This window comes from Echeneis naucrates, chromosome 7 (genome assembly GCF_900963305.1).
Source record: "Echeneis naucrates chromosome 7, fEcheNa1.1, whole genome shotgun sequence".
In the NCBI taxonomy this organism is placed as follows: Eukaryota; Metazoa; Chordata; class Actinopteri; order Carangiformes; family Echeneidae; genus Echeneis; species Echeneis naucrates.
The window spans coordinates 11,880,095-12,021,237 of record NC_042517.1 but is presented as its reverse complement, the minus strand read 5'-3'; the positions used below and the strand labels follow the sequence as shown (position 1 = coordinate 12,021,237).

Genomic DNA, 141,143 nt, shown 5'->3' with positions numbered 1-141,143 from the left:
ATTTGAGCAGTTAACTCAAAAGGGACCGCATTTCATAAACCCTTTACTAATCCTGAAAAATGACCTTGGATTGCCACAAGGCCTTTCTGGCTGGGTTGGCGGGCGAATAAAGCTGTCATAAAAATAAACCAATAACAATCTATTTCCTCAAAAGTAACCAAACTCCAGCCATAATTGCAGGACTTGTGTGGGAATACGAAAATGCAATTAGCAGCCTTTTAAGTTACCAAGTGATCGAGCGCTCGGTCAATAATGGGAGTTAATTGGACAGATTTTCAGCCCCTGTGCTTGTTAGTGCCCATTTATATTTTAAGCTTACCTTTTTGCAGGTACAAATTGAAAGAAAGATTTAAGAAAAAACATACACTCAAATTTAACAACCTGTTAATGGAGCACTTAGTCTTTATTGTCTCTCTACATAGTAGTTGAATTTACCAGTTGTTGCCTTTTCCAGTTGCTGTTTAATCACCTTTTGCTCCGTTGATTAAAAAAAAAAGACACTTCGTGCAAACAGTCAACAATAAAATACATAAAGTCAGTTTGGTGGGGAACTTTTTCTCAGGGATGTTTTTTTCTGTCAATGACGAAAGGCCCACTGGAAGCTTTCCACATTGTTTATCTTAGTGGAACATGTTAACACTGTTTGACTACTTCAAATACAAGGATCTGTTGGGTTACAATAGCTGTGCTTGGAGGCTAAGATAAATCTTGTCAAGATCAAAGCTCAGAACGGTGGCCAGCAGGCAGCTTTACAGATGTTAATGAGCCTTAAATCATATTTTTGTCCATTAATGAGACTGCTGGTATCGTAATTTCCAGTCTCTAGCCACAGTCTTCACCCAATGACCTTGACACACACACACATTGCTTAGTTAATAACTGCCCCCGCTATTGTGCAGTCCTAAATCAAGAGTTTAGATTTATTTCTTACAAATCACATAGGGCTTTTGTAGTCTGATATACTGAGTCAATACAGATCAAAGCTCGCTCCACACCACAGTCATTTTAATGGCAAATTAATCAAAGCAAAAAAATTTATGGATTTTGAATCACTCATACTTAAATAATGATAGCATGAGTTACTCTATCACAACTGTCTCGACAGTGTTCATAAATTAATGTATCGAGTTCACTACACCAGTTTCTTCTTTTGTTTATGGAAAGATAGATTTGATTAACCTGTTGCTAATCTAAAAATATTAAAATTGATCCCCAATCCACCATCTGCTATTTCTTTAGCGTTCTGAAAGATGGTCATCTCCTTTATCCCTTATCCCTTCTGACAGGTCTTCTTATCTTCTCCACTTAATCTGGGATTTAATCAGGGGGGACTATGTAACTGCAGTAAAGGCTGCCGTCTCCCAGGGCCTGGCTGGAATTTGAAGCTGTGGGTGTGGAAAGTGTTTCTGATGGGTTTGTGCATACTTCTATTGGAACCACATGTTAGTGGCTCACACAAAACCCCGACACAGACTAAGGGAATGGCAGCTAATCTGCCCCAGCATGGCTGTCATGGTGAAGCAAGCAAAAGGAAAAGGAGAGCCAACATATTCTGCCGTAAGCCATCTACACTCCTGGGGAGTAAGTGGAGCTTGGTAGGACTTTGTCCACCAGTGGGACTCCTTTTTTCTCAATTCAAGTTGCATTTTCAAATGTGCACATCTTGCATGAATATGCTGGTATTTAGTAATTTACACCAGATGGGATGGTACCATGAAATTCAGTGTTTCCTTGACAATAAACTAAATTGTTTTGGGTAAAGTACAAGAAGGCCATTTCCCGAAAACAATTATTAGCATTCAGGATACACGTAAGAGTGAGTTTGTCCTCGAAACATATTTATGTCATATTCTTCTGTTAGGACAAACGACAAATCCATCAGTGTTTATAACTGGGCAAGTATAATGGGGCAATGGTAATCTCAGTTTCTTCCATTAAACTCTAGTCATCACTCAGTTGGTTGGGTTTACCACTTATGCCAGATGTGATGGAGAAATTCCTGTCTCTCCATAAGGCCAGCTGTCTGTGGGAGGCTCTCTACTTCATCATGGATAGTGAAGTGTGGTCACTCAGTTAGTTTTTCATTAATGAACCTGCCACTTGTTCGTGATACATGAGGTGCAACCTGAAGGCCCCCTGAAGTGAAAGCAAGTATGTTGCACATGTAGGGTCTCACATGCGTGTGCACATCCAGAACACAAAGAAGCTCACTTCCTGCAAAGCAGAAACCTCTGTGTTTGTGGCAACCGCAGCCTGTGAAGCATTTTTCCCTAACAACCACAATTCCAGTTAAAATGTGGCCAAGACTTTTGGTTAGCTATACTGTTTATGGTTTACTAAAAGAGTCATGCCCTGGCTAAGATAATTCTAGTTGGGATTTTTTGTGACAATACCATGGTGCTTTTTCCCAGAATGACTTTCCTACTGAATAAGACAAATGATTTAAATGGAGGCCTTTATTATTGGTCACACTATAAAGCAGACATAAAACAAAGATTAATATGATAATTACATTTTTTACATGCTTAAATAATTTCTCCTCTTTGGTCTCAGCATTGTGATATTAAACTACACCTGGAAAAAAGAAGAAGCTCCTATTTATATGTTGGGTCTCATGCAGGAAGCTGAAGTTGCCCTGAATGTTTATGAAATTCCCATTCCAAGACCTTCTGAATCATGAAAAGTCTCCAAGTTGGGTTACATAAATGTAAAGAGGAAATATTTGGGTCATATGCTGAGTCAGCTGTGTACATCTGGGACTGTGCATGAGTCAGGAATGTAATATGCTTTGGCTCAGTCTGTGCATAATGGAGAGCTGGCACTGATGTGGTCATGTAGGCCAGGAGAGGATGCTGCCTGGCTCTTTGGCTTTCATCCGCAGCGCCACCAGACCCGTTGGTTTGTATTCAGTTTCGGGCCCATCAATTGAAGGGGACCCAAGGCCTCCAGGAAAGCTGTGGAGTGAGTAGAGGCCATTGATGCCTGGATGGTGAGATGGGTGGTGGTGGTGGTGGTGATGGTGTGGATGGCTGGGGGATGTGGGCATACCCATGAAGCCCTGCAGGTTGCTGTGGGGGTGAGGGTATGGACTCATGCAGGATGAGGGGATGGAGTCAGCTCCTAGGACACAACCAGCACCTGAACCACTGCCTCCTCCTGAGGCTGCCCCAGGCCACAGGTTTCCCTGCATCTGGAGAGATTTGGGATGCGATGAATACAGAACTTGATGAAATCAACATGACAATGTTTAATTCTTTGTGAGGAACATCAATTCAAGATACAGTATGAGTCAATGTCAGATTGTGCTTGTGGCAGTTTTGTAATAGTTTTCATTCTCACAATAGGCTCATTAAGTTACTTCTACCAATACAAAAACAATGTATGTCATGTGAGATCTGTGGTAACCAACCTGGTATGTGTCATGGCGAGGAAGAAGAGAGATATCATATGTAGCAGCAAAGTGGTTGCGCACCTCGTGAATCTTCCCATAGCGTTCCCGTTTCCTCCATTTAGCTCTACGATTCTGGAACCAAACCTTTCAAATGCAAAAATCCAGTGTATAATAAACAACAGGAAAAATAAAACAACTTGCCTTCTTCAGCTCATAAACCGTCCTCTGGCTGTGGTTATAAAATGAGAAGGTGTAAAATGTGAATAAGTCGCCACACACCTGAACCCGAGCCTCGGTTAGCTCTGTCCTCAGTGCCAACTGTTCACGGGCATACACGTCAGGGTAATGTGTCTTCTGAAACACTTTCTCCAGTTCCTCCAGCTGAAAGGTGCTGAAAGTAGTGCGGTTGCGACGCTTCTTGTTTTTGCCTGATAAATCAATGGAGTCAGCGATGGAGTCGCCCTGTAAACTGCCAACTGACTCCTTCAGCTTTCCACAACAGTCTGTGCCAATCCCAGGATAGCCCATGGCTTTTGGGGCGCCTTTTTCCCTGACTGCAACATGCGAGACACACAGAAAGGTAGCACATACATACATATGCATACATATACTTTGAATTTCAATTACAACAATCAATTTGAGCCGCTGTTGACAATTTCGGGCATGGCTTTATTTTGTTCATATGGCTCTCATAGTGGCTCATTTTGACCAGGACAATTGAAAGTTAGAGACTGAATAAAAATGCAAAAGTTTAAATCCATGATTTCTTAAAGCTTTACAGAAAATGGACATCGCGCCCAACACACCACATGCACATCAGCAGCGTTTTACATTGTAATGCAGATAACATTCAAAGTTCATGCTAAGTCAAAGCATGCAGAATACACCACCACAAATGTGAGTTAGAGAAACACGCTTTTGTACGGAATAAGCCAGCACTTTCAGTCAAATGTCCTTCCATGTCAGGCACTGATTAAGACAACTAAATGATCGACCCTTTCCTTTTTTAAACTAGAACACTTTTGCTTATATATGGATCTGGCATGAAGAGATGAAGAACAGTCAACTGTAACTTGTTCATTGTTAGAAAATCTAAGAAAAATTAAAAAGGGTGTCACATAAAAAACTTTGAGGATTCAATGAAAACCATTAATCTTTGCTTTATTTTTATGCCTTTAAATTTAAATGCCCAACAAAAGCTGCCAAAAAAGGCTGAGCTGCGAGACGCCTGTGAAAACCAAGAAACAAAACACTAATTCAGCCAGGCAATGTTTTAATTAGTTTATCCCAGACAAACCATATTTAGGCAGCAAACGCTCAGTGACTTGGTTTGATTTAAACCTGCAAGGCTACAAGTGAAAAACAAGACATGATTTCACTTGGAAATACAGAGATGAACGCTTTAGCATCACATTCCAAACAGACATTGCTCATTTCATCTTCAGGAAACCTATTGCAATATCCCAGTCAAAACATTCTCATTAAGAATAAGAAAACTAGGAAACAGCACTTAAATATATGACAAAATTATAGACAATAAAGAATTGTTTGTATTATTATAATACATTTTGATCATTACATTCTGCAGTAAAGGAAAATGTGAAAGTCCTAACAAACCATGGAAAGAGCGTTTCCCTCCCGCAGTGTTTGGACGTTGTTGTCCATGTTCATTATGTTTCACCTTCAGCTTCAAAACAAAATCACTCTACCTATCTGCAAGCACTCCCTGACCAGGGGGAACTGAGGCTCTAGTCTGCTATTCTCCAGATTCAAAATGGGCCCCATCAGAGAGCACTTTTCACTGCAACATTAATTTCCTCTCGTCCATTAGATCCAACCTCATACAACAAAACATTTCATGCTGAACATATTCTCCGTCAAGATAGCAAACTTGTGCCGCAAGCCATCATGTAGCTTTTACCATGTCAAAGCTTTTACCACATCTGCTCTAAATTGAAGGTAGAAGTAAAGTTGGAAATGTACACATAAGATGCTTAGAGCATGGGAGCAATTCGGATACAGTGAAAGAGCTGAATTTTTCCAGGCCTCCAGTTCCTTACATTTACATTAACATTTTCAATTTGTGCGAAACACCGTTTTTGGTCCTTACTATTCTTTGTCCTTTTCAGTCTCATCGAAGGACATAAAACTTTCACCGTTTTAGTTTTTGTTTTGTTTTTTGTACAAATCTACTACAGTCAAAAGAGGAATAATAAAACGTAGACATTTAAATGCTATCGCTTCATGAAGTTTACCACGGTTTGAACCTTACTATGCTGCTGACGGGGAAACAGTTTGAATAGTGAGAGATTTTAGTGCGGTAAATTATATTTTAACCGGGAAATTAAAGGAATGTATGAGTACTGGTTATATCTATTTTAAATAAGTGAATAAGTTAAGAAAATGTCAGTACATGTGGATAGATTTTCTATGGCCTATGTGGAGGTGGAAAATACATTTACATTTTATACATACCTCCATACATTATACATTTAATTATATTCAGAGACAAAAATGAACTCTCCAATTGCAAATTTGCAGATTAATCATAATTTTGGCAAATAAATACAGTAAAAACTAAAATGTATTTCATAAATACAATAACAAAATTCAAACTCTTCATTGTTTAAATCTAAAAGTAAATATTCTTTAAATCTGGTCTGTTTTACTTTTCTAGAAATACTTGAAAATCTTTTGGCAATTTTGCTTAAAATGTCTGTTTGCATCATAAAAATCAAGAATGTTAATAAAGGTAATTTTTTCCATTAATCCGCATGAATTACCTTTATATTATATATCTATAAATATAATAATAATCTCAAGAACGGATAAAAAAAAAAGAAACAATAATACAAACAAAAATAAAACTCAGATGTGTGAAAATGGTCAAGGGTTTGTTTTTTTTTTTTTGTTTGTTTTTTTAATGTGTTCGCCTGTCCCACAATTGCTAAACTTTCCACCCACCGTAGACTAAACAGGAAGATGTGTCTGCGTTTGAAGGGGTGCGAGCCCAAACTCCAAAATACACAAATGAGGAGAAGTGCATATAGACACACACACACGCTCATATCCACACGCAGACCTTTCTGCACATTAATGAAAAATCTGGCTCATATTCAGTAATATAAAAGAATAGCATCAAACAATTGTATTTAATATGCTTGTGTGTGTGTGTGTGTGTGTGTGTGTGAGCGGACAAGAGAAACCATACATGCCTTCTCTTATTCAAACTTTATGTAAAGGAAAAGTAATAAAGTCCACTTTGAAACCTGGCCGCTAATACCGTTATCCTAACTAACTGGCTGATTTTGGCAGGAATATGAATCAGGCTGTTGTATATTATTCTGGACACAGATATCACAAAGACCTTATCAGTGCTCATATCCGCTTTTGCTTTGCAGAATAATCAACACCAATAAATAAAGTGAAAGACCACATAATTTCTTCAGGCTTTGATTCAACACATACAGTTGTTACTTTTCTTCCCAAGACAGACATTTGTAGGTTATTACGTTATGCCTGGTCACAAACCCCTGTCAACTCCTGTTATCTTTTGTTGTGTTTTCAACCAAAACCTTGCATATAATTTGAAATAAGTAATTGGAGTGTTAAAAGTGTAAAATATGCATAACTATTGACATGACGATTGGCCTGTAGCTGATAGCTGAGAGAAACCTAATGACACACCCAACTTGCTGCCAGACTGACCTTTAACCTCTCCCACTTTACATCAACGACTGTCAAGTGAAGGAAAACTTGTTGACATTTTTATCACAGCCATGCCCTCTTTAGCATCACTAGTAAAAATCAAGTAAAGCCTTTGTGTGGGGATTTACAGGATCTGAAAAAAGAAAATAAAGATATAATCTAGTGGATTCGTGTAATTTAATTAATATAGTTACGAATGGCTTTTTTTTTTTTTTTTTTTTTTTTAGATTTCTTTCAGTTTTTATTCATCCAGTTTTTTGTACAAGCGCTAAATCTGCGCAGCTTGGCGATCATTTTAAATTTTGAAATTCCATGACTTGAAAATAATTGGAATTCAATGAAATGTAGCAAAAATATACCTATTTTTCAAATACAAATTTTGTATAAATTTGTTAATATTTTATTAAATTGCAGTCTATTGCCAAGCAGTTGCGCAATATATAAACTGATATATAGTAAAGACAGAAACAAGAAAATCTCCTCATTATTCTTATTATCTTGTTGCAGCCTCTATTATTTAATTTATTATTATTATTTCTAATTTTAGTTTTTAATATATACTTTAACTCACCTTCCGGGGTGTTTTCATAAAACGCCGGCTTGCCACCGATGGCAGTCCCCTTCTGCTCCTGGTTTATACTGTCCATGAATTTGCTGTGTTTGGACGGGGAGGCGGGGGGGTTTGCGGGAGCAGGGCCGTGCGTAAAGTCCGCCGCAGCATCTCCAAACCTCCCCATGGCGGCGGGATACACATCCCCGCGCAGGCTGACGCGGTGCGGGAGAGGAGGAGGAGGAGGAGGAAGGTGCGAGGGCTTCTGCAGCTCATCGCAGGGCAGGAAGGAGCCGGAGCCGCCGTGCTCCAGTCCCGGGGAGTTCTCTGGTGTCCTTCTGCTGCTCTGCGAAGAGAAAGGCAAACAGCTCTCAGTCTCCATCATACGGGTCCAGCGGGCAGGACAGACAACAGCGACTGGGCGCTGACAGTGTGGGCGCTGGAGTGAGAGGTTTTTTTCTTCTTCTGTGTTCATGTCAAGTGGGTGGGATTTAATAGATCAGAAACAAAGACCCGTGAAACCGGAGTTGCAGTGTGTGTGTGCGTGTGTGTGTGTGTGTGTGTGTGTGTGGGAGGGGGAGAGAGAGAGAGAGAGAGAGAGAGAGAGAGAGAGAGAGAGACTGTGTGTGTGTGTGTGTGTGTGTGTGTGTGTTGTCTGTTATAGCGCCGACCAATCTGATATAATCCGCCAAAAATTCAATCACGTGTGGTTTGTGTCCTTCCAATTAACCATTTAATTCCTATTTCATATATTATTACGGACCTAATCAGCAAATCAAGCAGGGCAGGAGAAGCAAACAGCTGACACACACACGCACACGGAAAAATTACCGATTAAAAACACACCTTTTTCCTGAGGGCCATGATGTTGTTTATGTATTTATTTATTTATTTATTTATTCCGTGTAGTTTTTTTTCCTCATTACATTTTTCTCCATTTTAATTTTTCAATACTAAAATTTCAGCTCAGGACAACGAGTGGACCTAACTATTTTCTTCTCATTTCATTTTTCACACGGAGACTTTCTTCCTCTTCCTGTAGCAACTACATTTTACGAGCACAGTAAACTCCATCTAAAGCAGCTCTTCTATTTATTTTTCGTGCATGAGCTTACGGATAAATTCATATTCTTGAATTTGACCTTTGTGTTGAAAGCAAAAAGGGAGGACGTTAAAAATGAAGAGGTAAATTTCAGAGCAATGTAAATGACTCAAAAAAAGAATAAAGAAAAAGGGAGCGAGCGAGAGTGATTTAATTACAAAGGGTTAGGAAAACTGTCCGAAAAAGTGCTGCGACCAAGCACAGATGGATAATCAGACACAAGCAGCTTCATTAAACATGTTGATTCAGACAATCAAAAAGATGGCAATCAACTGAAATCATTTATATAAAAGTCTAGTGCAGTTTTCGATCGCTTACATCCTAAGGACGACCTGTGTCCTTGAAAATGCGATCTCATTCATCGATATAGGCCGTTTGAGCCACGTCTTATTTAACCTGGAGGGATCAAGTTAAACTTTAGGATTCTGGAGAATATTATCTAAAAAGGTATTTTATTTATTTTGAACTGTAGACATTTGCATCGGTTATTTATTTAAGCCACTTCAACATCTTGAGAATATCGTCACAAACCGATGTGATGCCAAAATGTGGTTATTAAATGTATAATCCTGATGTTACTGTGTATTATCGATATGTCTACGGACTGATACAGCAGATGCGATTCACTCCAACGTTTCCTTGACTTTCGGCTCTTAACTATGTCACTGATTTCTTGTGGTTGTACTAAATAATCCTAAATGCCTTTGAGAAATGATGGGATGAGCAAAACAATAGTTATGAAAGTCAAAACGATTTCCTGCAGGGAGCAAAATGCAATTTTAATTAATGCAGCATTACTCCTCGATTTTTGTGGGGTTTTTTAACATTGAAATCAAGTAACATTTGTTGTGATAAAAGTCTTTTAATATAAAAAAAACCCCAATGAAATATTTTAAATAAAAGCAGAAAGAGCATATGGCACCAGATGTGTTATTAATTTCTACCACAGCAGCTCACAACTGACTGAATACCCCGAGAAAGAGTTGGACTCAGCAGTAGAATAAAAGGCTTTTGATACTGACATGTTATCTCCGATCTTGACAAACCTTAACTAAACACAGTGCACTTACCAGGTTTGGGTACATCTCACCATCTCTTTGGATACCTGAGGCCACAGCTGATGGACAAGTGTGTAAACATGATGTCCATTTGGGCTGAGAGGCCTCATAAGCCTCATTTGATTCCATTTTGAGTGCTGAAATATCAAAGTCTGCACACTGCATGTTATAAATCCAAGTACAAGAAAAAAGCCTGTGCAACAAGAAAGATGGCGTTAATACGGCATGTGAATGATGGCTCCAAGTGAGATCAAATGTCATAATTGTTTTATGGCATTTGATAACAATATTCATTTTTAAACTACTAAGAAAAATATCTGTTTTATTCTGTTAAACTTCTTTATACGTCGATGCGCATATAGTGAAGTCACATTCCTCTTTACGAAGAAACTTGATAAGGGTTGTCAAGTGAAAAGATTAGTCTTTATCTGGACACAAATTGGAAAGACGGAGCTGAATGCGTGGAGAAAGCGCTTCTGTAAGTTTAAAATGATTAGTGACCCTAAATATAAGGCCTAATGACATTTATGTGTGACATGACTTAGATTAACATGTTTGGGTCAGTAGAGTGTAGAGGCTGTCATGTTAATCACAACCACAGTGCCACCTTTTACCCTGCCACACTCTGAGTCCATGCATCCCTGTGTTCTTCCGCCTTACCAGCATTTATCAAACTGTCGGAATGGCCGCCATGAAAAACCTCATAATTCTTAGAGAGGGGAGTATATGTTTTCAGATGTACACACATGGGTATGTGGATACGTTCCTCAAATCTCGTGTCAAGCATGTCCATTGTGGCCCGAGGCAGCAGGGCACTCTTGAATTCAAGAACCCAGCTGAGTAAATGCATTCCAGAAATGTGGGCAAAAGGAAGAACGTCTGCGCTATGATCTTGGAGACGCCTCAGGTAACAGTGTTTATATGAATATTGTATCAAGAGAGCATAAAATGTAGAAGATTATGGGTATGTTATTTGCAGAGGACCAAGTCTCCTTCAAGTCTGCGTAGACATCTGTATGCCGTGGCTTGCTTCATTATACTTGATGGGGATGGGTATTCATTCATGTATTAAAAAGTCTAACATTCCTAATAAAAAAATGACAAAATGCCCTTACAAAATGACCACATTGTGTGTAATTATGACTTATCCCTGCCTATGCAAGAAACGCATGTATTTTATGTCCATCCACTGTCAAGGAAAGAAAAGCAGGGAAACAGTTGAAAAAAAAAAAGCATCAGCTTGCTGTCCAGCCCCACTCACTGCTTCCTGCGGTCCTAAACCCTTGTCCTCCAAGTCTGTCCTGGGCATGACCCTGCACAGGAAATGAGTTCAGCCTGTTGGGAGTCCCGGGTCTCCCCCCGCCACCTCCTGGCTCTGGGCACAGACAGCATGGATAAAGGTGACCCTGCACTCTCTCACACACCCTGCAGCCCTTGGGCTAAAGAGTCACTTCCACCACTCCCTCCACTACATCCTCTCTGCCTGACTGTCAGTCTGCAGAGCCTTGTCACATCTTGTTGCACCTTAAACCCTGTCTCTTCACACAATCTAATAACCTAATGTCAGATACACACACTAGTAAGAGTGTATGCGGGGACAGATGTAATTACATTAATTAAGTAGTTTTGCACTTATGCCCTTTTGTACATTACATTTTTTTAAACGATGATAATGTTGGTAAAGACGGTAATTTCGTCTATCATGCCAATAGACAGTAAACAAAATCTGACCTTTTCCACTGACAGTCTGTGTGATCTCTGAACAGCATGTAGATGGAGAAGTTGCTACGTTTGAACTCAGATGAATGCCAACATGGACTGCTCGCTGGAATGAAGAACAGCTCTGTACTTCATACAAGCTGGCTGTCTCTGACAATCACTGCCTGAGGCCTTTCCTCTCACGTACAGGGTGGCGATTCAACCTGAGGTTTGCATTAGAATAGGAGAAGGATGGCTAATTTAATTACCCGGCATGAATGCACAGAGATGATCCCATACGCAGAGCCAAGGCTCCTCTCAGAGGCCTCCCTCACATCCTTCAGTCTCTGTCCAGAAGTTACAGAGCCATCTGAGGATATGATTGGCAGCTGCCGACCCGGGGGTCAACTGGCGGGAGAGGTGCATTCTGGGAAGCGTAAACTGGGCTGCTGTAGTGAAGGGGGTTGAGGTTTTGAAGGGAAGTGGGAAGTGGTGTTGCTGTCCTCTGCCTGACCTCATATGAGGCGTCATGGAGCACATTGGAGCCCAGTGAGTGTTAGCAGCCAGCCAGGATCCACAGCCACAACACACGAGATGAGCTGGGTACATATCTGTCAGAAAGAAGGTAGAGAGTTTCACATCAACAAATATTTTAAATAATAGCTGATGGTTTTGTTTTGGTTAGAATTTAACTGTATGAAAATATTATTTTCTACACAGCCCTTCATGAACATAAAGCATGAAAAGTTAACGTTTCTCCATTATTTTCACTGCTGGAAGATCATGACACATTTGGCCACGAAATTAACCCCCAAGTGATCTTCAAACCAAACGACCTTTGACAGTGTAGACATACAAATAATGACAACTCCTTTGGCCTTTGTTAATAAAACATTGGGAATAGTTCTTCTATGGTTGATATATTGGAAAGAATTTGTTGAACACATTCTGCAATTTGCAGTTTTAGAAATTGGGGGCATTTAGTTCATGTTACAAGACAGAACTACTGTTTTCATTTTCTTGCACGGCACCATTGATAAAGAGGCTATATTCTGGATATTTGTGGCGTTACTACTAGTTAATAAATCATTTATTATGCTGTTCGAATAGTACAATTCTTCAGATTGGGGAAAATTCACCTCCAGACACTTGATTTTTTTTTTTCTTCCCCTTTGGGGGGGTTCTCACCTTTAATTTATTATTCTGCTACAGTGTTAATAGCTTCATAAAATTAAAACTTTAGACTTGATGGATTATTATAGAACCATTTATAAATTCTTTTGTTAATTTTTATGACGAACAATTTTTTGCTAGTGGCTTAATGCAAAATTAAGAAACAGTGTAGCATTTATTAACGGTTTAATAATATTTGTAACAGCCTACAAAATGACTTAAAAAGTGAGGAAAGATGGCATTGTGGGTCGCCTATTAGTGTTTATAAATGCAGACATGATGGGTGATGAATTTTAGTATTTTCCAGAACATGACAACCCCAAAGCATTTTATTAATGGCTCGTAACTGCTATGAACATTATAACAAATTAATTAACCTCTCATTGGCCATGTCTAAGAAAGCCATGATGAATGTTAGAATTCCCATAAATTTCACAAGGCCCAAGGCAGACAACATATGCCAGCGGGATTACTTTCTTCATTTTAATATAGTTCAGCTCTGATGTGCGACAAACCTAAATACGTTTCTGATATCAATTATATCAATTTCTCCGCCACGTCCTGCTGACTGGCGTTGCTATAGCAACCGGGCGGCAGGGCCCACACAGGTGGAGAGCTACATTGACGTAAACAAATCATTTTAGAAGTCTAATACGAGCACCTCTGCTGTCCCATGTTTGACAGAGGCTCAGTGAGGAGGGCTGCTGGACACGGTAGCTGCCTGGTAGCTGTATCTGTGTGTGCGGACACTGTGAGAGCTCGGCCTGCCGTGATATGCGGCGCCATAATGAAGGACAGACCGGCGACGCCTCGCTCCTCACTCACGAAACTCCGGGAATCCGTAAACACGCACCTCGGCGAAGCCGTGCGAACATATCAGCTCGGCCCGGACACAGCAGACGCACGCCGGAGCTAAAAATAAATAAATAATCCACTGAACGTGTTTCAGACACAACCGGAGGCAGCGTTCCCGAAGCGGCCCTGCTGGGCTGCGACGCATGCGTACAGACGACAGCAAATAAGTGTTAAAACGAAGTTAGCATTTTGTTAAGTGTTAGCACATGAAGCTATTTATCGCGTTAAACTGTGATATCCGCATTCCGGTCAAAATCCCTCTCTTTTAGCTTATTTTGCTATTTACACACCATACCCTGTGAAATACAAGCCTGCTGGTTAAAATAACATCAAATTGAAATATACTGTAATGATCAATTGCCTGCTATTGACATGTTACTTGATTTTCCTTCATCATGTCTGACCACGATTATTCGGGGAAATATATTTCTGAGTCATTTTGCTCAGCAATTGAAGGAAAAGTGTGCTAATGTAAGGGGATATATATAGGATGAACTGTGAGATCGCTTTAACAGCTATAATCTCATTGATGGTGCTTCGTGTTATTTTTATTTCAGCCTACATGATTGTCGGCGACCCGGAGGTTCCGGCTGGAACTGGGGAAAGCACGGACCGAAGGTCACCGGGTTTTCATTATCCGGAGCCGGAGGACAGGAGCCTCTTCATGTCCTCCTTCTGTCTGGTTTCCGGTGAGTGAATTAAAAGTGTCCATGTGGCACCTGTGTCCATCCTGGGAGAGGGTGGACATCTCTGCTTAGGACGTCCAGATGTCAATCAAGAACAAAGGACACATTCAGAAGTGAATTTCATTCAAAATCAACCAAAAGATACTAATAAATGGAAATATAGACTAATGATTTGAATTAGAGGTTAGTTCGTTTAGAATTCATTTCTGTATAATCTGTGATAGGCAACTCCTTTGTTTACAAAGGCCAATTACTGTTATTTAAGTTCAAACCTAAACTGCGGCTCTTCAGTGAAACTTAACAGAAAATGAGGGTTAAATAGGGATAATTTTCCGACTTTGGCCTATAATTAAGCTGGAATCCACAACAAATCAACACACTTTCAACCTGTGCATAAAATATAAAACAATTCATCTCAGTCTGGCGAATAATACCTCAGCAAACATAATCGGTCAAATTTATTTCGATCCCTCTTTAATTTTCTAACACAATTTTCTAATCTTGGATGAAAAAAAAAATCGGTCCAGGCTGCCCCCCATGTCTACAGTAAAGATCCTATTTTCCGGAGATCAGTTCAGGTCGTTTTTCACTTCTGATTTTAAGGAAATGAGTCCCTTCTAATTTCTTTCTTCTTTTGGAGGGGGGGGGGGGGTGTTTGACTCTCACCTGGAAATCATTGCTTTTCACAGTTAATAAATTAAAGAAAGAAAACGGACGAAGAATAAACTGACACAATATTCGCGGACATTTCTTTAAAATCGTAACTGTGTTTTTACAGCAAATAAAAAAAAAGATTGTTATTTGCAAATACATTTAAAACAAAAGGATTGAGAGATCAAATATTTATTATTTTTTCCCCTGATATTTACTCTAAATCTAAAGACCCGCCTGCAATCAACCAGGCTTGACCAAATTTGGAAATAATAGATACACGAAATATTAAAGAAGTAAACACATTGTTCTTCACGAAACGTGAGAAACAGTTTAAAAAACGTTTCTGTTTAAGTTTGATTTCTCTGCATTGTTATTTAATTCGACAGGAAGTGAAGCACTGAAAACATTTTTGTAGTAGCCCAACAACTGTTTACCTAGATATAAAAAAATAAATAAATAAAACTTTTGTAAACCGTGTACTTAGTCGATATAAATCTTGGACCGGGAAGCACAGCTGGCTTTTATTGATATATTAGTAATCGGCCAACGACGTGTGTGACAGGCTGTGTGAAGTCTCTGGCACTGTGACGGACAGACCGACGGACACGCAGGTCTGATTCTTGTCTCCAGACTGGACCTGCGGCTTTGGCAGCGGCCTCCTGCGCATCACTTGAGAAAGCTCCTCACGCACAGGAGGTCTCCGGTAGCCCACCAGTTTGTTCACAAGAAAGCTGTCAGCCACAGGACACAGCTAAAAGAACGTGTGTGTGTGTGTGTGTGTTCTTTAGTTTTTTGTTTAGGTTTTTTTTTTTCTAGCTGCCTGACAATAAATCTGCCTCTATTGTGAGTTCAGCCAAAGAAGGGGATGACACTTAGAAAAATTCTCACCGAATAAACGTGCCCATATTTCTCTGTTGTTATGAGTGTTGTCAGAATGATTTGTCAGGACTGTGTTATTTCATGGGTTTAACAAAATGAGTCAGGGTGTGAAATCTTCTCCAGGATGTAGTCTCCCTTCTGGAGTGGATTGTGCCCAGCAAAGCATGAAATAACTCAAAATGCCAGATACAGATCGACAGATTCATTTTCATTCATTAATTTCTCATGCTTCATTCATGTTTCCCTTTTAGAAAATATCCATATTTGGAATGATAAAAGAAGTGGAAAAAATTTTCATTTTAAAAATTGAAGGTGAGTTGCATTTTAATAGCTTCCATGTGTTCCTTACAGGCATGCAAAATAATGAATACATATTCAAACTTAATTTTCTTAAAACATAAAAAACTGCCAACACTCGCTGTGTAGGACACACAACTATTATAAATATATCGTATGATTCTTGTCTGTGAGGATCAGTTCTTGTATCTCCTGAATGCCAAACCCCCTGGTGCAGTGCAGTCTTTTGTTCCTGTCCAATCACATACAGCTGTACAAGCCAAACTCCACAGGGATAGCTGGGGTCATCCTCCCAGCGGATGCGTAGGCCCATCCTGCTACTGGTGCCCTGAGGGACTGGGCATAGAGCATGACCCCCCCCCCAAACAGCCACCCAGACACTGGCCATCATGCCCCTGTTCACCCACAGCTCAGTAAAACTAGCATGGAGGCTAGTTTTTTGCTTCACTGCCGATTCATCTCAGAGTTTTCCCTTTTTCCATCATGCAGAATGCAGTTGCAAATTCGGTCCTGGCATGCATAAAGGCAGTCAATGCAACTCATGCAGCAGATAAAAACATGCACTTTTCTGTCACTGCAGTTGCCAAACTGTGAAGTAAAAGACACAAGAAGCATCTTTTCCCATGTACAAATGTGCCAAACTATTAGTCTTCTCATCCAAAGGAAAGAATTGATGCAGCAGGTATGTTGTTATCAGAAGATGCCAGACAAAAAAAATCTGCCTTCAAATTTGTGGAATTCTGGCACATCTGATCAAGACTGTCACTTCTCAGTTGGGGAAGAACAGACCAGCACAGCGAATTAGACTGAGTGGAGTTCAACCAAGAAAGGACATGTGAGAATTGTGCCTGTTTAGAAAGAGAAAAGGCAAAATGACCTTGGGGGATGAAGTGGCTGGATAGAAAATAAACTGTTTGGAATTACTCTGCACATTGAGGAATAGAAAGCAGCTGCAAAAATCTGAACTTACTCAGTTGATTTCTCTGTGATTAGGAAAAGCTTTCAACGGGCACATCACACTAACCTCTAGGCTTAGAGTGCAAGAGAAAGAGATGTAATGTTTTCAACATGTCCCTGTTTTTTAAGAGATAAATTGTGCTTCTGGAGTTTGAAGTTAAACAAAAAGTAACTTTTTGTAATGACTTGGAGGGGAAGCAGCGCTGCAGCAGACAAAGGAGCTGATGCACAGCCGAGATAACTTGAGGTATGTGACAATCGATCGACAAAGTTTAAGGGATTTAGGTAGGGATAACGAAAGCAGCAGTGGGTGAGCAGGGCTTGAGCGCTCAAGTAAACTACACACTGGAGACTATGTCTGTAAGTTTCAGAAAATCTAATTTATGGCCACTTCGCAGCAGCTGGATTTGCACTTCCGACCAGGGGATACCATTACCAAACACCATGGAGAAGGCTGACGGATATGCGTAGTTGGGCACTCTCATTCTTTCTCTTTCGCCTCCATCTAACGCACAAACACTCTTTATATTTATAGGAACATCCACACAAACATGCACATGCTCACGTAGTTGAAAAATTGCATACTAGGAAAACAGCTCTAACACTTCACCTCATGTTTGTGCAACTTTACACAACAATATTATTTATCTTGCCCCAGCGTTTTGACGATGATGATGTCTGATGATGACGCAGTTTCAAGCGTACACTCTTCGGCTCTTAGGTCAGTGGACTGTGCATGGGTGGCATTGAATGGGGAAAGAGCACTCATTTTTAGTGTATATATATGTCATGGTTAGCTGTTTTGAAACTAAATAACGCAGGAACTCACCAATCCAGGCAGCTAAAACATTAATCTGTAATACCACTTGGACCCACAGTCTGGAGCTACTCCACTGACCATAAATTGAAGAATGACTTTGAGGTCTATTATGTACCAGAAAATACATCTATTTGATCAAATCCATAAACCTTTGTCTCTTTTTCTGTTCATTCTTCAAGGAGCTGAGATGTGACGCCCCAGATTAAAGGCAGTAATAGAACTATTTTTGTCTTTTTCCGTGAGAAACAATAGTGAATGTTCCTCCAATACCAACTGAATTTGTCCTGGGGCAAAGGAAAATCATTTTTGACATCTGAAATTCAGTGGTGTATCCCAGTAAGGATTTTAAACCCTGTCATGGAAAGTCTAGTCAGCTGCAACCACGATGTGTTCTCCATGAGCCACAATTCACTGACTTGGCGAGGGACTGTAATCTTGCAACAACCTTGATGGAAAAAAAGCCAAAGCCCAGCACTTACACTGGATCCTTCTCTGCCTGTTAGTGTGAGCTATCATTCTCAATCATAAGCTCCAGGATTCTCTCTTTATAAACTTCTTGTCCAGTGTGCCTGAGATTACAAAAACGTTTGGTAATCAGATAGCCGTATAGACAAGAGAGTTGACACTCCCTGACTCAGATGTCAAATGTTTTTGCAGCAACTTTACTTGAATCCTGTCAACGTGAAATCAACACAGTAATGGTTGTTGTTGATCTAAAGAATCTTGAGAAGATAAATCATCAATTTCATGGATGCCCTTTTCTTCAGAGGCACTTTGGATGATTTGTTTGGGTTGTGTGGAAACCAAACCATCTACCACATGTTTGTCAAAGCTCATTTTGAGAAAGGCTGGGATAGTGGAAGTGACCACTGTCCCCATGGTTTGGAGACCTGACAGTGAACTCTGAAAGGCCAGCAACCCCATAGACAGCTATCCCTCCGGCCTCCAGTCTCCATTATGTAGCCATAGCCTGGGGACCAATCACCCCGTCTGGCCTCTCTGTCTCTCTTTTTCCCTTTCACTATCTGTCTCCCTCACTCCCTCTCCCTGCTTTCCTCTTTCTCTCCTTTTCTCTCTCTCCAGGCTCTCTTCGTTCTGTGCTTTCAAGAGCTCCCTGTGTCACCAGACTGATTAAAACAAACACTGACCCTATTTTGGTATCTAATCCAATTGTGCTCTTTTCTTCTCACCGGCCCTGGAGCATGCAGAGTATTAGGTATCCTGGGAGCCACAGGGCCCCCTTCTGTGACTGATCTTAGATTTCAAACACTCAGGAACATCTGATATGGTGGGCAAAGAGTAAATAAAGTCTTACCAAACTCCCTATTTAACTCTCGTGTGTAAACACACATTTATTGCACATTTTGCCGATGAGCCTTATAGCCTTGTGACAATGATTCATGAACAAGATGATTTGTGTGTGTGCACATGCCACTGCATGGTTGTTTGTCGGTTGAAGTTAGAGAATAAAGGGATGAAAGTGTAGATTTGAGAGAGTTAGCCCTGTTGGTGAGGGTGCTGGCTGGGGGGTTATTGGGAGAAGACGGCTGTTTATTGTTTTATTAACAGGGGCATGTTGGCCTCACCAGGTCAGGGCTTTACCTTTGACCCCAAGGAAAAAGACTAGAGAGCAGCAGCCTTTGTGTATCAGCAACTGTGCTTATTGAAGTCTGTGTGCGTCCCCGTGTTTTGACAAAGGCAGTGTTACTATTATTTCTCATTACTTAGCTTCTGAGAGCTTCTTACAGCATTGCTTTGCTTACTTTGTTTACTATCTTGCTGCTTGATTGGGCCAGAGTGAATTTCCTGCACACTCCAATTGCTTTAATTGATTTTATTCCATCTGCGGTGAAAACCAGGAACCACTATTTGTTTTGTCTTCAACACTAACTTCACTACTTGTAAATATCAGTGATATCAGATGTCCGCGTCTGTGCCCATTCAGAATTTCAGTGCGGATGGGCTGTTGAGTTTCCAGCCTCCTCGACATTTCTCGTGGTGTCACATACCATGGCACTGTGGCATTAATGGTACCATCTAGTGGTGTTCAGTGGTAATATCCACCAGAATTTCAATGTTTTGTATCCACGTCCACTGTTTTTTATTTACAAACAGTGAAATACATATGAAGACATTTTTTCCATGGCCACGGTTCAAGTATGTAACTTTGAGCATTTCTTTTGGTGGAGCATAGTACATTACTAACAGTACTGAGTTTTATATTCCTTGTTTCGCTTGTGCCTCACTGCAGTTACAGAGTGAAGATTGGACTTTCCCCTCAGTTCTGTTGACTGGGCAGCTTTAGCGCATCATTAATTTACAAAATCAAAAACACAAAGTTTTCACTGCCATCAGTGTATGAAATGATTTGATCAACAACAGTTAAATGCTACATACATATGGATGAATCAGAAATAATAATTCAAATGTTATGCTATGGAATATCAATATCGGGGATGTTTCCTGTATAATGGATGCTTTTCATATGATAATTTAATTACTTTCATGTTGTCAGTGGACAACCACTTTTTCCATAGTGCAGTATTGCTAGTTTTACTGAAGTAAGCGCTCTTAATATCCCCTCTGGCTCTACATGTCATTGCATGTCTATCTCCAGCCTTAAATGGGCAGAACAGGGTCATGTATTTGATCCATATTCTGAACCCTGAATATTCTTATACATACTGTGGTGCCTGCTTCAGTGATATTGAAATCATGTTACACAAAATTATTTCCCCCTTAAAGTTGGCTCATATATTGGGAGCTGGGAGTGTAACAACTTCATGCAGCCAGATAAACGGCCTGTCAAACAGGCACCTTCAATATGTGGAAACCAGCTTTGATTATGACCAGAAACTCTTTTGTGAGGCTTGTGAATTATGGCCAATTACCTTTACCCTCTTATAATAATCATTTGTTTTCCCTACTGTCACAAGCAAGACCTTGGAGTTGCTATTACCTAAAACTTCAGTAGGCGACTACAGGTTGAAATATATGGCGATAATCATTCCCACTAATGGCTGTGGAGCTCAGGGCGAAGGCAGTTTTTATAGAGCCCAGAACTGTACATCAAACCCAGAGACTAGCCAGATTTTATGACCAGGTCTTTTCACCCTTTACTCTGTTGTTTATGGTTTTAATGGGAGACCGTTGCCAGCTTTCATGACTGCTGTGGCTGATTTTAACTCAGGCAACATGCTGCTGACCCCGAAGTTAAACATCCTTACATCAAGAATGACACTCTTTCTTAATAATTTGAACCATCCTGTCAAACCAACAGCCTGTGAAAATATGTTCGTGTACTTGTTTCTGCGTTTTTACTTTTACTGTGTACTTTAAAAAAAAAAAAGCTCACTGCAAAAGAGACATCAAGTTCTAGCCACCCTGCCTTCAGATCAATAATGAAACAGGGTGTGAAGGAAACACAAAATTAAATGAGAGAGAGGCAGAAGGCGAGGCTGAGGCCCGGAAAGAATCAGATAGCGAGCAGCGGTAATCGATGGCAGTCACAGAGCGATGGCGGAGTTGATGTCGTTAGTCTCTGGGAGAAAGAGAGAGAGAGAGAGAGAGAGAGAGCAAGTGGGGAGGTATACAGAGAGAGCTGTCTGCTGTTAGAGCTGGCAGCCAGCCAGGCTCTGCATGAGGGAACCTGAACAACTACAGAATTTATCACAGCGACTGCCAGCCTTGTTACTGATGGAGACATCAATCTGAACACGGTGAGGGAATCAGGCTAAAGAACAGGGCAGATATATCAGATTGGTGTGCAGTAACCAGCCAGATTTTGAAATCCAGATTTAGTCCTACTGTTGTTTTAGATTCATATGGCACCCACCGTTGGAATTTATTAGATTTGATAAACCTCTTTATGCCGGAGAATTTAACACCACCATGCTGACATCTCAGGATAAACCATAACCTTCAGACAGCCCATCTCTGGTTTCGAGCTCTGCTGATGGTACATAAAGCTGAATCTGTTTGTGGTGCTGGTGTCTCGGTTGCCACTCCCTGCTGCAGCCCAGATGGCAATAAAGCCCTCCCTCCGCAGCAGAAGTCTCAGCAACCTGTCTCAACAGCCGGAGAAGAGATGGTGGGAGGAGGGAGGATTACCATGCTAATCATTCTGAGACATGAAACTGATGCAACTGTGCAATTCTGTGGAAAACATCTAATCAATATTTTTCATTTTCAACAGACCAAACGAACCCGTCTGAAAAGTACAACATAAAAAACGTAACCACTTTTGTGTGGGCAGGTTTTCTCCAACCACTTGTTCCCTACAGAGGGAATCTAAACTATACTGTGTGTATTGAAATGACCCCTGATATTAGTTGATCTTATATTTACAAAGTGCTGCCACAATTCTAACCACTAGAGGGCACAGTGATCTCACAGTGGATCGTCCAGCATCCGAATTCCCATCTGTCTTTTTTCAGTATATAAGACAACCAGATAGTACAGGAGGTTCGATAGTGTTTGCTGACCTACAAGGGGATTTTTCTCCATCCCCTAATGTATAGCCATGGAGGGGGAGGGGTTGTGTGTCGAGGTGTGGGGTCTATTTTAAGTAGTTGGCTTTTGCTTATAAGAGAATACATATTCTGGGAGATCGGGGTATTGTAAGAAGAAGAACATGAGTCACCCTGTGGTCTGTTTGTGAATAGTGGCCATTATAGTGTACAAGTCTGTTTGGTGTTCATCCATGAATAAATAAGCTTCACTTTAACATAAGCTTTGTGGGATAATGTGGTAATCGGCTGATTCCTTGTATAGACAGGATGTGTTGTATCCTCTGTATTGAAATAAATATCGACTGAAATGTCGTCAGGATTATAGAAATGTGTAAAACATTATCTCATATTGAACTGCTCCAGGTATGAAAAAGGAATTCCTCTTTACATAATATGTTCTTAAATTTAATGCAGTATCTGTTGTGTTCGAAGTTGGTCAACCAAGAGTCAGTATTACTGTACAGAGTTCTACCAACCAAGCAGAAACACGTATACATCTATAGCACGATCCACATGACCACGTCACCCTTGCATCACCGCAGGTTTCTGACAGGAGAGCAGCTGGCAGCATCACAAACGCCAGGGTGCAAACATTTTATTCACAGTCTTTTGTGTTGTTCCATAAAAGACTGTGCATGCTCTGCTTCTTTAAGCACTGTAGCACCCTCTTGGCATCAGTCGCTGTGAATTAGTCATCACGAGGTGTGAGCAATGTCGCTCTCTATTGGACCTTTCAAGGGAATGAGCGTGTCTGTGGAGTTTTTATATAGTGTATTTATACATTGCATTCGGATGCAGCTCTCTGGTTACAGCTGCATATAACCACACCGATGGGTTTATATTCATCTGTATTTCATAACAAAAAAATCGTAACCATAGACCATGGTGTGTGTTAACATTTCCTGCCATTGTTCAGTTTTGTTTTATGCAGGATTTGTATAAAACTAAGGCACAACAACTCCGACTTAATGGATTTGTTGCTGCTTTCACTTTAAAGTGGCTCATGACTGTTAATACCAACAAGGCCCAGTGAGGTTCTTTTTATACATGATGTGGATCAATGTACATTGATCTTTGAACTAATGGAAAGCATTTGCTGTTTGCTCATTTCTTTTATTGTGCAGCCCTGGGCAGCAGAGAACTGAACAGCCATCTGGTATACTGGAAGGAAGGACGGGATGGACAAGTGAACAAGCAATCTACAGATTCATTCCTTCTCTTAGCCTCACTCGATGTATGATTTTCCCATCTTTCTGCCTGCTCTGTTCATTAAAAACCAAACAACTATTTTTTGAATTTCATAATTTTTCGCTAAGAAGAAATCGACACTCAGATTTGTTCCTGCCTTATACGGCAGCTTCCAGCACACGCACTATACTAATATAACATATCCTACAGAGAAAGAACTGTCCGTGGGCTGATAATCCTGTTGACACGATAGATTGTCTGATGTATTTCCAGCCAGGCCCCTCTTCTCACACACCCACACATCCTCTGACATTGGCTGTTTAAACTGTTTATTCCACTTTTGCATTAGTAAGTGAACTAACATTGATCATTTTCTGCCAGTGAAAAAGGAGTTTGGACATTTCCCGTACATTTTTTTGTATTAGAATGAAAACACAGAGGACAATAACAACATCACAATTTTCCCTCAGTGTCTGCTGGCTCCTGAGATGATTGAATGGTGCCCAGTGAATCATGAAGGGTTTTGTGGCACAATTTGTAGTTCTATTTTTGCTTCTGGTGATTACAGCCAACCATAATCTCTGTAAGCTCATAAAAGCTCAAGTTACTCCTCCCACATTTTTTTATGCAGCAGTCTTATTTTCTGTTCCTCAGGGAGTAGCCCAGACTTTTGTGATGTCATCCAAGAGAATCACAGCCCCAAATTCAGATTAAACAACCCTTAATGTTGTCTGTTACCTACAAGCCAAACTTGTCTTGTCTGAAGCCATCATGCATTATTTTAATTTTATATTTTTTATACAGTCTCAAGGCTAAATCTCTGCTATAGATTTTGGTCCTACACATTCATTTGAAGTGGTTGTGACTTCTGTGCATACTTCTTTATCTAGTGAAGAGGAGTGAAGCTTTATCCCGGAAATAGTCACTTAAACAGCAAGGATGGCTGATTAAATGGGCAAACAGCAGTGCTAGAATACCAATTGATCTCTTGGAACATCATAAGAAAGCAAACACTTTTTTTGACCTGTTGTGAAAAGATGTGATATATTATCCTTTTAATGGTTGTTACGTCAGCCACACAAGCAGGGAGAGCTTTAGGTTAGTTTAGCTTTTGGTGTCTCAGTTTTCTCCTCATTTGTTCACGTATTTCCAAAGGCTGCACACTCACACCCCTCGGGGAGCAGGCAAGGTGTCAGTACGTAGAAGGAGCTTCGACTGCACCATTAATAACAAGCAAATGGGGGGAACAGAGAGAGAGGAAGTTGAATTGTCAGTGCCAGCGAGCTTCAGCTGCAAACAAACCTCCCCCCCCCCGAGACACGGATCAGGTTTTGCCTGGCAGTGTTTGTCAGCATGTTTAATTTGAGACCTGGCAACCAGCTCTCCTGAGGTTGGTGATAAGGGCTGGTGCCCAACTGATGGTGATGGTGAATGGGAGTTCTCAGAATTTTAAATGTACCACCGTCTCCACCATTCACACGGATGACACTGCATCCCATTTAGCTGTTTCGTGGGGAAACACATTATCTCTCACCTGTTGACAGTTTATACATTCAGGGTAAAATCAATATTGGATAGCGCACTTATCAGTCTCTGGGAGCGGCCTGCCATCTCTCTATTTATGTGGTCTTTAGCAGCATAACCCCACAGAACTAATCCCTTAGAGATGGTGTGAATAGGCTCAGTAAATCACAGCCCCGTCTGATGGGCCATTACCCCTCCATTCCCTGTTCCAATAGAACATGTAAAATATGATGGCTGCATGTGAGGCCTTTACTGAAGCTTCTCATTTAACTCTCCACTCTGTGAGATGAACAAAAATAGAATGCCACAGCTCAAGGTCAAGGTCTATGAACTCAGCGTGTAATGATTATCAATGTTACCTGCTTCAATGATTCACGGTGTCGTTCTGAGAATGGTGGTTGTTTATGAAGCTTGAACATGAGTAATACTGCAGCAGTACTCTGGCTGTGACAGGAGACACAGCGCATACTGTCTCCTTCTGCATAATTCAAAGGTGTGATAAATTACATTTTTATGAGTGACATGGAAAACCAAATCTGTGTCATAAGTTGGCATTTGTAGGGTGGAGGGATTCGGTGGCACATTCACAGTTACACTGCAGAACAGCTTTAGGTGCTAGAGTGGGGGGAGAGAAAAAGAGAAAAGAGAAAAATGCTCACAGGCTGAGAAACCATCATATGATTGGTGGTTGCCACGGAAACTGATCCCAGCAGTCAGCTCTTGGAAAGTGAGTCACATGAGTGAATTGAAGGAGACAGGAAGCATACTGTGCATACATGTTGAGAGTGTGCGTGTGTGGGTTTGGGGGGGCGGGGGGGTCCTTTTTGTGTTTGTTTCGGGGTGTCTTGTGATCCAATCAGAGAACTGCACAGGATTAGCATACAGCAAGCTTTAAAAGCTACTCATCATAGAGCCACAGACAGCGTACAATAGCAAGAGGAGCTGAACATTACTGTAATGTACTGTCACTGTAAATGTCCCACATATTGAGCTCTTTGGCCCTGATAGTCAAGAAGTTTAGAAAAACTGCTGCAGGTGTCCATCAGTGTCTGAAACACAGTCTAGCTCAAAATACGTTAATCCCTCAAACAGTATCCGTGTCCTTGTTTGACTCACACTTTCCCCCTCTAAGCTTGTTCTAGTGACAGAGAAAGCACACTGGCATGGGCTGCTCACTGAAACACCTCCCTGCAGGCTACAACTGCTCTATCCACACACTGAAGGTCTAAGATTATCCCTACTACAATTGTCTGACTAACTTCTGAGGTGTCTTGAGAATGACACATCTATATTTGGACACAAAATATAGATAGGACAAAAATTACATGCAAAATGGCATAAACAAGGCATGGAAACTTCAGAGGCTGACTTTGAGAATAGAAAAGGCCACCCAACGAAACAGGAGAAAACAACAGCGAGGGTGGAGGCATGGCAGGCAGAGCCAAGGGCAGAGGAAATGACTTGTGTCAGAGAAAAAGATGACCGTGCCACAAATGATCCACACTTGAGAAATGGCCATTAGGAAGCACTGTCTCTTCACACCTATTTCAGTCTGCACCACCTTTGGCACAACAACAAATTCTGACTTCATTAGGGCATGAACACCAAGCAGCTCTGTAACTGTGCCCGATTAGCTGGCAGCAATGTTTAAAAAAAATGTTGGTGGGGAATTTTTAAGAATGATTAGTTCTGCTCCTATCTCATACTTCAGCTGACAATACTTGGTGCTAAGTAATAATAATAATAACAATGCTGGTGTATATGGTGATGTTTAAGCATTTGGATTTCTCTAAATGTCATTTGCACAAGCAGCGCAGCCTATTTCACCAACTGGTGTGATGGATGAAGCTCCCTGTGTGACCCTGGACACTGCAGATGCTCTCTCTGGATCAGCTGATGACGTAAGCACGAGCGGGGTGAGTCAAACCTGCGTCAGACTTCGTTGTGACTTGCCGTCGTAATTTCTGCATCCTATTGGGGGAGTGCAGGGGGCCGATTTATCCCACAACACCGCTACAAGCACGTGGAAACCAGAGGCTCCCAGCAGATCATCATTAAAGCGCTGAAGTAGGACCAACGACCGCGGAAAGCCATTAATGTTGTTGCGGCGACGGAACTCCTGCGTCAGACTTTACGCGCCATGCGCCCCGCGCCCCCGGACGGTGTGTGATCTCGCGTCTCTTTTGCGCGCAGCAGAGATGTCCGCGCACACGGACGCGGCGGCTGAATGAAGATAGCGAGCTCTCACATTTTCGGATTCATACTGCCAAGCTTTTCAGGACGACCCAACCCGCACCAGGTGAGACTCACACTCCCGCGTCCCGATCGCGGCGTTCAGTGATCGAAGATCGGTTTCAGCTCGATCGACGACAATCCTGCACATCCCTCCTGAAATCACGTGAAAGAAAACCACCTTCAGGTTTCTCAGCACCTGCCAAGGCGGCGGTTTCGCTGCGACGTTGACGGCGACGCGTCGCTCGTGAATCCTCCGCGTTTGGCGACGTCTGATCAAATTTGGCTCGATTATGATAGTTTCGGCGGGGCTGCAGATCACATGCCGACTTAAAGCTGTTGGTGCTGTTTGCTTTTAACCAGGTGATGCACTTGACCTTGACAACGCATCAGAGGTTACATCCATGTGAAGTCAGTCCACCGTGCGGCATGTGGGCCTGTCCTGTGTGAACTGGTCTCAAGGCCATGCAGCTGCTTTCTAACTGTCATGATCTCTCTCTTTTTTATTTCTAACTGCCACGATATCTTACGGATTAAGGGATGTGGGTGTCTTATACCTAGATCATACATCTAACCAGAAGATGGCTCAGTGGTAAATGCTGCATGCGGATCTGTCTGTGATGGCTTCCCGATAAGGAGATAGATCTCATAAAACTGCAGTCGTGCCATCGCGTATTTTCAGCTGTCCTTCAGGGAATATCATGATCATCCGTTTGAGATGGCGGTTGGAGAGACAGGCCACCACTGATGCTGCAGGAATGGGATTTCAATTATGCAGGAAGAGCCATTGCCTAGCAACCAGACTAGATAAAAGTGTAGTATATCTTTGCTGCAGAGACAGAGAGACCTGTGCTGATGTATAATCACAGAGACATCTGGACATCTGGTCCCCTGGAGGCTCCTGCACATGTTTGACCCACGGGTCAGTAACCACCACTCTTATTGTTTTAAAGAGCACCTCACTGTCTCAAGCTGCTCCCACTTCAATTTCTGTCATACTTGTGATTTTGCGCATCTTGTTGTGTTCTTTGGAAAAGAAATTCCTCTGGCTACTGGTAATATTTCCATCACAGAGAGTATTGCTCAGTCGTATTACGAATCTGAATAATTGTTTGTTTTTTTGGCCTGTGTGTTGCTGGCTCCGTAATGCTGCATCTGTGTTCTGAGAAAATCTAAAAGTTGCTAGTGTGCTTCTGTATCAAAACCAAAAAAACGTCACTACATATGATTAGAGAGTCCCACAGACAATCTATCATCTATTATCTAAACACGAGTTATAATTGGGACATTTTACTACTCACTATACCTGCATTTCCATTCATTGGAAGAGCAGAGGAAAAGCAAAAAGACTACTCAGCAGTTTAATCAAAAAAAAAAAAAAAAAAAAATTTGCACCTCATTCAGAGAGTGTTCAGTGATGACTCAGTGTTGTGTAGTTGCAGACTGTGTAGTTGCTGTGGAAAAGGTCTCTAATGCTCCAGCATCATGTCGTGACTGCAGGGGATTGTCACCATTGTTAAGGAATTTGATGTGCGTGCTGCTGGCGTGGCTTCTGGAGAAGCTTTAGAGTCCAGCCGGATGGCAACTGTTGTTGAGAAGTCACAACAAATAAAAGTTGAGCTCTGATTTCACTCAGCTACACATGTTTTTGGAACTGTTTTCAGATTAGAGGCCTTATTTCCAGCTCAAACACCTCCAGTTTCTAATATCTGTCCTTAATCCTGCCAGAATCTGAAAATTCACATCTTGTTAATCCCACACAGTTGGCCCTAAAGTAATTAGTTCATTTTTAGTAAATGTCAACTGGCTCACCATGTTTTCATATCATTCCAAATACCAGTCTGCACAAGCATCTTGACATTTTGATTGCTTCATACTTGCAGTGTTAAAATAACCCAGCCAATGTTGTTTCCAAGGTTTATAGCAGAGATGGGCATGGGCGCTGTTTATACTGTGAAAATTCTGGTATTAATGAAATATTAATGGGAGATAATAGAGAAGTAGTTCATCAAGCAGTGATGTTTCGCCTGAAAATGCCCACGTAGTGGCATGCGCTTCATTAAAGTACACTTTGTTTAGCCTGATCACAAAATGAGACATGCAGCAGCTGCCTGTGCAACAGGAGTTTCTGATGCAGTGACTCTGGGCCGCATTGTGTTCTGCACCAGTTCTTGTCGACGGATGAGGATTATGGGTTCTCGGGAAAAGCTTCTGTTAAGATAAAACTTTACAGAAAACTTGGAGCAACAAACTTTCCAGAGAGGTTTCTATTGTGTGATAACCGTCAGTAGATACTAACAACTGATGAAATATGTGCTTAAGGGCTTCAGTTTTTATCACTCCGCGCTCTCTTGAGACCAGTAGTCACACAGACAGACTGCCCCCTGCTATTCATGCTATTCACATGACTCAACTTTAGTATAATGGGCTCTGCTGTGAAATGAATTGCAATTCAATCAGTTTGGCCTGCTCATAATGAAGTGGATTACTGAAATACCTCACTTATGGTTCTGAAGTGCTGAAGTAGTTTTTCCACCATTTTAAAATAACCCGTGTTAAAAACGTGCTCAGTTGCCAGCAGAAAGAGAAATGGACCGGACTTGAAAACAAAATGATTAAAGTCTGTTGTCACAAACTGTCACAAGCTCTAAAACTGTTTTCCTGTCATGCCGCTATTGGACTGTACTGCTATAACTAATTTCTTTATTGATTAATAAGATTATTTTAGCAATAACCAATAGAAAAAAAGGCCAAGTTCAGATATTTAAAAAACAAATTTTGAATGCAATCATAGATGATGACGAAATTATGATCAAACCAATTTTTATAATCCGTGAAACAACTTCACCTTTACTCTTGACTCTTTTTCAAGACGGAGCCAGCCTTTCAGTCAAAGGTAACGTGGGTGGATTTACTGCGAAAGAGCAGCTAATGGATTTTTTTCATCATTGAATAATCTGTTGCTTGATTCATTGTTTAGCCTGTGAAACACCTGATAATAACATCCTGGTCTCTTCAACTTCAAGATGACTTTGGGCGTCATGCTGTGTTTGACCAACAATCGAAAACCCAAAGCTATTCAGTTTACTCTATACAAAGCAAGGAAAGAGAAAGAGACTGACAATGAACTAACTGACACACTTATTAATTGTTGCAGGTCTAGTCTACTGCGAAATATCTGCAGTACTAAGTCTCAGTCTGACAATGCAGATGATGCAAACTTTGGGTCCTTGTATTCAGTCCTGTTACACTGACATTTAAGCAGAATATGTAAAACCGTTTTTGCAAAGCTCTTAGTTTTACTTTCTTTCTCCAACCATGTCTCCTTACAGATAAAAGCAAAAAAAAAAAAAGCACAACTTTCTTTCCCTGACCATCTTCCCAGTTTCTTACACCGCCTCATCTCACAATCTACTTTTCTTGCTGCCGCCACCTACGCCCCACTGAAGGAGCTTCTTCATCACAGCCATGCCAAAGCACACCAAGGTGACCCAGCGGGAGCACAGCAATGAGCCTGTCACTGAGTCTGTGGCCGACCTCTTGTCTCTGGAGCACCCCATGGACTATAAGAGCAGTCAGATGAGTATGGGCCTGAGTCCTGGCTCCACTGCTCCAGGAAAGGCCCTCCTACCCTCACCGGACCCAGACGCCGAGGATGGCAGGCCAGCTTGGAACAACAAGCTTGAGTACATTTTGGCCCAGGTGGGCTTCTCTGTTGGTCTGGGTAACGTCTGGAGGTTTCCCTACCTTTGCCAAAAGAACGGTGGAGGTAGGTGGATTGATGCCTGTTCACATGTTTGATGCGCTCTAACAATTATGCGTCTGTCTGAACCGTAAAGACCTGCAGAAAAATGGGCAAAACGCTTCCACACCTCCCAGGTTTGGAAATCACTCCCTAATTAGAACACCCAGGGTGAACATTTGTACCCCTTGGCGTGCTGAGTAATAATTAACAATGAGATATGGTGTGCAGAGTCAAGGCTGTTAATGTGAATTCTTTTTATTAGTCCTGTAAAATCCCCAATAAAACAAGTGACCAGATGGGACTAATTAACTTAATGGTATGTTACGATTTTGATTATGCTGTTTTGTTAAAGCCTGGGACTCATTCACTGTCCCCACTTTTGTCCAGAGTACACAACTGTCCCTGGCAGCTATTTGACTCAGATGTGGTTTGACTCAGACTGCCCAGTGTTCTTTGTGATACGAGAGAAATTTAATTCGATAATGTGCTATCTCATAAAACGATTTGTATCACATTACAAAAATAAATACTTGCGCTAGTTCAGCTCCCATTTGCTCAGTGCCATTTGAAGTCAGCGAGTATCCATCTGGAGTTCCACACAAAGATACCAACATAAAGTTTATCAAATCAAATCAAATATCATTAACCCACTTACTTTTCAAAGCACATTGTAGACATTTCCTCCAAAGACAAAGCAGTGAGGTACAAGTTTTAACCTCCTTTGCAATGACGGTAACTAATCCTGATCCATTCACCAAAGGAATATATGTAGTTCATACTTTCATCAGTGTGACAGAGAAAGTCTGTTTGCTGTTGTGTTTGCTCTCATCATGAGTAAATATTGATTTCATTATTCATCGCTCACATCATCACTTTTTAACATTTTCCACTTTCACATATGTTAAAGATAAATATCAATATATATTCTTATGCTTTGGATTGAATAGGCAGTACGGATTAAAAAAACATTTCAATGATTTGCCTTTGGACAGAGACTTTGTGCTGAGATAGCCGACATTTGGATCCAACTTGACATTTATCAAAAATACAGAGCAGTAGCAATCTTCTCCTCCATATCTCATCATATGGTGTTGATATAATTGTAACCACGTTATAATTTTACAAAATGGCTCATCTTTAAGGCAACTGAGCGGACTAGCTCTACTATTCAGAGGGGCCGTTTCTTAAATATTTCTCAGTGAACTTGTACTATCTATGGCTGCAAGACGGCCACTGAGGGGTCTAGTGTAATACAGAAATATCCTCCAGTTTAGCATTTATTTGCTATTTTCCTGCTGGCTTGTCTGCTTGAGCTCTTTGATATTATGATTTACAGCCTTTGTGATAAGATGAGAAGTGATGACTAAGATGGAGGAAGTGGAAGAGTAAACACTAAATTTCAGTTATTGTTGGTTCTGTTTTGTGTGTGAGGGGTTTTAGAAATTCATGACAGAACAAAGCTGAAATGTTTTTTATTTTAATCAGAGTGTGCATATATACTTGTGTGCAATAATAAGTATGTGTTTAACTCTGACTCCTTGCATCATCTTGTTTGAGCTTGTCCCATGTTTTTTGTCCACCTTTGTCCATTACTTCTCTCTCGTTCTCTCTTTGTCTGTTTCAAAACAAGCTAATATTTATTTTATTGTCTTTTATTATAAAGGCCCATCTAAAAGCCTCCCTGCCTCCCTCAAACAATTGTTCTGTTTCTCAGATAAATAACTTTATTTAATTCATCTGTGTTATCTTGTTTGCATCTCCAGGCGAAACCTGCTTTCAGAATATTATCATTTGTCCTCACTGCAGCAGTCCAGACCAGACAAAAGTGCCCAGTAAACTGCAAGCAGCTGTAATGTTGGGGGTTTTTTTTTTGCGTTTGCATGTGTGAAAACTAAGTTCTGAAGTGAATCAGGATTGTAAAGTTGCATGCTTCCAAATTTAGTTTGTGAATCTCTCAGCCCAGGAGAAAAATGTAATTTAAGCGTTTTCTGGAATAACATGCAGATTACCTTTTTTGAGTCCTACTGCTGGACACCGGTATACATTGACGAGATACTTTGGAGCATTTTATCACTGTTTCCACCTCTGCTTCAGTCATTACACCCTGAATTAGGCCAGAAATAACATTAACAATAATATATATTTCCAAAATAAAAAAAATAAAAAGATTGTAAACAGGCTGAATTTACTGAAGATTCACATCCTTAACTCTAAATGCGAAATTTGATTTATTTTTAATTATTTCTGTTTTTTAACCTTTTGAAATCTGTTGAAGTTTGGTTCTGGACTTAACAGAATAGGTTTTCCATTGAGCTTCACCCTGGAAATATTGAGAGTAGGGCTAAACCTTGTGGGGAGCAATTGATAAAAAGATTATTGACCTGGATGGCCGATATTCAGAAGTTGATGTTCCCTCTTAGTTTTTCCTCTGTTCTGTTTGCTCAGAATAGAAACCAAAGATCTGCAAGTAAGCAGTAGCACAGTCATGTCTTCTAACAATCCCGATAATACCACCATGTAACACGACACCGTGTTCCTGTCTTTGTTTCTTTGGTCTGCTGCCCGCTCTAATAGCCACTCACAACGTTATCAGTGTATTTGATCGAGTCAAATGTTATAGTCATTTGTTTTAGCCTGGAAACAGGCTGCTCACCCCAGCTCCTCATCAGTGTGAGTCCTTACTCTCTGCCTTTGGATGGTTTTGTCACCATGGTGCCCTTTCATGTTTTGACGTAAGCAAGGCTAAACATGCTCTCTGTCCATTGTCTTTTCTCAAAAAAAAAAAAAAAAAACACTGCATCTGACAGAACTGTTGAATGGAGGTTGAAGATGAAGACATGGGGAAAAAAGAGAAAGTGTGTGGGAGAATAAAAAGGGAAAGGGAGCAGAATTAGAGCAAGGAGATAAAGAGAATAAACTTCAGATATAGAACTTGACAGAAATGTACAATCCCTTCTCTAGTTTTTTTGTCCTTCACTGCATACAAATTACATTCACACATTCAAACTAGCATTACACTCTGCAGTAACTGCTCCTCCCTCTAACCTTTCTTTGCCTCAGGTGCATACCTGGTGCCCTACTTCATACTTCTCCTGCTAATTGGCATCCCATTATTCTTCCTGGAGCTGGCCGTGGGTCAGAGGATCAGACGTGGCAGTATCGGGGTGTGGAACTACGTCTACCCACAACTGGGAGGCATCGGGGTGTCCAGCCTGATGGCAAGTGTTGACATGGAGCCATAATTATTACCTTCAGTTTTTTCTTTTTATTGATTCACAGATTGCTACCAATGTCTTAATTCATTCTTAATGAATAAAATTAATTAAAATTAATTCATCTCTTGACTTCCACGCTAGTGGCACTGTGTGGCTGGTATAGAAAATATTTTATTAGCATGCTAACAAAATACCTTGATTGGAATGCCTCTTGTTTTTGATATATTTAGTCACATGAAGTATTTAGTAAACTGACAAACTAAAAGGGATATGAGATGTGTTGTCTGGGGAACAAACATGTCTGGGCCGTATTTGCTGACAGTTCAGCTTCACAAAAATCCCAAATGCTAACTTCTACTTTACGCTTGGGTTCATCCTCTGGCCACCATCAATGTGTTGATGGAAACGCATCTACTAGATGCTGAGATCTTTCATTATCACCCATAGAAAATCATTTATAATTTAAATAGAAGAAATGTTATAATTAAATCCAGAGGTAAAGATCAACACCAATTAATGAGGATTTTGTGGGCTCTAAAACAAATCCATTACATCTTTATTCCTTTTTAATAGTGTTTTATGACAAGAATTAATTAATAACTTATCTATTGCTGCTAAATATATTATGATACATCAATACTAATCTGCAAAGAGATGTGCTGTGTGTTTAAGACTACAGACATCGCGTTGAGATTGTTTTGTGCTTCAGTACTGTTACTTCTCTCTCTTTTACAACTGGGCTCAGTGTGAGACATGTCATACGCAGAGACAACAAACGTGCCGTGGACCTCAGTCTTCTGCTTGCTTACATTACTTCCCCTTGACACTCATCAGCGAGTGGCATGCAAAGACTAGTGCTGATCACTGTCATAAATGGCTCCCATCATCAGTAAGATCGGTGACCCATCACACCCCCGTCCCATCAGAGTCGGTCAGTTAATGATCTACTGTGCTGTCAGTCATGGTCCTTGTGATTCTATCAATCTAGTGTAAAAGAGGGTAGGAAGAGGCCTGACCTGGGGCAGTGAGGCGTGTGGGAGCTTAGATGTGGCAGAGGGACATTCAGCAGCTATAAATACCTTCTCAAAGAGGACCTTGGCCTACGATGCTGAGAGCAAACAGCTCAATAATTCATGTGATCCCCGACTTTTGCTGTGTGCTTAGTGGCATTCAAAGAGAGGCATTCACCTCAAGAAAATGCATGTTCCTCCCCTTCGATATTTGTGCATCTGTGTCATTGTTTTGAGGAGTGAAACATGTTGGTGCTTTCTCTTGTTTGCCTGCAGGTCTGTGGTTTTGTGGGCCTCTATTATAATGTGATTATCGGCTGGAGCATCTTCTATTTCTTCCAGTCTTTTCAGTATCCGCTGCCTTGGGCTGAGTGCCCCATCATGAGAAATGGAACCCAAGCTAGTAAGTCAACAAAACACAATACACTGTGTAATGCGCAGCTGAAAGTATATTAAAAGGTGTAAACAATGGCACAAAACTCTTGACAACAAGAGGAAGAAAAATTAAAACTGCAGAGTCCTCCAAATCTATATCCAGGAAGTGTCTCGGCAGATGCAGACAGGGAGGCAGACCACTGAACACGGTGCTCAAGAATTTAAGATGCACATTATGTTGCATTGAAGCTGCTCGCCCTTTTTGGTGCTTGTACAACTAAACAGCAGTGTGTTTGCAGGCTAACAGAGAGGTGGCTCTTCTGTCTCTATAGCCAGGACGGCCCTGCACGTCATTACGAACAGCAAATCTGCTTCCAAAGCCTTTCAGATAGTAAGAGCCAGCCAATGGTCTCAGTACCTCAAATGGCTGCAAGCTGTGTTGAAGGAGCATCCAGGCTGTGACAGAGTAAAGGGCATCAGCTTTCATTAGCCTTTTCAGGCCAGGATGTCGACTCAGTTTATGATTATGGATGCAGTTGGGATACCGCGGAGACTCCAGGAGGATTTAGCTGAGCTGTGTGCAGGGGTGAAAACACAGCCACTATTTCATAAAAGTACCTCCATTCTATTTATATCTTTATAGTATTTTTCTTGTTTCTTTTTTTTTTATCGTTTCTATGGTTATATATTTCATTTTACTATTAAACGAGAGCAGCAAATTTTGAGATAATGCTAATAAATTATTCGATTTATGTTTTCAGTTCTTGTGTCCACATGTAACATTATACTATTTAAAAAAAAAATCTAATATGAATGAGAAAATGTTCATTTTGTTGCAATAAAAAAAAGAGAGAAACTAATGAAAATAATCTCCCTGCATTTTTGAGATATTCTTCACTTATTCCTAGAAAACACGCTATTTCTGAACTAATATTGGTGTCATTAGCTCCACCTCTACGCCATTTATGCCACTTCCCTTGCTTTGCTTGTTTGTGTAGTTGTTGAGCCTGAGTGTGAGAAGAGCTCGGCCACCACTTACTTCTGGTACCGCCAGACTCTCAACATAACCAGCAGCATTGACGACACCGGTGGCCTGAACTGGAAGATGACCCTGTCCTTGTTGGTGGCTTGGATCCTGGTCTGCATGGCTGTCATCAAAGGCATCCAGTCCTCTGGGAAGGTACGATTTTATTATGTGCATTAAACTCAACACAACATAGACTGTATGAAGACATCGACGACAAATCATTTCAACAAAAGCTGCCACATCATAGTTTTAATCCCTGACTCATCCTTATCAGTAAGTATTCCTTCACCGTTCAAATTCTTTCCAGTCAAAGGCAATATGCTAAAGGCTGTCACCATCTATTTATGGCTCTCATCTATATTATGGAAAAGAGACACATGCAATATTGATAAGCTTAAACTGAATCAAGCAAAGTCTTGTAAAGGATGCAGCTGGAAAATGCTCTTTTTGGCAACAACTGTAACAACATCCTGTCATCTTGATCCAGAGAGTGAGTCATATACCAAAGCGCAACATTAGGAAAATACACAGCACAGAGCAGATCGCCAAGGTCTGACATGGTTTTTTAAACACTAAATGTAGTAATCCAATTATCATAGTCCCTGCTGAAGTGGGTCCCGAAATTGTGTAGGAAGGATTTTTGACTCATCTCTCCAAACCTCAAGGAGTCCTCATATTCAGTTCACTGAGTGCTGAGAAAACGCAAAACAGGTTTGCGTTTTATTTATTCATTTATTCATTGTGTTGTTGTTGCAGTTTCTCCTCCATGCGTGAAGCCTCAGAAGAGCGTGCCCAGAGCAAAACTGTGATGTACTTGACTTTCTCCTTTTTTTAGGTAATGTACTTCAGCTCCCTTTTCCCGTATGTGGTGCTTTTCTGCTTCCTGGTGCGTGTTCTGCTGATGAAGGGAGCCGTGGATGGCATTGCTCACATGTTCACCCCAAAGGTGAGACCACAAATGGTGGCGATTGTGACTATTATAAAAAATCTTAGCAATACTGGGGGAAGTTTGCAGGAGTGTGTTGTGTTTCGTAGTTCTACTGGTGGGAAAGATTTGCCTCAGGCATGCTGCTGTCTCACTTGTCATATTTGACTTAACTGGCATTTTGTCATTGTAAACTCTTGAGCCTTGAGTGTGTTTCAAGCACTCCACCACCAAGGCCACTCAGATCTGCTCATGGAAAATGTCAACATTCACATCATGTCATGTTTTAGGTTGACTGCGCCATCTAGTGTTGAATGCATGTGATTGTAAATAAAAATGAGAAATGTGCTTTTTTTGGTGGACTATCGCGCAACAGATGAGATGACATTTCAAAAAGATTAGAGGACCACAGAAAGAAGGGAAGTTCATCAATTTCACTTTTCCTAAACACTGTGAGATTAACTTTCAGCCTCAGATCATCATCATCAAAGGGTTGATGGAGCTGAAAGTCCACCTGCGGTTGGAGTTATGAAATATGTTGAATTTCAGGGAGAGAAAACATTAAAATATGCATAAAACTCCTATTTCAATTTGTGAAAAGCAGGTTCAGAAGATAAATTTAATGTTGAAAGGTTTTTAAGAGAATAAATCAGTAAAAATGATGTTGCACCAAGTCACTTTTTTCTTTTCTCCAGCTGGAGAAGATGTTGGAGCCCCAGGTTTGGAGAGAGGCAGCCACGCAGGTTTTCTTCGCCCTCGGTTTGGGCTTTGGAGGTGTCATCGCGTTTTCCAGCTACAACAAGCGAGACAACAACTGCCACTTTGACGCAGCGCTGGTCTCCATCATAAACTTTGTTACCTCCATCCTGGCCACTTTGGTGGTGTTCGCTGTGCTTGGGTTCAAAGCGAATGTAATGAATGAGAAATGCGTTGTCGGGTGAGAGCCACATACTGACTCCTGAGCTGTCTCTCTCACTATACTCCCGACGCACTAACCTGTCCCTGTCCCTGTCCCTGTCCTTCACTGCAGGAATGCAGAGAAGATCCTGGGCTACCTCAACAGTAGCGTGGTGAGCAAAGATCTGATCCCTCCACATATCAACTTCTCCCACCTGTCTGCCCAGGACTACGCAGAGATGTACGGGGTCATTAAGACAGTGAAGGAGGACAGCTTTGGCCAGCTGGGACTGGAAGCATGTGTGTTGGAGGACGAACTCAACAAGGTGAGTGGACAGAGGTGTTAGCACGAGCCTTTATCTGTGTTTTCATATGCACAGAATAATGAGGCGCGATGTCAAAAGCCAAGTGATAATAATCAAGGAGAGTGGGTTTACTATATGAAAAATAACAGCTAAGGTGAAGCACACTTTTGTTCGATCAAAGCTGGACTTTCTTCTCTGGACTATACTTTTCAATATCGGGAATGATCAACCATTTGTCTGGTTTCATCATTGGCCATTAATGCGCTTCATTCAGACAGATGAAGCACCAGAACAACTGCTTGTTATAATATGTGAAAGGTGATCAAAATACTGGTCAAAAAGTAACTGCTTGTTCACTTTCACTTGAATTTTGCTGAAGAGTATTTTGTTAATAAATTAGTATATAGTTCTGTAATACATTGGCAATAGTTGACCTCCTGTGAACCTCCTCCTGTCCTTCTCTCCATCATTCAGGCGGTTCAGGGCACTGGTCTGGCTTTCATTGCATTCACAGAAGCTATGACACATTTTCCTGCCAGTCCTTTCTGGTCGGTGATGTTCTTCTTCATGCTCATCAACCTGGGGTTAGGGAGCATGATAGGAACCATGACCGGCATCACCACGCCCATACTGGATGCTTTCAAGATCCGCAAGGAAATTCTGTGTGGTGAGTCTTCTTTCTGGTTACGTAGATGAAAGTCTCTTTTGATTTAAGCATTTCTGATTGTTTTCTTATCTCTCTCTCTCAGTGGTTTGCTGTGTCTTAGCCTTCCTGATGGGTCTGCTGTTTGTGCAGCGTTCAGGGAACTACTTTGTCACCATGTTTGATGACTATTCAGCTGGTTTGCCTCTCACTGTGGTGGTGATCCTGGAGAACATCTCTGTGGCCTGGATCTACGGCACTAAGAGGTAACCTGGCTGGATATGTAGACTGAGGCCATATTTGGATGTATAACTGACCCCCTCATTCCTGTACACAGTGACATATCCCACCAATTTTATTTTCATCACCTGTTTTTATTCTCACTTGCTGGTGTTAAACACAATTTTCACATTACAAGAATTAAACTAAGGAGTGGCTCTCAAATTAAAATATGATCATTAATTCCGGACTTTATAATTAAATTAATCGAAAATAATCATATTTTAGACGCATTTCATGATTTGACACGGGGAAAAAAGAGATTTAAGTTTGTTTGATGAATGCTACATGATCTTAAACATCCAAATCCTGTTTAATCTTTGTTTTGAGAAGAGTGGAAATTCCGAGATGCCAAAGTATTGATTGACTTCAACTTCAACAAACCCCATGTATGGAAAAACAAACAAACAAATGATCAATTTCAGTAAAAACCCCCGTTAAATATCTCTGTCCCAAACTAAACACAGCAACAGCTCAACATCTAAAACGGCCTAAAGCCGACCTGCTCGCTCGGACATGTAACGAAGCTGAAAGTGCTCCTGTCATCCGCAAACTCCTTCCTGCATGAAGTGCAAAGAACTGCACTTTAGTTTATTTTTCCCTCTGGAAGTTTCTCATATTTCAATTTCCCTTCAACCAGCTCGGTCTCACCTGCCTCGTCCATCACGCTATCACACGGTGCGTCGGTGTAATCCGTCTGCCTGGAACTCGGACACGGAGGAAGGTTCCGCGGTGCAAAGTGCGCTTAAAACGCGTTGATTGGTTGATTTATACGTGTTATAGTCCCAGCCCTATTTAAAACACTTTAAACATCTTGAACAGAACTGAAATCTTCTAATAATTAAGTAAACTCCAGGTTTCTACCCTAACCCTGAACAACACTAGTCTACATAGCCACAATTTGTATCAGTTATTTAGAAACCTAAGCCTAATCCTATTTTATAAACGCTGGTGACGTTGACCACAGTGTCATGACAACTACACAAACAGAAATATGCTCACGTTTTATTGTGTATCACTGTGATTGATAAACCACACCTCCCAAAAACTATATAGCTTATGACCTCAAAGGCATATAAGCAGAGATATTATCAGAGTTTCCACTTTTTTCAAATATTGAGAGGACCATAAATACAAGACATTTTGATTTGTTTCAGTAGGTAAAACAGAGGTGTTAATAGTATTAGTTCTTCTAGTGGGTGGGTGTTACTCATGTGTACCAGGGAACCATGATGAGGTGATCAATTTTGTGCTAAAAAAATGTCAACAGCATGTAATGTCTACAATGAAAGTTTTTACAGAGACATATTCTCATCGGACTTGTATTCAACATTTCTTGCCTCTGTCTTTGTAGGTTCATGCAGGATCTGGAAGACATGCTTGGTTTCAGGCCGTACTCCTTCTATTACTACATGTGGCGGTACGTGTCTCCTGCTGTCTTGTTGGTGCTCATCAGTGCCACTGTCATCGAGATGGCCTTCAGTCCTGCAGGATACAACGCCTGGGTGGAGGCCGAGGTCAGTGTTCAGTTTATCCTGTCATGTTCTGTCCTCCTCCTCTGCGTTTTCCAGTGTTTTCATACGTTCTTGTCTTTTCCTCACATCCTCTTCCCCCTGGTAGGGCTCAGAGCGTTTCCTCAACTACCCTCCCTGGGCTTTAACCATGGCCTATGCCCTCATTGTTGCAGCCATGCTGCCTTTACCCCTTGTCTTCATTGCCCGCCACTTCAACCTCATCTCAGACGGCTCCAACAAGCTCTCTGTGTCCTACCGTAAAGGCATGATGAAGGACATCTCCAACCTGGAAGAGCAGGACGAGCAGCGCTTCATCCTTGGCAAGAACCCCAGTGAGGCTCCTTCCCCAATGCCCACCCACCGTGCTTACCTGGGCCCTGGTGGCACTCAGGAGATGACCAACACCAACTATGGCACCAGCACAAAGACGGGCTACCAGAACATTGGCTCGCCCGAGTCTGAGCTATGATCCACTAACCTCAAAGATCCTGCCAGCCATTAAACCCCAGCCCAGCTTGGAGAGAAGGAGACAGAAGAAGAAAGGGAAGTACAGAGGAAGTCAAGAAGGAAATAAAATTCACTGCCAGATTTTGCCACATTCATCACTCCTTGCCCCCCGAGCTAAATCTTTATTCCTCCTTTCTCTGCTCCATCATTCCCTGCCCGTGGTTCTTTCACTTGTCCCTGTCATAGGATTTGTGTTTTTTACCAGCCTGTCAATCCCAGCAGAGGTCAAGGGATCATAGAAATGTGAGTCTCACCTGATTTGACCAGCTTTTCTATCTGTTAAGGTATTACAAGGTATTGTGGGAACAGCATGGAAGGAGGAAAAAACAGCTCATCTTGTCCTGATCTGTATCACATTGAAAGAACATCAGTCACAAAAAGTCCAACAGTTCATCCATAACAGTATGGAACAAGTAATTATGATAGTGTACAGTGTTACAAGCACATTATATCTTTAGGTTTATTGTGCCTATCATGCATCAGCAGTAATAACCAGTCAACGTGGGGTTCTCATAAAACGGATCTCCTTCTATGCTCACTCTCCCCACTGATGTAGAATACTGTACATACGTGTTGTGCAATTGTCTGAGATGTCACCGTAAATTGTGTACATACACTGCAGTCGTGCAAAGTGAGGGAAAAAATTTTGCTTCTTCATTTCCTCTCTGTGAACACATGAGCACAAACACCTGCTATTGTTAAAATGTGTGGGCCTTAACATGGGGCAATTTTTTTGAAAAAAAGAAAAACAATCTCCTCCTCATTAATAACAAAGCTGAAATGTCACCAACGGCGCTGTACGCGCCGTTTCTCTGCTGTTCTGGCTGCGGCTGGCCCAGACAATGCTTTTCCATTTTAATCAAACACTTTAATCAAGCGAATCCATTTTAATCAATTCCTTAGTAGGCCGGGGGGAGCTGTGCACGTGTAGCGATAAGTAGAGTGGCTTGCTTTTGATCAGCTTCACACTCATCTGTCGCTGTGTTAGAGAGTCAGACAGAGAAGGAATTGGTAATTTGAGTTTTGTCCTTGTGTACGTGCAGTGTGTGTCTGTGTGTCTAAATGAGTTTGCTGTGACCCAGCCTGTTTAAAATAGAGCCATGTCACCCAGGGAAAGCTTTGGCAACGCACTATAGGTACCAATCCTCTTCTGAAGTGGAAAAGCAAGCAGAGAGCGGACGCCTGGCTTTGTCTGATCTGCCTGCAAGGCTGTTTGTTCAGCAATACAGAAGTGAGACGTTTTACTGTTCTTGTCCTGCAAGAATATATATTGAATGTCATCTTAGTGCAATGAGAAGAGGTTCATTGGGGATGCTGCGCTGTGGATCAATTCAGTGAGAAGACAATGTTTAGGTTTTATTGTTGTACAGTCACTTTCATCAGCACTTCAGTCTATACTTAGATGTCTGTTTGCGAAGTAAAACTAAAGTCTTTTTATTTTTTTATGTATAATATTGATCGATAATGTGGGGCTATAATATGGGAAATGTATGTGTATATTAATGTATGGATCAAGTGGTAATATGTGGATTTCACCACTGGGTGTCTCTCCTTGCCAGTAGAGAAACAATGGCACATTCCCCACCTACTGGCCCCTCCCTGAGACAACACCACGACTTGAGACTGAACAGATGAGACATGGATCAAAGCGAGTCACATTGTTTTGGTGACTAAAAGGCTTCTCTGTGGTCTGTTATTTTTTTTTTTTGCTCATTTTGTTTTCTTGGCTAAGCAGTGTGTCCACGTTTTACTGTCTGGTTGGTTTAGACCAATGTCTCTTCTTCTTCTTCTTCACTTGAGCACTTTAATTAGATAGACACCCTGGAGTTGTTTGAGAAACACCCAACAGTTTTGTGAAGTTTAAACATAAATGGTTAGTTAGAATAAGAGAAGAATGTTTGAGATCTGTATACATAGGATTTATGTATGTGGAGAGAGGGCCAAATGCCCCTGAAAGGTAAAGCACATTTCATCCAAATATTTTCTTCCTAATTTTCTAATACATTATCACAGAAGATATATGTGTTAGCACCCAAAACAGCTTATATTCAAAAAGTTAGAATCGAGCTTCCTATTTTAAAATACAATGAATATGTTGAATGTTAATGACTCATCGTTGGTGTTTAATACTTCCACGCCACTGGCCGGGATACACACCTAGCTATAAAGTGAACTGATGATGAAATAATCGAACCGATATATTGTGCGCTCACACTGTCCGCTGTCTTTCACAGATTATTCTTTCAGAAGTTCGCTGACATTCCCATCTCATCTCATTACCCATACTGCTCATCTGTCTCTTCGACATTCTGATGTCATATATTTCAGAATTAACAATGATAATAATTATAGGGTTTGAATAGAAAAAGTCTTCATTGCAAAATATTGAATAGAATCCCTGTGAAGACGCAAACTGCTGCGAAATACAACAAAAGCACAGAGTGATCTGGCCACAATCATGTACCTGTCCTTGAATGAGATGTTATATAAGCATATAAACACTATCATTGTTTTAAGTTGCCAAATATAGTACAGACATGGATCTTCTGTGATAATAGAGCAGATGTTTTTGGGCAATCGGCTTAGGATAGCACATAACCTTAAATGATAAAATGATAAAAACAGAGTTACAGCTTATGAAGCACACTGATGTGAGCACAAAGGAGATTCTACCCCGAGAAGCAGCGAAGTTCACTGGTCGGTGAGCTTAAAAAGCTGTGAGACAGAAACTTATGGGTCATATTAGTTACGGTCTGATTCCTGCAGGTCAGTGGAGGACAAAGCTGCACTCTAACATCACTACAATCTTTACAGGGAGCTTCGCTGCAACGATAGTTCCTACATCTGTGGCTGCAGACTGAAACTGACGCACATTGCAGAGATTTAGTATAGAGAATACTGATGTGGTGGATCTCGCACAAAGAGAGCACAATCAGAGCACAATCAGAGCACATTTGTTTGTATTTTCCTATGGTAATTATAGCATTCAGAGCTATGGATGTATGTATCTCTGTTGCCAACTTTCACACTCGGCACAGCAGGTCTGGCCAAAGTTTAAAAACCTTCCAAATATTGTGGATATATACTTGAAAGCTATGAAAAACATGTCTTGGTTTCCCAAGTAAATTGGCATTTAGTACTGATACTTCATCTTTGTTATTGGAAACAAAGACTCCAACTCCAGGGTCTTTTAGTCTTGTCCATGTGTCACTGTGTTCCATTGAGTACTGCAAAGAAACTCCTTAGTTCGTAGAGCTTAAATCTATTAAATTACTGAGACAAAGCCTACAGAGGTAGATTAATAGTATATTTATTTAATTGTGGATATAGTCTTTGTGTGACCAAACCATAGTTATATTTATAGTATTTAAGATGATGTATTTAATCTGTACATATTGATGTACATTCTGATAAATTCACACTGAGTATCTATAGTTAGTGACAAAGAGTATACTTGAGCTGTAAATAATAATTGTATATTTTGAGATATTTTTTGATTTTTGTACTGTAAGTAATCTTCCTTTGGTGTTTGTTGGTTTATGGTGTTAATGTGTGGTTGTTCTCAATCAAAATAGCTGAGCAACTGTGATTGTGTACTGTATGTGTGCGTGTGTGTGGGTGTGTGTGTGTGTGTGTGTGTGCTTGTGTTTGTAAAAGTACATGTAGGTTTTTGATGTTTAATGTGTTTTTCTCTTATGTCAGTGTTGTGTGCCGCTGATCTAATCCTGTAGGTAAAATCTTGTTACAGTGAACTGGGACCACTAATGTAAGCAATCTTTCCTCTGTGTTTCTCTCACTGGGACTTCGGTGGCTTCTACCACTGAATTGGCAACACAATCAAAAAGATAAGTTCGACTCTAACGATGAAACAGAATGTTTAGGGTTTTTTTTGTTTTTTGTTTTTTTTTTTTTTTGGTTGAAGAGAGTGAAACTGTACAAACATGATGGATGAAACAACCAGGAAATTAAATTAAAAGGCAGTTTTACTAACAAGAAATGTGTGTGATGTGTATTTGAGAGCGTCTAAGGCAGCGAGTGCCACTCTGAAAGCAACTTCATTAATCTAAATTTCTCTAAAAATAAATATTGTGAGCTGACAGATCATTTAAAATCCGATTTTTGAATGATGTCTGTAGGAAAAAAACAGTATATAACATTGTGATACTATCTGTGGCAAGTGTGGCACAAGAGGAAACAGGTGGGAGTTATGCTTTACTGAACCTGAACACAATGAAAAATTTAACCACCCGCCCAAACTTCATTGTATGAAGACAATGATTTCTTGCCAACACTTGAATTAATCACACATTCAGGTAATTCAATTTGCTATAAAACTCTGCACCACAATTTTTTTTTTTTTATTGATTACATTTAAAAGTAATCATAGCTGAGCGTTGAACTGTGCACAAGTATCAATTTCCCTTCTTATTTTGAAGAAAAATAATTACAGTATCTTTAATTTCAGTGAAAGCTCCACTCCAGCAGCAGCAGAGATTTTACGTCTCTATGTAAACTGTAAGCTGTTGTGGGATGTTGCTCTGATATCTGACAGCCTCATGTGGCAGACACCAGAAATGGACCTGGCCTGGTGGCCCACAGTGCTTTGCTCCATCTGCAGTTTAACCTACCAAATCACCATGAGTTGAAAAGCAGCAGAAAGCATGGCTGTGATAGCCCACTGACACAAAGTGGGCCTGCAGCCTGGGTAAATGCCGCTCAGGCTCATGTATCCATCACAACGTAGACATATTGCCTGTCAACAGGGGCACATTATCTGCCTTTGGAGCTGAGAGGTCCCTCACTTCCTGGCTCTTTACAGTTGCTCGTGGTTTATACAAACACATTCAGATGGTACATATTTGCATCAAACATGCAGTGTTATGAAAATATCGGTTCCATTTATAAAAACATAACTCCAGGTGTTTTCATGTACTTGAGCTTTAGAAATGGCAGATATGATTATTTCCATCTAATTATAGTTTCACTATTGCTGAGTAGTAGATTGAATAAATGCAGTTACACTCCCTCAGGCCGTCCTGGGGTCTGCCCAGTGATGTTATTTTAATTGATATTGGACTGGAGTTTCAATAAAGAAGCGACCAATGCTGCTGCTGGTGTGTCGCTTTTGTCCACACAGGGTGGGTGTGTAATTGTGAATCTGTTTGTCTCCTAAAATGTGACACACCTCCTTTCCTGATTCAGCTGTCAGAGGCGCTTTGAAGAAAGTCTGTATCCTGTCAACAAATTCTTGTTACAAATACCTGATACAAATAGGCTGTTGTGACACACACACACACACACACACACACACGCTAATGGGAATCCCACCTGCTGGTTTCATTCCACATGAATATCTAAAACTGGCACAAGCAGCCAAGTAGCCAGCGCCCTTCCTATTTCCCCACTGCCCAGCCACCTGATCCAGGAAAACACACGGACACCCATCAGTAATAGTCTCACGTGGCTCCTTCCACAGCAGATCCAGTTCAGAGAACTCTCATTACTGTTCAAGTACGTTGTCTCACTACAAACAACACTGAGTTACTGTCAATGAAAGGCACGAACTGAAGACCCCCCCACCAACGTCAGCCAAGGAGACCTCCCAGGACAGGCTGCCACCTCATGTCATCCCTGGTCAGCACGTGAGTCGACTGTTGGACTGGTTTCCTACCAAAGGGACAGGGAAGCTACATGTTCGGCTCATGAATTGCCTTACTCCAGGGGTTGGGAGTGGGGTGGAGTAGAAGGTGAAGAAGTCGGCTCTTCACTTTCTCTTTTCATGGCCATGGTGCTATATATATATATATATATATATATATATATATATTGAATTTCATTATATGAACCAACATGTTATAAAGTAGGAACAGAAAGATGTGGACAACCAAGTGTAAAGAGCACTAAAAAAGTTAACATTACGTACACCAGCCTCCCTCTGGCTGGTTTCCATGTTTTCTTACTTTGCTCACAGATTCAAACTTAAATTCCACATGGACAGCAGATGTGCTTCTGTACACTCCGGTGCCCGGTTCTAAAAATTATCCAATCCATAATGCAACCATCAACATTTCCAGGGGTGAGGGAAGTTTATATCACCTTATACACTCAAGCATCTAGCTTCAAGGATTGACAAGGATCAAGCTACAGAGGCAAAGTAAACTCACTTATTGTCGTTGGAGACTGTTGGCTCAGTGAAGAGATACTGGAAAAGAGGTGGGATGATGGGACACCACAAAGGATGGCAGCCATTATCACCATAATCCAACGTTGATATGCATGGTAAGCAGCTGGTGGGTGGGCTAGCAGTAAGCCCTTTAACTGCACACCTCCAAAGCTACTCGCAAACAATGCAGACAAAGAGTTGGGGAATGAGGCAGGGTATAAACACACTACACAACAAGACACAGGTGAAAGGCATTAGGGTGGAGGCAGCAATCACAGAGGGCAAAAACCAGGAAGCAAAATGAATGCTAACACAGCAGTACATAGACTACAAAATAAAAAAGGAAGTGACAAAACACACAACTGTCTAGGGCCTGACACATACTCATACAGAAAGTTAATGGAGCTAAGAGTGGGGGCTGGATCTGACCTGCTCTGTCCTCCATCATGGCAGCCATGCCTTAATGTAAACCTTGCTCTACTTTAATGGGGCCTTAATTTAGAAAATTAAAATTGTATGAGGCCATAAACTCATTAGAAAAATCAGTAATACGTATAATACAGATATATGGCTCTTCAGCATTGGCCACACTCTTCTGACCCCTAGTCTTTGTCCACCCATTACATACGGTCTGTGCTGCTTATGGAACAGCAGTTATTCTAACTAGTCGTTGTTAAGTAGCTATAATAGTTCTGACAGGACAGGACTCGTTAAGCTGCAGAGTTTTAATGCACTCAAATGTTTTATTCTTGTTTTATTGAATCTGTTTTGACCCTTTCCTTTTGTTTGCTGTTACGGCTTTCTTTCCCTATAAAACAAAAACAGATTGCAGGGAATAGTTAGAGCGTGCAGTGAAATTGCAGGCATTAACTTGAATGACCTTACGGATATGTACAAGCTCAGAACCCTAAGTGAGGCCCGCTCACTGCTCACTGACCACAGCCATCCCTTGGCTGCTGAGTTCGAGTTGCTCCCGTCAGGCCGCAGATATGTCCTGCCCAGATGCAGGACAAATAGACTAAAGAATTCTTTTGTCCCTGCTGCCATAGGTCATCAAAACAAGTGATTGATTCATCGGTTTGTCCTATTTGTTGTTTTCTATGTTATGTGTTATTGTGTTTGTTGGTCTTTTTTACTGTTGGCTGCAAAACGATTTGCTCCACGGGGACAATAAAGAAACGTTGAACCTTGAACCTAGGCTGGGTGGACAGATGCAGATTATAGTTTCGAAAATTAATTCTCACAGCTGATCTCCTGAAGTGAGAGAATTGTTAAACATTAATAGGCATCTCTCCCGTGCAGAGCAATTAATAACCATGATCAGAACTGACGTTCAGATATGTAAATGAGCAGCAAAACATGCATGTGCTGAAGTGGTGATCCACAGGAATAACATTTGTAATGAGTGGTGAGACTGTTTAGTTTAGACCAGACCGATTGAGCAGATGGAAATATCGACCATGCTTCCTGGGTGGGTGCACGGAGAGATCTGACAGCTGGCAGCCAAGATCTCTGGACACATTTGGAACCGTTTATGCTTTCATTTCCTTCTGAAGCAGCGCTTGGCAGGAATCATGTAAATCAAGACTTTGATATTAATCTCACTTAATCAGGCATCTTAATCAAAAATACAACACCATCTCACATGTGACAGAGACGACTCTCACCAGTTTCACAGGCAGACATGCAGTGTTTCCCACTTGGGTGAGCTTTAGCTCTAATTTCTTGTTGGGATTTTTTTTTTTTTTTCCAATTAGGAATTGCATTTTAATGCAAGAAATTGTTTTTTGCATTGCACTGCACACTTCCAATGCCAATTCCTTGAGAGATAATAACCAGAGTGGGAGGATGATTGTCCCAGAGTGGCGGGGGGGTGAAGCGGACAGTATTGTGATTTGCCTTTTGTGAGTCTTCAGAAGGTTAAAGAGACTGATTTGTTGCACTGATCATTGCATTGATTGAAGCTGCACCTATGGAGATCATCATTGGTTGCTATGGTTTCATGTCTATGCTAAATCTGTCTGTTTCCGCTGCCTCCCAGCAGCTTTAGCTCACACCAGACAGGTGACGGGAGAAAAATCAGGAAGAGATACCACGTTTTACTTAATTTTACTTAATTTATGTGTTGTTGTATATATTTGTGCTTCACTGCTGATCCTGCACTGATCCTTCATGTCACACATGTTCAACGAGCTTCGCTACAGAGAAGATGTCACAGCTAAACATTTGTACTTTGTAGTGCAACACTTTCCTTATAAAGTAGTTATGAAGTGTTCTAACCAGTTTTGTAGCTTGATAACATTTACAAACCATTTATAAGATGTTATAATACATCAGATCAGGAAAAAAGTGACCTGCTTTCCTACTCTGGCAAAAAGCAAGCCCTCGTTCATCTGGACTCTAAAAAGAAAAGAAAGTGTTACTGTATGATTAAAAGAACTAAACAAAACAGTTTTTGGGTGGGTTATAATAATAGTAAGTAAGTTATAAACGTCCCTAACTTGTTACTAAGATGAGTAAGTAGCAAGCATGTATAAAGTTTGCAAGTAAAGTATAAAAATCATGTAATAACCAGTTTATAATTTTTTTATTTTTTGCTTTCTAACGTGTCAAAACAGAATGAATAATCTGCTTAAAAATCAGTAAATGCATTGTTATTGTATTAGCAGGTTTCGCTGATGCGTGTTTGAACATTTTCTTTAAATGTAAACTTATTATTTTATGGTGTTTTTTCTTATCCAAATTGCAGAAACTTTATTTATTTGCAGTTCTAAAATTTTCTATTGTTTGCCTGATGAATCTAGGCGAGACCTTCACCAAGATTTTTGTAACACCACCAATTCCACAAACTCGTGAATCGAAAGGATTCATATGATCATTTCAGTGTTTACCCACTTCACCAACAATCGGTAAGAAAGTAATTTTTTTTACCAAAACAAAGTTTTGTTTAGCACTTACACAATTGCAGATAAAATCATGTGACCTACAGTAGATTAAATTGTACTGTAGCCTCTCAAGCTAAATGTGATTTAAACCACTTTGCCAATACAATTAGCTAAACAATGGCTGGGTTGGAACATACATTTTAAAAGTGGTAAAACCATCACCTCGCATAAAACTAAATACCCTTTGACTTTAATCATTTTACAGGATGCCTCGGCAGTGGAAAGGAAACACTGAGAGAGGTGTGCCTGTTTGTTTTCTTTTTTTTGTTTTTAAATCATCAGGTCACAAAGAAGGGCAAGTCAGCCAACTTGGAAGTGTGTTTTTCATACAGGTGCATTGCAGCATTCATTAAGCATTCATAGTGTTTGTAACAGGAGATCCATTTACGTGCACACACACACACACACACACACACGCGCCATCCTGAGTTAAACTGAGAGTGTGTTTGAGTTATGGTCAGTCATAGAGAGACAGATTGGATTGTTTGGTTCTTTTTTTCCAATACAGCCGGTTTGAATCATATCATTTGGCATGGCTTCTGTTTTTACTTATTTTGTCTAATTGTTACAACTCTCCACAGCATGTGTCACAACCCACCCCGGTAGTGGGTTAGCACCATGTGTTTGACATTTACACACGAGGTCTGAATAGGTGCCGTTTGTCATAAACAAATGCGGGTATTTTGTGTACAATTTTGAAAGCTGTTGCTCCAAAGATTCAGTGAGTCACAGGTGCCGAAGCAAAAAGAGTTGCTCTACTTGGTCTGGAGTTAAATGGCTCACTGATTATTAGACAGAGTCCTGTGAAATCCATCATTTCGAGAACTGGTTTGCAATATATGTTTCACCTTCATCTACTTCGAGGAGCAAGTGACTTGACATGAAACTCACCTATAGACAGCCATATCAAATATTTAACAACTTGTATACTGAGTGGCCAATAACCCTTTGATGAATAACATTGGCGCCTTAATGATTCCCCAGCTATCTGTCAGGGGTGGGGTTCATCACTAATGCAGTGGCCATTTAGTGGGTGCTGGCCCAGTCAAAAAGGATGATTGCACCTATTCAACCATTCTGCTGGAGTGCAGCTCTGAAACACCCTGCTCATAATGAGAGCTGAAGAGGAATGGGCACTGATTAGACCACTGCTGAGCAACAGCACATGCTCTCATTCTCTAACTCATCATTGATTTCAGAGGGATGCAAAGACTCAATTGTGCATAAGTGATGAAGTACTATAAGTTTGAGCATTTCCTATGTGGTCTCACTGTAAAGAGAGAGGGTTGGGTTGGTTTTAACAGTGGCAGTTAAGGGATGTAAAGAAATGTTTGCGAGGGATGATTACAGGAGCCATCAATATTCATGAGCTCCCACTGTTCACGTCTATTATCCATTTTTTTTTATTTCCTCTCAAAGTGTCAGGAAGTGACTGCATGTGAACGGATGTAAGTGGACCCAGTATTTCGGGGACTTGAGAGAACATGTTGAAGAGGCATGAAAATGAATGTAGTAATGGCTGTTATTTCCCGCCTGTCTTTAAACATAATGGCCAAGCTCTTACACAGACATCCCTCCCATCTGAGAGGGAGAATCTCACCCCCACTGTTATGAATTCACTAAATGGTTGAAAAAAATCCACAGACGGTGCCGTCAAGACCACATCTGGTTCGAGATTTCAGCTCCGGCCGCCAACTTCAGTTGCGCATCTTTGATCTGCAAAGACACCCAGGTATGATCCATCAGCTGAGTTTGTTCAGGACACAAAAATATTTCTTGGAAAAACTTCACATCATTGCAAAAGTGTTTACGTGCGGACCACATGGGAGATATCTGAGAACACGGGGGATGACTTCTGAGAAAAGCAGACTTCTTTTTTTTCCACAAGCTGGCACAAATCCAATCAGCCAGGTCACTTGGTGAAGGTTGATTACGGGATTGTCCTCCTCCAGAGCAGGAACACAACAATTCGACAATCAGGAAATGTGAGAGGTAAAAGGTTGAGTACACATGGTTCAGATTGTACACAGTTCATTCTTTCTGTTGCTCATGTTATTCACATTTTAGACACAGACTCCTGTTTCACACATTTGCAAACATTAGCGACGTCGGATTGAATCTTGTATTGAACGCTTCATAATTGTATCACGTTTGTTTGGAAACACAACTGGATGAACTAGATTCTTCATCACAAATCCAGACAGCAGTTCCTTATATTTCCCTCCCTGAGTCAAATGAACTGAGTAAATAATAAATAGTAAATTGAATCTGACCTGCTGTCTGGCCTCTGTGCTGGCTGACTGCACTTCAGTCATTCATTAAAATGTGAATGCACAACATCATCTAAAAACAACAGGCCAGGTATTCGTGCTCAATGCGAAGGCTTTTCAGTAGTAAGGAAACGTCATCGACCAAATCGCTCCATCATTGAAATCACAGACTGTGTCTGACTGACTCAGAAACAGTGACTGTTTCTGGCCCCCTTGTTGCACACAGTAAATTTCATCAGAACAGTTCAGTCATTACACAGCGTCTTCAGCTGAAGATTAGATGGCCCAAACCAAAACTGCAAAATCTATCGACCAATTGAAATAGGCCGTGTCGCTTCTGATTACACAGCTGCTGGGTGTTCAGGTGGTGTGTTGGTGATGGTTGCAGAGGAGGAGAGTGGCAGCAGGAGTCGGGGAGCTGATATGATATATAGTCCACAAGGGTCAATGCTGATGGTCTCATAGGCACAAAGGGCAATATCAATGTTCTTTCCTGCTCATGTACATTAAGTTTCCCACCTACCTCTTCTTTTTCTTTTTTTCTTTTTTTTTACTTCTCTGTTTCCCACACAAACATACAGATACACACACATAGGCACAGGAAAACAGGGAGTGCTGTCCATTAGTAACCCACCAGAGACTGACCTTCCGCTGAGCGCGTAATGCTTCTGCGGCAGGGGAAAAAGTCCCTTTAGGATAGTTGACTGTGAAATAATTCTCCTTGTCTTCACGGATCATTACGTCTCCATCCCCACTCAAAGGCCTGTATTGGTTTCACTTAATATTTTTTTGTTTATCCGGGGGGGCCGTTCACGTTAGGACAGTGACCATGGGACAATGCAGCAGAATGAACAGTAGCTTCTCTAAACGGTGAGGAAATTATTGTGGCAAACCTCTACAAGCCTTCAGGTAGTTAGGATCTATACTTATGTTTGTTTATTGTTAGGTGATATCCAGCAATTGTGCGTTCGGCTTTTGTCTTTATACCCTCAGGTGACATTTTAGAGCCATAAAATCAATGTAAGGAGAAAGTTGACAAAACACCGGACCTGACTTTTGGAGAACCCTGTTTGTGACCAACATTGTGTCTTTTGCCCATGACTGTTCTAAGACAGTGATCGCCTTCAAACTGTAAACACTCATTTTTAAACCAAACCAGGATGTTTTTCTGCTTAGACACTTACAGACAAGCCACATAATGAAAAGGCTGATTACTTAGTCAAATTAATCACTTATATTTTCCCAATGACTTGTCTGAGGCAGATCTTCTGCAGCTACATGAAAATCTGAAGGACAAGAGTGACAAGGTTGGAGGACTCTCCAATAAGTGACTTTTTGGTTCCGTTTTAAATAATAATAATAATTTTATCATTTTAATTAGTTGGGCTACAAAGTTAATTGCAGACATTCAGTTGGACATAAAATATGCTGAAATTTTTTGAACTACAAAGTGTCAAATGGTCAGACAGTTTGGAAAGAAGTTTAAATCATAGCATCAAAACTACACAATGAAGTGCAACAATGGAAAAAAAGTTACAGATATTTAAATGGTGATGATGTGATCAATGACATTTAAAACATGAAGTTTGTATTCAATGATTTTGGAAATCAAAGTAATGTTTCTGACTGTTGTAGACTTTGGTTATTGGTGACAGCAAACATTTATTAAGCCCTGAAAGTGTTTTGTAAGCCAAAAGTCTGATGGTTTGTCTGATGTGCTCTGCAGCTACAGAGGAAATAAATCCACACAGGGAGAAGCTTCTACTGATGTTGTAAAACTGCAGACACGTCAGTCATCTCTCATCACAAATCGTCAAGCCAACAATTGCTGGTTTCATTTATGATGGGGCTGGTGCTCCTGTAACTCTTATAATCAGGGTATTATTTAGCTCACAACAAACAATTCCTCTTTCTGCAGCTGAGTACGGTACGTGACTACTTGATATGTGGAAGTGTGTGAATCTCTATTTGTGAGCTGTGAAGCTCTCTCCAGAAACAACATGACACAGGATATCCTGCTCCCTCATGACAACAGTGCAGGGGCCCGATTGCTCAAACAGCTCGAGCTCTCAGGCCAATAGAGGATCACTCTCCAAATGGGGATGATCCTTGGACTAGAAAGTGCAGAGAAAAGGGGGGGGGGGGGCAAAGCTCCATCTGCATAGCAACCACATGGTGAGTCTGTTTTCTTCCTCCTCTCATCAGCCACCAACAGGCTGGTGGAGCTGGACTCAGGAAAGCCACCGTCAGTACAGACGGACTCACAGGCTGATGTTGCTGCAGCAGTGGATTCTTTCTCAAGTATTCAAACAGTGGGAAAAACTTCTGACTAGAAATATACACCTGAAGAGAGACGTCTTATCCCCAGTGTTTCACAACACGCATGATCTATAAGGAGCATCCTTTTCTCATATATACATATACATACACACATACACATGAAATTAATGAAATTAATTAATGGATCTTTTGGTCTAAAGGGAAGTTCACATTATATATATATATATATATATATATATATATATATATATATATATATATACATACACACATATAAAATTCTTAATTACTTACATAATGATGGTGATATTTGGCACAATTTATTGGACGTCTTTGTAGACCAAAAGATGGTCCATTAATTTCATGTATATACATGGATGCTCCTTATCCTTATGCATTGTGGAGAGTCTGAAGCCATAAATACGTTAAAGTTTGTTATTTCACTGGGCAAGATATGAAGTCAAGATGTCCCCTTTTTCCACAGCATCGCACAAGTGGATGAAGGGGTGAAATGGCTCGGGCTCAGCCTTTCTCCATGGAAACTGTGTTCACTATTGTCATGACAACCTTCCACAGGAAAAAAAAAAGAAAAAAACAGAATGAGGGGAAACAGTGAAAGGAAATGATCGAGGATGACAGGACAAGCCTTGACAGATTTTCTTTACCTTCCAGCTCTGACTCCTTCTCTGGCAGAGCTCATCTGGATTCATGAATCAGAGGCCACATATCTGACAAGCATCTTCTCTCAGAGCCCCCTGATGCTTCGATAATGGAGTTAGCTTCTATGATAGCTGCTTTTGTGAAGACAATGACATCAAAATTTGGCAGTCAGCCAGATCAAATACTCCAGATGGGCCATTATCAGTTTGAAGCACATGCACAAGTTTACAGAGCTCTTTTAAGGTGGTATTTGCCTCTGGATTCAATAATATCATGTGATTTGTGTAAAATCAACTGCTCCATTTAAAAGGCTCAAATGGCAAGCTCTAAACATGCCATGATTAGGGCATGTTTTCCTGGTGACTGCATTCATTCATGTGACATAAGGAATCTGCATTAAATCCATCTAATTATACTGTCATCATATTTATTCCTCTCAGTTTTTAATATTTTACTGCTGAAGCCATGACGTCAAACTGGATATAATTATCTTTGTAGAATTTGAGTTTATGTCTGAGATTTTGTTTTGCTTTGCATCAGAGTTTCTGGTGTATTTAATAGTGGCCACTTAGTTTTGTAACATAGTGATCAAAAATACTTTAAGTGAGAGAAAGTGGAGAACATAAAAGGCCTCATTCTCAAGACAATATCAACATCCAATACTCTGGACAAGCAGTCATACAACGCAGTCTAAAGCAAAAGAACAAAAGACAGCAACAGTAATAATCATATTTACTAACCGAGAACAGTGTCCACTTGAAACTGCATTCTACTGTAAGAACAGATTATGGACGTTTCAAAACCTGAAAAAAAAAAAATCTGTCGAAAAAAAGTCTGTGCATCAATATCACTCATCACGCAAACAATATGTCTGAGGGACATTTGAGTGGCTGAACAGGAGCAGCTTTCCTCCATCCTGTCAGTCCCTCAATCCAAACGTACCTGCGGTTAAAAAAAAAAAAACCTTCTCTGCCTTTGTATGAACACATGCTGCCTGCTTTTATATCAATCCAGCCTTGATGGGTTAGACTCACCCATGACAACTTGTCCCCTCCCACCATTTTATCACCACAGTGCACAATGAACATCAAAACGGTCCTCAGAGGCAGCAACAGCAATGGCAGATCACACTGTGCTGAGGTGCTGTTTCTTTTTGTGACACAGACAGAGAGGGAGACAGAGGCAGCCGAGCAATAATTAGCGTTGCCTGTCATCCCAAATCTCCATGGAGACGTGCTGTGTATACCATCTACACCTTCAGTACGTCACCATGGAGCGCAGGGGAGCAGGAGGCATGTCTGTGACTGCCGTTAGACCACTTTAAGCAAGCACGAGATCAACCGGGCTACGCTTATGTCGCTGTGATAAATAGTTGTACAGTACCAAACAGCGGGAGCACTGCACAGCTGCCAACTGAGCAATTCATGGAAAACAAAATTATGCAGACTTCGTCGAGCAAGCTGTGAATAAAAATGAAAACAGAATAACGTGTTATCTTTTAAGATGTGAGGGGATGGATTTTATTTGTATTTCTGCATAGAAACATATGCCTACATGATACTACATCCTGTGCACACGCACGCACGCACACACACACGCACACAGACAAAAACAAGACATCTAACAGTTTTACTCGGCTAAACTCCATCACAGTCACCAAAACAATCTATAATGGGGAGATACGAAACTGATGTGTTGTGTGCTTCTCCATCACAGAGTAAACAGGAAATCAGGCTAAAAAGGGGAATTATCAAAATAAAATTCTTTGATTATTATTTAACAGCAATTTCATGGCGGATAAGCGTGTCACACGGAGAGGAAAAGACTTCAAAGAACCACCCAGAACATTGTACTGTGCTACATACGTACAACTGTGCTTATACATAATTACAAACCTCTGGGTCAGCATAGAAACAAAATCTAATGAAGCTTCCCTTTGTTTATTTAACATAAGGCCACTATGGTAGACCATGAAGAATATAAGTAACAAGTAGAGAAACCACACTCCTGCTCCTCTCCAAGGAAACATGTAACAGGGCTTCAACAGATCTGACACAACCTGAAGTGTTAAAGAACAAATCTAATTACGTTACTAAACACATTTACCTCCATTACTCGACATGAGGCACAAGTGGAACTGATGGCATTGCACTGCATGTTTTTTTTTTTTTTTTTTTTTTCTTTCCTAAGGATGGTGCTGAAAATCTACCATGTAATTTAATACACTACATTTGGTCCTGACTCAACCAGCAATGACACATCAACTGTATACAGCTAATGTAACAGACAGACAATACTGCTCCATTGATTTTTCTTTCTTTTCTTTTGCTAAACTATCGTATTGTGAAAGCATATACAAACAGTGTGTTGCCTGAACAGCCTTCATACTGAGCTGTGTCTTGACAAAAAAACAAAACAGCCGCGTTGTCCCTGTGGTCGGTGTTGAAAAGCAGTAGCATGACAGAAAGCGAACTCTAGGTTCTGTTTCTTTCAGGGAAAAAAAACAAAACAAAAAAACAGCAATTTAAAAGTTTTCATCTAATTCTAGTTCACAGTAACAGTTTAGCTGTACAAAGCCATATTCACAAGTGTTTGGGTGTTCTTACTTAATAGTTAACAAACATGAGACATGTATAAGACATTACCTGAAACAACAATTAGATTTTTTGAGTAGCAAAATGAGCTGAAATGGACCGTCTCTGTACAAATGACTACAAAAATGAAGAGAGACACAAATACGTCTGTCATGAACAAAGATGTTGCCAGGGGGACAGCCAAAACTTAAGAACTTAAGACCCAAAAGCTCATCAAATATACATTATCAGGGTGATGAATGCTCGAGCAGATTTGACTGACAATAGCCAAACTAACATAAGGTATGAATTCAAAGGTAGCTTAATTGTGATTTCTGGATGGAAATATGCCACCTTTTTGTAACTTTCCCTTCAAATCAACAAGAAGAGCACAGGTGATAATAGAAAAACACACTCCTGACACTCCTGAAACACTTCACCCCTGTATGTTCATGTAGGACCAAACTGATCATAACCTGAAGCTAAATGAGAAAATGTACTATGAGGACCTTAAAGACAGAAAATGGCATTTCCATTAAATGATAAGTAGATTAGTGGTAGCTTTGGATCATGCAAACATGCAAAATGCACTGTAACATGTAAATAAGTGCATGGTAAATCTACTTTGCAGATTCCCTTCCACTGCAGGATGTACGATGTAATGGATAACAGCAAAAACAAAACAAAAAAAAGGACCTGGTTCTGAATACAGTGAATCCATTCTACATTCAGACAGCAGGGACCAGACGTGAAGCTTTGCACAGCATGGACTCCACGGCGACTTCATGCTCTTTCCACCTTTTCATAACCAATCAGCATCAGGTTAGAGTGGTGACCTCCGGCTGAGTGTAGCCTCCGGTGGCGGTGATGATGTCTTTACAGCTGTCTGTTAGAAAACACAAAGTGGCAATAAGGAAAAAAAGGACCTGGAACATTTCTGCAGAACAATAGCTGACCTGGTTCAAGTCGTCGCACGGCAGCAACTGATGAATATTTCTATTATTAGCCAAGCTTGATTAATATTTGACCACCCATCACATCATTAGAGACCTATTGGTGGAATCAACCAGACGAGTCAATGGGAAAAATGGAGGCTTAGCAGCCTTTTTTTTGCTTGCCTGCATATCCGCTGGTTCCTTCCTTTATGCAGCATTTGGTTAGCGTTAGTGAGTGGTTTAGCACACCATCAGGACACTGTACAGGCTCTTTGCAGAGACAATGCCTTCACAATAACGTATTTTTACTGGGACACTGTTTGCTTTTGTATGTCAAAATTGCAACAGTAAGTGCTACACTGTCACACACTCCCTGCATAATCACCTCAAATTGACGAGCATTTTTTTCACCCAGTGCAAGGTGGGGAGCCATTTCCTGTCACTGATAACCATCTGAGCATCTTTTGACCTTCTACATCCATCTATCCTTTTCTGTTTCCTGCCATACGGCTCTGATGAAGCATTATTCATACCTTATATCCTGCTACCCAGGAATTAACCTAACACCTTCCCCCATGGGCACAGCTGGGAAGAGAGCATCACGCTGCCTTCATTTAATTCTGTCTAACTCAAAATGGAAACAAAAACAAACAACAAAAATATTGCTGAATTGTGCCACACCAGTTTTCAATATTGTTAGAAAATGGTGAAAAGTCTACTTAAGGCCCCTTTGCAGGTAATTTGTGCTAAAATGTGTTGTATATGTGTGATATTCTCTTGTAATAGACTGGAATGTCATTATCCTCATACTCACCAGATACAGAGCTCAAGATTGAATTACCTCCTCCTCTCTACCAAAGATTAGTTTTGAGGTGTTCTGGCTTTCCTCATTGTTTTTTCCATTGTTGTCTTCGATTAGGAGAAAGCTAACTGACCAAATGATTTTTGTGTATTATTAGAGACCTTGAAACAACATGCCATTAACATAGACTACTCTGCAGCTTTCAAGATAAGCGCACATGCAGTGAATAAATTTTCCTTGTAATGAGGAAAAAAAAAAAAAACAAAGGTATATACTCTCGAAGGAGCCAAGCTAAAGTAAGTGCCCTATTTATGTGTTGTTTTTTCCTTAACAATGCTTTCCCAATGAGCTTTGGGTACAAAAAAAAAAAGAAAAGAAAAGAAAAAGCATCTCAGTAAAGTGCAGCTTTGCAGGAAAACACCTTGAGTGCCGTTGGGCTGTTTGCAGACAGGAGTCAGGATGTTGACTGGGTGGAATGTGTACTCAGGATGTCACAAATGAATCCATAGCTGCCAAATATAGAGCCTCTTCTCACAGGCGGCTTTTGGGTACTTTGGGAAGCTCAGATGTGAGACCCACTAGCCATTCAACCAATGAGAGAGAGGAGACTACAGCTGCTGCCATCTGAGAGAGAATGAAAGAAACACCCCTTCGTCTCTGGGCCAATGATTTACCTGCTCCAGAGCAGGTCACAGTTCCAGTAGTTGGTTTTGTATGGCCAAAATGTGAACTTAGGCTGGGCACTGGCGTCACACTTGTGCTGGCTGATAACTCCCCTTTTCCTTGTATGCTTTACAAACATGGGCTCATTCAGTAGCTAGCAATGTCCCATCCAACTATACTCATCAGCTACATGCCACGAACATTATTAGCTGAATCTTACCCATTATTATGCAAACCAGCTTGACCAAAACCCCTTCCTTTGCCTGTACTTTGTGCTGTTGATTTAACAAAGACTCATCTGTGAAGGAGGAGCTGGGCAAAAGCCACACAGCTCTTTGGTTTCAGAGTGCTCCTTCAAGCAGCAGAGTCTTTTTAGACAAATCTAATTATGTTACATCTTGGTTTAAATGGCCATTTCTTGCCATAAGTGTCCCTGGCTGAACTTATATTTTTGACAAAAGGGGCTTAATTTTGTTTCAATATGCAGACCAAACAGGTTATTTGTGACAGCTAGCCCTAACCCAGAAGCATTTCATGAGTACGGTTATTCAGGAAAAAGGCCTTCACAGAACGCACACAGACAGATGGATGATGCAATTAGTACGACAAAGCTCTTCCATTGATTTCCTTTTGATCCGTCTAGTGAATAATGACCAAAAAACTGCCTTTAATCATTTGGATGCTGCAAGAGAAATGAAAAACTTTCCCTCATCCTTTCAGCAACAAGGACATTTAGACCAACTTTTAGCCTCTCTCACCTGAAGACTGAGATCATTACATGGACTGAATTCTACCTTCTGCATCATGTCAAAATGTATAAGATAATTCACTCTTTTTCCTGCTTAATATGAGCATATCGTTGTGCCAGCATGCTGATATCATGTTGAATGACAAACAGCTCATGGTCCAGCTGGCCGGAAGACAAACCAGGAACTAAATGCTTAAGGCATTTGAGCCCATGTGGAACAATAACCATCCAGCTATCAGATCACATGCATGCTGCAGTTTTCATCTACAGAAATGAGAGTGGTATTAATCATATTGTCTAACTTTGTTGAGTGTGCTCAGGAGCTAGTTAATTATGGCAAAATTCTGGTCTTGACTATTGCAGTATTAAATCTGTTGTTGAGTGTAAGCGGAGGAAACATAAGCCACCCTGTCTGAAAGAACATTTGAAACTCTGTAGAAGCTATAATTCAGTAAACAGTATATTACAACTCGACCAAAAACAAACTGTAATGTGAATATTCAGGTACAGGCTGACATGCATGTAACCTACCAGTATGGACACTGGGGTCTCCAGAGGTCAGGAGGAAGCAGGTGGCCTCTTTCTTAGTCTTCTCTCGCCCTCGGGTGCACCGCAGGGACCACTTTTCACTGGGGGACAGCGGCTGGGTGAGGCTGCAACCTTCCTCCTCTGAAAGGACCGCATTTGCATCTCCATTCTGTTTGGAGTCTGACAGGACAACAAAAACCCACGGCAGAATAAATGCCATAGCTTTTACTGAGCCTCCCCTGAGGGCCCAGACAGAGGCAGAGGTATATTGTATAAAAATGGTATTTTTGTGTGATAAAATCCAATTTGACTGAGATGTTATAAGGAATAATTTGATCTTTGTGTGTTTCTATCTTTGTGACTACGCAGGGTTCATCCATCAGGTGAAGTCTGAAAAGTCTGAACTATAATGTGGGTAAAAAATAAAGGCGTTCAATCCAAAACAAAGAATCAGAATGCTTTTTTTAAAGGGGAAAAAACAAACAAACAAAAAAAACCTAATAAATAAAATAATGATGTTGCCTCAAAAAGCAAAAGCATTATAATCAAAATCAATTATTTTCTCACTTTCCCCTGGCAGTTTTTGGCCAAGCAGATACTGTTGACTTTATTTGCCCCCAGATGCCATCTAAGAAGGGGATTTTTGGACATTTGTTTGTGCTGTTCACAGCACAGGAAAACAAGTGAACTTTTTTTTTTCCTCCAACAAGGCCCTGGCACTATGGATAATTCACATAAAGCACAGATAACAATTATTAATTAATTTTTTATTATTATTAATTATAATAAATGTAGTGGATAGTAACCTTTTCGAGAGTAACAAGACAACGACAATGTGTTATTTTTCACTGAGTTGAGTTTGTCAGACACACAACTCTCTGCATGGCCACACATCTGAGAAGGTAAGTGAGAAGCTTTATTATTGTATTACAGCCTGACCTGAGCGGTTCCTGGGGACACTCTCCTCTGCAGCCAGTGGACATGTGTCGCTCTGTGTGCTGTCTCTGTGGGAGTTTGTTTCTGACTTCATGAACGAGGCCGAGTCGGTCGGAGCATCTGGGTTCGGGTTGTGCTTCTTCTTCTTTTTTGGCAGCTTCTGCTTTGCCATGGCCAAAGAGTAGTACATCCCAAAGTTATTGACGATGACGGGAACTGGCATGGCGATGGTCAGCACCCCGGCCAGTGCGCACAGCGCCCCCACCATCATGCCCAGCCAGGTCTGTGGGTACATGTCTCCGTAGCCCAGTGTCGTCATGGTAACCACTGCCCACCAGAAGCTGATGGGGATGTTCTTGAAGTGTGTGTGGTTGGAGCCGGTGGGGTCGTCGGGTCTCGCTCCGATGCGCTCAGCGTAGTAAATCATGGTGGCGAAGATGAGTACACCCAGTGCTAAGAAGATGATGAGCAGGAGGAATTCATTGACGCTGGCCTTCAGCGTGTGTCCCAGCACACGCAAGCCTACAAAGTGCCGCGTCAGCTTGAAGATGCGGAGGATCCGAACAAACCGCACCACTCGGAGGAAGCCAAGCACGTCACTGGCAGCTTTGGAAGACAGACCGCTCAGACCCATCTCCAGGTAGAATGGCAGAATGGCCACAAAGTCAATGATGTTGAGCGTGTTCTTGATAAAGACTACCTTGTCTGGGCAGCAGATGATACGCACCAGGAACTCAAATGTGAACCAGATCACGCAGATGCCCTCAACATGGATGAGGATGGGCTTGGTCACCATCTCCCTCCTCTCCACTTTCTGTGTGCTGTTGCCCACGACAACCTGATCTGTCCGATTCTGTAGCTCATTGAAAGCTTCATGGGTCTCCAGGCAGAAAGTGGTGATGGACACCAGGATGAAGAAAAGAGAGGCAAATGCAACTCCCTGGCCGAGACAAGAAGAGAAGAGTTTGTCATTGATAATCAAGACAACTTTTTCTTCCTGTAAGTTACAAGTTTATAATACTTTCCCGTCCTGTGTGTTGGAAGAGCTCCCCTTAAAACTCCTCTCTGCAGACGTGAGTTACATTATCTCGAATAAAAAGACATGATTGCGTGCCAATCAAGCCTTTAAAGTGAGCGCTCTGAGGGATTATTTTCTGGCAGAGGCAGCAGTGTCAGGTGATTGACAGTAAGGAAAGACTAAAATAATGAAGATGCTCATATGAGACCACTTAACTCAGACACATATTAATATGATAAGACAGAAACTTTAGCAACATCGTGGAGTGGAAGTTCGCAAGGGCAACACGGAGTGTAAGCTACAGCAGCCAAGGGGCTAGTGGGCCAGTGGTCCGATCAGGGAGGCAATAGCTTTAGGACTGAATTTTACTCAGGCAAAGGAGACTTTTGGTTAATCTAAAGGCTCCCCAGCTGGAGTCTGAGTGCAAAAGGAGGAGAAGGAAGTGACAGGATGAGCTGAACCTGAAGGCACAGAATAGAGGTGTGTATGGTGAGGAGACTCTGGGGAATGAACTGAGTCATTAAGGACTGACAGCGTATTCACCTGACATGTTTCAGTGACAGTAAAAACTATTTGCTGTTGCTGCTGTCAGCGTTTCCATCAGTGCAAATACAATACACATTTGAAAACATACAACGCATAATGGTTTTTTGGTAATGCAAGTCCAAACAGAATTGCTAATTGCTGAAATGCTGAGCTACTCTTCTTGTTGATGGGAGGTTAAACTGAATGATCTGGCTGCATAGCACTCGCCTAATTCTGCACAATGGCTGCAGCTATTTGCATTTGTTAACATTGTGTGCTTACTCATACCCGATCTATCTTTGTTTACTAAAGCCTGGACAAATGTAATGCCTCTACAACCTTTGTAATCTTCCAGCTGGATAAATATGTTTTTCTTGCTCAGGGAACCTCATACATATCAGGCAGCTTCATAGCGTTTGGGTCCGTAATTAGAAAAAACAAAGTATGTGCTGTTCAAGGGGGGCACAAATTCACATTTGACTTGAACAAAACAAATAAGAGCTGGAGTTTATGGAGTTTAGCGAGTTGAAGTAATTAGAACTTTGTTCTAAATTGTTAAAAAAGCAAACGCGGAGATGCGGCACATGAATTATACAACATGTCCACTAATATCTCTATTTTTTACACCCAGACAACATGCAGCTTTCAACCATGACAACCCTCTCCAGCCTTGTCCCTGTGGAGATCTGAGGCACTCGCAGCTCAACTCACTGGGGGAGACGAGCACTGAGCCGCAGGGCAAGAGGGAAGGCCTCGATGCCTCAACGCTGCCCCAGGAGGAGCTCAGAGTTGCTCCTGTTGTGTGGGGACGGTGTCCCTGAACATCACCGGGGTTACCTGTACAGTGTTCAAGTGTGTTACAGGGCTTAGGCACAGGGTGCATCACAACAAGACAAACTGATAATACACAATTAGCAACTGAGCAAGCATATCCCATGTTTCAGAAACTGAGGAGTGTATTCAAGGAATCCATAAAAAACAAGATTCACTGGAACAATAAAACAAAAAGCAGTTCCAACAATAATCTCTTCTTTTTTCATGCAAGTGTATTGAAAGTTTTTCTGCTCACTACTTCAAGCCATTATAATTTGTCTTATTCTTTTGTTTTATTTATTTTAACCACTATACACACAGATTCTGAGCATGTCTAGCCTTTGGAAAAAAAAATAAACAAGTATTAATTTACACACATCGGTCGTTTTCTAACAAAAACGCATGGATGTTGCAAAATTTGTTTTCATCGTGTCCTGCCATCCGTGATCTCCTGGAAAGTTATTCAGTCATTCATTCAGCCATCTTGAGAGGTGAACACACCAGCCCTGAAGTCCGTCAGCTTCTTTTGACACACATATATATATATATATATATATATATATATATATATATATATATATATATATATATATATATATAGTACAACAAAAACTGTTCAACCACTTATTGACAAACACATAAAGCACGTCCGCAGGGGTTTTCTCCATGACCATATTCTACCATGATAACACACACAAACGCACACGGTGTTAAAAAAAAAAAAATCAACCTGAACACCTTTACTGCCACAGCATGTAAAGATGGACCAGGTTTCATCAAGCCTCTGGGGACGTCCAGGTTCCTCTCTGCATTCTTCACTGGTTGCATGACAGACCAGATTAATATGGCCAGAGTAATGGAGTTCAGTGTAAACATGAACGCATGCTATACAAGCACTGATACTGTACCGACAAAATGCACACATTTCAAATACTTAGCTGAACTTCAAATTTATATACAGCACATCCAGCTTTGTTAACCATCCCATTTTCCTTTCTATCAGCAACAATCTACATGTAGGGAGGGTGTGACATGAGAGGTGTTTGAGATAGCAGTCTGTCACAACCAGAATCTCCTGCAGTAACGTTTCCAAACAAACTCATCCATAACGACACTGATTAAATACAATACATTATCGCTACGAGAGTATTTAAATGAAAGAATAAGTAAACACTAGCAAGGCTTATATTTGAATTTGGAGACCAAAGCCATATGTTAACCACACCTCAACCGCCTGCTCTACCCCGCTCCCTCTTCCATCTATATCAACATCCACATGTCCTCTTTCTAACATCCATTCATCCATCCTCGACATCCACTACTTCCTCATTTTATGAAATCTTTAATCAAATACTGTGGGGCATTGTTGTACAGGTCGTCACCTTTATATATCGGAGCCATCCATCTGCTTAGTTTTGAAATTCACTGTGACATGACAAAATAACGCTGACTTAGTTTTCCATGCTAACCATGTTAGCATGTTTGGAAGCATGTTCCAATCCGTCTAGTATATTAAAAAAATAAAAAAATAAAAAACAACCTCTAAAATGTTTTTATTTAGTGTGGATGAACACGTCAGATAAGTCGCTGACATCTGAATGTGTTGTTTGCTGCCCTGCAAGTTCAATGACCACTTTTTCAAATGGCTCGTGGACTGTCAATCACATGATGCACTAATAAGCATCAAAATTTGTATCAGATGGTTTTAAATGAGTTGAGCTATGAAAAAGGACAAGTATCGTCATTCTGATAATGTCTTCTCAGCCTAAATGTACCACTTTTGTGTCTGTGTATGAAAGATATGTCTATAAACAAGCGGTGGGGAAAAAGCAGGTTTAAAAACTTTAATAAATGTTTCCAAAGTTCAATGACCTGTTTTCATTTTGTAAAAAACTCTTTTGACCTGCTGCTTCTCAAGTCCTCCCTTGCTACAGACTTTATACTATTTACTTAATATGGGCTTGATTTATCATCAAACAAATATCTGAATTGCTCTCATTTACCTATTCATAATGACAAAAAAGGTTCTGGTTCTTAGGAAACCTATACAGCAACAGCCATGAAAGAAAATATGTGAGTCCTGCTCTCATGTCAGATGAGCCTCGGAGCTACTGACAGAATTCAGTTCACTCAAATGCCAAAGGTTTATTCTGAACTAAACAGAGCTGGTTTCTGTAGCCAGGGGCACCTCTGCAGGGAGGTGCTGGAGGTCCTGGCACAGACAAACACTATTTGCTCTGCTCATAAAAGGCTCAACCCTGAAGCCTAACTATAACATGAAACAGCTTAACCTCACACCTGTGTGTACGTGCAGTGTGCAGCAATGTGTTTGTCTCTCTGGCTGTTTGGGCTTTCATTATTTGCCTGTGTCCATCTTTGCAGTTCATGGCCAATAAATCCTGCAGCATTCAAATGTGTCTGTATGGTTTATTTAAGGTGATACACAAAAGGAGACCACAATATCACATTTACTGCTCAGTAGTGGAAACTAAACACAGACAAACAGTGCCGCGGTGATTTCTGTGATGTCTCCACAGAGTGTTTCCATGTTGGTCTGCAGAGCCTGCTGGTGTAATACAAGAAACAATCCTTAAGAATGTTAACACAGAGCTTTTGTTTGCAATTTCCTGGGAATGTAAATGCAGCTTTAACAATCTTGCTGTGGGTTAAAGCTGATACAAAACACCATATAACATGATTTATATAAGTAATTCTGTTTTAGGTTTGTCTCTTTCCTCTTCCTTTAAGCATCAATAATTTTAGCATGCCTGTTTTATGTTGCTGTCCTTCAAGTCAGAGACAATGTTTTATTTTATTACATATTTCCTATGGCTATAGTTCTAAGTAATCAGGTCCATAATCAGACAGATTTGGCACTTCTTCGTCATTTAATGTATTCTGTTTAGATCCAAGAACATGGTCGTGATGATGAAGATTCAGAGATTTGTGTTCCTTTTTACGAATAGATTTACAGATGACATATGAGAGACAGATTTCTTTGTGTATTTGCACACAGAAACTTATTTTGTTACTGTAATTGCTGATTTAACTTAAGTCTGCAGCCTGATGATGACGCAACACTTCATTTGGTGACGTCTTTTTGGCCACCTGATGAATGGAAGTCTGATGCTGACTCATTTTTCTTTCTAATTTCTGTCTCCAGCACATTCTGAGGGAAATTATTGGCTGTTTAGGTGCTAAATGCTCCACTGTGCTCACCAGCTCATCGCCAACTGTGTCTGTCTGCTCTTTGGTGCTAGAAATTAGGTCAGCCCAATGAGCTTGGTTCAAAACTGAACTAAAAGATGCTAAATACTCCATAGAGCTGAGGGGAAATACATCACTTCAATCAACATGTCTCATAATACTTAGACTATACTCATTATATGCATTGACTACATAAAAATACTGATTTACAGATGCTACAATAAACTAAACATAACCTAAAACACCTTTGTATGTAAAAAGATCAGATTCAAAACCTGATTCATATGAGTGTTGATACAGGCTTGTTAAGCCCAGCAATGAAAGCTTTGAATATATGCGATGTCACTAGTGACAAAAATACATCAATCCAAGGTCGTCTGCTATCAGAACAGAGTGACCTGAGGGGCTGGGCGCCTGGTCCCAGCTGGGAAAATCTGAGAAGGAGGGGGCATGACAGGCTATGCATCTGTGAGCAGCAGTTGGGAGGTCCCAGCAAAGCTATCACCTCCAGCTGTTCAACATCACACCCTGTTACTAACACAGGCATGCCATACGCAATAACCACAACAAGGATCTGAGCAGCCAGCGGCTGCAAAACCAACAAGAGCAGCCTCTGCTGATTTCTTCGAAGAATTCACATCACATTGATTCATGTCTAGGAGTACACCTGAGGACAGAGGAGAAATAATGCCCACTCCCCTGGGTATGCAACCAGAAACACTGTTAAAATAACAGAAGAAGGTCCAAGACTTTTGACTTTTGAGTGAGTTTTTTTTTAGCTCCGGTCAATCTTCCTCATCAGTCGGTGAGTTAAAGCAGGACATGGACCACCAGACACAGCCCAGTGTGATTCCTTGAAGTGGCTCTAGGAGATCATGGTACATGTTTGGGATGTGTCAATATGTTGAAAACATGAGGAAGATTAAAGAAATTTGCACTGCATAGGACATGGACCTCACCAACATTCAAACTTTCCAACTCCAGGCCATAGTAATAGACAAGGGGGCCAAAGGTTCGCTGCACTTTCACAAAGCAGGATCACCACCAGACAGAGGTTATACAAACCACCTGTCATGTCATGAACGAAGCAAACTTTGAGCTGAAGATTAAAAACAGAGGCGAACAACTGTCTGCTGGAGTCTACAAACCTCAAGCAAGTGCAGAACTTGTCTTCAAACAAAGCACAGGCCAGAAAAATAATGACTGAACGTACAGCACTGTTCATCAAACCCTCACTCAGTCCAAGGTTGTGAGTCAATTAATTATCTTGGAAAGGCAATTTCTTTCATAAATTAAGAGTTTCTCTGGTGTTTTTATTTAAATGAAAAGCTTTTATTTCACAGTATTACTTACAGTTACAACCCACATCACTAATAATCACTCTTTGGTTTGTGTGGAGGCAAGAAGATAATTTAACTGATGTGAATTTATTGATTTCTTTTTATTTGTCATCAAAACAAAGTCTGCGACTGCTCTCAGACTTATTGTTGAACTTGCATCAACCAACTGATCTAGTTTCAGCAAACAATTTAGAAGCGAGCAGAATAAACAGCCAACACAATCACACAGGTTTAAGTCTCTCTTTCAGCGAGAGTTCACTGTTGTAAACATCTCCTTAACGAAGCTGAATCAACACTGTGTGAAAAATCAGATCCTGTGTTTGGTTCACATAGCAGCAGAGAAAACTGGGCCCAGAAGGGGAAGAGGTTCAGCTCCAAAGACTTCTTCAGTATTTACTCCGACACGATATGGGAAGTGTGAGATGGCTCCTAATTACCATAATCAAAACAACTAGTTTAAATATACTGACTAATAGTTCCTGTCAAAAGTTTTTTCAACATCATCTAAGAACTGAGATTTGGCTGAAGAAGTGGACGTGCTATTATTAACAGCAGTAGTAGTAGTATTATTTCATTAGCATTTCAAAAAAAAAAAAAAAAAAAAAAAAAAAAAAATATATATATATATATATATATATATATATATATACACACACACATACACACACACACACACACACACACACACACACACACACACACACCCAAATACATAGTATGTGATATATATCAGAAAGGGTGAGGTGATGATGATAAGGACATGAACAGCTCTTTAAAAATCACTCGTCCTTACTGTTAAATTACCTCCTGACTGCACTGTATGTTGGAGCTGTTACACACACAATGCTGCTTCTGCAGTCTGAGCTGATCCTGAACATGTTGTGGTTTAGCTGATGGACAGACTCACTCACCCCCCCCCCAGCTTTTAAGAATCACGTTACCTGAGATAAGCTCTTTGAAACAAGCAACAACAACAAAAAAAGCCATCATGGTAACATGAATCCCTCAAAACACTCTCTGCATCCTTTCAGACGCCACATAAAAACAAACATACCAACATGAACAGGCTGGAGAGGAAATGGACAAAGAACATTAGGCTTGTTAATAAACATCCACCTTCACTTATTCTCGCTCATTAGACCCACATCTATGATGCTGTCCTCCAAAAAGCTTCACAAATCTGGATCACTTCAGATACAGATATTGTAAGAGCGGTGAGAGACAGACACAAGTGGCAGGCGCAGCACAGGTCAGGGCACCTACGCATCAGCAGCTGTGACTCAGAGATGTCATCTGTCCTACTGTGACAGCCTGCAAATACCACCTGGACAAGAAGCTAAAATAAACACCGTTTGTGGTGTGGCTGGCATGCAAGAACATTATACTTGTACATCAGCGCGAGAGCCTCCGAATAGTCCATTGAACTCTGTGAGCAGGCAAACAGAAATTAGAGTGTGCATCAGCATCTCTCTTTGTTTATATCTGAACTAAATGTATTTTTTGTTTTGATTGATAAAAGCACCTGGTCTTTTACCCGACAACTCCTGCTGTAGTGACACTCGATACTTGCTTTCAGGTTCACTTCATAAGCACTCTGCTTTTGTTGCTGAGCCATTAACCATAGCATACTTTCAAAGGCTTCCAACAGGATAATATCCTCTGTGAAAGTAATGAAAGCCAACTGATTTTAGGAACATTTACTGTATCTCTTTTAAAAAAAATTATGTTTTCTTGTTCATGTTGGTGATAAATTTAGAATGCCATACATAAAAATGCTGTGATATTATTTATGTTTTCACAAATACAGAGAAATCCACCAAAATGTTGAATAAAGGTGTTACATTCAACATTGTAAGTAAGTAAAGCACTGTTCGTATTCTTGTCTACATGTGCATTTAGACCATCCTCTTTAGTTCATGTACAGTGTGATTTGCTCCACATGGAGACACACTCTTCTGTAGCCTTTCAAACACTCGTGGTTTGAGGACCTTTGAGAGCAAAACCTTGAACAGAATGTGTGGGAACACTTTAACAGAAGCGTATTTCTGCTATGAAATAGCTTATATCTATTTTCAGGATTTTAGAAGAACTGAAAAATGCTCTTCACATTATTGAACAATCAGCGATCCCTTTGGAGCTAGATGAATAAATGTCCCATCTATTGTAATTATTAAAAGCCAAACATTATACATGGGCTGAAGGTTAAGACATGAAACCTTCTTATTGGTGCGGTTCACCAGGTACAGCATACTAATGCCAGTGAGGCTTGGTCCAGATTTCGCAGCAAGTTGCCTCCTTTCTCTCACTTATTGTTACAATAAAAAAAAGGCCCAAAAAATATATTTTAAAGATTTACAAAAAAAGGGCTGAAATTGTCAGTGATTAATCCTTCAACAGAAATATACCAAAAGTTCTTTGCCATAATTGATGAATATATGCTATTTGAAGACATCACCTCCGCCTCAGGAAGAAACTTATCATTAAGGCTGTATTACACTGAATAACAGAAAATAATAGCTAGTTAAAATTAAATTTAGCCCAAACAGGATTTTTTTTATGCATGTCCTCCATAATCAGCTCTACACACCTTTCTAATACTACTGCAGTGTATCCACAGTCATGCAATAGGTGCTTTGTCATAACGGTTTTAATGTTCAGCTTGACCATCAGTACATTGCCTTGTTTACTTTGGCGTGTGAAAAATACATCTTTGAACTGCTGTTTGGTGGCAGCATCTGTCTTTCCTGAAACTTAAAAAAATAATAATAATAATAAATAAATAAATAAATAATAATAATAATAATAATAATAATAATAATAATAATAATAATAACAATATTGAATCATAATCATCATAAACTTGGAAGTCACCCAAGCATAGTTATATATTCGCAAACAGAAAGTAACAGACAATCTGTTCAGCCATAAAGCTGTGTGTTGTGGAAAGGATTAGCGACGTTCTCCTTCATGAATGCGCTTTAAGTGAATTTGCTTCGGCCTTTGTGTTGTTTCCTTGTTGTCATTCAGGTCCTGCTTATTCCTTCCATGTCCATGTGACACGTTTATGATTGAAGATATGAGCTGTGGCCAGAAAGGAACATGTGTCTATACCAAGGACCATGTTTCCTTAAGTTTCCCTCCTCCTAGCGATCCAGATATAAGCAGAGTGACCACAGAGAGGCTGGCCTTGCCTTTGGATAGTCACCGCCAGTGTACTTTCAGTTGCTCGTGACGAACAAATGTTCTTTATTCTAGATGTTATAAAACAGTGAAGTTACAGCGAAATTTTAACATCAGCTGATACCTATTTTTAATACAGCTAAGCAGTAAAGTAAGAAAAGTTGAACCGCATCCAATGCTTCTCCATTCTTGTCCTTCCAACGCAAACACAGCAATGACTGAGCAGAGTCTGAGTCTGATGTCGCTGCTAACTCAACCGGACTGACACGGTCGAACAACTACAGAATAAAAGAGAGTTCAAAAGAACCGAAAACGTTTGTTTACCAGTTTGGATTATTTTAGTCTCTGGAGGATGATTAAACATATAGATAAACTCAACTGCAGCAAGTAGAGCAGGCGAGCCCAGCAGGATATCTAATATCTAACATTTTGGTTAAGATGAACTGTGACGCTCGGTATCAGATTCATCTGCTGTTTGAATCCCTCCTTACCTGCCCATCAGTGCATGCAGGCCATGCACACGGCCTTCGTTGTATCTGTGATTGCATCTATTTGATGTTCCTGTTTGTCCCACTTAAAGACATGAAAGTGCACCTGCCCGCTCTCCATCAGCCGTGGTGTTGACTGAACTCTGGATGCCAGTTTATTTAACAGGCTTGAAAATTGTGTATACTTGACAATTGACCTTTTTGATCAAATGCATTATAAATGTTTTGTTGTTTCACTACATCCCCGGTGGACTTCATAGAGGACACAGTGTGGAGATAATCTCCATGTGAAATAAAGTAAATAAACACTGAAGTAGATTCGCACACTGGAAGCTTCAGGCTGAACCTGTAGCTGTTTCAGACTGACACCTGTTGATGAGGACTTTTCCCTCTAAATGGAAAATCACTTGGAGTGTTTGTTTCAGTTTTTATGGTCTGGCAGTGACATATGGTCCCAGGAGAAACCCCCTGGTGAACTCACCCTGGCCGCTCTGGAGGAGTAGGGGTCGTCAAACAGGGCCCAGATCTTCGGCTGCCAAACTTCGCAGCAGCTCCTCGCCCTGTCCGGACAGTCCTCGATGCCGAACCGCCGGGACATCTCCCGGTCGTCGTCGGTGTCCTCCGGGTCCGGCGGTTCAAAGATCTCCAGGGCCTCCTCCGCGTCCCGGTGCTGCCGGTAGGTCATCCAGCAGCACGGCTCCACGTCGGTCTCATCGATGCCCCAAAACGCCAGCTCCTCCTCGAAGAGCGGCCCGCACACGTCGGCCGGGCAGTGCAGCTTCCCGGTCCGGTAGTAGTTGAGCACGTAGGCGAAGATGCCCGGGTGTCTGTCGAAGAAGAACTCGGCGGCGGTCGGGGGCGCAGCGTCCGAGTCCGAGCTGACCTGCGAGTCCGGGTCCGCCAGCCACGCCAGGCGGGTCCCCGGCAGGGTCCTCAGGGTGCTCTTGTAGGTTTCGTGCCGGGTGCCGCCCACGTTGATGATGATTTTGTCCGAGTCTTCCCCCCTGGCCATCTCCTCCTTCAGACATGATTTGGACGGAGGTTTGTTGCCCGACTTGCGGCCCCGGTAGGACGAAACGCACACGGAGCTGATCATTGAGAGGCAGAGAGCTCTTCTCCGACACAAACTGGTACAAAGATCATAAAACCAAGGCTCGGTGTGCCCTCATTTCAGACCCGGCTCCATCCAGTGGCATGTACGGCTGGTATATCGGAAAAAGGGGGAAAAAAAACAAAAAGCTCCAGGTGGCAATAAAAAGACACCTGTTAGAAACTCAAGCTGGTGGCGCAACAGCAGCAGATGTTTTTCTAAATGTTGCCGTCGAGGAGGCTGAACAATGTGACTTCAGCTGGTTCCTCCAGAGTTTGGACTTTTCGTGTTCATCAACACAAAGAACCAGATTATGAATGAACGAGAAGCCCCCTGGGCTGCAGCACCGAACAGTGAGCCTGGAGGAGCATGTCCCCCCTCAAGCTCGCAGACAAAATCCCGTCCAAATTACGCAAAAAAGAATAATTTGAAAAAAATGTTAGAAAATACAAAATAAACCCTGAACTGTTCCTCACAACTTTTCTCTTACCCACTGAAGACGAAGGCGCCCTGCCGCTAAAAGGCACTCGGCTCCTGTGGCCAGATGTGCTCTTGTTTTCCAGCTGCGTCCCCACAGAAGTCTCCCCTCAGCGACGCAGCCCGCTCGGGTGGTGCGTTCAACAGCAGGCTCCGCAGTTTAACCCTTCAGCTGCCGGCCGAGGTTGGCGCATTATTGAACCACTCCCTCTAATTAGACCATCGGGATGAAGTGATCCTGATGACATGTCTTTATCTGCGTGTCAGACACAGGAGGAGGTGAGAGCGGTTAGGTGGCTGTTTCGTCGACCTCTGATTTACCCTTGTCTGCACTGATGTGCACATAATCAGGTGTTGGTCATTATATGGGGACATGCTGACCTGCACTTCACATTTTAGTCCAGCAGCAACAAGTACAACACGGACTCGTTGTGTGCTGTGACTGCATTTCACCGCACGGCTGTTGTGTGGTTTTAGTTGGAAGATATATTTATGTCTGATTATTCTGGGAAAATATCAGGGACATGTTGTACCTGAACCCACTGATGAGATATCACTGATAGATTGCCAGACGATGTGCACGGAAACAACCACGCCATTTGCCGATGCTTTCACTGTATGGGCAGACAAATTACACAAACGAACCGATTTAATTGGCTCATTTCTCCATTCTGCTGCAAGATTTTATTTTTATACACACAGACAGGGTGTGTATATATACTTAATAAAATGACTGAATCATTAGCAGTGGCCAAACTGAATGAAGGGGATGTTATATCATTGTGATTGTTATTATGAAGTAAGTCTGATCCTGATCCAACAGGTAGCTCCGGATCCCTGCAGCCTGTTCAGACGGCTCCCTGTTGCCACCTAGTGAGCTCTCCGGTCAACAACGTGTCTAAAAAGAGCTTTCTACATTTATTTGTCTTTGTTGGACATTCATACGTTTTAGTCAAATAACACAATAAGCAATCTTTTAAAACAATATCCACAAGCAAAAGCAGGATGTCCCACTCAAAAGTAATCTTCATGGGGAAAAAAATCCTAATCCCAGTGTTTCATATGGAGCCCTTAGCATCATTATTATATTTATTATAATTATCATTCTCATTACGACCATCCTTCCACCGTTTTGACGGACTTTTTGGAGACCCCAGAGTCCCCAAAACTCAGGAAACTCACACCGTTTGTCTGGACTGCGCGTAGTTTGGATATTTCATTGGCTTTGCACGTCTAAAAATGTGTGACGGACATTTAGCCTGTCGCTCCAAACTGACTCGGACGAACGAAATGTGCTACATACACGTATGATGGCCCGACGCACGTCCGCCATTTTCATTTGAAATCACAAATTTAATTTTATTTTATTTTATTTGCGCGATTTCAGTACTAACTACAACGAACTCCGCCAACAGTTTCCACCCAAATAAGCTCACATTGACCCAGTAACTCAAAAGAAGACCGTGAAGATGTAAAACTGGAGAAACTCTTTTCGTCTCTGTTACCTGCTTGGCGTGGCGGTGCGGTCATTTAAACAAACCAACAAACAAACCAGGAAGTCGGCATGCCGGAAGTCCTTTTACCGCCGACATAACGTTGACAGGTCTGTCCCAAATTTCGCACACATGCTAAGACTCCCACTTGATCTGTGTATTCAGAGTTCACAAAGAAAGTGAAGGTGTGTCCTTTATTCCCTGTGAGGTTTGCAGGTTGTTGTTTTTTTTTTTTTTTTTTTTTTTTTGTGGTCAACCATCCTGAATGTAACACATTTCATATTGTGACCAAGAAGTTGGTATCTGACGTGTGTAACGTTGTCCACACTCATTACATTTGCTGTATGTTATATCACCGCTGCTATTTTCATTCAGATGGAGTCTCTGGTTGAAGAGGTGATGCAGCACATCCAAAAACACAGTACTTAGCCCTGCAGCTCCTCACTGTCTCCCAACTGACACAAATTAGGTTATTATGGGATATGCTGTAGGGGATACTGCTGTTGCTACGAGACCAAGCATTAATAATTTAAACTTGACCTGGAACGTCCCCTGAAAATCAAAGTATTTATTTGAGCTCTACGTGATAAATGTCAGACGGGCCAAACTGCGGCCTTCATGCTGCGGTCATTCATTTATGTATGTCACTGTCTGTCACACCAAAACAACAAATTTGTACCATTGCTAAAAAATAAGGAGATCAAAACGTTATCATGACCAAAAAACTGTATATAGATCAAATCACACACACACACACACAATTGGATCTCATTGAAAATAAATATTGCTGATGAGAAGAGATTTGATAAAAAAAATAAATAAATAAATAAATAAAATATACACACACACACACATATATATATATATATATATATATATATATATACATATGTAGGTTTATTCTCTTTTAGTATATAGAGAACACTTGTCTACATACGAAGATGTAACACTTGTTTAGATATACATTTAATGAATATAAAAACACAAATTCAAATACCTAATGGTGAGTCTTCATTCTCTCATTTTGTTCAATTCAAAAAGAAGCAAAAAATAGAGTAAAATAATTTTCTTCCACCATTGTAAACAATTTATTCAGCCCAAGCTGTTATGACATAATGAACAATTGAATGATTTATTCACAAATGTAAAGAGCTTTAGGAGAAATATTTAATTCCAACAAATTTTCCCATGGTTCATATGTCAACATAGCAGAAAATATCTTATTAGTTTTCTACTTTGATAAATTCCTGTGTTTAATAAATGAATGAGACAGATGAGTATGTTAAGTAAGGTGTGAGATTGCACATTCAGTCAAAGTGCTCTGAGAAAGAGTGACCAGTCTCACTGATTTCTATTTTCTCAAAGTATTAATTCGCCCTTTGAAGTCCTTATTGCAATGAGGAAAAACCCGTGAAACTATACCATTCGTGGTTCGTTTTAGTCTACTTCCTCAATAGTGGGGCCCTGAGAGCCGCCTCCTGCCTGGCTGCTGCCACTTCCTGGTGCTGCTCCCTGGTACAGCTTTGTCACAATCGGCTTGCACACTTTCTCTAGTTCACTCTGCTGATGCTCATACTCGTCCTTCTCTGCCAGCTGGTTGTTCTCCAGCCAGGAGATGGTTTGGTTGCACTTGTCAATGACCGTCTTTTTATCCTCGTCGCTAATCTTTCCTTTCATATTCTCATCCTCTACGCTGCTCTTCATGTTGTAGGCATAGGACTCCAGCGTGTTCTTGGCTGCAATCTTCTCTCTCTGCACGTCGTCCTCAGCTTTGTACTTTTCAGCGTCTTGTACCATCCGTTCAATTTCCTCTTTACTGAGGCGGCCCTTGTCGTTGGTGATGGTGATTTTGTTTTCTTTGCCGGTACTTTTGTCGACAGCAGACACATTCAGAATGCCATTGGCATCGATGTCAAATGTTACCTCGATCTGCGGCACACCTCGCGGGGCAGGGGGGATACCAATGAGTTCAAACTTGCCAAGGAGGTTGTTGTCCTTGGTCATGGCTCTCTCGCCTTCATACACCTGAATAAGCACACCAGGCTGGTTGTCTGAGTATGTGGAAAAGATCTGGGTTTGCTTGTTAGGGATGGTGGTGTTGCGTTTGATCAGAGGAGTCATAACTCCACCTGCAGTTTCAATGCCCAGAGACAGGGGCGCCACATCCAGCAACAAGAGATCTTGGACGTTTTTCGATGTGTCACCCATGAGGATAGCGGCCTGCACAGCTGCACCGTAGGCTACGGCTTCATCTGGGTTGATGCTCTTGTTCAGCTCTCTGCCGTTAAAGAAATCCTGCAACAGCTTCTGGATTTTAGGAATTCTTGTGGAGCCACCAACCAGGACAATTTCATGGATCTTGGACTTATCCAGCTTGGCATCTTGAAGGGCTTTCTCAACTGGCTCCAGTGTCCCTCTGAAGAGCTCAGAGTTGAGCTCCTCAAACCGTGCCCTTGTGATGGAGGTGTAGAAGTCGATGCCCTCAAAGAGAGAGTCGATCTCAATGCTGGCCTGGGTGCTGGAGGACAGGGTCCTCTTTGCTCTCTCACAAGCTGTACGCAGTCGCCTCACTGCTCTCTTATTTTGGCTGATGTCCTTCTTGTACTTTCTTTTAAATTCCTCTACGAAGTGGTTCACCATCCGATTGTCAAAGTCTTCCCCACCGAGGTGTGTGTCCCCTGCAGTGGCTTTCACCTCAAAGATGCCGTCCTCAATAGTCAGGATGGACACATCGAATGTGCCTCCCCCGAGGTCAAAGATGAGCACATTGCTCTCTCCTTTTTTACCTTTGTCCAGGCCGTAGGCGATGGCAGCAGCTGTGGGCTCGTTGATGATCCTGAGGACATTCAGTCCAGAGATAACTCCTGCGTCCTTGGTGGCTTGTCTCTGAGAGTCATTGAAATAAGCTGGCACTGTGATTACTGCATTTGACACCCTCTGTCCTAAGTAGGCCTCAGCTATCTCCTTCATTTTAACCAGGACCATGGAGGAGATTTCCTCTGGGTAGAAGGCCTTGGTCTCACCTTTATATTCCACCTGAACTCTGGGCTTTCCATTATCGTTGATGACCTTGAAAGGCCAGAGTTTCATGTCGGACTGAACAACAGAGTCATTAAACTTTCTCCCAATTAGTCGTTTGGCGTCAAACACTGTGTTGGTGGGGTTCATTGCGACCTGGTTCTTGGCTGCGTCTCCAATGAGCCTCTCTGTGTCGGTAAATGCCACATAGCTGGGAGTGGTCCTGTTGCCCTGGTCGTTGGCAATGATCTCCACTTTGCCGTGCTGGAAAACCCCAACACAAGAATAGGTGGTGCCCAGGTCAATGCCAATGGATATTCCCTTAGCTGAGGACATTTTGCTTGTTCCTGATATGCTCCTATAAAAATAATGGAGAGATCAAATTCAATTTATTTATAGTACACATGAAGCCCCTACAACTGAAATCATTCAGAATTGGTATACTATTGATAAATTGTGTGTGTAGTTCATTGTTTTCATAAAACTACTAAGATGAGTATTGAGTCTTGTAGGCCTAACTAAATTTTTCTCCATAAAAACATACATGTGAAAAATATAATCTCTCAATAATCCCCTTTATCTTTTTGATTTATGGATGCTGGGGATTAGAAATGTTTCCATTTTGAAAATGGCCAAACTGAACTTGAAGTAAACCTTGTCTATTATCCAATAATCAAATATTCACCATTAAATAAACTCGATATTACCATTAATGAGAACATACTCAGAAGAATTAATGCATTCGTATGCTGGGTTTTAATCTAATGCTTCGTCATCTGAAGAAAAGTCAAAAACAAAATTTATGCCGTGCACCATCACAAATGTATGAGAATATTATATATATAATAACTTTGCATTGACGTTTCCATTCAACGACGTGAACCACACAAATGCTCAAAGATAATCTACTTACTTTCAGTGGTGAGTTTTCTGATGAGGGAGACTCCCTGAAGAGTTTCCTTTGTGTCAGTTTTGGTCTCTGCGTCGTTCTTCTGAAACTACTGTCAGTCCTGTTGCTTATATAGTTGTGACCAGGTTTCCAGAAGACTCCCAGACTCCCAGTGCCCTCCTCCAAACTCAGTGACTCAACTGATAATATTAGTAACTAATGCAGCTGTCCTGGTGCGCAAGAGCCGGAGAATATTCCAGAGTGGGACAGCACTTTGACGCCAGGCCAGCAGGGCTGACTGAGGGAGCACCATGTACTGAGTGTAACAGTACGACTCCTTCTGTGAGCTTTATCCTCCCAATTGTTTTCTTTTTTATTAGTTTTCAGTCATTTTCGTGGTATAAACATAGTTTGACATGTTGAGAGCTACTTTTCTCTGTTAAAAGAACGTTGCTTTATTGCTGATTAAATGCATTCTTTTACATACATATTATACACTTGTGTATTTTGATCAAGTTAAGACAGTGACAGGAATATGGCAAACATAAAAGTCTAAAATCTTACACAAGATATAGTTCATTCAGTAGTGTTACATAATACCAGAAGCAGTGAAAGGAAGACGTTAAATGTACCGCAGTAGACGAGGTTTTACAAAAGAGGAATGTTCATTTAATTAGGCTCAGTGCTGACATCTGCTTGTTGTAAATGTTTTAAAAGGCACATTCATACCATGGCCTTAACAGTATGATCCAGTCAAAACACTCTTCAGCCGGAGAATCTTGGAAGCGTTCCCTTACTTCTTTTTGAGGAATGCACACAGCCTGTAACCTTTAACATGACATCATGAGCTGCTGTCCGTGAAGGTTCTCGGTCATCCAGGTAAACACTCGAAATCTTAAGCCGTTATTAGCACATTAAATATCTCTTTGCTTTGCAGTTGTTCAGGAGAAGCTCTGGGGGATTCCAGATCATTTTACAGTGAGCGTTGAATGCCAACACCACCAGTCAGGAATATAAAACGGACTCCAACCATTCACCGACTCTCAGAATTTCTTAGAATAAATAATACTGGACTACATCATTCATATAACAAGTGGTATACATTAACCACTGCACTTTGATATAATTAAAAGGATGACTCATGTCACCTTTAGGGGATGTATGCCGTTACCACTCAGTGAGCTCACTGAACACATGTAAAATAAAATGAATGTACACTATAAGAGCTTGAGTTTGTAATGGTTCAACCTAAGCTCTGGTTTATGGAATGTACCAATTAAGTTTTAATGTCATCGACGGAAGAAACGTAAATGTTATTTTGTGTTCCATTATTTGGCACCAGACGTAAATAGGGTAAACAAATACATAATTCTAGTGATCTAGTAGCTTAAGCAGCAGCAGCAACTTAAAAAGAATATACACATGAAAGCATGCAAGCAGGCTCTGTTTTTAAACATGCGACAAGACATGTAAAATGTTAGTTATACATTATATGTTTCCTACATTATATTTCATATTTAACACCATGTCTGAAGTGCTATTAATAAGTTACATTCAGCATAAGTAAAATAATTCCTTCATTTCGTAGCAATTTAGAAAATAAAATAGATCTCTGTTTATCCCAGGGCAATTGTGTTTTGAGCATCTGACGATCAGACATTTTCATTAATACCTGTAAAACAAAACAAAGCTTTACTGTGTCAGTAGATTTTTTATAGCCATACGTTGTTGTTTAAAAAAATTGGCATGCAAAATAGAGTGAAAGTTGAACGCTGGTGAAGACCTACCTGTAATAATTGGGTTTGAAGGGGCCGTTCTTGTTCAGACCCATGTACTTGGCCTGTTCGTCAGACAGCTCTGTCAGGTGGGCATCAAAATTTGGTAGATGCAAACTAGCAACATACTCATCTGGGTAAAACACACAGATTCCAATATGTGTTAGGTAGATATAAATGTACTCCAACACACGGTGTAACATTCTGGCTTTGCTGTATTTCTGTCATGTCTGTAATTTTAAGGTCAAGTCACAGGGTGGCATCAATGAGCAACATATGGGAGCAGTAACACAAACTGTTTTTATTGTCAGTCTAAAAGTACTTGTTGTAATTACAGATCATCAATCATGCACTAAAGTTCAAGAATAGTTTCTTTGTAGAGTCATTTCTTACCCATCTTCTTAGGCAGCAGATACACATCCTGTTTATAACGTCCCTCTGGGGCATTGAACAACTCTATCAGAGCCAGGGCCTACGAACGCACACTGACTGTCAGACTCATAAAGGACCAGAAAACAGCAGGATGGTGGTGGTATTTCCTGAAGTGTAGAGGATCCCACGGAAAGGAAAGGAGAAAAGCACTGACCTGGGTTGTAGCAGTGATGGACAACACGAATGTAGGCACTGTGGAACAGCTCAGGTTTAAAAGGCGACCCTGTGAAGTCAGAGTTCCAGTGTGAGCTACACTGTACAAAGAGTTCAGCTGTGACACAATAAAGGATAAATGACCCACAGACCACACAAGCTGTTGACCGAGACCTTTTAATTCGACAGAGGAATAAATCCAAGACCCACATTGTTGTGATAATTTGGAAAAGAATCTTCCAGCACAACATATTGTGATAGTAAAATGCCTCTAAGCCTTGTGCGAATGTAGGATGTAGTCATAGATGGTCAAGGTGCAATAAAAAGAATTTCTAATGAAACAAATTTTAAGATATTAAGGTATACAGGAGAGGGCATACCTCTGCCAGCAGGACGACCCTCTTTCCATCCGGCCAGATGATGTGGTCCACCTGAGAGCGAACCCTCTCCCAGGTCAGCTCTGGGCTGCGAAGACTTGCCTGATTAAAATAAAACACACTCAGTCCTACAGCTGGAAATGAAAGTAACAAGGACCTTGTGCAATGCTATTTATTAACTGCGTGTCATTGTGGAAAACACAGCAAGTACTGTAAAATGTGACACGGATCATCCAGTAATGAGTCAGTCCAGTCCGGTTCCTTAAGAGGAAATGACTGGATTTCTAAACAGGTCATCTAAAACCAGACAGCGTTAAATGAGGATTTGGGCATGAAGCCACATTTGTGGAGTCTGCTGAATCATATCTGGAGTTAAAGGACATGGTTTTTGGGACAGCTGGACACGTGGTTTCCAGTGGACCATTGTGTGGACAGCTAAGTCTAATGTGTGTCTAAAATGTATTGGACTTAAAGTGAAGCCAATACTGACCTGCATCTCATTGTCAGCACAAAGCTGGAAATTTGAATAGAAATTTAGCAGACACACATGGACAAAGCAGCCAGAAACAGAGTTACGTGGATTCTTACCACATCAATCTCAGTGTTGGAGTGACCCATGTTGCAGACGATGCAGCCGTTCTTCATTCGGTCAAGCTGTTCTCTGGTAACCACATTCTTGTTGCCTGAATTCAAGCAAAAAGAGCTGCGTGTCAGTGAAGCATGAGTACGCTGAAAATCAAAGTCCCTCTTTCTGTTTTAACAGAGCATTTACAATTAAATTTAAGTGGGACGGGGTCTTGTGGATGTCACTTGATTTGCACAGACACACAAAAAGAATTTTAGCATTCAGAAGAGAAGTCTGTTATTGATGCCTGAAATAAAATGTGCACTGTGATTATCAAAGCATAAATAATGGACATCACTGCATGGGGCAGTACCAGTGCAAGTTATCACCACGTCCATCTGCCGAATGACCTCACTCAGCTTGACGACTCGGAAACCGTCCATGCTGCGATGAAACACATACAGTAATATTTATTCGTTTTGGAGGCAGAAAACAGAGTGAAAGCAATTTAAAAAATAATGATCATAATATGTTGTTCTCTCGGCATCGCAGCTAATCTAACGCACAACACAGAAACTAAAGGGAGTACATTTATAGGTGGAGTGGCACTGACTGAGAATGGCTAGGGACTCACCATGCCTGAAGGGCACAGATGGGGTCAATCTCAGTGATGCACACAATGGCTCCCAGGGCTTTAAGAGCAGTGCAGCAGCCTTTCCCCACCTACAAACCACAGGACAGTGAAGTAGTTGTTATGATAATTATAATTCTACAACATGTAAAACGGTGTGCTGCAGCAGTGAAAATTCAGTCACTCCATCAAGACTAAGATTTCTTTTTTTAAATCAAAAATCGATTCACCTCTCCATAACCACACACAACGACTTGTTTGCCTCCAAACATTATATCTGTGGTCCTCTTCAAGCTGGCAGATACAAGAAAAATAACACACTTTAATCCATTTTCATGCTGCAAAGAATGCAAGTATTCACACTATAAAACAAGCAGGGGCAGCTTGATTGCAAACAATAAGCAGCCCTCTGGACGATTAGCTTTCCTCACCCATCCAGGATAGATTCACGGCAGCAGTAAAGGTTGTCGAATTTCTGCTTGGTGACTGAGTCATTCACATTCATGGCAGGGACACACAACTTCCCAGCCTTAGACAGCTGGTACAATCTGAGAGGACAAATGAGAAAGCATGTTTCACACACACACGCAGACACAAATCCACACACAAACTGAGCTGCAATCCAGTGTGACCTTCCACCTTTAGGAGCATCTGGATAATTGATTCCAAGGGTAAGTCATACATGCACAGCTGCTGTGACATGTGGGTGAGCTCTGTCATGTTTCTCAAATAGGCTCCATCCAAATCAGGCCACTGACCTTTTCAATCTACACAGTCAGCGTGTATTAATACTGATATAGTTTATATAACCACCTCTGATATTGTTTACACTGACATATTGTATCTCATTCATTAGAGATGGCTTTTCAGTCAGAGCTTGGCTCGCCTCCAGCTCATCTCCATCTGAAGAAAAAAAAATATGTAAAAGGAAAAAAAAAAAAATAGACCATTCCCTACACTAAATCCTTTTTAAATAGCTTTTTCAATTAGCTGCTAAAAGCAAGTCCAGCATTCAGAATTTAAAAGAGCGGCAAACATGTTGAAGCTTAAGTCCAAAGTGTATCAGTAAAAAAAATGCTCAATGTCATTTTATATGGTGAGTGAAACAATTGTAATTTATGAATGATATGCTTCTGTTTGCAGCAACAAATATTTACTCATCTTTCATTTCCATTAGGTGCATTTGGGTGTTGAGGCAAATATAATAGACTGTATGCAATACCTGTTGTGCATGATGGATTATGCATATGATATTATGGGATGGATGGGTGAATGGCCACATGCATTGTGCAGTTGTGCTCATGCATGTGTCTTGTTATATGTGAGCGTGTGTTTGTGAATCTGTAAATATATATTTTCAACGTGCTGAAAACAGGATTCAGCAGACAAAGTTTCATTGTATAACACAAAAGGACAAAGCATCCATCTAAAAGTGCAACAGGTTTTACTGTCACACCGTGCAGAATGGCACATAAAGCCAAAGGAATTAGGAAATGCTGTCAGTCTCCGAAAACGTCCTCTATTCTTTATTATTCTTTACTTTGTCTTGTAATAAAAAAATCAGTAACTGCGATGTTACCATTACCACTAAAGGAGAAACTGGTTGTATTGGAAAGTGGTTTTCTTTACTTCCCACTTCTTTTAAAACCCCACACTCACTAAATCTATCCCGTCTCACCTGTGAACCCCAGTGACACTCTCCTCCACTATCCCCCGGACTTTCTTGAAGACACTGGGATACTTCTTGTACACCCAGTGAGTTAAGTCTCCACCATCGTCCAGGACCTAAGAGAAATAAATCATTTAACCGCATGTAGGATAATCCTCGAAAAAAAATCTGCAGTATTTAAGAGCAGGGTAGAGCTAGGGGACAGAAGAGACCGGTCTTCAATTTATCATGGGGTTGTCACATTGATACCATATTGGCCTGCCAGCCCTCAGTGTTGACACAGCGATCGATGCACCACCAGAAGTCATCCTCTGACTCACCCTTCCACGCAAACACTGGTACTCCTGCAGCAAGCGAAACACAAACACAACTAATGGCAAAGACGGACAGCAGAGCAAAAGAGAACAGGGCAGCTGCACGAGTAAGAGATCCATTTAGACACGATTACACGGTGAGAGAATATGGCTGCTCTTTAGTTTCTGCAGTCCATCGGTTCACACAGTTCAGTGCTGAACTTTTTAATGCATTGTAGACACCCTTTATGTTTGCTGACTCATTGACTAAAATATAAAGTGACCATCCAGCCATCCAACCATCCAGCCAATGCAGGAAAACATCCACCACCAGGTTGATATGACAGAATTTAAATTATAAGAGATACGTATATTTATGCTTAAAGTTGCCACACAAAGTATACAAAACCTGATGAGACTGTTGATTACATGTTTCATGCTGTTCAGAAGCTGCCGACCTTAGAGACGATCTCACCTGTTTCAGCGAGAGCGGCAGCCACCTCGTTCTGAGTGGAGTAGATGTTACAGGCAGTCCAACGACACTGGGCCCCGAGAGCTACCAGGGTTTCAATCAGGACCTAGGAAGGAACCACAGTTACGCACACAGGTCAAAGTGATGAAGAAGAGAAGGACGGTAGCAGTCACAGGGCTCTGCGTTTAACTGGGTGAGAGGACGTACTGCTGTCTGTGCAGTGATATGGGTACAGCCTACTATCTTGGCCCCAGCAAGTGGCTTCTCCCCCTGGGCTCTCTTCCTCAAGGAGATCAGGGCAGACATGTCTGGGGAGAAACAGATTGAGCATAAGTTAAGGTAAAGTGAAAGGACTGTAAAGTCAGATTTTGGTTTTGGAAGGAGAAGAACAATGGAACCCTGTGGATTTAAAAAAGAAGTCGGATTTGCAGTAAATGGCTCTAAAATGGAGACTGCAGCGCCATCAACAGCTGTTGCTGCCCAAGCCTGAAGCCTGAAGAACACTTGACAAGTACTCACGCCTACTTAGAACTCAAATGGGCAATGTAAACAGAGAGCAGGAGATGGACTACAGAGAGAGAGAGCACAAAAACAAAATGCTCAAGATGGAAGAGGATGTAACACCAAAAGAAAATAAGTAAGAAGTGATGAATAGCTTTGAGAGAAAAAACTGCGGTCATGTTTCCGGGATAATATTGACACTGCCCCAGTCCTGGGTCATAAACGGTTTTGAAATCAGGACAAGAGGACCTTTATCAAATAGTATTTCAGCAGCAGAACAGATACCATGTGACATGTATCTAACAAAGTCACAACAGATAGCTCAGAGATGTGGGCCATGTAACATGGACATGACCGCCTCTGTGTAGGAAAAGTCACCCTGTAAGACGCTACACTTCCAGGTATTTGGTTGAATCGTGAAAAGATCCACTTTCTGTTTAGAAATGGAAATTTGTCCATGTGTTTGAAACACTGGCAACCTTCCCCCTGAGGGCAGATATACCTTGCTCTGCAATCTCTATTTCTCGGCGGCCAAATTCAGCCTGTTTGATGTTCTTCACACAGAAGTCGCTGCTGCCGTGGGTGTTGATCTGGGCTTTGTCCCGCGGGGAAGTTTCATCATCTGAGCTGTCGGTGTAGGAGGCAGCTGGGAAACAGAGAACACAAAAGGTCACTATTGTGGAAAAGCACACAAAAGAGGAAATAATGAAATGTATACTCCAAATCTATTATGTGACATTTGGAGCTTGTGTGCGTTTCCCATGTGCAAATTTGTAGATACTGTGCATACTGTTAGTTCACAATGCTGTTTCATGAACTAACCAGTGCTTGAGTGTGTATATTCAATTTATGTCCTTTTATGCAAAAACGTATGTATCTTACATTGATGGGGCTATAGTCTTCATAATAAAATACATTCATGAGTTTGTGAAGCCAACTAAACATCTGATGGAAGTAGAATGACTGTTTTAGGCATGCAGCACCTGAGCTGTAGCTGTCTGTGGAGGACTGAGAGATGGACCTGGAGAGGGAGCGGCGGCCTGCCTTGGTGGGGTACTTAGTGAATTCCTGTTTGTCCTCTGTGTTGGCAAACTGGATCTGGAGACAAAATAGTGCACAACGTAAATGTTAATGAAGAAATCATGGCACCAAGGGGAGATTAGAACAAAAAGCACCATCACCATCACATATGAACAGTGATGACTCCCTCTCATTACATATTTGAGCTCTTTTTGCTGTTTCAGTTACTAAAACTGTGCTTTGATTGATAAATTACCTGACGGGCCCGTTACAGTAAATCGAAGGAGGATCAATAGGAAGGGAGCTGACGCCTATTTTTAGATTCTCTCTGCTGCTCTGTGATTTATGCTTTGTTCAAATACACAGGCTTCAGTTGTTAGTGTGGTTCATCGTGTCAAACAGACCCTTCAAAGGGCCCAAGATCAAAGACCTGGAAACACATAAAGCGGATCAGCACACAGCCAGCTCTGACCAAAGAGCCTCAACTGTCCAGTGTCCTTGAGCTTACAACCAGATGTTCATCTGATTTTCCACTCTTGTCTCCACTTATTTTATTTTTTTAAGCTACTAAATAAAAGCCAGTGCCTGGAGTGAGCTTGGCTCTATTTAAGGCTTGGCAGCCTACAATTAGACTTAAGATCTGACAAATCCACTAAGTGTCATTTTAACACCCTGAAACTGTAACAAACTGGCAGCACCAACAGACAGACCAGAGTCAGCTGCCAACATTAGAAACTGCTGGCAAACCTGACCCGCAGGTCTGTCACTCACATCGGAGTCAATAAAGTCCAAGAGCGTGGCTGTGCTGTATCTATCCTGACAACTGATACAAATATAGAAGGGTTAGAAACAATCTCCCTCTGAATGCAGAAACACATCTTCACATGCATAGAAGTCTAGGTGACGACGCTGCGCTTCCAGGCTGGGAATAAATGGGGCTGTAAGAAGACAGCTTATACAGCCTTTTACTGAAATAGAACGTGTGCAGGTGGACATCAGGTCTGAGCCTCATGACGTCTTTCCCCCATGGACTGATGTGTGTATCTCCATGACTGATGTTGATAACAGACTACGGTTGGTTAAAAAGAAAGTTGAGGTGTTAATGATTATAAAACCAACGGTAAGACCAGTAGCTTGGAGTTACAGAGCCTAATGAAGTGTTGCACAGGAAGCTGCTGGCACTCTCTCAGTTGGCCTTTCCAAGAAAACCTACAGGTGTCTTGGTGGCTTAGTGGCAAGTGTGCTGGGCCAACTCAGAGCTCACCAGGTGATGTTGTGTCTCGTGTCTTTATCACAACATTGTATAATGTTTCATAGTCCTGCTTAATGGCTTCACACTCCTTTTTTTTCTCTCCTTGTTTCCCTTTCATTATCGCTTCCTTCACCACTCGCTGAGGTTGCAAAGTAATATTGCTGTAGAGTGTGATTTTCCTTATGTTCACGTTTTTAAATTGACAGTTTACATGTGATTTTATGGAAGTGAATATATTTCAAACCAGTGAAGGTCATGCAAATTAAAGTGAAACAAAATGAGTGAAGCAGACGTGTCAGAATGACTGAGGCTCTCAACAGCAGTAAGGAAGTCCACTTCACTAAACGTCTAAGTGATACTACATGATTTTCTCCTTTTCCCTAAACCTTTTTTTATGTTCTACATTTATTGTGACAATGCTGCAGGATTCCACTGTTCTCTTATTTTATATGTCCATAGAATGTGTTTGGACTAAAAACTAATACGCAGACATGACAGAGTTGACACAACACACAGATGATAAATCCGGGAGCACAAGAATGGCTGACTAACAACACTGAGTTTGGTAAGATTGGCTTGTGCAGCCAGCATATGGATGTCAACCTATAATCATGTGTTACACTCGAGAGCAATGATACTTTAAAGGGATACTAAATTAGGTTGGGGGGGTTTTTTTCTGTCAAACATAATGCTGCTGATATCTTTTGGTGTGAGCTCACAGCTGGATGAAATGGGCATGAATAAATTAGTTACTCTGTATTTTCCACATGAACATCAGAAGAAGTTAAAATGGAGATTTACTTTAACACAACTGTCCTAGTAAATACCATCTTCATATTAAAAAAGGGAAACTTATGGCTGAAATGCGAAAACAGTAGTAACTCTGTTCGCTGTTATTCAGTGTATATATCTTGATTCCTTCTTTCCCTGGGCAGCGACACAGAGGCTTCAACAATCTAGTGTCAGTCAAAAGAAACTCAAGAAGCTTGTGAGACAGTGTGAACTGAAGAGAGCTCTGCATTTCTCTCCTTTCACAATTTGGAGTGCACTCTCATGCTCTTGCAAAATAGTACCTTTATGTTTACTATGCAGTAGTTTGGACATAGAAACTGAAGACTGTTACTTAAAGTAGCACTGGTTTCTTTTACTTTTTAACACACAGAACTATGAACGTCAACTGAGATGTGTGAAGAAACCATTTGTGAAAGAAAAGTGCCCACTCCACATAATTGCAAAAAGGCGACAAAAAAGTTGTAACACTAACACCAAAAGTTAGCCTGCCACATCTAGTTGCAACATATGCAGTCTGTTTAGGATTGAGTACAAGTTCAGTTCTTGGTGATGCATTGTTGGCAACTCACCCTTTCTCTCCCGTGCCCATGTTTGTGTGCCATGGCTGCCTGATCTGTCCAGTTTTCCAGCCTACTTCCCTGTGCCTGTATGTCCTCTGTGTGATGGTACTAGGTGTCCCTGATGCTATTATCCCAGAACACTCCCAGGCAGAGCCGGGGGGGAGGTTCCCACCTATTATTCTGATTTCTAATGGCCAACCTGGAGAGGGAGGGAGAGAGCGAGAGAGGCCTGGAGAGAAAGAGGAGGTTACTTCCAAATGAGCCGCTCTCTCTCTACCTCTCTCTGGTTCTGCCCTTGACAACCAGCTGCTAAAGTCAGTGGGTTGTATAGTATGGTGGATTTTTTTAAATGCTGTGAGAGCAAATGCAGTAACAAATTGCAAACACTATAAAAAGTGGTATGTACATATACACAAAGAAGAAATAAGTACAGAAACATTTACACAACCAGAAAAGGGACACACATATTCTGCAGCGTTTACATTTTAGTCTGTATTCCTGACTTGAACTCCTAAATAAAAGGGGATTGACAGGAGGAATTAAAACCTGTTTGCCTTAGCCTTCTGCTGAATCAATAAGTGGCCCATCCAGCCCCATCTTACGTCTAAAAATACCCTTACTCTCCTAGATATCAGGCCAGGTCACAGACTTAAGCTGTGGTGCAACAGTCAGCCGGCAGTGCAAAGCGCTCGATGTGGTCCCAACATAAGGCAATACCAACTACTTAGCCAGACGCCGCTAATGAGCCTGCAGGGCCATCTCACTGAAAAGCCATTCAGACAGCCTAATCCACGCAAGCGGTTACATTCAACAAGTCAAAGACAGACAGCCTGAAATATAATTATTTACAAATTGTGCACCAACAGCGAACTAACCCTCCGGCCAGAAAGCCCAGTTCTCATGCAGGTCTAGCTCTATAACTGCTGGGCCTCCTTTTGGTCTGCAAAGGCACCTACTTAGATCAACACATGCATGACGGATTAAACAGTGTTGTGCAAAAAAACATACAGTGTGCTAATCCTTCCTCCAGAACTACGTGACCTTTAGTTACAAGATATGAATTAAATTCATGATCATATACTCCAAACTTTAGAGAATATGAAAGCTAAGGTAATTCAAAATCAGACTTGATAAACAAACACAAGGAGAGGGACATTGCTATTTACAGTATCAATAGAAATTGCATTTCGTTGCCAATATGCTGTAAAATGAGAAGATGAACATTCATAAAGGCAGGCTGCTGATGACAAATGCTGCTGTTAATGTTTTTTTATATTATTGTTATAACGGAAACCGCAGCTGGACAAAAGACAAAACTAGTCAGTATGGATGTGTTATATTTCTCAGCCAATGGTGACTTTACCCCCAATGTTAATATGACTCACACTGTGGGGCAAACACAGCACTTCACTTGTGTAACGTGGACTGAGTGGCACTTAGAGCTTTAATAAATAAAGGAAGTGATATATGACAGTGACATTTCTAACGGCAATGTAGTTTGATTTTCTCTGTTTTATCACATTTTATGCTATCCACAATTTGTGGTTTGAAACAGCAAAACCATTTCAGTATAGTTTAACACCTACACCCCTGAGCAAAAACTGGCTGTTTATGTCGCTGAACCTCTCTTCTGATTGGCTGTTTTCTGAGTGACATGGATCCAGACCAACCACAGGTAATAACTTGAAGCTTTATACTGTAGCTCAGTAAAATTCATCAGTAAATGAAAATATTTATAGTCAGTCAAGTGTTAAAATTAGCTGAACCGACAACCAAAATCAAAATGAAGAGTTCAAATAACTGAGCAAACACAAACAGTTTCTCTATCATGTGCAGTGATATGTTGTAATGACCACTGGAAAAGTTGTGTGGGTCTGGGTGGGCCATGGCTGAGGGTGGTGACCGTGTTACTGTTTTCTGCTTTTTAACAAAAAGGACACAGAGATCACAGCGAAAGTGTGTCATGCATATTTGGATTTATATTGATTATCTGTTTTGTAAGTATGTTTATCTGACCTTCAGATATTTTTAAAGGTGAAAATGAGGAAGGAACAGGTATGGAACCGTCCGCAGGGATCAGACAAGAAATGATGGTGCATGAACAGATTCGTGGTGAGTGAGTCCCATTGTCAGGGGGGCGTATTGTGTAACTGGTGGATGGATTCAAAGAGAGAGGAGGACTCACTTGCCCACTCATACACACACACACACACACAATCACATATTACATTTTAACTTGTAACAATGATTGCATTTGCTCACTGCAACTTTCAGCTGATTACATGACAATGGGCCTCATAAGTTCACTTATTCATGTGTGATCATTTGAACGCAGTATTTGTTTCACTCATTTACTTTCCTCTGTGAGCAGGTGGCTCTGTTTGACACTAGGCTCTCACATTTATTCAGAACATTATGCTTTGTTTTCATGATCTCCATGCACAATCCTACCATCCAATATGTTTTCAATCGGGCTCCCTGCAGTGGCTCACAGTCCACACATTATTGCCTCTTCAAACAGGGGGTCTGAGCTAATATTCTGAAGTCTAAGAACCCTGCTGCTGGGAAAATAGCTATTTTTTTACTACGTTGATTGTTATGTCCAGCTCTTGTGCACATACTTGTGTCCATGTTCATTAATTTATGATATTCAAGTCATTTTAAGGGCTAATGTTTGTGAGCTTATTGAAACTTTGTTACATGAAATAGATAGAAGGTATATTTAGACATGAAGGAGAACAAATTCAAGCCCCTAGATTATTATTGTTCTTGAAAATGTTAAGTTTGGAGCTTTGCTGCCATTTTAAGTGATGGTCTGCTGGTGATCACTTGTCTCACTCTGACCCAGCAGTGTTGCTGCGCTGAGCTTCAGGTTTTTTTTCCAATGCTGCAATGCTATTTTTTTATTTGTACATGAGCCATTCGTGCTTATCTGAACACCAACTGGCAAACATGTACATTTTTTCACAAAGGCGTAATCATCACCATCCCCACACTGAATTATTAAGGAAACATCACATACAAGTACAAAGATGCCTAAAATAGCTAATATAATTTCATGAGGCAAAGGAAGGAGCAATAAAATTTTACTCAACATTCGGTACATCAGGATCCAGGCCTGTCTTAAAAGTCAATTAGGCTGGATTAACATTGTATCAGCAGTAAATATAACAGTGAGTTCTTTGTAAGGCCAACAGTAGTGGAAATAAATGTCCTTAACTGTGAACATAAATATGTCGAGGTGAATTCAATAATTTACTATTACACATAAAGTACCAATTGAGAGGTTGATATTTTCGCTTTTGCTGACTAATGTAAATATTGCTGGTTTGAAGATAATATCTGACCATATTATCAGTGCACAGCGGTGTGTGGATCTCCCCAGCTCGTAAAGTCAGAACAATATACACTAACTAACCATTTTACTAGGCACACCCTGCTACTAAGAAGTTTGATCCCTGTTTGCCTTTAAAACTGACTTTATTCTTCATTGCAATGATTCAACAAGATGCTGGAAACATTCCTCAAACATTTCCATCCATATGGACATGATAGTAGATTTGTCAGCTGCGCATCCATGATGCAAATCGTCCTCCATATCCCAACGGTGCTCTGTTGAACTGAGATCTGGTGACTGCGGAGGCCTTTCCACTACAGCCAACTCTTCGTGCAGTCAACCTTGAGATGATTTGAGCTTTGTGACGTGGTGCTCTATCCTGCTGGAAGTGGCCATCAGAGGACTATACTCTGTGGTAGATGTGGTTAGAAACAGCACTCAGGTGGCTTGCAGCATTTGAATGACGCTCAGATAATACTGAGTGGCACAAAGTGTCCCAAGAAAAATATCTCTCACAGCACCACACTACCACGGGCTGCCTGGACTGCTGATCCAAGGCAGGAAAGATCTATACTTTAATATTGCTTACACCAAATTTTGATCCTACCATCCAAATTTCGCATATGAAATTGAGACTCGTCGTACTGGGCAATGTTTATTATCCCAAATCTTCTATTGTGGACTTTTGGTGAGTCCATCTGAATTGTAGCCTTTCCTGTTCTTAGCTGAGAGGAGCTGCACTCTGTGTTGTCTTCAGCAGCTGCAGCATCTGCTTCAACGTTCGACATGTTGTGTGTTCAGAGATGCTCTTCTGTGATCGTTGGTTATAACAAGTGGTTATTTGAGTTCCTGCTGCCTTTTTAATCAACCCAAACCATTTTGGCCATTCTCCTCTGACCTCTGGCACAAAAAAGACGTTTTTCCACGACACGTCCCACTCACTGAATATTTTCTCTTTTTTTGGTCAATTCTCTGTACACCCCAGAGATGGCTGTCCCAGTAGATCACTTTTTTCCCTGTTCTGATGCTCAGTTTGAACTTCAGCGGATCATCTTGACCACGTCTACGGGCTAAATGCATTGAAATGCTATGTGATGAGTTGGTTAGATATTTGTGCAACGAGAAGTTGAACAAGTGTGTCAAATGAAGTGGCCTGTGAAGGTGTGTTAACCTCAGAGTGCTCCAGTAAAGCGCGACAGCTGTCACAGGTCAAAGGTCACCTTGAGGCCCTGGCCTCGGAAAGGCCCTGGGAATTCAATCCTCACCTCTGTGAGTCAGACTTGACAAAATGTAGCTTCACAAATTTTGTCTAATCACAATTCCCAGAGAAAATGAGACAAGAAACTCAGAGGAGTTTTGATTTGTGGATTTCTGATGTGAGCATCATCAGCTCGCTGTCCGCTCCATGTTTATCTACTGCCTGCTGCCTGCTGCCAGCTGTGACACATGGCAGTGGCTCTGTAATGATATGAGCTGCCACCTGAAGGGAGCATTTCACTGTGATGATCGTGGAACTGCCAGGGCTTTTCTCACAGGCGCACCTTGAGCTGCAAACACATCTTTATCACGCTCTTTCTGTTACCAACAATGGCCATGACACACACACACACACACACCTGCAGAGATTCACGTGAACACAAGGATGAGGATTGTGATTTTTCGGGAGGCAAACAGCTCGTTACAGAGCTCATACTTAGTGTGCAGGCCCACTGCCTGAGCTCAGGTATGTCAGCCGGCGTATTCCTCTACTTCTACAGAGGATCTAAAAGCTCTACTTGGATTTTCCTTGGTTCTTGCCTGCAGGATGTTGGCATGACAGCTTGGTTTGGGTAAACAGGAAGGCAGACTGGAACAATAATCCAGCTCCTTTAAAAAAAAAAAAAAAAATGACATGTTGCATCAGTAATTATACAGTGAGAGAAAGGCATTTTCTCCTTCAATCCTTCAGCTGTTTGAAACAGTTGAGGTGATGGAGGGGGATCCCTTCATATATACACCTATCATTCCTGCTGCTTCCAAAACAATGCACCAAAACACCCACCCACCCACACACACACACACACACACACACACACACACACACACACACACACACACACACAGACACTGTCCTCTCTGCTCAACTTTGTGCTGAAAGAAAGAAAGAGAGAAAGCGTGTGTGACACCGGAGCAGCGGATTGACCTGACTGCAATGCGGACCGGAGGTGATTGGTCCTGCTCACAAAGTGTCTGGCCTCAGACCACACACAGTCTGCAGGTCCAGGTCCAGGTCCTGGTTCTGGTCCTGGTTCTGGTCCTGGTTCTGGTCCGAGCATCTCTTACCTTCTTGACGGATTTGAGAGTGGGGACTGCGGTGAAGGCGGCGGACGGCATCTCCCCGACGTTCATGTTCACGTCGCTGCTGTTTTTGCTGACGGTCATCGCTGAGTATTTCTCCGCCACGTTTTCGGTCTCTTTGACATATTTGGTGGCCTGTTTGACCTCCGTCTTTCCGTCCACAGCCGAGTCGGTCATCTCATCCAGGTGACGATGAAATCCCCCCAAAAGAATGAGTATTGAGACTGAGCCGAGCGGAGTGTATCTGATCTGCCGGGGTGAGGCGGTCTGAAGGAGACTTTAGGAGGGACAGACCCGCCGTCTGTCCTCGACACTTTGTCCAACAGCGGATCAGACACTTGCTCCAGCGCTGCGGGTTTACCTTCAGCTGCGAGCGGCGGCGAAGTCAGTTTCTGGTTCGACGCTTCCGATTAAGGCTGCGGTTAAGGGGAAAGTTAAGGGACACTTAAGCGACCGCGTTGGACCGGGTCCAGATCAGAATCCCTCCTCTACATTGACCGGTCAAATCTGGACCGGATTATCCCAGAAAAGACTCTTTAAGACACAATGTAAGATTTGTGAGACATTTAATCCACAAAAAAGTCACAAAACATCAAGCTAGCAAAAAACATCCTGGAGGAAATTGGCCTTATTCATAGAACATATATTATTATTATTGTTATTATTATTATTATTATTATTATTATTATTATTATTATTATTATTATTATTATTATTATTAAATATTCAATGTAGTCTCTTATGGTTATAACATGAATTTTGTTGTTGCAGACAATGAACTGAAACTGGTGCTTCATTATAGTCTGATATATTACCTGGAAATAAAAGTGTTTGCTTTTTACTTCTATGCCATCTTGGGTGCCCAAATGTCACATCAACAGATGTATCACGATGGAGTACAATGGAATAGGAAATGGTGCTTAGAAAACATAAATTATACAATGAATATACATTTTCTTAGTCTGAGTCTGTTGATATCTTACACATGTATGGCCTGACTTCTACTACGTTTAATCATGTGCTACATTACAATAAGAGAGAGAATATTTTGCCGTGTGACCTGCTTAACTGTGATAACAGGTAGTAGGTGTACACTGACTGTCATAGTGGAACAAAAGGAAGAAACAAACAAACTTAGACAGAGGTTTAAAACATTTCAGAGGTCACTTGAAACAATAGAAATAGTAATGGTTATGTTAGAAGTAATACCAATAGTCATAGCAGTGCTTTGTAACAAAAACAGATTTGTCAAGCAGGGGCAGTAAAGGCAGGCATGAGACAGGTTGCAGGGTTATGGCAGACATCATATCACAGTTACAGGCAGAAGATTCAGGCAAAACTAAGAGGCATGACAAGGAGACGCAATACATAGTGTGGTAGATGACTACAGCAGGTCCACAGTGTGAACTCTGTGGACGGCGGGGTAAAGAGGTCAGGAACACATCAAAAACATCCGGTGAGTGGGTTCAGAGGCTGTAAGTGGACAGATATGCCAGAGGAACTGAAAGCTATCGCAGTCAAAAAATGATAATTGTGACCAACTGCAGGCAGCATTTCATAAAAAATATCTTCAAAGAAGATAAAAGACCAGTAGTAATATGATGAACCTTTGTAAAAAAGGACAAGCATGTAAATGGGTGAATTATGTTTTTATCCAAAGTTGTACAACTGAGGTAAAAATGTTTTGGGTCCTTTTCAACGTCAAAAGAATTACTACTATTTTTTTCATATTTTCACAACAGTATAAAAGTTTCACAAATGTGAACGATGAAACAGATTTTTCTTGGATACCATCACTCCAGATATGAGCAGCCATGGTGTTTTTTTTTTTTTTCAAAGAGACCGGGTACTGCATGGTCTGAAGGAACACAGAGATATTCCCGTGTTCCTTTTTGTTCTTATTTTCCCAAAATAAAACTGAAGGGCTTGACACTGAAATTTCCTCTTAACTGCAAAAAAAAAAAAAAAAAAAAAACGGAAGATACGAACCGAAAGCCAACTTCATCATCACCATGATTCACAGACAGAGCATCAGAGGTGGGAGGGCGGATGGGGGGTGGGGGGGTGGTGAAGCTGTCACCTGACAAAGTGGGCACGGTGGAGGATCATGGGGGAAAAAGACTGGTACCCAATGTGAATATTAATGACAGTGGATTTATTTGAGTGGTCAGCTTCACAGCCGGTCTGATGCTCCTCCGACTGACTGCAGGCCCCGCCCTCTTCACTGTCATTGGCCGAGCAGGCTGTGAACGTCACGGTCTCCTGAGTGTGATTGGCAGAGCTGGCTCGGGACAGTGTTAAAGGCTCCTTCAGTGGACAGGACTGTTTTTGTCCCACTGAGGAACAAATTCAATGAAATGTACAAAAAAATATGCATATATATATATATATATATATATAAGTATTTAGACTTTTACTTCCAGTAACAGGAAATTTTGTTGGATTCAGGCCACAAATGAGCTCCATTTTATTGACTGTTCACATTTTACCAACCAAATTAGCTATCAATCAGTTCTGCTGTCATGTCCCATTGGACGCACTGGAAGCTATCCCAGTCTCCAGGTTAAGGGAAATAATAAATTGTATAAATTATTTTGAGTTTTAATCTTTTTTCTCCTGTGAAATTTCCCCCCCCCCCATCGATCCAGAGTCATCAGGTTGTGATTTTCCAGTCTTTAGATGAACACCATAACATAACTTTTTATTTGTCATCAGAGTAAATTTTTATCCATACTAAATTAAATCATTTGGTCATTTCATCTCATCAATTTCTTGTTTTGAACAGTTATTACAAGAAATATCTGACTTCTCCTCAGCTAATTGACCACATAATTAATAAATTAGTATTCAGTGTTCAATGAATCTATAATGGAAATAACTATTAGCCCCATACTAAACAACATGGCCAAAATTATGTCTATGAATTTCTGATGATGGTCAAATCTCAATGATGATCTCATCTCTGTATGATGGGTGTACATTTAACAAAAATGGAATCGAACACTAACCACAAATAACCCTGCATCACATAATAAAATTTAATTGACATAGGTTTCATGAATTCAATGTCCAATCTTTTTTCATTATTAAAAAAAAATAATAATTTCAGGACTGCATCAAATGGATAAAAAAAAATCTATTATCTACAATGAAAAAAAAAACAAAACACAAATACTTAAGTGGACTGACCAATGAAGTATTAACTATATAGATAATATCTGTAATATGATGCAACAACTGAGCCATCATTCCTACAAACACTACGTGTGACTACAAATTGTATAAAATGCATCCACAGAATTGGGCAAATTAGTAAATGCATGTAAAAACATTGGGGAAGAAAAGAATTTCTGTGCAACATCTTCACATTGGTATCGCATTTGTTTTTTCCTCGTTGGACAAAGTTTGTACATAAGAAGCTGGGTCAATAACTCAGTGTCTGGTTTGAATAAAGATAATGGACACTAGTGTAGACGCAAGGCTTAAAAAAAAAAAAAAAAAAAAATCTGTACCATTTACAAAAAATTATTTAAAGCAACAAGTTTCCACTAGTGATATATTTTCAACAAGCCAGGGTCTAAGAGTATGATGGCTTCACAGCTGCAATTTCCTCTGTCTCAGACCCTGGGTAACCATGATGTTTGATTTGTCCAAACAGATCCCATAAGAAAATAAAAAAGCTGGTTTCAAGTGCTTGACCAGTAAAGCCGAGCATGGAGGATTCCTCCATTTCAGAGAAGACCAGTTCTTAGGCTCAGCAGCCGTGTGGCCTATTCCCTGGAAGACCAGTGTCGAAAGAGAGAAGGAGAAAAAGAAGGAGTTTTTGTTGGTGGGCTGTGACAGCAGGGCAGGACGGTGGTGAAATGACGACATGTGGCAGATGGTTTAGCTGGGATAAAGAGCCTCAGGGTAGAGTTCACTGTCAGACCTGAAGATGATGTTGGTGACAGTGCTACGAGACTCGGATCATTTGAGCCACTGTTTCATCTGCTGCTGCCTGGGCCACGTCCTGCTGCTGTTGAACGAGAGGAAGAGAAAGGATCAGTGAGGTCAACGTTACGGATACTCTTTTTTTGTAAGTGATGTCGCTTTCTAAAACTAATTCCACACAAATTACTACTGAAATCGAAAGTCAGCCAAAATAAGTCTGTTCTCAATTTATGAAGGATCACTGTATTTTTCATTACTTAGTGAGAATATACAGGTAACTCTCCATACAGCGTCCTCTGTGTCACACCTGTGCCAGGGCCAGAGCCATTTCCTCCTTGTCCTTGGGGGAAAAAAAACGTCCGCCATCTCCTCGTTTACGCTGCATAGCATGACGGTGGCGGGATTCGTGCAGGTATTTCTGCAAAGGATAAAGTAGCTTTGTATAATCAAAGTCAGTTCGACATTATGGAAATATTGTGCTCCCACTTTACCAGGAATGATAGCTCCTCCCATCCCTACCAGCTTATTTTCTTACTTGCCATTCGTGGTATCAGACTATGCTGCTACTTTTAGAGATATCTTTACAGAAATATTTTCAATGTGAACATTATATAAAGTTAGTCCATATAATGTATCAATTATCACCCCAGTCGGCATCTCTTTCGAAGCTTTCAGCACATTGTTTTAACTCTCTACTCAACCTAGTCATGAGATCTCAAGTTGCTTTTCCTACCATTCAGGGTGATGTACAGGACGAGCTAATTAAATTCATAGTCAAATATAAGAAAGCTGAAAGGAAGAAGTAGTACGGGAACAAAGACTGACAAAAAAAGGCAGAGACCTCCAATGTGCCCATGTTTCTGTGCTGTAGGGTGATGACCAATATGACATACCCTCCTTTCTTTGGGGATCTTGCCCTCAGCCTCCAACTTGGCCCGTGCCTGCCGTCGCTTCAGGATACGATGATACTGTTTGGCATTGACATAAAGGGGCTCCTCCTCAAGCATCTCAGCCCCTGGCAGGGGGATACGCTGCATTGTGGGAACTCCTCCACCCCCAGGTACCATCTGATGAAGGAAAAAACACAAACACGCACATACTGCTTAGACCTTCTGGCATGGAAATCATTTGACATAATATAGACAGTTGCTGTGCAAATCAATCATCAGGACTTTGTTTGTTATACTGGCACACAGGACTATATAACATTTAAGGACTAGTGTCAGAGGCCCACGAAGCCCACACAAGTGACTTCCATACTCTTGCTGAATAGTTTTCTCTACAGGTTCACACTGAAATTGTAACATCATCATCAGGTCATTAAAAGAGGCTGATAAAAATCATACATGGGAAACATATGTACAAATGATTGTGTAAGGGGAGGAATCTGGGCTCAATTATTCAGACAAATCAAGTAAAAACAAATATGTTAGGGGCTCATTTACTGCAACAAATATTATTTTCAAATAATGTTGCCTAAAAGGTTTTGTGGTTTAACTTGTAAGATTTGTAATACAATTTACCAGTAAAGAGGACAAAACTGATATGCAATATTATTCCTCAAATAATTAATACATGTTTTAGCCAACATTTCATATTGTGTGTCAAAAATGTCAGTTAAGATCAAGAATCATAATAATTTGCATATTTTAGAGTTCTGTGACCTCCACCACCACAACCCCTTGGGTGAGTCTAGATAAAAAAAAAAGGTAATAAGATGCTGGGTACCTCTGGACAGGGTCTTACCATGACCATTCCACCTGCATTGACCATGTTACCGGAGACGGGCAGGGTGACGGTCACAGTGCCTTGGCCGCTGTTGGTAGTGTTGGTGTTGGCACCCCCTGCCTGTACTATCTGGGCACCAGCCAAACTGGCAGCTGGGATTGTGATCATTCCTGCAGACACATTATCATCGCAGTTCTTACTCAACATGACCTTTTGACAGTAAATCTGCCTCTGCAAAGCACCTGGCAAAGAAGAAAGGCGGGAGCGAACTGAGTTTACCCTGCTGCAGGACGGTGCCGTCTGCATTGACAGGCTGGTAGACAATGGTCTGCCCGTCAGCCGTTTGTGCCACCTGCTGGCCCTGCACACTGATTTGTTGCCCCTGTGGATCCACAAGGGAGATTAGATGAATGACATTTAGTAGCCATTTAAATAATTATTTGATTACATGAACTTGCCCCTCCACCGATCAAGATGTAAACACCTGGTTCTGTCCAGCAGTGATGGCTGCCTGAGGCTGCTGGATGATGATCTGCTGAGGCTGGCCCTGCTGGCCCTGGAGCTGGAGAGTCTGACCGCCCTGCAATTGGATCTGACCGGGCTGTACCAGCTGGATCTACATACACACAATGTAACAAAGGTGCTTTTGGTTTTCTCTTGCTGTTTCTAACCATCAGTCTTCACTGAACAGTCTATTGGAATATACACTGTAAATCATTGCTTTCTCACCAAAGCACTTTTCCTTTCTATTTAAGTATCAATTATATTCAAAGTGCAACATAATTCATTCAATGCAATATTATTTTTTCTGTTTTATGTATCTGTTTGCAGGAGCAGCTCTCTGTATTTCACTATATCTTTTGTAAAATGACAAAGGGCTATATCTATGTATACAAGGAAGAGGTAAAGTATTGGCTTTATATATCAAGCAGTACTATTAGACAGTGCAAATAGAATCCTTGTCCAAAACTATGTGGTAAGTCATGCATACAGATTTACCACACCTAGTGGTCAAGCTGTGGTGACTCAACTTAATCTTTTCCCTTACCTGCTGTAGTCCTTGAGCTCCAGACACAGGAACCTGCATTATCGTTTGCCCCTGACCTCCAGACATAGCCTGCACCATGATGGGTTGCCCCGATGATGTAATGAGCTGCCCACCGCTCACCTGGACCATCAGAGGCTGACCCTGGACCTAGATGTGAAAAGAGGAAGCTGTTATAGCAGCACTGACTGTGTTCGTTATCTTGTATCACTCATGTATGCCTCAGAGGCCTGCAAATGATATTCACACAGAAACATCCAGTATAATAGAATGGAAAATAACTTAAAAGATTTCCTGTCACTCTTCATTTTGTGTCTTGAAAGTAGGCTACAATTTACAGAATTTAGTGTCTTTTAAATTACTGAAATAAAGTTGCAAATATGTTACATGATGTTAATTTCAGTTGGATTTGCTTAAACCCAGAAGATTAAATAAGATGTTGCTGTCAAATTAATAAGTATTAACATGTAAAACTCGGTAAAAGTTGATCCTCTAACATCCTTAGAAAAGTGAATGACAATTGAAGAAAAACAGAGAGCCCGAGGCAGCAGTCTTGCCACAGAGAAATATCAAAAGGAATGGACCACCTGCCATTTGTAAAGAGAACTCAAGACGATGAGAAGTGACAGACAGTAATGACTGTGACTCCATGTGGACCAAGGCCGAACAACAAAAGGATGCTCTGCCAAGTGCAAACAAATCCATGTGATGAATGTTTCAAATGGCTTTTATAATCATCAGGAAGAGTGTCTGACTTGTAAAACTTCCTTTACAAGAAAAAGAAAAACACGATTAAGTCCAACAGCAGACTTTTGCTGTAAGAGCACACGTGAGAACCTGAGGCTGACACACAACACGCTGTGCTGAGGAACATGCAGTTCAGGCAGCTGTAAGACATGCTGGGAGGGAGGGGGTGAACCATACAGCACAGAAATGGGTCTCGTGGAAAACAGCCCTGGTTGCAGCATGCAAAGTGGTAGGCTGTAACACTGTCATGGCACTGACACAGGGCGGCGGTGACACCACTACCTGGAGTGTCTGCACCTGCTGGCCTGAGGCCGTCACCACCGGCGCCTCTGTTTGCAGCTGCACAGCTGTCACTGTGCCCTGTGTCTGCAGACAAGGCAGGACAATACAATCTCAGACAGTTGTCATAAGGAAGATGGACTGGATCTGGAGCCCACTCTCACATGCTGACGCTGGAACCCGATGTGTTAGCACCGATCCTACAGCAGAGGGTGGAAACACATTTCTTTGCCGTAGCTGGATTCAACTGAAGGTCTGAGCTCACCTGCTGCTGGATCTGTCCATTGGCAGTCTGCACAACTATCTGCTCCCCAGTGGTGGTGGTGGCAGTGGTGTACTGCTCCATAGCTTATTGTTGTCTCAATCCTCCTTCCTGAGACAAAGGAGACACAACACAGTGTTGAATGACGCCAGGTGTATTGTTTTTAATCAGTATATTTGGCACATCGAAGATCATTGACCCTCCACAAAGAGTCGTTTTTCCAAAGCTGCCCTAACGTTACATACAGTCAGCTCGTTGTTTGTGAAGTTGGATTTATAAAACTGGGACACATTCAGCCGACCAGGCAGACTTGTGACCGAATGTGTTTCTGAAATATGGAGATGAAACACGAAGCCCGCTCCATGTTGTTGTGTTAGCTGCTCATACTCGTGTGAATGCTAACAGGGCTAGCGACCGCGAGCTAAAAAAAAAATAGTGAAAACGAAGGAAAAGCAGAAAAGGAGGACAGTGAGCAGGAAAACAGCCGAGAGTGGTCTCAGTGCGTGTTGCAGTTTTGTGTCTGGTGGTATTTTGTGTAACTGGTCGGGGGCCGCCGACATTATGAGGCAGCTCTTTGTCTGCCTTGCGGACAGCCGGCGATCGGACGGCGACAGCAGCAACTTATTTCAGCCTAACCGTCTCGGGACGCGGCGGCCGCACCGAGGTGCCATTTGAGTTTTTTTTCTCCTGTCTTGCATTTAGCGGGGTTAGTCATTTGGTTGGTCCGTGACAAACCAATCCGTGCTGACAACTACCAATGCCTTCAATCGGGTCTCCCTTACCGTGTCTCCGCTGTCCGGTTTCCCTCTGATTGGCTCCAGTACAGCTCGCTAAAGCCCAATCAACAAAGTGAGCGGACAAAATGGCGCAAATGAAACAACGGCGCCCCGGGAGGAGGTGCGCAGCTGCGTGACACATGAGCCCGGGGACAGAGCGGGGTGCGGGGCCACGGCTGACCGCTAGGGGCCGCTGCTTCACCACAGTGGGGTTAAAAGTGGTGCCATAGTGCTTCAGTCCTTTCACATGTGTCCAGAGTCACCTTTTTTTTTTTCTTGTGAGCGAAATATTGCCGTACTGGTATTAACAACAACAACTAATAACAATAATAATAATATTTTTCTCTTCCGCGGTCTTCAAAATAAATAAAAATAACCTCCTCCATAGGCGTGTGTAGTTTAACACCGTTGATTTTACAGCCATGAATGCCAGGAAAGCAGTATGTGTATAAGTTACACAAACACACACACACACACACACACACACACCGTGCTCTCACCCAACGGCAGAGTTTTGTCTTCAGACACGAGGCAAGTTAACTAATACAGCTTCCTATTTCATATTTTGTACTGTTTTGTCAACTGTTATTTATTTATTTATTTGGTTTGTTGTTGTTGTTTGTGCATTCTTATTTTTCTTCGATTAGCTTTTTAATTGACACCCAGTGACAGGCAGCACTGTGACTTACGGGGGCTCTCTGCCTTCCCAGCTGGCAGAAGTGTTTTAGACCTTCTTTATAGTTTGATGTGTATTGTAGTGTTACATCAGTGTGCAGTGGGCCGTGTGCCTTGAAGTGTGTCCTGTGGGTCTCCTAATGTGCAGTTATTATTCTGATTCACTTTGTGGGTAGGGCTGGAGAGCGACTGACTATAGTTGTTGACCTCCCAGTCATAAGTGCTTGTGTGTGATGAATATTCTCTTACCTCTGACCCCGGACGAGACAAGATTAACAGCAGCGGTGGAGTCATTAAATTACTTTGATTTCATTATTCTTTCCTTCTTTCTTCATTATTATTTGTTTGTTTTAATGTGTAAATGTTTTCTCGCTTAATTTGCGTCATTTAACATTTACAGCCGAATCATTTGTTCGCTCTGGCAATTTGTTTATATTCTGAAGCTCATCAAGATTGAATGGTGTCATGTTTGTCTTCAATAAAGTTTAAATAAAAAAAATCACCCAAGGCACCAATCAGACTCTCCTGATTGGCCAATACTCGACAGGTTCTGATACTGCAGGTGATGATTGGTTAGAACTAGAGTGGCAGTTTGAGGGTGAGCCAATCAGAGGCAGAGGAGGGCGGGCCGTTTACATATGGCGGAGATCAGGATTTGAAGGGAAGGCTTCGTTTTTCTGGCCGATCAGCAGTGAGGTAAGAAGAGTCTCGCGTTTTCTTGTATGAACCTCCTCTTTGACACAGCAAGCTAACGGCATTAGCTCCAGGAGCAGGACGCGGGTAGGATGGCCCGACCTCTGCAGGTCCTTCGGCTCCTGCCCAGACTCCGGGCCCTGTCAGGGACAACGACCGGCTGCTGCGGGTTTACCAGCGGGGGAACCAGGGGGCCGTGGACGGGACAGGGCCATGTGGGCAGAGACAGAGCTCCGAGACACGGCGACCATGAGGAGGATGTGGAGGATGTGGAAGATAAACTCCAGGCTTTGGTTGAGTAAGAGTCTGCAGATATCACCACTGTTGTAAACTGCCTGTCCATTTTATTCTCGGCATGCTGTCTGTACAACCTGAGACAGCTTAAAATGATGTGTCCCATGTCTGTAGTGAAGGGAGGAAGAGGAAGAGGACAGTGAAGTATCACATGCTGAGGAGGCAGATGACTCCACCTGGGGCCCCACATAGGAAACTAACCTGGGATGCTATTGAGCAGATTAGGTACACATCTCTGTGTAAACCAGTGCAGCTGTCCAAACGAGGTAAAGTTCACCTATTAAAGGCTTTATATGTCCATCAATTTCCAGATGTCTGAAGCAGGAGAACCCAGAGGAGTGGACAGTAGAGCGTCTGGCCCAGGGCTTCTCTGTAGCCCCAGATGTCATTCTGAGGATCCTCAGGAGTAAGTTTGTGCCCACTCCAGAGAGAAAAGCCAAGCAGGATACGAAAGTAATGGCTGTACTGGGTCGCAATGTGCTGCCTTCAGGTACAGGGGCAGGCCGCGACAGACTGAAGCTGCTCATGAAATATGCACCTGCTACGCTCTCATCTGGGAGTAGAGAAGGTGCTTTAATCTCTCCTGCTAACCACACACTCCTGATTAAAGAACAAGGCTCCAGGTCTCTGGCCGAGACTCCTGCCCCTGTTAGTATGGTGCCTACGCAATTCATAGCTGGTGCCAGTCAAGCTGGAACAGTGACAAGATCATCAGAAGACAGCCCCACCAACACAAGCCCACTGGACGAGGACACAGAGGATGAAGAGCACTGGGATGGACTGGTCTTGACAGAGGAAGAACTTGAGGAGCTTATCAAAATACAGAAGGCTGCGCCTCCTGTGGCACAAGTTGGAAAGGATTTCTTTGACGCAGATGGCAACTTTTTGTATAGAATTTGAAGACTTTGAATTGTTGGCTAACCATGTTTGATGTTCAAACAAGAACCTACAGTGACAAGTTTGGATAAGATCAATACTGCACAGGCCATTTATGGGGAAAGACTCACATATTATATATTATGGTAATATTGTCACATTTCTGTTTATTCCCCCATTAAATTTTTAGTTCCATTTACTTGCATTATTCCAATGTCTGTACAAACCAAGAAAATGAACATCAAAAATTAATGTCATAGGGGGAAAATAGAGAGGGCATGAAAAAATTACTCTCTAAACTCATATCTTTTCTTTGCAGTTGACATAACTAGCTGAGGGAAAATAAATAGAGGAACGTATGAATTTATTGGCAAACCCAAAGAAAATTGCCTCAAATATACAGAAGAGAGAAACATAGCAGATACAAAGATGTAACCTTGTATATTTACAGAACCATCACATTGACTTATTCATTTATACAGCAGTTTTAAACTGTAAGAAAAAATGTGTTACCCTCACTAAATGCAATAAACCCTCATTTTAATAAGAACCAAGCAAATCTCTCCCAGTGTAGAGCAGCTGCATAATAACCCTGTATCCACTCTGTATTTTTTTTTAACCTATCAGAATTTAAACTCATGCTAAAACACCAAAGTGAGAATACCCAAGATTATTTTTTGGCTATTTTCTTTCCAGAGCAGTTAACATGCAGGTCAATGGGAGCCCATATAAAACGAGATATGTTCTTTACTGTTTGAGGAATCATCTTGGCCAACAAGTGCAGCTGCACCATGTCACTGCCATACGAGATGAAACTGGTTACACATGAGTTGATAAAAACCATCAATAGTAAAATAGCTGGTCAAACAGTGGGAGGGCCTTCCATTAAATTCTAACACCAGGCACTTGCATAACCCCATCCAGTTAACTGTACTTTGAACCTGCTAGTTAGAAATAAATAAAATTTGCATGAAAGCAACATTTAAAACAAGATAGAGTATTAATTGTGCAACAAACATTTCCAAAATAAAAGGAAAAAAAAAAAATTCTTTGAGACTTGTCACAGTGTGATACAACAGAGCGGTAGATGACAAGATGATTAGGAAAAAAAAAACAGTAGTTTACTTTAAGATCCAGATAAGATAATTTCAGTAGTTTTAGAGATTTTGCTTTACCTCAGATTCAAACAGCCAAAATAGAAAAACAACCCCCCCAAAAAACCCCAAAAGAAAAAATGACAGTATAACAGTCTCACACAGCGCTGGAGCTTATACAACCACGTCTTTTAACTAATAGGTTACAGTGTTAATGATGCTATACAACATAATTACATAATCAAATTGCTCCTGTGTTTCTGTTACCAAATTACAGTGATGTGTTGGGTTATCTGAATGTGTCATAAAAATATCTATAGTGTATTTGATATTTACTATCAAACTATAGTTATTTTAGCCATTTCTTAACATCTTTGCCATTTGCCATACAAGTTTAAAAGTTTGTTAGTACAAAAATGGCTCGACTGGTTATAACCACAACTCATTTATGACTACAGTGATTATTACAGTATTGTCACATTAATTATTACGTCACATTAAGGAAAAAAAAGGTTAACTACAGACTTTTAGAATACAAAGGACCTTGTGCTTTGAGCAGTCAAAACTGCAAACATGACTGATTTAACATATCCTGTCTTTAAACAGACACACTTTACCCACTACAAACTGACACATAATGTGTTACACACAACATTTTCTCCACTCATCGAATGGAGCAACTGGACACCTCAACATATTCTGCCAATAGGATGATTTAACATGCATGGATAATATACTGGACACATTATTGCTATTAAATCTAATGCAAATGGAAACGTCCATTTGTGTCTTATTACTTTGACCATAGACCTGAATGCCATGGAGTACCAAAGGTATGCAGGCTTTTATTCCAACTATATACTACAACAAGGGACTTCACAAATCAGTGCCAAGATAGGGAACTAAAATGCATTAAATTTAGGTATTCTCTGCCACCTGGGCACTTTCAAATGGATACTAATGCAAAATTTAGCAAGTAAGACTAAATGGGACAGTTATTTGCCAGTTTTAATGCTTTGCAAATTTTTATCACATCAAAAAAGGTCAAAAAAAGGTTTATGTACAAGTGGATGAGAGAAAGGACACAGAGCTTCAATAGAAGTGAAAAGTATTTCCAGGAGCACTCCCAGGTGATGGGAGAAGCAGGACCCGTAATGCAATGGTGGTGAATTTATACATGTAGCTTTTCTTCAAAACACATTACTGTGGCTCTGTCAGCAGTTTAAACAACTGCATCAGTTCTTTGTTTAAGGTGGAGATTCAAAGTTGATCACTAGAATCAATAACTTAAGCACAACACTACAAGACCTCCTTAGTTCTCCTAAAATGTGCATTAGTCCTGGGACGCCTTCATACATTCATGATACTTCATAGATGACAGCAGAGTGACAGAGACTCTTCTCGTCTGGTAGCTGAGGCCAAAGTTTGTTCAAGAAGGTGAAAGGAAGAAAAAGCTGGAGACAGAAGAGTGACAGGAACAACGTCCGGCCACAAGGTGGACTGGGAACCTGTTTAGTTGCATGACAGGTTTTCCATGCTATTCGAGCAGGTCCTGTGAACAGGGAAGAAAATGGTAAACCAAGGAAGTCAGACCCAAACACAAATGAGCAAACAATAAACCATTTCGGTGGTGATTGGTGTCTCTAAATTGTCCATAGGTCTGAGTGTGAGTGGTTGTTGGTCTCTGTCTGTCTCTGTGTGTTGGCCCTGTGATGGGCTGGCTGACGACCTGTCCAGGATGACCCTGCGCTCAGCCAGGGTGAGCTGGGATTGGCTGCAACACCCCCTCCGACCCAAAAACGCATAAGCACTTGAAGATGAACGAATGAATGATTGAACTATAATTATCACCCGCCACAATTCTGTATTGGCTGGCTATGATGTTGTGGTTCTGTCTCCACCTGCTGTGTTTGTTTAAGTTCAGCTCACAGCAGGCGGTTGGACTGCAGATAGAAATCTGCAAAGACGCTTGTCCTGAATTATAGACTCATAAATGTTTCATTGGTTGATGAATGATACCAACAGTATGAACAGCATTTATTTGTACATTGAGTTTTTGCTTACTTACAAGTCATCTGATATATCAACAACAGTTATTCTCTTTGACCTTCAGGCCAAAAGGAAAGTCAGAAAGAACCCCACATTTCCATCCTGGTCTGTACGTGATGGAGGAAATATATCTACTATACCTCATCTGAGTCGTCATGAAACTCTATCTTGCCATTTTGGACGTGGTTAGTCTCCAACGGGTCATCTATCCCCTCAGCGACATTGTCCTCCACGTGCTGTTGCAGCACAGAGTACCTGTGAACTAAGAACCTGACGGGCAGGTGGAAAACAGTGTCAGGTCACATTCATCTGAAGAATATATCGAATGCATAAATAACAATGAGAGGCGAGAAAGGGAAAGTGGTAACTCAAGAGAGGGTGTAAAACAGATTCATCTCGAGACATGTTTTGATTAGAAACTGGACCAGAAATTTGGGCAGAAAGATTTGCTAACCTGCCACCACAGACATATTTCTTCACAAAGATGACTCCAACTGCAATGCTCAGCAACATGACGATTATGATTGTTATCACAATGGGCACAGACTTGGAAGTCTGATGGTCTGTCTGTAAAAATAGTGAACAAAGTGGGAAATAAGATGATATAGTAACACCACGGGTAAACTCTCAGCATGACTACATCTATATTTAAAACATTTTGGAGAGGTAATTATTGAGCAAATGTACTGACCAGAAGTTCTGGGCCCACCAGGTCACTCACACACCTCTTACTGAGGTCGATCTCTTTACGCTCAGGCATCTGTCCTCCCTCACACTTATCTCCAGGGATTTTCCTGTAGCTGTGGACCAGGATCATGTCGGTGATATTGTTATTGCTCAATGATATCTTTTACACATAGATCTGGCAACACTGTGGTGCTTAAATCTGTTCAGTTTATTTAATCATTAATTAACCTGTATCAGCACACCAACCCTCCTTACTTACTGTACATAAAATTCTTCAACAATAGTGTAACATGTTTTCAGTCCAGAGGGTAAAGCCCTTTCCCAAAATCCTTCACTCTTCCTCAATGAGACTTGTCTTTCCTCTGGCTGCTCTCTCTGATAGACACTTCCTCACTCTCCTCACCTGTCTTACTAACATGAAGGAAAATCCTCATGGCAGTGCTAACAGCCTTTCCAAAACCTGTTACTGTGAAGAATGAATCAAAATTGTTCAATGCAATTACTGCAACTTTAGCTTTTTCTTAATTCCACTGCTCAAGTCAGATTGGCAATCAATGAAGATAATTATAATTATCATTATTCATCACTATTATTACAGTCAAAGCCAGTCATATGCCACCACTGATCAACGGGGAAGGTCTACAAATTTGCCCCTACCTAATACTTAACGGATGTGTTGGACTTTGAGGATGAATATTAAGCCTTACCCACTAGTCTGCAGCTGCTCCTCTTTGCCATGCAAGCAGAACTCCAGCACCTTTCCTCTCAGGTCCGGCTGCTCAACACATACTGAGCTGTTCTCCTGACGGTAGTATCCAAAGTCACTGTGGCAGGCAGAAGTGGAAGAAATAATTGAAATTTACTCTGGTTACTGTCGTTGTTTGGCTTAGTATTCGTGCTGTTGTGTCTGAAATAAAAAATTATTTCAATAGAAGGTAAAAAAAAATAATAATTCCAGAATACTGTCCAACCGCTATGTGATACTAGCCTGGCAGTTTTATTGTGGGTTCGTTCCCAGCTTGCTGTAGTTTGTTTCAAACTGCAGCAAGTATCAGATTTTGATAAAAAATAAAGAAATAAATAAGTAAATCAGTAATCTTAAGTAATTTTCACTTCTGTTTTATCGTGATATTATAGTCTCTGTGTTGAACACACGTCAAAGCATAAAAGAATTGTCATCAGTGAAACCAATTGATTTCTAATCTGATGTAACTAAGTAAACTGAGTGATATTTGAAGTCTCACCAGAGGAAGTCATCCAGGGTGCACGGGCACGGAGTTGGCTGAGTGTTGACCTGGTAATTTCGCCCGTTCCAGCAAACAGAGTCCTTTCTGAGACGCAGGAACTTCTCTTTGTAGCCCAGCATGCAGCCATCATTGGGGTCGCTGATGTCATCTGAGTGTGCCAACCACTGTACATAGTCCTTGTCACCACCTGAAAACAGCAACATTTTGGACTCTGTTAACATTTTGATCTCAAAGAAATCCAAAATTATTCACACAAGTTCTACATTCACATAAAAACATCAGTTTTTTATTCAATCACTCACAGTCTCTGGTGAGAAGATCCCTAAAGTCAATGGTGATGGAGATCCAGTACTGACTGACAAGAGAGTCTCTGTAGCCCCAGATACTGACATTCATAGAGCGAGCTCCTGGCTCTGACGCCAGCCCAGTAAAGTAAATGGGGTCATCTGTGAAGTTGTACACACCCCAGCACTGCCCTTCATCAGTAGAAAACCTGATAGGACATTGAAAAATAAGCAAATGCTACTATCAAGGAACTTGAAAGTAAAGGAAAAAACATATGAGAGGGATTGGGATCTGCTCAGACACTGTGTGAAGAAAGCCCAAGTTTGACCTCCCACGTGCTTTTGCTTTAAGACAATGTTATACATATAACAGCTAAATTTAAGTGCTTTTAGGTAAAGGCATCTGCCAGATATATAGATTAGGGGTGGGACTCTTTTACTATCTCATGATTTGATTCAAAATGATTTCTGCTTCAGTCAATAGGTGTGTAAAGGATCCACATGATCTACTGCTTTGCAAGACACAATTACATTAAATTGTCTTTTTCACATTTGTTAAGTTTTAAACATTTATCCATGCTTAGATGGCATTGTTGCAACTGTTGCATAAAAGTGATATCACATATTGCTTAGGTTACAAAAATAAAAGTGTCTCTTTATAAAAAACAAAACAAAACAGTGCAGTACAACATGGGTTCCTCATTTTGCAAACATTGCACACTGTGAAGCTTATGTCAAGCTCAGTCTTCCCAGGCATTCGGTAAATAGCGTCCTATGAGATCCACGATCACGAAAAAACAGATTTCATTATAAAGACAGAATAACACAGAACTGGCCTGAACTTTTTTTCCCCTGAGTAAAAAAATTACCTGTTGAGAAAATGCTCAGAGGGGCTTCACTAATAATGCATGGCCCCTGACCATGAATAAATAAATAACTGGTTCAACTGGTTCAATTCCCAGTGGGGGCACCTGAACACGTCTAGGTTAATGGTGTGGTGTCTAAGTTTGTTAATTGGTGACGAGTAATGGTGTGTTACAGCACGGAAAGGCAACCCCCCCAGCTCCTAGACCAGACCAGACCAGAGAACAGAACCCCCCAGCTCCTAGACCAGACCAGACCAGAGAACAGAACCCTCCAGAGACTAGACCAGACCAGAGATCGGACCCTGCAGAGAGTAGAGACTAGACCTGACAGACAGCCTGCAGATTTCTATTTTTTTTATTGATTTTGGGACATTTTAAAATAGATTCTGAATTGTAGCAAATGAGAATCGCAATTCTTATATGAATCGATTTTGTGGCACACCCCTAATGTAGATGTAAACATATTGTATTATTCTAAATAAAGACAGGGTTTAGACTCATCTTTGTTCCTCAGTAAAAACAGAGCTGTTGTTGAAAACTAACCCCTACAGTGGAGGAGGAGCAGAGTGGGGATAAAAAAAAAACCCAACCTGAGACGCTTCATCCCTTTCAGCCTGTGTCACACTTTAGGCCCACACACTAAACTGAAATTGAACTGATTGGTAGAGCAGTATATCAAAGAGGAACAGCTACATTATTTTGCAACATTACAGTCTAATTGCTTTACTCAATAATGCATTTTATGATTTAAATACGGTAATTGGCGAAGAATAACCGAATGAGAGGTTTTCTGACTACAATCGCCCTCATACAACAAAACAATAGCTAAAGTCTCATAAAAATTTTGCATGCAAGTCAACAGACAAAGGTATTAATGAAATTAAAGCATGAATGAAAAGAAGAGTGAGGTTAATATTCACCAAGAGTTTCTTCCTTCATATAATAAAATACAGAGACTTAGTAGAGTAATTCAATTTGCAGAGGAGACTTTCAGGCGAACCTTGAGCAGACAGCTATGCTGGTCAACATCATGCAGTACTTAAACTGTAAAATAATTTGACCTGGTTCTGGAATTTCTCTGCTGCTTATCTATGTTGTCTGCAGAGTAACAGATGAGCAGAAAAAGGCACAACTACTTTTATTAAACTGGATTTTTGTCTTTGAGCTGTTCACTGGGACCTTTATGTTTTTTAACTTTATTAGTCATGTGAAATGAGTCAGCAAAAGTCCAAAGATTCCAACAGGAGGGGGCCAGTGGGCGGAAAGGAGCCACAGGACCAAGCTACATGTACTTTGCTAAGGAGGCAGACATGAGGTAGACGATGCCCACACAGGACCAGAGTGGGCTGTAATGTCTGTTCTACTGGGCTGATCATCACACAGCCACACCTTTCTCTCTCTCTCTCTCTAATATTTTATTACTTTCACTGAATTTGTGTTGCTCCACAAGGAAAATTTCTTGATAGCTGATTGCCACTACAGCATTTAAGTGAAGGTTACAGCTTGTTTATACTTGTATGGCAGACTACTACTGGGAACCCTGGAGATGTTACTTAAATGTGCTCAAGAAAACCTCCGTTTCTTTTTTCACTGACAATATTTGATATTTTGAAGAAAATCATAGATGTAAATTATAATATGAATGAACTAACATCAGCTAAACAGGTTAAACCCAACTTCCCTTGTTCCCTCTAACTGTAACCTACTTGATCTGGTTGACAGGTTGATTAGAGCTGTGCTCCACAGCCACCAGCAGTCCGCCAGAGTCTAGAATGGCGTAATGATGAGGTCCACTGAGGGCCTTTATCCAGGTGTATCCTCCATCATCAGACACGTACACATCTGGTCTCATCACTGAGATGGCATCGCCGACACTCCCTGTTGAAAAAGGGTGATCAGGTAAGTAAGTTCCAAGTACGGTCACAGGACTATGCTGACAAATCTGCTATAAAGCTCTGAACTAAGAATTACCATGAGCCAGGATGAGACCCACAGCATTTGGTTCACTCAGAGGCAGCATGGGGACATTGAGCTTCATAGCAGTGCTGTACGCTGCATGGATGTGAAGACTGCACTGTTGACATAAACACAATGGACTGTAGGCACAGTTTGGTGTCTGGATGTTGAGATTGCTGATTGGAGATGAAAAAAATCATTGCTGTGTACATTTGCGTCCAAAATCATTCAACAGAATACAATCTGTCATTACAACTAGTAAAAGTAGAGTTTTTCATGATGGTGTGCTTTTTATCTTTGTTCTTTGAAAAACATCCTCCTGTTTATTTTACCTTCTCTGGGTCCTTGGCAGTGGCATCGCACTTGCTGTTGGCAGGTTTCCTCAGGGGAACCCACTCCCCACCCTGATCAAAGGACACCACAGACTGCACAGAGTCGCCTAGAACGAGGCAATAAAAAAAGCATTCTTTTACTGCTGGTCTTAAACATTCAAAATCCTCAAAACAGCACAAGCACCTCACAGCTCCGTTGCAATAATCATGCAATCGTAATTGTTACACATAAATGGAATCAAAATGGGCATGTAGTATTAAAGAAAAAAAAAAGTAGATCCCAAGACAAATAATTTTTTGTAGAAAATACAGAGAGCAGTGGACATGGAGTTAAGATTTAGCTGGCGATGTGAGATATTTCTGCTGAAGTCTCGGCCAGCAGCTTCACATAGACAGCACATCTAACACTGAACAGCTAATTAAATATTTACCCGACGCCCTCGCTCCAGTGGGTAATGGGGAAGTCAAGTGTGTGTGTGTGCTTTTCTAGGAGAATATGAGTACAAGCATGTGTTGCTTTTCATTATCTAAACACAGACACACATATAGAGCTACCTTCTGCCAGAACACTGGTGATGAAAACTCCACGCAGGGAGGTGACATTCGTGAAATCTGTATCACCGCCAGTGGTCGTATAAAGGTGCCGTTCCAGCGACTTGGAGTACACAGTACCCCGGTCATCTGATACATAGATGGTACCAAATCCTGTATCTGCGGACCAAATAAATAAAAACAGGATTACACATCCGGAGAAGTGCATTTGCATACAGGGTTAGAGAGCGGCTAATGCAAAATATTCTGATGAGTTTTATAGCACAGGTCTAACTACATGGATAGTAAATGAAATGAAAAGTTAACAGTCAACATTTATGGGCTGCTATTACAACCTCCATTCTTTCTGACAGGTTTGGCAGCAGAAATATGCATCCCTCTCAGCTAAAAGAGTATTTGTTGACTGAGAGGGCACACGGTTGTATTCAGTGTCCTAATTCATCACGGTAGCTCTACATTTTCTTTAATTGGGAATAGATAACCTTATTGAAATCCTGAAAAACAGTCTGAGAACAAATATATGCAAACACATGAACATAGTTTGATGGCTACTATTAGACATATATTTGTACTCTTTGACTGAAAAACATGTTACAACTTCCTGGTAGCATGCATGCTGGGTCACTGCCATAATATCATTGTTTACTGGACTTTAAAGGAATAGATTAGAATAAAAAAGATTAGAGATAAGATAAGTTACATAGTCCACCAAGCTTGTTCACATCCAACATAAATAACTTTTTTAAATTAAAAGTCCTTCAGGAACAAAACACAGTAAAAAGCACCCTTAAATAGTGTTAGTATTTTGCTGTACAACATGATGAGTAAAAGCTTGAATGTGACATATGGACTGACCTCCTGGCTCATCAACATGCATAAAGACCATTTCATCGTTGGCTGCCAGGATGGAGTAGAACTGCTCATGGCCAACAGGAGGCAGCTGGGCCATGTTCCATGTCTCACCCTGATCCACCGACACGTGGATCATTCTCAGAGTCCCCTGTGTAAAAAGATAACACAATATCAATAATTACACCTTGTCACTTCACTTCAAACTACACAGGCACAGAGGAGGACAACTGACAACCTTTGCGTGCTTTACATCTACAGGTGACATGTTTCACCTGATAGCTACAGACTGCATTTCAAATTTGACTGTCAAACAAACTCACAAAAGTTTAGAATGAACATTGTTCCATGCAATACATGAACTTCAGTCTACATTTGCGTGATTTGGATCTACTGTATACTGACCTTGCCGGTCATTACTGAAGCAAAGAGGAAACGTCCGCCCAAGCCAAAAGAGTAGATCTTTGTGGCAACAGTCTTGATGGTTTTACCATAGTCTGTCGTCCTCCTCAGTTCCAGCATTCCCCGTTCACCTGATAAAAGATACGCACAATTTTGAAATATAACTGCAATATGCAAATATGCATGTGTAACTAAAAATCTAATTCATACATGGTATTGAATAGAAGGTTAAATCATGAAAATGTAAATATATTCTTCCAGGATATATTAGACAGACACAATTCCTGTATTTTTATTCATAATCCCATAGCAATTCCTGTTGAATGAATAGAATTAGCAGTCTCAATAAAACACGATTCAAGACATTATACTGCTTTTACTGCTGCTCAGTAATCTATGTTGTTCATATGTGTGTTCATGTACAAATGTTTAAGGTAAAAAATGGTCTGGGTTGGATTGTCATAAGTTCATTTCTCACTAGGGTTTTGCTTGAAGGGCAGATCACTTACCGCAGGATCCATTGAGGCTGGCTGTAAAGAAGATGGTATTTGTCCGCCCCCTAGAAGAAACAGATAAGCAACATATCTGAGCAAAGCACACATAGATCCTTTTGTTAATTAGGATGCAACAGTTCTCAGTCTGCTTGGATTTCAGTAAATGAAGTCATGCTGGGAAATGCTGAGGAACAGGTCTCATACAAGATTAACACATTCTCCATCTACTATTGGCCAGTTTCACTTCTGTTTCTGTTTTGACCATACAAGTTTCCCGGACTGCATGACCTTCACAACCATACAGTATAACTGAAGACTGAAAAGATATTAACTATTTCAAGTTCACTTGGCAGTGCATAACAGGCAGGGACTCCAAAACAACTTCAGTGTTGCAAGGGTTTGGCCATAACTGAATTAGTCAACCAGTCACTTGCTGAGATTCAGTTTAACAGTTTTGCCTTTTGGGAAAAGGTGCAGCAACAATTCAATTCCTGGGAGTAAAAGTGGAGTCTGTGAAGTCAAAACATTCTTTGCTTCGAAGTATGAAGCACAGTACAGAGACTTGGTACTCAGCTGTCTTCCATTCATGTGTGACAATTATGATAACTGACAATTTTCTGAAATCTTTTCTCTATACCAGTTCAATAAGAATGGGTTCCTCCACACCTGCTGTCAACAAATAGATGCATTTCACTTAGGCACAACTGTGCCGTGCTTGTATCTTCTGTTTGTCTCGTCTCTTACCATTTCACCAAGCAAACCATGTCGTGGACCTTTTTCCAGTTTCTCCCAAAATCTTCAGACAGCCATATTTCATTCTGAGGATTATTTAAAAAAAAATGTCTTAAATTGAGAGCTCACACCTCACCTGCAATAACACCAATCCTCCAACTATTCAAATAGAATTTTGTAAACTGAACCTGCTGTTAAAACACTGAAGCCATGTTAATAAATGTTCTCTGTGCAAACATCAAATTATTGACCAAAGTTCTGCTTAAGGATTTTACTACAGACCCCATAATGATGAATTTAACAAAAAAGTAATCTCCCATATAGAACTGTGTTCTCAGCTTTTTATAGACTATTCTTCTGCTTTTCTCTCTTTAAGGCTGACTGACATCCAAACTGATTACTTCATAAACAACAATACATTTCACTTAAACTTACGTTGTTGCTGAGGGCGAGCAGAACATTGGAATCGTCTGGGTTGTATGTGATCTGCATCAGGGGGATGAAGGGCAGGTCTCTGTGGGTGAAACTTTTTCCAAAGTCATTGGAGACAAAGATCCGAGACCCGTGACCCCCAGACACGTCACCTGTCAAGATCACCTATAATCCAGAGCCCATAATTGAAATAATGAGGCCATATAAATTGATAAATTGATAAGAGCAGCACTACATTTGAGAATAACCGTTGATGGCTTGTTTGGTGAGGACATGATCATGACGTGACTTACTTTCCCCGAGTTCTCAGGGCCGATAGCAATGCCAAACTCCGATCTGATGAAGGTGTTGTTGATTAGGCTGGTGACATCCTGGAAAGATTTCCCATAGTTCTCACTGGTAGAAAAACGAATGCAGCTAGGTCAAAAGCAAAGCAAACATAAACCAGGTATGTTGTTTCACCAGGAGAGGACATAAAACTTACCTTCGATAAAGTTTGGACTGACCAAGTCTGATCAAGAAGAAGGGTACCTGAAAAGTTGTCAAAGCCAGAATGACCTGCCAACAAAGAGGGTTAGTCTTGAGTGGAGCACAGATCTTTTATTCATGTTCATGACACCTTTGAGGGAATTTATGCAGGCAGAATACCTTTCAATTGCATACAGTTCTCTGTAACACACCCAGTTTTGCCAGATTAGAAAAATGTAAAATGTTTGAATGTAGCACTCACCCCTGAGGCATCTCCAACCCAGGCCAGCGACACCGAACCACTCAGGTCATTGAAGGTATACTGTGGAAAAAAAAAAAGAATGAAAATTTAAAAAAATAATAATAATCATCATGCTAACAATCACACCACTAATTGGGGATTATTGTGCTTTGTAAGTAACAATGGAAGAAATACAGTGACCATGCAATGAAAATCTCCAGTCTGTTAATTCAGCCTGCTGACTCCTGGATTTTGTCTTTAACTGGTGGCCTGCGACCCTTCACCATGTGTTGGAGCAAATTATAGAGGATCAAGTGTAAAGAGTGAAGCACCACTTCACTTTTTGGGACAAGACAGACACACATTTCCGCAAGTACAAAGCTTAAAGGTAGCTGCTCTCAAGAAACACTGATGAATACAACTACTGAACATTTTACGTAGAGGAATCACACTTTCACTCTAAAGAAAAATGCATTTTTGTAGTGAGGCTCTAGCAAATACCCCGAGTTCTCATTTCTTGTGTCTGTAACATAAGTCTGGAGTGCTGCTCTCCAGTCGGTCACCTATTACTCCTCCACTGTGTGGACATTCACAGTCTGTTGAAGTTTTTTTAACTTTTACAGCAGCTCATGCTGTAAGCAACTGAGGGGACCTGCAGCAAAAACCTTGAAGGGAATGAGAAGGCTGAGCCTCTAGGAATTCAGTCAACTTCAGATTACCGAGGCCAAGTATACTAAGATTGCAATGCAAAGATGATCACATGGCAATGAGGAGCTAAGCAAATAGGCAGCACAGGACTCAGCTGAGTCCAGCCTGTTGTTTGTTTAGAGAAGAGAGGTGCGTAGATATTTTATGAGAGGCAGAATTGGCTGCTTTCTCTTTAGAGAACATCTCCAAATTTAGCACTCTCTCCCGTTCTGTACTTCTCTACTGTAATCTCTGCTTCCCAGCGGACTCACCCAGACCAGTAACACACCAACATTTAATTACAAAATCACTTCCACACAGCCAGTCACATGGATTCCCCTGGGTCAATTTTCCTGTCAACACACAGAGTCACTCTGTCAGGCCAAGAAAAGTGAATCCCCCTCACACAGAACAAGGCTGCGTGCTTTACAGAGAATGAGATATAGGTCATTGCCATTAATGGAGCACTGTAAGCTCCCGTGCAGCCTGCGCAGATCTCCAAGTATGAGGAAGAGAGGCGTTGGTAGTTTCACCACATTGTATTTCACTGCACCAAATATTAAATAACGATCTTGGCAGCCCCGACACGTCAGCTGACAAGTGAAACAAGCTTGCTTTGGTGGCTGTGAGGGAGAGATGTGGGGAAAAGTCTGCAGTCAATCCAACGGCGATGCATGATGTTTTAATTGCAAACATTGGATACAGTGTAATTGAGGAGTGATCGTGTTGGCTGCGGGTCTGACAGTCGGACGGAAAGCCGCCGGGTCTCTCTCTGAATACACATAATAGCTGATAAGGCCTGTTTGTGCACCTGGTTAGCACCTGCGCAGCTTCATCCTCCCCCGGCTCATTGAACTGTCAGACGTGTGTGTGCGTAACAGGAGCCACCCGCAGGTAACTTACACGGTGGGTGTTGTCCGCTAACTTGGTGCCATATTCCTGCAGAGCTCGGCAGGAGTCGCCCTGATCGGCGCTCCTCCGGTGAATCTTGTGATGCAGCGGTGGGGAGAGCCATGCCGGAAGCAGAGCCCTCCGGACGGGTTTGGCAGCTCTCTCCTCTCCGCCGGTATTCCGCTTCACAAAAGCCGCCTGTCCAGAGGCTCTGGATCCCAGCTGCGAATCTAGACCGGCTGCCAAAGTGGAGACGGAAAACAGCAGAGCCCAGTGCAGCCAACGTCGCACCATAATGGCTCAAAGAAGGAAAATTAAATGAAATTAAAAACCCTTTTTTTCTAACAGATTTGCCTAGAAATTGAAGGTCGCTACAGCTCTGCCGCGGATGACATCAACAAAACAGTAGTCCGCCTCACCCCGACTGTGTCGGCGCACCAGAGCGACAAAAGAAAAATAAGATAACCGATAAACGAAAAAAATAATCCGCAATTTTCCAAAATAAACAGACGCCTTTCACACCAGTTATTTACGTCGCAACTCCTTAGCCAACATGAAACACTGTAATGATCGCGCAAATTGCGTCTGCGCCTCCGTATTGCTGTATGCAAAGAGGAGGCGCTGTGATTGGCTGGTCTTCTATTGTGGTCCACCTATCAGAGCTTCTGATTGGTTAGAGTCTGAAAAGGCGGTGCAAATGCAGAAGTGTGTATAATTAGCTGTCAAAGCCTGTCAGGATAGGTTGAGTAATACTACCAAGTAACTCCATCCAACTACAACTTAATTTAAAGCAGAAAAAAACTGCCCTTTTTGAATGAAAAAACGCTTAGCGAAATTGATTACATCAGGTGCGGACAGATTTATTTTGGTATATCCAATAATTCTCCCCTTAGATTATGTCATGGCCTAATGTGAAGATAAATTAGGAAATTAAATATGTGTAGAACTCAAATCGGCTAAGCATTAATACCTTTTCACTATATTTCTCCATCTTACACTCCCACAGTCTAAAAGAATTCCTGATGTAAAGTTAATGACCCTTTACCTGCTTCACAATTACTCTTAGTACACACAAATTTCATCATCTATGCAAACTGACAAATGCAGAAGTAAATAACTGAGAAAGATGCTGCATGCTCACAAAAGGAAACCAACAGATGGCCATATAAATATGGGTGCTTTGAATTTACAATGTGCTTTCACTGGCGTTTGTAATATTAAGCCTGATTCTATGAGATTTTAGTGCAATTTTAAATGAAAGGGTAATTTCTATACACTTAAACTACAGTTTACATCATCTGGGATTAATCATCTGGAACTGGTGTGATGTTGGGAGGCTAAAACAAGAGATTAAATCAGGCTGGATGGTAGTAATCCCTTCACCAGTGAGAATGCCTGAAACGCTCTGCAAATACACATTAATGTAAAAGAAAAAAAACAAACAAACAATGCACTAAAATATATTTTTCCAATTAACTATAGAATGTATCTAATAGCAAATGTAATGCCTTATATATGTATAATAATAAATGTCCTTGTTAAGTCTTGTTTCTCAGTTTCAATAGTTTTAATGTAACTGAGGTGTGTGTGATTTCTTGATTGTGTGCTGTAAAGGAGGAAAAGGGTCAAAAATTAAAATAACCTCTACATCACATGATGTTAACTTTTGTAAAATAGATATTCTTTCTACAGACTGCTGTATCTTCAAATTAAATTTATTCATTTCACTGGTTACACTGACTCATATAATCTTGATTAATTTTGTGCACATGATGGGACAGTAGATCCTACAAACACATGGCTACCAGTCACGTGTTGCATGGAGAGAAAAAAAAACCATACATCCATAGCTGCCATCCATGGTGATGAAATGTACCTGGGCAGGTACCTGATTAACCCTTGGCGTGGCGCAACCTGTCCAACAGGTTTGTAGGTGAACCAAAACAAACACTGCATCAACTCCCTTCTTAAACAACTAAAAAGTTGTTTAAGAAGTTTCAATGGTCTCAAAAGCCCTGAAACCATGTATTTGAATCCATACTTTCCAGGAAATACATTGCTACTTGCTGTGTGAATATTTCAAGATTCTCAGATGCACTCCACTCAGAAAGCCAAACAATCTGACTGAAGAGCAGCATTCCTTCACAAAGGGGACCATACAATGGCGTTTCAGCCCCTCCCCCACAGTAGGCCAGTCAACTATTAAAAGGTGGAGAACAAAGCCACTCTTATTCCTTTGCGATGTGCCCTGTTAGGATAGCAGTTCTGCCTTTCTACAAGGACCAAAAACTTCCTGTCTGGCTGTACACTGTGCAAAAAAAAAAAAAAATCTACTAAACCAACAACAGTCAGACTATCTTAATGTGCTTGCTTAAAACAACCTTTTGCATTCAATCCTAAAGAGAGAACTACAAGAAAAACCTGTATGAATGAGTCTAGCGTACACTGGTGGGAGTCATGGGAAACACTGATTGTTCTGCATAAAAACTTCAGTTCAACATGCATACCTGATACTTAGCAGTATTCACTGCATTATTTTGTTAACATGTCCACCTATGCTACTTCTTGTAGGCCCACTCACCCAATTTTCTCTCACTTTGTACTTAATATTATTTTTTATTAATTTTAGTTTCTCATTTATTTATTTTTTTCATCAATTTATATTATAAACTATATGTGTACTGGTAATATTGTGATTTCCCTTTCTACACATTGAAGCACCTGCAATGGAATTTGCCCTGGGGAATAATAAAGTATTTCTGGTTCTGTTTTTACTAGTTTCTACTATGGAAATGCTGACCTCTAGTGAAAAGTGAGCGCCATTAGTGTGAGTATCCTACAAACATCACTGTTTGTATGGTAAACTGTACTTAACCATTGTTTGCATGAAAGTGAATTGCACAGCCTTATGATTTCAGTGCCTGAAAAACTTCAAGGAAATTTGGAATGAAATGGTTAAACTTCATCATCATTATTTCATGAACGAATGAGGCTGGGTTAACCTGTTTGGGCCCCAGAGAAAAGCAAATACTTCTCCCATTCTTGTGTGTGTACTGGATTTGTATCCTGGTGCTATTCAAACAAATTTCACACAGAATACAAGACTTGACTAAACTATAGACCCAGAAACTAACAAGCTGATTGTGACCCATGGCTTGAATGTGACCTGTTCTGAGGTATGCTTTGTGTGTTTCCGGTTTATTTAGCGATATGGCACAATGTTAACTATATAAGGCCTTAAAACTACATTGTGACTCAAACTCCCCCTGAAAGAAACAATGACAATATTTTTAAAAAACTGTGCAGGACCTTAAGTAGTTGATATTTTACGTTGGTAACACAAATTTAATAGTAAAATTATGTACAGTGAACTGAAGCCTTTGTGATTCTTAACCAACACTTGAATAGTACTTACTGACATAATGGATTAAAACTATTAATTATCCATTGTGTTCCTATTATATTTCATTATTAAGCTACTTACCACCCTGATTTTTTTTTTTTTAAGATGTGGTCTTGCCCTGTTGCCAGCTTTTCCTTTGGCCACTGAGTTTCTTTCTGTTAAAATGTTAAGAGAATAAATATGCAGGTAGATCAGAGGAGTTACACATCCACACAGCTGGCAGAACAGGACTGCACTTTTAGTTATGTTGGTCGTCCTACTCATTTTAAAGAGACAGACTAGTGATAATGTCGGGGTAAGACAGTTGAGTGATCTGGATGTTCATTCATTCATAAAAAAAATGTAGGTTGATCTGTACAGAAAAGTTCATGCAAAGGCAATATAAAGTACTTTATGGTGAAAGAAACACAAACCAAAGTTTCCACTGGTGAGTTTTTCGGTGCTCAAAAATAGATGTCGGCATATAATTTAAAGGCACGTGTTGGTGAGAAAGCAAAGTAAAAAAAAACAAAACAAAACATAAAATGAAAGTTTCTAGTTCGTTTTCGCTCTCGCTCAGTGCCCGCTTTTGTGGGATGAGCCTCGCTTAATGCTGACGTCAGACGCGGATATCGCGCAGCTGCTGGCCTGACTTGGAAAAGTTTTTGACAATCCCCAAGAATCGGTCAGGCCTCGGGACGCACGCGGACATCGAGGTACACACGGGATTTGGAACCAACGATCGGCTCGCGCAGTGCGAAGATGAACGCGGTCGCCCAGGTAACGACTGGCAGTGGGAGGGAGAGCCATTAATGGCAAGGCGACAACTTTTTTTTTTATTATTAATTCAGCGTTTCAGCCTCCTAAAGGTCTCTCTGTCCCTCTCCCCTCAGAAAGTGATTACTTCAGGGTTCACTCTTGACTTCGGGCCCCTCAAAGAGCCTCTGGCTTTTATCCGTTTGCTGGAATGGGTGAGTTTTTCCAACTTTTTAGCATACGGCTAACGGCGGGGTGTGTGTTACAGGACATGTGCTGCAAATTGATTGCGTTGTTTGTCTTGTGATCGGTCTTACGCCCGAGAAAGATCATCCTCTTTAAGCTGACACCGTTTCAAATAAGGCATGCACAGCAGTTCTTGGGTCGATGGACAGTTTATGGCCTGCCCTGAAAAAGTACACATATACAACACGAGTCAAAAGTTTGAACACTTTCACGTTGAAGGAAACAAGTATGGGTTTTTTTTAATTGGACCTTCATTTTACCAGGTAAAATATTTGAGAACTACTTCTCATTTACAAACATGAGCTGGCCATGTTTGTGTCGAATGTGTCGAAACTGGTATGCGTTTAGACATTTGACTTGTTATGTGTGTAGCAAGTAACAAGAAAGAACATGGCTTGGACTGACATAACAAATATCAACAATAATACACCTTTCACTATGAGGACATTAACTCTGGTGTGTGCTTCCACTTTTGGATCAAAACACTACTCTTAGTTTTAGTTTTTTTGGTTTTAAATGTGAAGCTGTGATGCGTTTATGAAGCGCTGTGCACACATTGGCAGTGATAGTATCTTGTGGAGAACAAGGACTTCCTCACAAAAGCATGTTGCGGAAGACCAAATGGAAATGTGTGTAGATGTATGACTAAATGCAGCACTCTGCCCCTCCTGTCTTTGGCTTGGTCTGTGGTTTCAGCTGTTCTCCATATTTGCATTTGCTACAACTGGAGGTTACAGTGGCAGAACCAGCATCAATGTCATGTGCCAAGGCCGTGAGAATCAAGAAATACATGCTGACTTCAACTACCCATTCAGGTGTGTGTGTGTGTGTGTGCGTGTGAGAGAGAGAGAGAGAGAGAGAGAGAGGGAGAAAACACAATCTGCACAGCTAGTACAATTTTAGGATAACTAAAATTATTCTGTCTCTGTTTACACAGGTTAATGCAGCATCCGTACGCAGTTCTTGATTGCGACAAAAACCAGACTGCCACTGTAACGTACTACCTGACAGGAGACCATGCATCCTCTGCACAGTTTTTTGTCTGCATTGGAGTGTTGGCCTTTCTTTATAGCACTGCCACACTAGTCCTCTACTTGGGATACCAGCATTTGTACAGTCAGACTAGCCGCGGCCCCCTTGTGGTATGTTTGCCTGAATTCTCCATATTTCTGAGTTGTTTTGGTGAAGTGTTTTTTTTTTTATTTATTTTATTTTTTTTACCAAATTCTCCTCTCTATCTGTAAATAGCGCAGATATAGAATAAGATAAAATAACATTGCGCAATTCAGAAAATTTGTATTGCACACGTGACAATTTCACTTTGGTGTTTTCTAAACATGAATGTAAATGGATCTAGTTTCATCCACAGAGACATTGCTTATGTTTTGTCCCTTGTGTGTTAATTTAACATCTGACATCAGCTACTGGATTTCAGAGAGTCCACTTCAGACTGGAATCCAAAGGGAGGTCAGAGAAAGTGCATTTAACAGAGCTGTGTAAATGACACAGTTGGAGGGTGTGGTTTTAAAGCAACCAAGGAACAGAAAACTTTAAGTAACCTCTGTCTCTTTGCTTTTCTATTAGGACCTGTTGGTGACTGCAGCCATGGCCTTCATGTGGTTGGCCTCCTCCTCTGCTTGGGCTAAAGGATTATCTGATGTGAAGTGGGCCACCAGTCCTTCAACCATTTTGTCAGTTATTAGTTTTTGCAAGGATAGCAAAAACAAATGCTCCTCCGGTGCGTTGCCTCACATGGGTCGTCTACATGCCTCTGTGGTAAGTTGCATGCAAATTTTTCTTTTTAAGGGTTTTCGCAACCAAAGCCTGGAAATTTTGACTCATTTTATTCTTTGGCAGATTTTTGGTTATCTCAACCTCATCCTATGGGGCGGCAACTGCTGGTTCATTTTCAAGGAAACACCTTTCCACAAATCAGCCAACCCGCCTGCGCATGGGGAGGGTGATGTTAGGCCATCATAACTGCACAGGTTCTTCATTTTAAAATCCGTCTAACACGTTAGTTCTTGTGGTACTAATTGTTTAAAAGAAATATTGTAGGAAATAAGATGGATATTCTTGAACCCAATAGCAATTTTTTTTTAACATACTAATTACACATTTGGGGCTGTGTTATTAAGAAGCTATTTTTAAGTTTAGCTAATGATAAATAGCAAAGCTTGTTATTAACAGCTGATTACTTAGCAGCATTGCTGAGAACTTTGACTATCATTGTATTTACAAACCAAGAGATTATATTAGATCCTCTGAGAAACTCTGCTTATTGCTACTCCAACCGGTATTGAGATAGGTGGTTAGCATGCTAACTTTAGTAGAAGGAAAGAAGCGCTAGATAGTGCCCGAAGAGGCAGCTTTTTGACAGTGAGATAATGAAGCTTGATGCTAGACTTGCAATGTTTCTCCTAGACTGGTAAGTAAACAACTATTAATTGCTGTTAATTGCTATGCAGCAGCAAAAATGTACAAATACCTGCTTTAACTTGAATTTTCCAGACTGAAATGAAAACAAGAAATTATCAGTCAAAAATATTATTGGTGTTGATGTCTAGTTTGCATGCTTCAAAATTTTACATCCAAATATCTGAAAGGAAGGGTTCTTTTCTTATATGCTATTCCAGATGTGGACGGTATGCCTCAATATTGGTTCTATGTTACATACCACTTTTGCCATCAACTATTTCTTGGCAGGGAGGAAAAACTCAGGACTATGTAGTGTAGGAATTACCAAACACCGAATTAGTTTAAAATACTTGAACTGCATTTTTTATAAAAAATAAAGAAATAAAAATATTTTTAAGTCCAAACTGAGCACCAAATAGAATTTAAGTCTAATCCTAAAGCTACACATTTAATTTAGAAAAATCATTCACTTGCCAATTGAGATTATTTATAATGGGTAAAAGCAAATTGTGTTTTCTTTCACCTTGTCATATCAGTATGTTGTTAGGATGAAATAGTAAGATTAGCTTATTGCCGAGTAATATGTTGAATGCGGTGCATATTTGTGTTCACAGCATGCCTTTTTTCTTAACTATTCTATTTTCTTTGTAAAATTTATATTTTTCCTGAAAGTTAAGTTTTTGTTTTGTTAGTCCTACAAGTTTCTAATTTTGAAGTTAAGGACAATAACCCATTGTTCTACCACAATTGAATATTACTGTTCTATAAATTCTATACATTTCAGCTAGTTTGTACTGTTTTTTTCATAAATAATTGACTAATCTCAAATGTTAGACATTTACTCCATATGTTTTTATTTAGCTGTTACTTGGCTTTACCTCCTTGTACTCTTTTAAGTGAAGACAGTCTTTGTTATGGCTTTGCATGTTTTGCAGTCCTAGTTAGATCTGCTGCTGTTTTTGATAAAAGTTTTAACAGATGAGACTGCAAATCCTATCAATCTGCAGAAACATACTGAATGGAAATTATGTGCAGTGCATCATTAAAATGAAACTTACATTTGTTTGTTTGTTTTTGGTTTTTTTTTTTTTGGGGGGGGGGGTGAAATTACTTACAGCACATATATAGCACTAAATGTATTGATAAGACAGATGTTGAGATATCTTTCGTGTGTACACACCTTATAGGGGATACAAAAGGTGAAGAGATGTGTATGTTTTACTCATTTTGTTGGAATAATATAATACAGTTTGACACTCACTAGGTGGCATACATTCTGCCTCTTCCAAGAATAGTTACTATTACTATACTACTATTGACTATATATATTGACAATAATTGCATCCACATTATTCATATAAAATGATTTATTGCTTCCTTACAGATGTTTCTCAAAATAAGTATATACACTTACCTGGTGTACCGGAACCCTCCAATCTATTTGGGGGCTCCCAAATAATAACCTATCTAGTCTGCAGCTGTCAATAATGAGGCAGACATGAATAAATGCTTTTTCTTATTTGAATAAGTAAAAGTGAGTTCAGCCACCAGTGATTGGCCCTTAATACAGGTACGGTATTATTAATCTGTCAGTAGGTGGGTTGTGATGGGAGGTCCACAGCACTCAGGTGGACTGTGGTTCTGTGTGCCAACGCGCTGTGTTGTCCGTTTGATTTGTTTCCTTGAAGCCCCGCCCCGCCCAGGCCGAGGAGGGCGGAGCTCCCCCAGCTCAGCCCTGACACATGTCGGTCTGCCGCGGCCGCGCGCTTCCGGACGCGGATGTGATGCGCGTGAACTGACGGTATCACCTCGCGAACGCTCAAAAGCAGCAATGGCCGCACTGAATCGGCGAAATCCTATTCTCGACGATTTTGTCGGTTTAAACTGGAGTTGTTGGGCGGATAGGGTGAGCGTTTTCCCATCTGACGGTGAGTCTCGGTCTGTGGCCCTGCTGGGGTCTCCATCCTGTCCTGGTTTCGGTGTTCAGTGATTTATTTGTTGTGAAATCTACACTGAGCGGCATAAAGCGCGACCCAAACAAAAGACCCACTGGGTCCTAGTGCAGGGCTGGTTTGCTAACAGCCTTAACTTACACACATTTCAAAAGTCATATTTCTTTAAACGCGTAGTAATGTGGGGATAAAACCCTGTTTAGTAAACACACGGCGGAGGGCTCACCTGCTGACAGGTACGATCACTGTGTCAGCCCTGTCACTGAAACAACAACAACAACAACAACAACACTACTTAAGAGGGATTTACAGCAGCAAAGCAGGCATTAGTAACGGCTGGACCAGACACCAAAAGAGGAAATTTGAAAAAGCTCTGACTTTTGAATTCGTGTGTCAACCCTGATGGAATCGATGATGATGATGATAGACATGTTACGGTTTTGTCTCAGTTAAGGAACGGTCCCATCCCAACATCTCATGCTGAGCATCTTTATCTTTCCTGCAGCTGGATCTAGTGATGAAGACAGCAGCATGTGTGGGGGGAACCAATCAGAGACCATGACCCTCAGGAAAGAAGGTGAGGGCTCAATAACACTGGCCATTTTCATCATTATTCCACACAGACCTGAGAAATGTCAAAAAAAAAAAAAAAAAAAAAAAAAAATATATATATATATATATATATATATATATATATATATATATATATATTATATATCTAATTCAAAACCCTTCAAAACCCTTTTCTGTTTTCCCCTCTATAGACATGCACATCTATGGTCACTGCCCTGCACATGATGATTTCTATTTGGTGGTGTGCAGCCACTGTGGCCAGGTGGTTAAGCCTGGAGCCTTTGAAAAGCACTGTGTGAGGCGTCATGGTTCGCTCACTAAGATGTGTGGCCAGTCATCTACTTTGGCACCTCAGCAGAGACCTCGACCTGGCCAGCCTTCTCCAAACCTGTCCTCATCCAGAGAAAGGCCAAAGGGTGGCATGCATCATGAGGATAGAGCCCCCTCCTCAGCGGCAATACCTGTCCACCAGGACAGGCTTAGTAAGGCTCAGAGGGAGGCAGTAAGGTACTGTTTAAAATTGTTCACCTTTTAATAGATAACGATTAATTTTGCTTTGGATAAATTCAGTATCTGTCTGTCAATCGATAGATTGATCTACTCAATCTATGATGATCTACTGATCTATCTATGATCTACTCAACTTGATAGCTTGTATTCACCTTTTAACACTTTGCCTCCTATTTATTTCTTTTTAATTGCACATGTAGGGATCATAATGTATGTTAGAATCATCATAATTATTGGCAAAATTACTTAATCTGTATACAAGTTAAAAACATCACTGACCCAAGTGGACACGCGTGGACACACCCATGTTCACATACGTTTAACATACAGAACTGATCCATGTTAGAAGCTGTTGTTTTTATTCTGTCAAAGTACAGGAACACAACAGAATTTTGTCCCCTCCTGTATATAAATAAGTCAGTGAACCTCTCTTACTACCTCTTCAGTTTGCCTCCAGTGGAGAAGTTCCCACAGGAGAACCCTCTGCACCCACACCACTCCCCGTCCATGCCTCGCCAAAGGGTTCCTCCATTGCACTCAGGTCCCTTGCCCCCCGGCAACTGTCCAGCCTCAACCCCCATGTCAGAGAGACACACTATGCAGAAGTCTACAGCTGGACAGTTCAATGAGTCTCGCACACCTTTACAGGGACCTAGAACTTACAGCCGGATTAATAAAAACATAGACAGTAAGTCTGCTGTTTAAATCACTTGTGTTGTGACTCAATGGCTCAACATTTCTGTTGAATAAACTATGTTGTAAACTGCCTTATTTGCATTCTAAAAAAACAAGCATATGGAGAATTGTTCCTAATTATTTTGTATGGAGAAATGAACATGTTTGTCTGTAATCTCACCAGCAGCATGGCTCATCCTGCTGTTACCCACTGACTACTGTGTGCTTTTTTTTTCCCCCATAGAGAAAGAATGTGACATGAACAAACACTGTAGAGCTCTGGATCCAGAAAGGAAGAAGATGAGCAGCCAGGAGCTTACATGCAATGTAAACTCACAGTGCCTTTTCCTTTGACTTAATACTGTTACCATTATCTTTATTGTTGCCCAATATGAACAAAGATTAACGATTGGTCTCCATTTGTTGTGCAATACCAAAACCAGGACGGTTTTATCAATTGTTTAGGATGGGATGTTGCTGTTCTTTCTACACAGACTGATTCCATCCACCAGCAGCAGAAAGCAGTGAGAAGGATTAAGACCTTTGATCAGGTGGCAGCAGGTCGAGATATGGAGCAGCTTCTTGTCAAATTAAAAGACAAAGAGCAACATGGAACAGCAATGGAAGAAAAAATTACAACTCAGGCTAACAGATACAACTTCAATAGCAACTGCCACATTCTCAGGTATGGGGTAAAATGTATTCATTCAAATATCTCTAACCATCAAAATTGGGATCAACTGCATAATTTGTGTTTGCATCTTGTTACCTTCTAACAGGACCAGGGATCCAAAAGAAACCTTTCTAGAGGAGGAAGGTGACAGTACTGTGGAAGTGGAGATACAGCCTCCCTATCCCTTCAATCAGAGCCTGCTGTCAAGTGAAGAAAGTGAAGATGATGAGCAGGAGGAGGCTGCAGACCTGCCTGCCTCAACCTCGCATCCCAAACCTCTAGGGGTGAGTGGGGAAACATATGCAAGCATAGGATCAGCCTGAAAATGGCAACTTGTGTCATAAGCCCATTTCAGAAATGCTTAAAAATAGACTCGCTGTCTGTAAATAAAATCGTCTGTTCTGTAGCTATGCACTTTTGGATGCCGTACATTGGGTTGCAGCATCTTTACCTTTGATCGCCGTTTTCATCACCTGCAATTTGCCCTCAGTGCCATGTTGGAGCACCATGTCAGCACACACTTGTGGAAGTGAGTACCATTAAACAATGACACCTATTTATATTCAACAAGGTGGAGAAAAGAATCACTGAGACATTTAGGAAATGTAACAACAGAAAACTGTTGTTTAACCTGGTTTCTTCTTTGAAGAAAAGTATTGCTTGAGGTAATTAATTAGAAGAGTATCCAGAGGTTGCACTAGACTTTTCATTGTCTGTCATTTTGACGGACAGGTAAAAAAAAAATTGTGATAATCTATTTTTATCTGTCATTTTAATTTTTGTTTTTAATTATGATAAAGACATAGTCAGTAGCATTTAATTTTCATTCATTTGTTTTTAATGCAAATCCGATTAGAACAAACTAAATGATGCACTTATAAAGGCATGAGAGAAAACATTCATCATTTCAACACCACATTTCCCTGCAGTGACAACTGTGGCCACTAAAAACACCAACTGTGTGTTTTACAAAATTAAATACTTGCAATTAAAATATGAACAAACTTCGCAAGAAATCAGCTGAATTTAACTCAGTTCACCTGCTGCGGCCTGAACTTAGTCTCATTCACACTTTCCTCCTGTTGCGCATGGAGTGAAAAAGGGTGCCTGTGAGTGCGTAATCAAATGCGTCAGGTGAAGTTGCTGCAGAGGCGGATTGTCATTAAATTTTGTACCTTTACCTCGGACAGACGACTTCTCAAGCTGTTTTGATATTGTTCTGAAGTAATTGCAACCCGTCAAAATGACAGATGGTCTTGAGATTTGTCCGTCAAATATTCAAAAAATCCATCAATGATGGAGAATTCTCGGTTAGCACAACCCCTGAGAGCATCATAGTTTTACTAACTAAGTGGCAACTCTTGGGGGAATATAAATATCATCTTGTTTTGCCTGTGAATTGAAAGATGGTGCCATCCTGGTTTGCATTGACTCAATTAAGCATGGTAATATTTCTACAGCTCAAGATCAAGTCTGGCTAATTATGTCTTTAGCATTTACAGCTGATCCAGAAGAACCACATCAGAGAAAGTTGAACTAGCTAGTGGGTTTTTCATTCTCATATTTTTCCCTTTAACTCATAGGAAAATGCCTCAAGTATCATCAGGTCTCAGGTCTTGTCATGCCACAATACCACCAACTGTGAGGACTGTGGCAAGGGCCCCTCAGTCCACTAGTTCTACCTCACTGGGACAACCGGAAACCAAAAGCAGTCAGCACAACTCTCAGAGTACCAAAGCGCCTTCTTCCACGTCCTCTGGTCAGTGGAGCAACACTGTCAGGCAATCGGGCAAGGCTCAGCTTAAGGCGCGGGCGCTTATGCAAGATGTAAGTGCAGCACTGAAAGCCACCAGACTGCCACACAACAGTGAGGACAAATCCTCCAGACATGTCATGCATCCCCTCCTCCGTGAGACGGGCAAACCACACATGTCCCCCTCTCAAGGACCAGCCACAGTTACCTTCTCACAAGGAAAGAAGCCATGTCATCCCCTTCCACGGCAGCCCTCAGAGAAACGCGTGTCAGGTTCAGCTGCACCAACCCACTGCTCCCCTTGCAGCAGAGTGAGGCCCCCAGCAATTCAGCAGATGGTGGTGGGTCTTGGTCACAAGGGTCATGGCCAAAAGCGCAAAGGCAGCGACAAGTCTCCGCTCCTCAGTGCTTCAGTATCTAGAACCTCCAAGTGTAAGCGTCTGTCCTCTCCCTCCCGCTCAAACCTCCTCGCCTGGAAGGGGGACGGTATTGGGGCTTGTCTGGGCAAAAGATCCAACTCCTAAATAGTTGCTCTGCATGCAATAGGCTGCAAACGGTCAGTATTTGTTTTAGTCCTGTAAGCCTAAAAATTCAGGTCTGTAGTACGAGTGTATGAATATGTATTGAGATTGTGTGTTGATGTGTGCGTGTCTGTCTGTCCACATTTATTTATGCACAGACATCAGCAATAAATATTACTGTTTGTTTGTTTGTTTGTTTTTTTTTTTTCCCCAAAATGTCTCCTTTTCTACTTGACTAAAAGTCTCAGTTTATTACCCGTTAAAGAGAAGAAAAATACCTCAAGCTACTCATGCTGCTAAAATGAAGTTAATTCATGACAAAAAAAAATAAAAACCCTCTAATCACCATATCCTTGTCTTATTGTTTTACTTTGTGTCTCTACTGAAGAAGCATTAAAATATGCAGCTTTGCTCAATTCAGTTTTTTTTTTCCATATTGTTTCACTTTTTTTCATACACCAAATGGTAAAATTTGTATCTGGTCAGAGTTTGTTCCATTTGCTAACACAATTCACAATCCCACTGCTTCTCTGATTTAATATTATACCCAGTATTTAATTGTGTTCGTTTACATTACTATGCAAAAGGTTTCGGTTAAGTAGAATGATTTCAAAAACATAAGGGTTAATAGATTATTTTCCATCAATAAAGTGGATCAGCAGAAGAAAACTATAAGCTTTAGATTTAGATTTATTCTATTTTTTTCAAGCGTTGTTTACAAAAATGTTTCACAACTGCCAAAAATTTTAGCACAGTACTGCATATGTGCATAGTTTGAACTGAGCAAAAGTCAATCAACATTACACTCTGCTTTTATGGCTTCATTAATTATCAAAGCCATAATCGAATTTCACCACTAGATGGTGATAAATCCTTAATTGCACTCCTCCCATGGGCAGCAATTCCACCCAGTTACATAATCACACTGTGTTTATCTTATATCCGAATCTTATAGGGATCCTACATGTGGTGCTCTTTGTAGATTTTTTACATGGGGGTATTTTTGCTCAAATTCAGTCCATCACCAATAAACGAGATTCTAGCTAAGGTAGTTCAAAATGCAAACTCCTTCATTTATTGTAATCACAGTTCTTAACATTAATCCAGTTATTTTTTTATATTATTACAGCTTTATGCGAAAAAAGTCTTTATTTCTGGTTTAGATGAGAGACGGCAGGAAAAATGGAAGCAGCACAAAGTGTGAATCTTAATCTTTTATTAAATCAAATCAATCAAATTAGTATTCTTTATAATGAAAGTCTATTGGGTCACCCCTTCCCTGCACTCAGAAAAGCTCTTAAGCATACCATGCAAAGCCATCTCCATAAACTGTGAGACCTATAAAGATTTTATGGCAGCAAGTAACCAGCTCATCTTCGCTGTAGTGGCCAATAAACTCTGTGCTTTTAATGCTGTTAAAAGCTCCATTCTTGTCCTGCAGACACTTGTAGCTAATTGCAGAAGCAGTGGGCTTTTATCTTCATCATCTCAACGTTCTCGTAACTGCTACCACATTGTAAGATGAGTGGTGATAAATGTGAGTTGGGCAGTGAGAGACCACTCTTTTCCTGGTACATGTGAACATCTCATTAAGGGAAGAGTATCAATGTAAAGGGCCTGTAAACTGCACAGACCTCCAAAAACCAAAGACTTTGTCTTGTTGCTGCAAAAGTGAAAACCTTTAAAATGATATTTTCACTTTGTATTACGTTAAAGTTTAAAATGATCCTGAGAAGATTTATTTACCCTCCAAATCCATTCAAACTCCTTTCTGTTTCAGTAGTTCATTGCTGTGGCTGAACAAATCCCGTTTTACATTGTTCATTACATCCTTGGCTGATTTATTATTCATTCACTGACTTTCTTAGAGATTGAAAATTGTTGCTTCAATTATCAGAGAGAATCTCAACTACAACAGCTGACAATGGGAGCTTCAAAGACCACAGTTCTTTCTCCTTGAGTTCCTTATGGCTTTAGGAGCAAAGTCAAACATTTAAAGTAACGGGCAGCTACATACTCATTGTCTATCAGGATGTATCATGTCCAGTGATTTCAAAACTGAACCCGCCCCATGCAGTTCTTGATAGACGTCTAAACATAATATAAATTAAACCAAGTTCTTCAGCAGATAATACTCTATCAATAAAAAACTAAATCCCATCCCACTTAGAAAATAAACATTTATGTCAGGACGTGAATGTCGACACAGCTAACAGTAGCACAGTGGCAGACAAAATGCAAAATGATCAACAACATTGCATTATACAAGAATACAGTTAGTACACTGGTAGAACAAAGTAGTACACAGTTAATCAATACCGTACACAGAAAACTAAATCTATATACATATCTATCTATATATATAGATAGATATATATACACCGTATATATAGATATATATAGGAAGGCAGATTTGCTTTGGAGAGGACAAAGCCACTCTTCTCTATGTTAAGACCTTCAGTACCAATAGCACAAGGTTTTCTCTGTACATAACTCCAACTTGAATTTTGAGGGACAACCCACAGAAGAAGATAATCTCACCCATTTTGACTCTGGGTTACTGCTGGGCTAATGCACGTATTCCTTCATTGTCCGGCCGTTTAATTTCTACTATTCAACAGCTGTAACATCTCTGAATGGCTTTAGTTTTCAGCTCTTTCTGATTTGCTGACTTACACTCACATGCATGTCTGGCCACAAATCCAAGGGGTTTAAGATCCCAGAATACAAAAGGAGGGAACAGGGTGACACATATTTCTAGCCCAGAGGGCAAAATATGGAGCCTGGATCTCTTTCAGAGTGCTGATTTCTCCAGCAGCTGCAGCCAGTCTGCAGTAGTTATAAATGTGACTGCTTTTCTTTTTAAGTGTGTCTTGCAGTATTTTTGCTGCTCTATATTTCTCCACCTGATATTCCTTAGTGTGAGAGAGTGGAGTGATTCACACAGCACCTCTCTGGTAAGTGTGACTTCCTTTTCTCACCCACACAGGAGATGCTGCGGTTCTCACAGCAACTGTGAATATCCCACAAATTTTTGCGTAAAAACTGATTGCTCTCAGAAATGCGTACATCCCATAATTTGAGAGCGATATCGATGTCTACATTTAAGCTGTATTAACTATCATTTCATCCTTTTATACTACGGTACCTTTGGAACTTGAATTCTTATGGTCCAACCAGGTGAAGCAGTGGGAGAAAAATGTTCAGGAAAGCGCCAGGCATGTCCCACATAAACAAATTACAGTCTACTTAACCGACATCAGATTCATTGTGCAGTTGAATGATTGCTTTTGAACTTAAGTAAAGGCTGCCTCGTAATGATAGAGCTGCACAAACAAAGCACACACATCTGGGCTGAATTGAGGCGGTCAGTGAACATGGAGCTAGAGAGAATGGCTTCATGTAGCTGTGACTCATGATAACACACCTATCCTCTCATGCTCAGCGAGACAAAGATACGGAAAGCGGGGGAAGCTATAACCCATCAAATGCAATTAGCATTTGTGCCGGGATAGCCTCATTGTACTATGTCCCTAATGCCACATAATTTAATGAAATCACTCTGACTGGTTTGAGTGAAGACGCAGTCCCCCCTTTTTTAATCTTCTTAATGAAATGCAGGATATGGGATGTGTCTGTTAAATTTAATTCCCAAAAGATTCAATATATTGGTGGAGTCATTGGGATGTTACATGTGGTTACTGCCTCATCAATGTTATTCATAAACCTTCTCTTTAGAGGGAACCCTGCTGGTTTTTTTATGTATATTTTTGGCAGCAGCAGTAAATGGCAGGGAGGCCAACAGGAAGTAGGGAGAGAGAGGGGCAGAACATGGAGCATAGGCTGGGAACTTGCAAGATTTAACATCACCATAATGGAGGTTTATGGATTTCTGGATCCAGATTATGTGCAAAGCACACAGGGAAGAATAAAATGAATGAGAGCTGGCAACTTTTAGCTGTTAAACTATGCAGTACACTAAATGGCCCCTCAAAAGACACCAACCAGAAGCTGGTTTGTCCTTGTAAGGACCACGGTACCTGTGTGTATACAGGATCCAGACATGTTGATAATTAGTCAAGACAAACTCCTTCCCTGTACCTACTGTGTATCTGCTGGAGGAGTCCCATGTTTTTAAGTGTTTAAGTCTCCATAAGTTTGTTTCGTGTCGTGCTGTAGATGTGCAGCAACTAAGAGGCAAGTATTTTGATACACAATTCATGAAAAATTATCGGCCTTGAGCTGGTTAACAATTTTCTGAACTTGAATTCTTGACATAGTGAAGAAAAAAAAAGGGAGCTTTCACTACACATATGACAACGAATTCAATCTGAATCTGAATTAGGCTGGGACTTTCATGTGTACATTTCGATGAAATAATTACCTAAATAATAACTTGTGAATGAATTAATGAATAAATAAATAGATAGATAGATACATAGATATATTGGATGGATGGATGGGTTGATCGATAGATAGATATATAAATAACGCGTTTTAAGCGCACTTTGCACCGCGGAACCTTCCTCCGTGTCCGAGTTCCAGGCAGACGGATTACACCGACGCACCGTGTGATAGCGTGATGGACGAGGCAGGTGAGACTGAGCTGGTTGAAGGGAAATTGAAATATGAGAAACTTCCAGAGGGAAAACTAAACTAAAGTGCAGTTCTTTGCACTTCATGCAGGAAGGAGTTTGCGGATGACAGGAGCACTTTCAGCTTCGTTACATGTCCGAGCGAGCAGGTCGGCTTTAGGCCGTTTTAGATGTTGAGCTGCTGCTGTGTTTAGTTTGGGACAGAGATATTTAACGGGGGTTTTTACTGAAATTGATCATTTGTTTGTTTGTTTTTCCATACATGGGGTTTGTTGAAGTTGAAGTCAATCAATACTTTGGCATTTCAGAATTTCCACTCTTCTGAAAACTGCTTGCTGTTTTCTGGCTTCATCTGTCGGTCTGTGTAGCAGACTGATGGGAAATAACAGGATTTGGAAGTTTAAGATCATGTATATTGGTTCATTCATCACACAAACTTGAATCTCTTTTTTCTCGTGTCAAATAGTGAAATGCGATTAAAATGCAATGAATTTTGATTATTTAATTACAAACTCTAATAAATCAGATCTTTTCTCTTTTTTTTTTTTTATCGAGTCCCACCCTTAATCTGCATCTAAGTGCCAGCCAT

General features: G+C 41.0%; 10 protein-coding genes across 19 annotated transcripts; 4 read left to right on the top strand and 6 right to left on the bottom strand.

Annotated features, from left to right (window-relative positions):
• Nucleotides 1-2,830: 2,830 nt before the first annotated feature.
• alx3 (ALX homeobox 3) lies at nucleotides 2,831-8,088 on the bottom strand. Its single transcript, XM_029507204.1, has 4 exons — nucleotides 7,671-8,088; nucleotides 3,671-3,945; nucleotides 3,410-3,535; nucleotides 2,831-3,190 (listed from the first exon to the last, which is right to left on the bottom strand). Exons 1-4 carry the CDS (start codon nucleotides 8,032-8,034, stop codon nucleotides 2,831-2,833), a joined length of 1,125 nt encoding a protein of 374 aa, XP_029363064.1. The 5' UTR covers nucleotides 8,035-8,088.
• A 22,663-nt stretch (nucleotides 8,089-30,751) lies between these two features.
• On the top strand, nucleotides 30,752-41,687 carry slc6a17 (solute carrier family 6 member 17). The gene is made up of 11 exons (XM_029506340.1): nucleotides 30,752-31,052; nucleotides 34,089-34,246; nucleotides 35,530-35,656; nucleotides 36,627-36,808; nucleotides 37,491-37,601; nucleotides 38,276-38,517; nucleotides 38,611-38,803; nucleotides 39,257-39,449; nucleotides 39,532-39,691; nucleotides 41,059-41,221; nucleotides 41,325-41,687. Exons 1-11 carry the CDS (start codon nucleotides 30,752-30,754, stop codon nucleotides 41,685-41,687), a joined length of 2,193 nt encoding a protein of 730 aa, XP_029362200.1.
• Nucleotides 41,688-58,171: 16,484 nt separating this feature from the next.
• kcnc4 (potassium voltage-gated channel, Shaw-related subfamily, member 4) lies at nucleotides 58,172-76,906 on the bottom strand. Its single transcript, XM_029506519.1, has 5 exons — nucleotides 76,872-76,906; nucleotides 74,281-75,622; nucleotides 63,232-64,168; nucleotides 62,296-62,472; nucleotides 58,172-59,502 (listed from the first exon to the last, which is right to left on the bottom strand). Exons 2-5 carry the CDS (start codon nucleotides 74,893-74,895, stop codon nucleotides 59,435-59,437), a joined length of 1,797 nt encoding a protein of 598 aa, XP_029362379.1. The 5' UTR covers nucleotides 74,896-75,622; nucleotides 76,872-76,906; the 3' UTR covers nucleotides 58,172-59,434.
• A 923-nt stretch (nucleotides 76,907-77,829) lies between these two features.
• hspa1b (heat shock protein family A (Hsp70) member 1B) lies at nucleotides 77,830-80,891 on the bottom strand. Its single transcript, XM_029506518.1, has 2 exons — nucleotides 80,791-80,891; nucleotides 77,830-80,235 (listed from the first exon to the last, which is right to left on the bottom strand). The coding sequence occupies exon 2, from the start codon at nucleotides 80,211-80,213 to the stop codon at nucleotides 78,297-78,299; it is 1,917 nt and encodes a 638-aa protein (XP_029362378.1). The 5' UTR covers nucleotides 80,214-80,235; nucleotides 80,791-80,891; the 3' UTR covers nucleotides 77,830-78,296.
• Nucleotides 80,892-81,203: 312 nt separating this feature from the next.
• ahcyl1 (adenosylhomocysteinase-like 1) lies at nucleotides 81,204-97,238 on the bottom strand. 3 transcript variants are annotated; one of them, XM_029505638.1, is made up of 17 exons: nucleotides 96,918-97,238; nucleotides 88,618-88,732; nucleotides 88,137-88,280; nucleotides 87,341-87,441; nucleotides 87,137-87,239; nucleotides 86,618-86,712; nucleotides 86,378-86,484; nucleotides 85,131-85,247; nucleotides 84,930-84,993; nucleotides 84,703-84,791; nucleotides 84,442-84,512; nucleotides 84,092-84,186; nucleotides 83,507-83,605; nucleotides 83,128-83,196; nucleotides 82,935-83,013; nucleotides 82,554-82,674; nucleotides 81,204-82,438 (listed from the first exon to the last, which is right to left on the bottom strand). In XM_029505638.1, exons 1-17 carry the CDS (start codon nucleotides 97,107-97,109, stop codon nucleotides 82,432-82,434), a joined length of 1,668 nt encoding a protein of 555 aa, XP_029361498.1. In that variant the 5' UTR covers nucleotides 97,110-97,238; the 3' UTR covers nucleotides 81,204-82,431. The 3 variants fall into 3 exon arrangements, with proteins under 3 accessions (XP_029361498.1, XP_029361500.1, XP_029361499.1); XM_029505640.1 differs by lacking the exon at nucleotides 96,918-97,238 and adding an exon at nucleotides 91,268-91,356; XM_029505639.1 differs by lacking the exon at nucleotides 81,204-82,438 and having other exon boundaries at nucleotides 82,550-82,674.
• A 2,380-nt stretch (nucleotides 97,239-99,618) lies between these two features.
• On the bottom strand, nucleotides 99,619-105,808 carry nfyal (nuclear transcription factor Y, alpha, like). 7 transcript variants are annotated; one of them, XM_029506315.1, is made up of 10 exons: nucleotides 105,706-105,808; nucleotides 104,927-105,034; nucleotides 104,662-104,748; nucleotides 103,639-103,785; nucleotides 103,075-103,206; nucleotides 102,870-102,972; nucleotides 102,609-102,760; nucleotides 101,756-101,929; nucleotides 101,170-101,280; nucleotides 99,619-100,947 (listed from the first exon to the last, which is right to left on the bottom strand). In XM_029506315.1, the coding sequence occupies exons 2-10, from the start codon at nucleotides 105,005-105,007 to the stop codon at nucleotides 100,885-100,887; spliced, it is 1,050 nt and encodes a 349-aa protein (XP_029362175.1). In that variant the 5' UTR covers nucleotides 105,008-105,034; nucleotides 105,706-105,808; the 3' UTR covers nucleotides 99,619-100,884. The 7 variants fall into 7 exon arrangements, with proteins under 7 accessions (XP_029362175.1, XP_029362174.1, XP_029362177.1 ...); XM_029506314.1 differs by having other exon boundaries at nucleotides 102,591-102,760; nucleotides 104,665-104,748; XM_029506313.1 differs by having other exon boundaries at nucleotides 100,885-100,947; nucleotides 102,591-102,760.
• Nucleotides 105,809-107,010: 1,202 nt separating this feature from the next.
• On the top strand, nucleotides 107,011-110,238 carry ngrn (neugrin, neurite outgrowth associated). Of its 2 annotated transcripts, XM_029506583.1 has the most exons (4): nucleotides 107,030-107,070; nucleotides 107,142-107,365; nucleotides 107,476-107,586; nucleotides 107,673-110,238. In XM_029506583.1, the coding sequence occupies exons 2-4, from the start codon at nucleotides 107,160-107,162 to the stop codon at nucleotides 108,259-108,261; spliced, it is 906 nt and encodes a 301-aa protein (XP_029362443.1). In that variant the 5' UTR covers nucleotides 107,030-107,070; nucleotides 107,142-107,159; the 3' UTR covers nucleotides 108,262-110,238. The 2 variants fall into 2 exon arrangements, with proteins under 2 accessions (XP_029362441.1, XP_029362443.1); XM_029506581.1 differs by having other exon boundaries at nucleotides 107,011-107,365; nucleotides 107,673-110,236.
• On the bottom strand, nucleotides 108,585-123,066 carry sort1b (sortilin 1b). Its single transcript, XM_029506580.1, has 20 exons — nucleotides 122,513-123,066; nucleotides 120,944-121,003; nucleotides 120,698-120,771; nucleotides 120,507-120,609; nucleotides 120,217-120,378; nucleotides 119,794-119,867; nucleotides 119,065-119,114; nucleotides 118,559-118,686; nucleotides 118,160-118,304; nucleotides 117,308-117,463; nucleotides 116,753-116,859; nucleotides 116,436-116,538; nucleotides 116,171-116,342; nucleotides 113,617-113,807; nucleotides 113,312-113,501; nucleotides 112,775-112,891; nucleotides 112,072-112,180; nucleotides 111,835-111,947; nucleotides 111,521-111,650; nucleotides 108,585-110,883 (listed from the first exon to the last, which is right to left on the bottom strand). The coding sequence occupies exons 1-20, from the start codon at nucleotides 122,792-122,794 to the stop codon at nucleotides 110,869-110,871; spliced, it is 2,481 nt and encodes an 826-aa protein (XP_029362440.1). The 5' UTR covers nucleotides 122,795-123,066; the 3' UTR covers nucleotides 108,585-110,868.
• A 3,439-nt stretch (nucleotides 123,067-126,505) lies between these two features.
• Nucleotides 126,506-130,361, top strand: sypl2b (synaptophysin-like 2b). Its single transcript, XM_029506393.1, has 6 exons — nucleotides 126,506-126,662; nucleotides 126,776-126,853; nucleotides 127,581-127,699; nucleotides 127,822-128,026; nucleotides 128,469-128,660; nucleotides 128,742-130,361. Exons 1-6 carry the CDS (start codon nucleotides 126,645-126,647, stop codon nucleotides 128,862-128,864), a joined length of 735 nt encoding a protein of 244 aa, XP_029362253.1. The 5' UTR covers nucleotides 126,506-126,644; the 3' UTR covers nucleotides 128,865-130,361.
• Nucleotides 130,362-130,780: 419 nt separating this feature from the next.
• atxn7l2b (ataxin 7-like 2b) lies at nucleotides 130,781-136,207 on the top strand. Its single transcript, XM_029506777.1, has 9 exons — nucleotides 130,781-131,230; nucleotides 131,760-131,831; nucleotides 132,019-132,334; nucleotides 132,784-133,025; nucleotides 133,257-133,339; nucleotides 133,507-133,697; nucleotides 133,792-133,969; nucleotides 134,093-134,214; nucleotides 135,269-136,207. The coding sequence occupies exons 1-9, from the start codon at nucleotides 130,909-130,911 to the stop codon at nucleotides 135,960-135,962; spliced, it is 2,220 nt and encodes a 739-aa protein (XP_029362637.1). The 5' UTR covers nucleotides 130,781-130,908; the 3' UTR covers nucleotides 135,963-136,207.
• The last annotated feature ends 4,936 nt before the right edge of the window (nucleotides 136,208-141,143 follow it).

Excerpts from the sequence above, each read along its gene's own strand:
- alx3 (XM_029507204.1), bottom strand. The coding sequence starts at position 8,034 with ATGATGGAGACTGAGAGCTGTTTGCCTTTCTCTTCGCAGAGCAGCAGA. Across the intron at positions 3,946-7,670 it reads TTATGAAAACACCCCGGAAG|TCAGGGAAAAAGGCGCCCCA; the intron begins GTGAGTTAAAGT and ends CGCATGTTGCAG. Across the intron at positions 3,536-3,670 it reads TAACCGAGGCTCGGGTTCAG|GTTTGGTTCCAGAATCGTAG; the intron begins GTGTGTGGCGAC and ends TGCATTTGAAAG.
- slc6a17 (XM_029506340.1), top strand. The coding sequence starts at position 30,752 with ATGCCAAAGCACACCAAGGTGACCCAGCGGGAGCACAGCAATGAGCCT. Across the intron at positions 31,053-34,088 it reads TTGCCAAAAGAACGGTGGAG|GTGCATACCTGGTGCCCTAC; the intron begins GTAGGTGGATTG and ends TCTTTGCCTCAG. Across the intron at positions 37,602-38,275 it reads CTCACATGTTCACCCCAAAG|CTGGAGAAGATGTTGGAGCC; the intron begins GTGAGACCACAA and ends TCTTTTCTCCAG.
- kcnc4 (XM_029506519.1), bottom strand. The coding sequence starts at position 74,895 with ATGATCAGCTCCGTGTGCGTTTCGTCCTACCGGGGCCGCAAGTCGGGC. Across the intron at positions 62,473-63,231 it reads TGTCCCCAGGAACCGCTCAG|ACTCCAAACAGAATGGAGAT; the intron begins GTCAGGCTGTAA and ends TTGTCCTGTCAG. Across the intron at positions 59,503-62,295 it reads AGACCCCAGTGTCCATACTG|ACAGCTGTAAAGACATCATC; the intron begins GTAGGTTACATG and ends GTTTTCTAACAG.
- hspa1b (XM_029506518.1), bottom strand. The coding sequence starts at position 80,213 with ATGTCCTCAGCTAAGGGAATATCCATTGGCATTGACCTGGGCACCACC.
- ahcyl1 (XM_029505638.1), bottom strand. The coding sequence starts at position 97,109 with ATGACCGACTCGGCTGTGGACGGAAAGACGGAGGTCAAACAGGCCACC. Across the intron at positions 87,240-87,340 it reads ATATCACTGCACAGACAGCA|GTCCTGATTGAAACCCTGGT; the intron begins GTACGTCCTCTC and ends GTTCCTTCCTAG. Across the intron at positions 85,248-86,377 it reads AGTGTCACTGGGGTTCACAG|ATTGTACCAGCTGTCTAAGG; the intron begins GTGAGACGGGAT and ends TTGTCCTCTCAG.
- nfyal (XM_029506313.1), bottom strand. The coding sequence starts at position 105,007 with ATGGAGCAGTACACCACTGCCACCACCACCACTGGGGAGCAGATAGTT. Across the intron at positions 102,973-103,074 it reads TCACTGCTGGACAGAACCAG|GGGCAACAAATCAGTGTGCA; the intron begins GTGTTTACATCT and ends GTGGATCCACAG. Across the intron at positions 100,948-101,169 it reads TGGCTCTGGCCCTGGCACAG|CAGCAGGACGTGGCCCAGGC; the intron begins GTGTGACACAGA and ends CTCGTTCAACAG.
- ngrn (XM_029506583.1), top strand. The coding sequence starts at position 107,160 with ATGGCCCGACCTCTGCAGGTCCTTCGGCTCCTGCCCAGACTCCGGGCC. Across the intron at positions 107,366-107,475 it reads AAACTCCAGGCTTTGGTTGA|TGAAGGGAGGAAGAGGAAGA; the intron begins GTAAGAGTCTGC and ends CCATGTCTGTAG. Across the intron at positions 107,587-107,672 it reads GATGCTATTGAGCAGATTAG|ATGTCTGAAGCAGGAGAACC; the intron begins GTACACATCTCT and ends ATCAATTTCCAG.
- sort1b (XM_029506580.1), bottom strand. The coding sequence starts at position 122,794 with ATGGTGCGACGTTGGCTGCACTGGGCTCTGCTGTTTTCCGTCTCCACT. Across the intron at positions 119,868-120,216 it reads TGCTCGCCCTCAGCAACAAC|AATGAAATATGGCTGTCTGA; the intron begins GTAAGTTTAAGT and ends AATAATCCTCAG. Across the intron at positions 119,115-119,793 it reads ATGGTTTGCTTGGTGAAATG|GGGGCGGACAAATACCATCT; the intron begins GTAAGAGACGAG and ends TGTTTCTTCTAG.
- sypl2b (XM_029506393.1), top strand. Across the intron at positions 128,027-128,468 it reads CTAGCCGCGGCCCCCTTGTG|GACCTGTTGGTGACTGCAGC; the intron begins GTATGTTTGCCT and ends CTTTTCTATTAG. Across the intron at positions 128,661-128,741 it reads GTCGTCTACATGCCTCTGTG|ATTTTTGGTTATCTCAACCT; the intron begins GTAAGTTGCATG and ends ATTCTTTGGCAG.
- atxn7l2b (XM_029506777.1), top strand. The coding sequence starts at position 130,909 with ATGGGAGGTCCACAGCACTCAGGTGGACTGTGGTTCTGTGTGCCAACG. Across the intron at positions 133,026-133,256 it reads GATTAATAAAAACATAGACA|AGAAAGAATGTGACATGAAC; the intron begins GTAAGTCTGCTG and ends TTTCCCCCATAG. Across the intron at positions 134,215-135,268 it reads GTCAGCACACACTTGTGGAA|GAAAATGCCTCAAGTATCAT; the intron begins GTGAGTACCATT and ends TTTAACTCATAG.